The 129,246-nt window shown below is 42.5% G+C and overlaps 6 protein-coding genes across 6 annotated transcripts; 4 read left to right on the top strand and 2 right to left on the bottom strand.

Moving 5' to 3' along the window:
- Window positions 1–6,712: 6,712 nt before the first annotated feature.
- Window positions 6,713–12,528, top strand: nr2e3 (nuclear receptor subfamily 2, group E, member 3; the record flags this gene model as incomplete). The annotated part of the gene is made up of 9 exons (XM_080539631.1): window positions 6,713–6,805; window positions 9,414–9,564; window positions 9,864–10,014; window positions 10,148–10,251; window positions 10,856–11,119; window positions 11,347–11,534; window positions 11,753–11,993; window positions 12,118–12,223; window positions 12,396–12,528. 9 exons carry the CDS (start codon window positions 6,713–6,715, stop codon window positions 12,526–12,528), a joined length of 1,431 nt encoding a protein of 476 aa, XP_080395757.1.
- A 5,901-nt stretch (window positions 12,529–18,429) lies between these two features.
- Window positions 18,430–22,240, top strand: stoml1 (stomatin (EPB72)-like 1). The gene is made up of 7 exons (XM_080538762.1): window positions 18,430–18,728; window positions 18,955–19,061; window positions 19,330–19,479; window positions 19,768–19,971; window positions 20,299–20,509; window positions 20,705–20,908; window positions 21,636–22,240. Exons 1-7 carry the CDS (start codon window positions 18,560–18,562, stop codon window positions 21,827–21,829), a joined length of 1,239 nt encoding a protein of 412 aa, XP_080394888.1. The 5' UTR covers window positions 18,430–18,559; the 3' UTR covers window positions 21,830–22,240.
- Window positions 22,241–23,986: 1,746 nt separating this feature from the next.
- On the top strand, window positions 23,987–28,399 carry LOC308165480 (cholesterol side-chain cleavage enzyme, mitochondrial-like; the record flags this gene model as incomplete). The annotated part of the gene is made up of 9 exons (XM_080539630.1): window positions 23,987–24,264; window positions 24,576–24,731; window positions 25,178–25,377; window positions 25,530–25,733; window positions 26,334–26,497; window positions 26,707–26,873; window positions 27,149–27,227; window positions 27,550–27,741; window positions 28,277–28,399. The coding sequence occupies 9 exons, from the start codon at window positions 23,987–23,989 to the stop codon at window positions 28,397–28,399; spliced, it is 1,563 nt and encodes a 520-aa protein (XP_080395756.1).
- A 798-nt stretch (window positions 28,400–29,197) lies between these two features.
- ccdc33 (coiled-coil domain containing 33) lies at window positions 29,198–91,215 on the bottom strand (the record flags this gene model as incomplete). The annotated part of the gene is made up of 23 exons (XM_080539629.1): window positions 29,198–29,236; window positions 29,606–29,695; window positions 29,874–30,001; window positions 30,699–30,792; window positions 31,183–31,314; window positions 31,546–31,634; window positions 32,763–32,958; window positions 35,892–35,955; window positions 36,181–36,347; window positions 47,522–47,737; window positions 53,790–53,892; window positions 54,061–54,209; window positions 54,494–54,613; window positions 57,142–57,262; window positions 58,799–58,890; window positions 60,236–60,337; window positions 62,589–62,698; window positions 65,450–65,583; window positions 72,693–72,824; window positions 76,997–77,076; window positions 89,980–90,180; window positions 90,297–90,805; window positions 90,945–91,215. 23 exons carry the CDS (start codon window positions 91,213–91,215, stop codon window positions 29,198–29,200), a joined length of 3,339 nt encoding a protein of 1,112 aa, XP_080395755.1.
- A 6,734-nt stretch (window positions 91,216–97,949) lies between these two features.
- On the top strand, window positions 97,950–112,440 carry stra6 (signaling receptor and transporter of retinol STRA6; the record flags this gene model as incomplete). The annotated part of the gene is made up of 17 exons (XM_080539628.1): window positions 97,950–98,044; window positions 99,152–99,218; window positions 100,314–100,396; window positions 100,602–100,729; window positions 101,892–102,058; window positions 103,146–103,271; window positions 103,914–103,984; window positions 105,018–105,097; window positions 105,217–105,278; window positions 105,511–105,673; window positions 107,640–107,715; window positions 108,255–108,388; window positions 108,537–108,654; window positions 109,033–109,134; window positions 109,549–109,712; window positions 110,390–110,527; window positions 112,184–112,440. The coding sequence occupies 17 exons, from the start codon at window positions 97,950–97,952 to the stop codon at window positions 112,438–112,440; spliced, it is 2,031 nt and encodes a 676-aa protein (XP_080395754.1).
- Window positions 112,441–114,329: 1,889 nt separating this feature from the next.
- Window positions 114,330–118,286, bottom strand: islr2 (immunoglobulin superfamily containing leucine-rich repeat 2). Its single transcript, XM_080539955.1, has 2 exons — window positions 118,164–118,286; window positions 114,330–117,335 (listed from the first exon to the last, which is right to left on the bottom strand). The coding sequence occupies exon 2, from the start codon at window positions 117,324–117,326 to the stop codon at window positions 115,158–115,160; it is 2,169 nt and encodes a 722-aa protein (XP_080396081.1). The 5' UTR covers window positions 117,327–117,335; window positions 118,164–118,286; the 3' UTR covers window positions 114,330–115,157.
- Window positions 118,287–129,246: the final 10,960 nt, after the last annotated feature.

Raw genomic sequence — 129,246 nt, 5'->3', positions numbered from 1 at the left:
CCTGCTGAGTGATGGAAACATGTTCTCCTTCATTTGTTAGTTAAGTTGTTTCTTCTTTAAGGTAAGGAAATCATACACAAGGGAAATGGTCAATTGGTCAGGCTACGGGGTAACAGGCTACGATAAGAGGTAGCCCCTCGGTTAGAGCAAGGGGTGACTCGCTGGTAATACATGGTTAGTACTCCACATCTAGAATGGTTACATGGTTAAATCAACAAGTGAATGGCTGTTTAACTGAACAATAACAACATCAGTAAGGCTTACTAGCCATTAGTATTACATGCATTTGGCCATTACAGTCTGTACTCTGATTTGATTTAGAGTGGATAGTCAGTCAGTCAGTTGAATTATAACAAAATTATAGTAAAGACAATCTAGCTTGTGACTTATTTAGTCACATTGCCTGCCTGACCCCTTAAAGGGCATAGATATCATGATGTCATGTGATGAGGTTAGCACAATACAACACATGGCAGCATTTTTCCAACGTTAGATAATCTAATCCTCAAAGCACAGATGAATTATGAATTAACCATTGATCTGAAACTATGGTAACCATCTGCTTTAGTTTAATTAGATCATATGATTCAGTCTCTTCATTGAACTTGGTTGGATTATCTGCCTTGTGTTTTTTAGTCAACAAACAAATGACTAATTATGATAGACAGATCCAATGTAATAGAAGATGCAGTGACGTTGTTTGTCTGCACCTAGATACCTCTACAGTATGATAGGATTAAATACACTTCCAGGTCAATCACCTTTTTATGCAAACTGGTAATGCCCTGATAACTAGTTACCCAGCCAGGTGCAACAGGGACACACAACCTCTTAAAAAGTTAATCTCACTCTTTGACAATAGCTGACATTCAAAGAGATTATAAATAAAGCAGCTTATGCTGATGCGATGCATGGAGTTGTGAACTTGTGCCTTCAAGGACATCCACTGAAGGACTGGCAGAAAATATGCCCTTAAGTATGTCAGTAAGCTTCAGTACATGATATGTAGCACACTGTAAATGTACATGACCTCCCTAAATATTACCATAATCATTTAAGGATTGTCAAATACAGGCAATTAACAGACTGTAAAAGAGTAACAGTAACATTTGTGATATTGTTTCACATTTTTTTTATTAATTTACATGCTGTCTACACCTCCATAATCCCTATATTATTGCTTGCTGAAGATTTATCTTAAGCAATGTCTTACCATCAGCAGTACTTTTGAGGGTCATTATACAAAAACATGTCATTTCCCATTCTTAATGTTTGATTTTCAAAGTACTGTTTTAAAAGTCTTTAAGCCCCTTTTTGGATGAAGTAGATCCTTACCGCTCACAAAAATGTGCTGTGCCATCTCAGGCTATCTTTATTTATTTTCCACATCAACGTGTGTTTCATCAACCCTGCTACCGACATATCAGTTACTATTTGAACATGTTTTAAATCCATATTACAAATCTAAATACTTAGAACAAATCTGATATACTATGAAATATAGAATCCCCCCACAAAGTGTGTTTGTAATTGTTACAACCCCATATAAGATCTAGGGATATGGTGTGTAACAATTAGATAAAACCGGGGGGATAAGAACCAGAGGACATGGGAGAATATAAAATAAACAAGATTTATTGTAAAAAGGTAACAAACAGGTTTCTGAGAAACACTAACTGAAAACTACTCTATAAAACGAAGAGCGAATGAATATAATATATTAATAAAGGATAAAGTAAATTAGAAATCTAGCCAAGTAATAAACAGTTAACAATTAAGCAAGATTATACAACAGTTAGTTCCGACCAAGTAATTTGATTGGACAAGAGGCATTCCATGAGTGCTGATATACAGTATAACAGCACTGGGACTTTTAACTATAGGTATCACTCCGAAATAACCGTTAATATCAAAGTAGCTAGCCTGCAGATGTTTGTGTTCGGCAACAGTCCAGTTGCGGAACTATTTTTAGTTGACGGTGCCAAAATAAATGATTAAATAAACAAACAAATCATAATCTGTTGTCACTTATTACTAATACATTGCGCTGTAGAACTGTTGTATAAAAGCAATATCACACTCGAGGTCGTGCTGTTATAGGCTACACACACACACTCCCTCTCGTGTGATATTGCTAAACTGAAACAATTAACTTAGTGACTCAAAACACAAGGCTAACAAACACACTCCCTCTGCAAGGAGGAGTCAAAATCATACACACTACAACTTAAGTAGTGGCAACACACTCAACCAACCAGTAGCTTAAGCTAGCAAGCAAGCAACACACCGTAGCACTCTATGGCGGTAGCTTAGGCTAACTAGAAACAAACACACAGAAATATACTATAGAGCAAGGGTCTTCAACCTTTTCAACCCAAGGACCCCTTGGACGAGAGACAAACAGAACAGGGACCCCCACATGTAATATATATTTTTAAATGTCTCACATTTTAAAGCCTATAATAACTTGTATATTTACTTCATTCGCCTTTTCTTTCACCGTATTAACCTATTTATATACTGGGTTATTACTAATATACTGGGTTATTAGCCTATATGTGTTTATGATTGATAAAACGTTCATGCATAATTATGATTGGTTATTATTATTATTATTATTATTGTTGTTGTTGTTGTTGTTGTTGTTGTTGTTGTTGTTGATGAGGCTTATATTTTCTATTATTATTATTTTTCAACAATGAAACTTTTAGCTTCAGGAAGCCAGGTATGCCTACCTCAGTGAGATGACTGGCCCTGGTTGGTGGTACACAGCTTGTCTATTCTGGGGGAGATGGAGGTTGTCAGGCAGAGCATCATGTCATCCTCAGACTGCTGTCTGGAACAGTATTTGCTCTTCAGGTAGGTGAGGGAGGAGAATCCACTTTCACAAAGATAAGTTGTTGCAAAAGGCAAGAGGCTCATCGAGAACTGGGTGAGAGGCTGTGACTCGTACACATTCTTGTGTGTACTGTCTGTGGTTAGGTCGATCAGCTGATCTTCCTCAGCGGCTGTCAGGTTTGAGCCGTCGGATGCATTGTCTTTGCATGGAAACCGTATCCATGTCTTGTGCTTTCTCCAAGACTTAGTCTCAGAAAAGTACTTCTCAAATTGACTTTCGAGAGCCTCCAAGTGATCAACAATTGCGCATTTCACGTCAGGCGAGGGCACCGCGGAATCCGCGGAAATGCATTGAAATGCGCAGCCAGCTCCGCGCGGTGGCAGAATCTCGTGGATAGCTGTATGTAATTCAAAGACGCGCGCCAATACTGATCCACGGGAAAGCCATCTGACCTCGGAATGGTAAAGGAGCGCGTTATAGCGGCGCATAGAGAAGCAAAGAGGCGGGTTTGTTATTATCAAACTAACTAAATTAGTAACGTTATGCTAGTTATTAATTAACGTTAATTTCGCAATGAAGACCGAACTGCAGCGTTTTAGCCAACACCTAGCTTGCTAGACAGGTGTGTTTTTTTTTCTTTTTCAGCTGACGTTATGTGAGACTCTAGAATCATGGGCATCATTTATTTTGTAAATAGTTTTTTTGTCAAAGGTAGCTTATTATTGCCTATTAATGCTTGTACTTTACTCAATATCATTTTTGTTATATTTTGTAATTCTCACTGATTATTTTGGTGAAAAATGTCAATTATTATGACAAAAATTGGCGGACCCCCTGCAGTACCTCTGCGGACCCCCTAGGGGTCGCGGACCCCCGGTTGAAGACCACTGCTATAGAGTATAGAAGAACACATAGGGCTTTCACACCGGCAAAGAACCGTGCCGTTCGCGTTCGCGTTTGGGAACCTCCGAACGTTGGCGCTGTCTGGCGAACGAGCCCGCGTTATACACTGGTATGAACGATACACTGGTATGAAGGCGGGCTCGTTCGCCAGACAGCGCCAACGTTCGGAGGTTCCCAAACGCGAACCGGCACGGTTCTTTGCAGGTGTGAAAGCCCTAACAGTGACAGACTAGAACTTTAACCAAAGCACACAGAAAGATACTACAGCAGAACACACAGTAACAGACTATAGTAACAGACTAAAGTTTTAACAGCGCGCACACACAACTCTCAAGTTGTGGAATGGCCCAATGGCACCATCTGAGTGTCTCTCCCAGGCTTTTATCTTCCACCTCCACCTTGATTGAGGGTTGAGCACAGCACAGGTGTGCCCAATCAGGCCGTAACCATGGCAATCGGCAGGAAGGACAATCACCTGGGAGAAACACAGGAAACAAACAGAACACAAACACACTACGGACGTAACAGTAATGTGACAATATTGAGGAGTTTACTTTTTTCCATACTGGATGAATGTGCTCATTTACAATTGACACTTTCACAGCGTCTTCTGTTTTAAGAAAAAGTTATGGAAACAAAATAATAATACCCCAATTTGTTTGAGTGGATTATTGGTCTCTTTTACTTAACATATACAATGAGTTGATTCTACATTTGTCTTTTTAATTTTTAAAATTATACTGGAATATTATACAACAGGGCTGACACCTCAGTAACAGGGTTGAAAACAGTTACTGTATTGGTTATGCTGCTTGTTTAAGTTACAGTTATGGGTGTAATGGAGTTATAATGGGACATTCATAAACCTTTAATTCAACATAATCTGAATTTTGGAGACAGATTTATTAAGAGTTTTTGCATAGAAGATGATGAAAAATGATGATGATACTGCGGATGTAAATGTAACCAATTGTTTTATTCCAAACATGGAGGATATTGAAATTACATCACAATCTAATGATCTATTGAACATGTTTGGCCTTAACAGAATAAACAAAAACCTAATCTCCTGTGCTCTCGGGATCAGCATCTCTACGTTGTCTGTATAGGCGTTATTTGTCAGCTGCAAAAAGAGGCATCCTAACAAAATCATATAAAATATACATCAATTACTTTATCGTTAACAGTAACTTATTTCATATAATACCTTATAATAATAAGTAATGAATTTGATTTATAAAGCACATTTCTAAAACCCAATGCACTGATAGTGTATTAGTATAGATCAGTAGGTCAGTAACCTCAACACATTGACCTATCAGCCAACCTATTCAACAGAAAACCATGATATTTATGCATTAATACTGCAAAAACCTGTATATTATGTAAATACTATTGGTAAGAAAAGTATATTGTCATGTACACACAAGTATACTATACGTCAACCCTGTTACACTAGAATGAAGAACAAATAACTTTTTAACATATGCTTTTGTGGGAACAGGGCTGACACGATGAGCTTGTCCCCCTCTGTCAGACATTACATAACTCATGTTATGAGAAGAGGACAGTTAAGGGGAGGCTACCCCCCCTAGACTTAAAAAAAGAAAGAAAATAGATATCACTATGAACACATTCCCAGTTTGTTATGTACATAAAAACTATGAAAAAATGTATTGCAAGTTTTCTGAATTTATTATTGTTTATGTTTATTATGCAAATTAGATGCTAATTGGACCCAAATCTCCAGGATCACTCACACCATCATATTTGTCAATTTTTTTTATTTTTTTTTTTATTTATGTTGACACATAAGAAAACAAACTTTGCACACAGCAGAAGAAGACTTGAGACACTTGAGGTTTTACATTTTTTGTGTGATAGTCTGACTTTTGTTTACCTCAATAGCTAGTAAAAGTAGAAAAATCATACTGAGGGTAATTTTAAAAAATACATTTGCAAGATGCATCACACAGAAAAGTGTGTTTAAAACTCTTTATTTTATTTTTAAATCTAAAACATGTTATGAGTCATATCATGGAAACTAAATTATCAAATGGTTTATTGTTTATTCATTGTTTATTCAGATTTACAGAGCAGTTTTGTTTGAGGGACACAAAATGGCACGTTTTCATATAATGACCCACATACATTGAGCGGGATTTGACTTTGATCTATAATAATAGTTATTATATACATTATTATTTGTCAATAAACACTGGTCTTTCTTGCAAAAGCTATGGCCAAATCAAGAAATCAATTAATTGACAGAAGCAATTATTAAAATGCTCACAACAAGAAAGCGATTGTCAAAAGACGTCACTTCATTTATGAACAGTTGGCGGGTCGGACACACTTTCACACATGCAGTGCAGCAGAGATGATAACCAACAGGCATGTGGGCAGTTGCCTATGGTCTGATGTCACTGGAAATATTTTTCCTCAACACAGAGGTACGTCCTAATCACTGGGGCCGGGCTCGTGGCAGTTGGCTGTTTAAGTGCTACTGGATCTGCTAAACAACCTGAGGACCTCTGAGCCACATCATCGTGCTCAGGAGAGGACCAATCTGACACTGATCCCTCCCCAGCCTCCTAACCCCACAACAGCATTCTGCTGATGGCAGCATCACCGCCCCACTCCCTGCCACGCGCCACCCAGCAGCTGGACTCAGTCAGAGATCTGGGTCAAGACATGGTGGGGGGCAGGGGTTAGGGGACATCCTGGGAATCTTGCTAGTGTGGACATTGTTACCCGTAACTTCATCCTCACCACACATTGTTTGCAACGGTTCCTCACTCCCTCGTCCCTCTTCGGAGTCATTTGCTTTTGACCCAGGTGCTGTGGGCTGTATATTTTAACCCCAACCTACAGGAGGTCTGACACTGACTGAGATTCTAATCGTCTACTATCACAATAACCACAGTTGAAAAAGTTATGTAATGTTGAATTTACGAGTCACACTAAAACATGAACATCCTTTCATATGAGAGCTGTATTGACTGGATGCAGTTTAAGCTCTGGTGTGGGGACAAGAGTGATCAGCTTTCCCCTTACATGCAGGTAAGAGGCTAATAAAGTTCCAAACTGTCAGGCCAGGGAAAGCTTTAACACCTGGGTTATGTAACACGGCAGAATAGGGATTGCAGATCGCCACCCTCAGCACTCACCAGATCAGACTAATGCTTGTATTCACACTAGGCATGCTTTCATTAACTACAGTAATGAACAGGGGAGGCTGGTTGAGGTAGAAATCGGAGGACGGGCTCATTGTAATGTAATTGTATCAAACCCCATTCCTTATTCCATTCCATGAATTACAATGAGCTCATCCTCTGATCGCTACCTCCACCAGCCTCCCCCTGGTATGGAAGTGCAATGTCATGTCACCATTAAACTGTACACATTGTTCACCCCATGGATTCAACCACACAACAGGTTGCTGGGGATGATGATGGGAAAGATGGTCGGGTTTTGAATTTGGTTAAAGTTGGTATATGGAACTTTCAACCTCGGGGGAAGCTTTTGAGCTAAGTCAAAGATTAGTGACAAAAGTTCTATAATGCACATTTCAGCTGCCAATTTAACTTGTGTGTCTCAGTTTCATAGTGTGTGTGTGTGTGTGTGTATAAAACTAGAGATGGGGGATGGGTTGGGGGTCTTGAGAACGTAAGCTCAGGTCCTTGGGCCGTCTCTCGGGTGATTGAGCTAATACAGAAAAACAGTTCAGAGTTCAAATGGCTCTGTCTGGTAGGACAGACAAACCCCCTCCTATTCGGGACCTCTAATCTTTTTACACACTAGTTTAGTCCAACAGAGAGAGGTCTGTTTGGGGAACAAAGTGGCCCTCCTAAAATTAAGAGTGATTTAATAGGGATTTTAAACATGAAAGAAGTTGACCTGTGCACACAGCATACAGCTTTCGATGTTGGTCAGTTCATTACTTGTATTTAGATTGGGAGAGTCCCTTTGCCCATAACTTAATAGAATGGTAAAAAGCCTTTAGGCTATAGCATAAATAGCAAATCATCATCATCATCATCATCATCATCATCATCATCATAAAAAAGGAGCCAAATATGAGGTTTGTGATGAAAATTAACTATTGTAACATTCCATGTAGTAATGGTGATGAGCGCTGACAGACTATTGTGCTTAAAAGGCAGTGACTGCAGACTCTATTGACATTATTAAATCATCAGATTCAGAGGTGGATAGGATAGAGAAGGCATGTGTCGTTGTCTGCCTTTTCTCTGTGACTCCGCACTGTGTAAGTCCTTAATAAGATAAATCCACAAATCAAAGAAAAAAGCAAATCACTGACTTCAGCACTCTAATTATCAGTAAATCACGCAGGGGTCACTAATTAGGCAGACTGGGATCCAGAGAGCAGCCACCATATGGCAGAAGAATGGACTTAAGGGTCAGCTCTTTACTGCTCTTTCAATCTCACAGCTAATTGTTTTTCTTCCCCAAAGCCCCCTTGCAGGGCCATTCTCGGCACAACAGAACACGCTTCATGGTAGTCTAAGCTACTTAGTTGTTTTAGGATGGTTGTATTTTTCAGTGGCTGCATGGCAAGTGTAATGCTAGGTGTCATGAGCAGGACTAAATCTGGAAACAATAAAAACAAACTACAAAATGTATATTAGGATCTACATTTTTATCAAGCTAGAGAATAACACAATGAGAGAATAGTGCCCGATACGCAACTCAAACAACACTCTCAGAGGGAGATATGAAAAGATGATCATTTGGAGAGTAAGCACTACAGTACTGTATAGATACTCAAGCTGGCATGTAGCCTATCTATAGAGCCGGTCCCATCTACAGTAGATTAGCTTACTGTACATGACTCACACACTGACTCACCTGCAAAGATGCTTAAATATGCTATTTAAGATAGATGGAAAAACAAACGTGTGATGGAGATTATAAGGCAACCTTGTCAATACAGATCATAATTATGAATTATGCTCCGATAACTTGCGAACACTTAGAAATGTTATGTTATCAACGACCGAAGTGACTCTGAAGGCAGATTCACAGAGAAGATACACAACAGTCCACACACACAACGTACAGTATTGCAATAAGTATAGAACAAAGATTTAGAGCACAGAAAGAGACACTGATGGAAAAAGTCCTGACTTTAACATGAAACAATTCTATGTTTCATTTTCACACTTGTTGAGCATGTTCCTCATTGTAAGTGGTGTGACTGATTGATCCACCCTTAGATGGACAGTAAAGATTAAGAGGATGACAAATAAGCATTTGCTTACACAGCGCCTGGTGCTAATCTCCTTGTCTTCCTTTAGGGAGCCCCAGGAGGACAGAGACTCATAGGCTCAGTCCCACACAGACAGATGGACATAAGAAGACGTGGCAGACTTCATCTCTAGCGACGACTGTGACACCCAGGAACTCATCCCGCAGCCCAGGGTATCAGCACAGAGCTGGGAGGGAAGAGAGGGCAAACACAGGAACTCTCAAAGGATCTTGGAAGAAATCGACTGGACATCTTCCAGTAACAAGACTGGTCTGCCTTGGTCAACATACAGCTGTTAATCCTTTCTAAAGAGGCATCTCAATGTGTCAAGACGGCTCTGGACCAGCGTTTTGAAAGATCTCAGCAAATTCTGGGATTAAATTCCACATTTTTGATAAGAAAAATCTAGAACTACGGGATCCACATATTAGGACAGGATACATCTACCTGGCCAAGAGGATGGAAGACCACCTGTCCAAGATCCACATGCTGCCACCTGCCGACCCCAAGGATCCAGCACGGCTACACACTATAGATGACCCCCAAGCAGGTCAGTCACACACTACAGAACAGCCTGTATAAGATAACATATAGCATATTAAGATTACATATACAGCATATGGGGGCCTGCATCTGATACACATGGAATGATAATCACTGGCTCTGATTTATCAGCTCTGAAGACCTGTAAATTGGGTGGTTTATAGTTGGCCGGTTTCAAGTTGGGTGGTAGAAAGTTGGGAGGTTGCATTCATAAGTGCATGTCCATCAGATACTATTGTAGTTGTGTTGAAATTCATCAAACGGAACAGTATCAATAAAAGTCATCCTGCTCTTTGTGTCCTGCAGCTAAAAGCCCAGTTCCAGGGAAAGCCCTGAGCCCGGGGACGCTGTGTAGAGTGTGTGCTGACACAAGCAGCGGCAAACACTATGGCATCTACGCCTGCAATGGCTGCAGTGGCTTCTTCAAGCGCAGTGTGAGGCGGAGGCTTATCTACAGGTAAAGAAGAGGCAAAAACCCCACAGATTTGATTCAATTAGTTTATTTCTATACATTTTAAACAGTCTCTATGCTGGTATTACTCTAGCAATTGCATATTAAAATAGCCAGTGTGTATGATCACCCTCCATAGGTGTCAGGCTGGTACCGGCATGTGCCCTGTTGACAAGGCTCATCGTAACCAGTGCCAAGCCTGTCGACTGAAGAGATGCCTCCTAGCTGGCATGAACAAGGATGGTGAGTGAATGGAGTGAAAAATCAACCACAGGGTTCCCACATCTTCTGAAACATCAAATTCAAGCACCTTGCAAGGACTTTCAAGACTCAATTCCCTCAAATTCAAAGACCCAACACGGCATAGTTTGAGACAGACCTAGATGAGAATTTATGTAATAGGAACTATCCGCTCATAGACAACAATTAAAAAGAGAGGCTTGAATGTGTGAACACTAGATGGTCTCTTGAGTTCTCTACCGCAGCACAGCAAAACAAGAGAGAGAGAGAGAGAGAGAGAGAGAGAGAGAGAGAGAGAGAGAGAGAGAGAGAGAGAGAGAGAGAGAGAGAGAGAGAGAGAGAGAGAGAGAGAGAGAGAGAGAGAGAGAGAGAGAGAGAGAGAGAGAGAGAGGGGAATTCAAGCACTTTCAATGACCCATGTCTATTTTCAAAAACCTTTAAGACCTTGATTTTTTTTCTCAAATTCACCCGTGGGAACCCTGCAACCACTTGACTGGCTTAGAAAATAGCATACATGTACAGCATGTGATAATGTCATGAATTCTCCCACAAACAGTGCTATCTCCTCTCTTTGTGACTATGTTCTCTGTTCATGTCCCTCCCACAGCCGTGCAGAATGAACGTCAGCCTCGCAGCACAGCCCAGGTCAGACTGGATAACATGGACCTGGACACAGACAAGGAGCACCTGACCACCACGAGGGAGCCCACTTCCTCCTCCGCTTATTCTGTCATCAGTAGATCCCCCATCAGCTCCGTCACCCCTCCAGCCCCAGCCCCCGCACAGCGGTGTAACAGCCCCAAGAACAACCACCGTTTCATGGCCAGCCTGATGACGGCGGAGACCTGCGCCAAGCTGGAGCCAGAAGATGGTGAGCAGCTGAGGACCAGCAGTTGTAGAAGTGGGAAGATTAGACAGATAGAATTGAACCTGAATATGTACTCTTTTAGCAAGACATTGAACTATGTCTGTAGTAGCATTCCCACATATCTGACTCTCTCTCTCTGTTGACAACAGCACTAATGGGGTTTCTCTCTCTCTCTCTCTCTCTCTCTCTCTCTCTCTCTCTCTCTCTCTCTCTCTCTCTCTCTCTCGCAGTGGATGAGAATATTGACGTGACTAGTAATGAGCCAGAGGGGGAGAGGAGCCCCTCTGACTTACGCTCATCCCCCTATAACTCCAGCAGCCAGGAGAGTGTTTATGAGACGTCTGCTCGCCTGCTCTTCATGTCAGTCAAGTGGGCAAAGAACCTGCCTGTCTTCTCTCACCTGCCGTTCAGGGATCAGGTAAGACATACAGTATTACCATCTTTCTCTACTCATTCAAATAAGCCATACGGTTATCATATGTTCAGCACTGTAAAAAGGATACGTAAAAAAAAACACCCGTCAGATAAATTATATAAAATGAATGAATAAAATGTTTTAATTCCTACCATTTGGATGGATATCTATGAAAGGACATGGGATTGAGATGAGACTGATGTTATTTCTGTGACCCCTAGGTAATTCTGCTGGAGGAGGCATGGAGTGAGCTCTTCCTGCTGTGTGCCATCCAGTGGTCCCTGCCCCTGGACAGTTGCCCCCTGCTCTCCCTACCCGATTTCTCACCCACACAGCAGGGCAAGAGCAGTCTCCCAACAGGCTATCTACGATCACTGGAGGAGGTCTTTAATCGCTTCAAGGCCCTGGCTGTGGACCCTACTGAGTTTGCCTGTCTAAAGGCCATCATACTGTTCAAGCCAGGTGGGTTATCCATTCACATCTGTTCATCACCTTACAACCCATTCACTTATTTACTGTCGGTCTCAATGTGGGTCTGCACTGGTCACTGTGACTGATGTCTGCTATGTCTCTCTCCCTGGAGCAGAGACCCGTGGTCTGAAGGACCCTGAGCAAGTGGAGAATCTACAGGACCAGTCTCAGGTGATGCTTGGCCAGCACATCCACTCAATCTACCCCAGCCAGAGTGCCAGGTGGGCCATTTCACTATATAAGGGAACCATTGCAATAAGCTGAAATGCGTTATAGCCTAGTTATAACTTATTGTATTGAAACATGCACACGTGTACCACTTACCACAACAGCACATGCACATGCACGTGCACAAATAATGTCAATCAATTATTGTTCTTCTTATTTGTTCAGGTTTGGCAAACTTCTGCTGCTTCTGCCTTCTCTACACTTTGTGAGCTCAGAGGGGATCGAGCAGCTATTCTTCCAAAGGACCATTGGCAACACGCCCATGGAGAAGCTACTTTGTGACATGTTCAAAAACTAAAGGATCTGTAGCTATAAAGCTCAATCTGCCCAGTAAAACAAGACACTTAGTATCTTGCTCTATTTTTGCATCAGAGATTTTGCATAATTTTCAATAACTCTCACAGAGGCTGTTGTTGTAAATGAGTCCAAAATGAAGCTACCTGCTGAAATACAGTAGGCTACATCTCAAAAATTATATTTGAAATGTTTGATGGTCCTTCCTTGCTTTTTTATACAAATGGGATCGTGTAGATAGTTTATTGTATACCATTTATAAGTGTATATGTATATATAAAGTTTGTTATTGAGACTGAACAACAATACAATTGTTATGTTTGTGAAAAACTAAATAAAAACACACTTTACACACTTTTTATTGATGTGTCTATCCAATAGACTTATTTATTACGGTCTACACAATGTCATTATTAAAAATAGTGGAGTGTCCAAGATAATAAGATGGACCTCGGGTATTAGTCTAGCAGGAAGGCCCCTCAGATTTTGAGATACCCCTACCCGAGGTAGAGCAAATGACAACAATGATTTTTCTTATCTTTAGGGTCTCCCATTAATGAAATTGATTGTTGTCAAATTTTATTTTTGGGGAAAATATGTTTTTTTGGTTGTTCTTTAGAGCTACCACAATCCCTGAAAAAGAGCCAAATTAGACCAGGCCGAATATGGGGAAGGTGACAAAAAAGCCCATAACTTGAGAATGATCACTCCTTTCCTCTTCAGATTTGCTGAGGTATGAACCAGGTGGTTGTCCTACATCACCAAATAGTCAGACAACTATTTACCTAAATAAATACTGAATTATAGTCCTGTAAACTTAGCTTTAGTTTAGACGGAAATTGTACTTTTTGGTGACAGGAACATAGGACTCCATCACTTTTCTCTCATTTATCAGAAAAACAGAAATCCCTGAAAAATATATCATTACTGAATTGTCTAGGGTGCTATTGAACAATAACCAGTAGTTGTATGGAAATATCTCATACAGTTCTATTGCAAATGAGATTTCTTTAGACATAGGCCTACCTCTTCTCTGATACAGTCAAATTCCGAATGGGGGATAAGTGGCATAATAGCCTATAAGTTAAGAATGCTCACTCTGATGGTCATTATATTTGGAGAGGGAAATACCAGGTGGCTGAACTACATCACCAAATAGTCAGAATAAGAGTAACCCAATAAAACAAACTCCATTATCTGTATAGTTTCCCTCTCATCCCTGTCCATGCGGGCTGCTCCATGTTCTTTGTGGGATTTTGGTGCATGTGCCGCTGCATCACAAAGCTCTGTCATGGCATCGCAGTACTCACTGGTGACATGCCTTGTAATGAGCCATCTTTTCAGAGCTCCCTTTCGTAGTGTGAAGCCGATAATGCCTCCTTGACCCTTTCCTTCTCTGTTGATAGTTTGTTCAAGTGCTTGATCGGTGGCTACACAGTTGAAGTTTCTCTCATCTGAGCGCCGCACAACAAACCCTCCTTCTCTCATGAATTTGTAGGACTCTGGTTGGCTTTTTTCAAGGGCTTTCATTTCAGCTATGTAGACTGGCATGTACTTTGCATAGTTCATCCTGCCAGCAGCCCGGAACCATGGTATTGCTTCAGACATGCAGTTGAGATGAAGGTCAAAGTTAGCTTCACGCTCTGATCGTAGCATTCTGAGTAAGAGATCAGCCCCTTTGAGGAAATTCAGCCAGTACTTAAAAGTTGCTGATTGTTGAACTCCCCTCTCTGAAAACTGTTGTATTCTTCTCCTCAGTTCAGGAAGGTCTGTCTCCACTTCACTTAAGAACTGTCTGGCAGAGACCTGGTCGTTGCCATGAAAGGCATGCTGCACATCTCGCAGGATGTTCTTATTCAGCAGACAATGGACTTTGGCCTTTTTTGTTCAGCCAGGAGACCAGTGCCATCCAGAAGAGCTCTGAAACAACCTTGATGCTCCTCACACCTCTTGTCAGTTGTTTCCCCTGAAGCATCTGCCGAGCTGTTGCGTCAGCATAGACTCCAGACTCGGTTATCATGTCAAAGAGGCCCCCGTCTGCATACACCTTCCCAATGCTTGCCAGAAAGGCCATGGTGACGTGCATTCCTCCAATTCTCATGGTGATCTTGCCATCCAAAGCTTCAGGTTTGCTCCACAGAATTTGCTGTGCTTTGCTGTAGATGGCAAGGTCAGCAGTTACAAGTATTTTATGCCTCTGTCCCAGTTCTTGAGCAAGCTGTGTGAGCTGCAAAAGAGCTGTATAGATTGTAGATAGGTCTGATGGTGAAGCTCTTATGAAGGGCATATATTGTACTGTTGTTAATGGGATGTCTGACGTGGATACATAGGCATTGAATGCAGACCATCCTGGGATTCTCTGTTCTTCTTCTTTCATGATACGGCTCACCTTCCAAAGTAAGTCTTGGCCTTCTGCTGCCTGAGCTTTTGTGCTGTCTGATTTGAGGACCTGTGGTAGAACTGCTGGTGGTTCAGATCGCCTACCTGGCTTGATGTATCTGAAATTCAAGAACAAGTCATTAGGCATCTTTTGTCATATAATTCAATCTTTAACAAAATGCCCTTAACAACAACACTCCAGATTCCTTAGATTATGATGTGTGACCTCACAAATAATGTGTAACTTGAATATTGGACAAATGCTAGTCTGACTTACACAAGTGTAATGTGAAACTTGAAGCCTCCAGTGGATTATATTGCATTAACATACAGTATATCAGAGCCATTTCAATCAAGTATTGCATGTGTCTGGCAGATAGTTGGTCTATAATATTTACCTCTGAACCTCTTCATTATCCAAATCACAGCTGTCCAGGGCATGGAGAGATCTCTCTGGGATTCTCAGGATGGGGTTGTGTGCTGTGGCAACATCACCTCTTCTGTATACAACAATTGCCATGGAATGTGTTGTATTTTTGCCATCCAGCGTCTCTTCATTCTGGTCAAAGTTGTTAATGGCTGCATCAATTATCCCATGTTCTGTGGTTCTTGTCAGTCCATTTGGAATGTAAACACCTTTGCTTCTCTGTAATTGATCTGCTGCTACTGATGTGAGAAATTGACGCACTTCATCATACGACACACAATGACCCATCATGTGTAGCTTGTTGATAAGGGCCTTGCTGCCAAACTCATGATGGATCATAATCCCAAGTCCTAGTGTGATAGGTGTACGTCTGCTGCAGCACTGTGCAATTAGATCATGGCAAAAGGTTATAACACTTGTGTTATTCTTCAGAGCTGGGTCCTCATCACAGGTCTGCACATTTTTAAATGCACCTGCATTGACACACCAGTTCACAAAATCATACAGAGTGTTTGGCACATATTCACTGCACTGGAGAAGGGAAAGCTTGTCACTGCTTATGTAGAATTGAGGCTCATGCTCAACCTTTTCCATAGTTTTCCTCAATATACCTGCAGCCTGGTGGAGGATTTGAGTGTCAGTGAGGGTCTCTGTTCTCTGTGGAGGCATTGTCTCCCTGTCTTCTGTTATGTTTTCTCTGAGGAGAGAAGCTTCTCTCATTGCATGGCCAACAGTCATGGCACCAGAACAGATCAGATCAGATTTTCCAGGACATTCAATGAAGATGAGTTTATCCCCATAATGCTGGTTCATCTTTTCTTTGAGTTTCCAGGATTTATACATTGTTGGTTCTGTAGCTGTACTCAGTCTTCCTTTATAGCTCTCAGTTACAGCACTCAGTGTTGTGACAGTCATATGCTTTGAAAAAACTGTCTTAGTTAATTCTTCAGTTAGCTCAATGAAAGCTCTTTCATGTTCATTTAACTTCTTTTCTGTTAAATGTTTGTTTCTAGCTGCTAGAATGTTCCTTTCTGAAAGATAGTGTCCTAGGCAACTTCTGTGATACTTTGCATCATAGGCAAAAAGATCTTCATAGGTCAGCATACGGTGATGTATTATTTCATCAAACCTCTCTGAGGCTGCGTTGAGGACCTTTGACCTTGTACTTTCACCTGTACCGGTACATATAGGGGTCAGGCCTTCTCTCTTTGTGACTTTCTGGCTGCAATTGAAACATTGGCTGCAAATGAAACACTGGCTACGGATGTCAAATCTAGTGTCTCTGGACAGTCTAAGTCTTTTACTTTGACACTGATCCTGGGGTGGTTCTTGATCACTGGTTGTAGGCGTATAGTTATGTGTGCTTGAATAACTGGCCCGACATGACCTGTGATATGAAACCTTGACCTTGAAGGACAGTATGTCATCTGAGTGGGGCGATAGTCTCTTATGAACTTCATCATCTCGTCCTTGAGCAACGTTCAGTATGGTTCTGAGTCCTTGTAAGGTGGGATTCTTGACACATGGATTATTTTGATGTCCTTGTAAAGTGAGTGCGGGCTACCTTGTTTTGTACTAAATATTACTGCACTGTCAGTTATAGCTCAGCACCGAAGACAGGAGGATGTGCGTTATTTTTTCTCTAAATCTTGTAGAGCTTTTTCACATAATAAGCAGACCTTTTCATCCAGTGTCTGTAAATATGGCTGGCTAGCTGTCTGCATTGGCCCTGTTGGCTCCAATGTTACAGTGAACTCTGGTAAATATGGAAAACACACACACACACACACAATTAACTTATGCTAGCCTCTGTTAGCTAGCCTCTGTTAGCTAGCCTCTGCTAGCCTCTGCCTAGATCAGAATGCCTGCACTATGGTTTAAAAGCTCACAAATCTAACAACATATTCAACAACATATTAATATCATAGTTGGACATATGTGTTACCTGTTATCTGTCATTAGATTGGTGATAATCTGAACAGAACTGTCAATCCACAGCCCCTCTCCCTCTGAGATGGAGAATGTTATGGCTGCTGCTGCCCAGTTGGCTACACAGTTTTGAAACATGCAGCTGTCACTCAAACCAGAGAGGCAGAGAGTGTTCCACTGTCAAGCTTCAAAATTATTTCTATACTGTACTTTGAATTAAGGTTCCAGTTTTAATAAAACCTGTACTATTTACACCTATGTTTTAGAGGCTTGCAATTTAGAACTAATAAACTTTATTTTATTGGGTTACTCTTATTCTGACTATTTGGTGATGTAGTTCAGCCACCTGGTATTTCCCTCTCCAAATATAATGACCATCAGAGTGAGCATTCTTAACTTATAGGCTATTATGCCACTGATCCCCCATTCGGAATTTGACTGTATCAGAGAAGAGGTAGGCCTATGTCTAAAGAAATTTGCAATAGAACTGTATGAGATATTTCCATACAACTACTGGTTATTGTTCAATAGCACCCTAGACAATTCAGTAATGATATATTTTTCAGGGATTTCTGTTTTTCTGATAAATGAGAGAAAAGTGACGGAGTCCTATGTTCCTGTCACCAAAAAGTACAATTTCCGTCTAAACTAAAGCTAAGTTTACAGGATTATAATTCAGTATTTATTTAGGTAAATAGTTGTCTGACTATTTTGGTGATGTAGGACAACCACCTGGTTCATACCTCAGCAAATCTGAAGAGGAAAAGAGTGATCATTCTCAAGTTAAGGGCTTTTTTGTCACCTTCCCCATATTCGGCCTGGTCTAATTTGGCTCTTTTTCAGGGATTGGGGTAGCTCTAAAGAACAACCAAAAAAACATATTTTCCCCAAAAATAAAATTTGACAACAATCAATTTCATTAATGGGAGACCCTAAAGATAAGAAAAATCATTGTTGTCATTTGCTCTACCTCGGGTAGGGGTATCTCAAAAACTAAAGCCTTTTTTGAGGACTTGCTGCTAGACTATATGGAGGACCAAATCAGGGATAAATTACATTTTATTTATGAAGTCACCGCATCTGTCCACTAGAGGGAGATGTGCCCTAGCTACCTACCTTGCTCCATTTTCACCAGACACCACGTGACGAGGAGCAACAGGAAAACACGGAAGTACTGGCTGCGTAGAGATGATAATAAATCCTTAGATCTCGACCAGCACTATTTTACCTGTATAATGCCATGATTATGTTGACAACGTAACAGATAGTGAAGTTATTTAGCGAGGTTGTTTATAAGACAATGTTTAGTAAATCGTCTGGATATCAATATGAGTCTCTTCCCCAGAGAGACTCGACCCCTGCCAGGCCTGGGTTGTTTGTGGCTACAGAAAGCTTTGTACAAACACAGTTCCAGCACAAAGGACATTCGTTTGACTACATACCCAAAGTCGCTGACAACGATTTCACTGGTATGTATTGGTTCGAAATCAAGTCTAACAGCTTCCTCGTCTTCAACCCACCTGATCTGAGGTCAGTGCATCTGACAGCTGACTAAACCATGCATACAAACTGAGCCTCAGACTCGTACAAAACGAATGACTTGGCCCCTCCAGTAGCACGTAGCTATGCTAAACTGTTTGACAGGAAATTAAATGTATGTTCAACATATATAACAACATTTTTCGATCTCCCAAGACACCTCTCAAGGATGGGTGTCCTGGATTTGCAACCTGATCGTTACCTTCCTGGTGTATGTGGTCACCTTCATCTCCTTCCCTATATCAGGATGGTTTGTCCTGAAAGTAAGTCGACTCCATTCTGAAATCTCAGTGAACATCTTTACTCATGAATTTGAAGCTTACACACATACACTACATAGATAGTTACTTTATTGATCCCTGAGGAGAAATTGAGGCGTTACAGCAGCTCGCAAACAACAAAATAAAGTGACGATAGACAGTTGGTTGATTGATTGATGTTGAAGAGAAGGACAATGATGATGACGATGATGATGATGTTGATTGTGATAATGCGTGATCTGATGACAAAAATCAAATGTCTTGCCAATAGGTAGTGACAAACTACCAGAGGATTGTGGTGTTCCGTCTGGGTCGGGTTCGTCCTCCGAAGGGCCCTGGGGTGGTGCTAGTGCTGCCTCTCATAGACCAGTGGCAGAGAGTAGACCTGCGCACTCGCGCTTTCAACATCCCTCCCTGTCAGGTAAACCAACACGTTTGTGTGCCATCATTACACTGTCACCCCCATCCAACATCACTGTGGCCATCTCTAGATTAGTAAGGAGGACAGTGGAGATTATCTATTCAAACCATTGCACATGACCTATTCCTGATGCTACAAAGTTGGATTCCTATGCTGCTCACAGTCAATTTCAACCCTCGGCTCACACATCCAGTTCCTTCATTCACTTACTACCTTGCACCACCACAGGGGGTATCTGTTGTGTTTCCTGGTATGATATTTACTGACAGCCCTTCTCTGCTGCACTAGGTGAACACGAGGGACGGTGGTCTGGTGGCAGTGGGGGCAGATATCCAGTTCCGGATCTGGAGCCCGGTCATGTCTGTGGTGTCGGTCCAGGACCTGAATGCCTCGACCCGCCTCACAGCCCATAAAGCCATGACCCACTGCCTGGGCAAGAAGACCATCAAGGAGATCCAGACAGAGAGGGTCAAACTGGGAGAGTATCTCGGGGTAAGTGACAATCATGACCCAGCCACTTAGCAGTAAGGAACCATGACCTTTCACATCATCTCTTGCACGGTGGAAGTAAAGATATGCAGCCTGTGCCACCTTTCTCCACCCTACTCATGAAGTATGCACTTGTGCACTTTTCCACTTTTCCACATGGATTCAACAGTATAAGATTGGTTTAAGCATGAGCTTTTATGCCAGTCCAGTCTCATTCAAATCAATGTGGGGGAGTGCAGACACGTGCAATGCACACTAGGGAAGAAGGGTGGAGAAATGGGAACGATGCATTAGTAGTGATAGTGTCTTCACTAATTCCCTTGACTACAGATGGACATCAATGAGATGACTCGCCCCTGGGGGCTGGAGGTGGACAGGGTAGAGCTGACGGTGGCCTCGGTGCTGAAGGGACCAGACGACTGCTCCTCTGGAACCCTCATCATGCCACCCTCTGTGCCTGGACTGGAGGGCCTCGCTGGCCCTCTTCAACAGCTGGCCATGCACTTCCTAGGGAACAGTGGTATTCCCCAGCCCAGGACAGGTAACACACAACACCCCACACTACGTTGTGTTCGGTGGGGCACTATGTTGTGTGCTACTGAACAACGACCCTGTCCTCTGGTCATATCTTCTTTGTTGTGTCTCCCTGGCCGAGGCTGTGTTGTTATGTGTATGTGTATGTGTGTGTGTGTGTGTGTGTGTGTGTGTGTGTGTGTGTGTGTGTGTGTGTCCTTAGAGGATAGCGTGAGCTTCACAGATGAGCAGAGCAGTGCTCCCCAGGCAGAGAGCAAGAGCAGGCCCAGCTCGGTGGAAGAGCTGGTTGGGGTGGTGAAGCTGCTCTTATCAGAGACACTGGTCAGCCAGGTGGGGGCCTGCTTCCAGTTCCACATCAGCTCCACAGACGGACAGCACCACAGCTACTACGTGGATCTGAGCCAAGGTGAGCTGCATTTACAGTGGGGGAAATAAGTATTGAACACATCAACATTTTGTCCTGTAAATGTATTTCCAATGAGCCTATTCAAGTGAAATTCGCAACAGACTTTGGTATTTAGTTTTTTATTTAGTTTTTTTGAAACATCTTCTTCTTTTTTTTTTTTTACATCATAGGTAGAGTATGTGCAAGGTAGACAAGAAACCCTGAGGGGTTTATTGAGCGTCTCCCTTGGCCATAAAATTTGATTAACAGTTAATGAAAAAATAAATCAAGGAAAAATATTAAAATGACAGAACTAAATAAAGAGATCAATAAAGAACAAAACAAAGATCAATAAAGAACAAAACAAAAACAAACGAACAAACAATGTTGATGTGTTCAATCCTTATTTCCCCCACTGTATTTCTAAACAGGAGATAAATACAGAGTGTATTATTTTGTGTAGGATGTAAATGTGTTTAGTAAGTACTCTTAGGACCGGTTTCACAGACAAGGCTTAAGCCTAATCCTAGACTAAAAAACATCTTCAATGGAGATTTGACATTGAAAGTGTGATTTAGTCCAGGACTAGGCTTAAGCCTTGTCTGTGAAACCGGCCCCTTGGTGGTGGAGAATTCGAACACTTTCCAAGTTGGATCTCAGTGGATCCCATAGGCATGGCATTTTTCTGCTCTTGACTGACCATCTGTGCAGTCTTGTAACAGTGTCTTTGCCTCCTCCTCATCTACAGGTAGTGGTGATGCTGGAGCAGGCTCACCAGAACAGGAGCCAGACGTCACTCTGAGTATGAGTGACGGGGACCTGTTGGCTATGTTCGAGGGCAGCCTGCGCCCGTTTGCAGCCTACACCAGTGGGAGACTGAAGGTCCAGGGGGAACTGAAGACTGCCATGAAGCTGGAGGAACTCATCAAACTGCTCAGGTAGCCCCTGTCTCTGTACGAACGTGTCTCATTCCAGACAGTCACCTGACAAAGAGGGAGCTGAACACTGAAAAGGAAATGTATATATTTTAAGATATAAGAAGAACACAATGATCCAGGCAGTCAGTCAAGTTATACAACGAATGGTGGTTTTATGATTGTTGCTGTGCTATATTAATTTATTTGTGTCATATAATGACAATGTTGTGGTCTACTTTTTATGATTTTTATGAATCAATGTTAGAAACGTACTATTATTGCTTATATTTTATGTATTTGACAGATACTGTACTTGTGCAATTATTCATTGATGTGTTGTTATTTGGGACATGTATATTTTTCAATGTGAATAGTACACTTTCTGCTGCATTTCAATAAAACATAGATTTCATAATGTCATGACCTTCCTCATCCCGTCCCTACATGTTTTAATAATAAAACAAAATAATTTGTCTGCTTTGTATGGTGTTTGGGTCCTTATTTATTTATCCGTATTTATCTTTGTGGATCCGTTCCAAAACATGAACGTCAACAGCCCAAGATCTGCGTGTTTCTGCAGCTGACCTCTGACTCTCTCCACATTGGCCTTCCTTTCCTCAACAGCTGTTTAGAGAGAAAACATTCTTACTCAAGGTCTCTGGACTAGGACAGTATTTAGCACAATGTAATGATCAAAAAGATAAAACCAACCTGACGCTTATGGTGATATGAGAATTCAAATGCTTCTGCCTTTTCAAATGCATCTACACTTTTTCAGAAAGGCTAATTTAGCTGTTTTGAGACAGGGGTGCAAACTTGTCACCTTTCTGCTAAATTAGCCGTTTTACTTCAAAATAATCTAAAATAGTTTTTTTTTTTTTGGGGGGGGGGGGTGTCTATGTCTCATCCAAGTCACATGATGACTATTCTTCAAACTAATCTTCCTGTCTGCTAAACTCCGCTGCTGTTGAAATAACTTCATGCAGCTAGGTACAATTCTAGACAGTGTGGAGGACAGTCACAGTAAGCAACCTGTTCTCAACATAATTATGTGGGTGTTAAGGGCCGCCGCTGAGACCACCATTAGTGAATGTCAATCTTTCAGCCCTGGACTCAATGCATGGTGAGGCCAGGCCTCCCTTGCCCACCCATTTTCTGTGATTTGGTCAATCACATATTGCCATGAAAAAAATTGCATTACATTGACTTCTATGAGAAACCACTTTCCTGGGGGAGGCCTGGCCTCCCTCAATACAAACGGATAGGGATTCTGGCCTGTCGGTGCTTTACAATTGCAATATTGGGTTTTAGCCATGGAAAAATTCTGATTTATAAACAAAACGGAAATAATATTAATATAAAATAAATATTATAAAAAATATGTTTTTTGTTTAATAAATATAATTATTGCTTTTTTAAATCTCTCTCTCTTCTCTCAAATTATTGGGGAGGCCAGGCCTCCTCCACCTCTATGGAGGAGCCTCCACTGTATAGTATATAGTATAGTAGTGGGAAGAAGGTTATTGCTCGACATGCCTCAGATCCCGGTCACCAAGCTTCGGTTCGAGCGCTTGTTCATAGAACAACCTTGCCGGGAGCGACGGCTACAGGTACCACTTCATCTTCAATGACCGACCGTGTTTGCGAGCAAAAGATCTGAGTGTGCGTGTTTATAGCTGAACATGACCTGTCTTTCACAATGGCTCAGCCACTTGTCGATTTGTGCAAGAAGCTATCAGAAGACCAAAATGCACTGACAAAGCTGTCCGTTTCCAATCAGCACGCCAGCTATTTCAACACACATGGCCTTTGTCCCTGAATTTAAAAAACGGCTGTGTGAAAAGCTTAAAAAAGCAACGTTTTCAATGAATATCGACGATGAATATCGACGATGCAGGAGCTCAAAGATATCCTGGAGTCCAATGGTCTTGACTGGTCACTAGTCATCAGTATTCAACTTGATGTAGATCTATTGATCTATTGTTATAGTGACATCAATCTATGACTTGAGGCAAAGTCCAACAGTAACCAGCCAGGAGTTACTGTATCTAACATACGATTCTGGGTGAGGAGGAGAGCCTTGACTCATGGCAGGAGGGGGGGCTGAATATAAACAGCACACCAGCTGTCCCTGGGAGACACAGGAGGAGTGGGAGGTTGAGGGAGAGACAGAGGTTTTATGATGGCACGGTGGAGCGGTCTGTGGTGCAGGCCTGGGGCACTGCCTCTGTCGTGGCCCGGTGGACACAGCATGCCCAGCGCCTGCCAGAGCAGCAGTATGCCAGTGGTCAAACAGGCAGTGTACCCAAACAGCAGCCCCACCATACGGCCCTTCAACGACATCCCTGGGCTCTGGAGGAACAGTGTGGCCAACCTCTACAGCTTCTGGAAGCTGGACGGCTTCAGGAACCTCCACAGATTCATGGTGCACAACTTCAACACCTTCGGACCCATTTACAGGTAGGCTATAGAAGGAGAGAGAGACGTTACTTTGTGAGAAATTATGACAGTCCATGCTGAAGCTTTGAATACCAGTGCTGTATTGACAACTAAAATGTTTACTGTCTGTTCTACGAACACTAAATGACACCGGTTTCAACATTTATGCTGTAGACAAAACATTTCATTTTGACCTCGTCTGACATTCTCTCCAGATACAAATACAAAAATTGCAACAAACCGAGAGTCCTACAATAACAAATAGAAAAGAAAGTGAATTATACAATTTCAATTATATGATATAGTTATGTTCTCCTTCATTCTGCTGCAAGGGAGAAAATAGGCTACTATGAGAGTGTGAACATCATCAACCCAGAGGATGCGGCTATCCTGTTCAAAGCAGAGGGCCACTACCCCAAGAGGTTAACTGTGGAGCCATGGACCGAATACAGAGACTACAGCAACCACAATTATGGAGTCTTACTGAAGTATGTAGTATTCTGACACACCTATCCTGCACACCTTTACTTACCTTTACGCAAAATCAATGTAAACCTGCTATGATAGGCAGGGGCAGAGCTCTCCACTGTGATGTTTTCAGAAGAGCTTAATGCACCTGTGTCAGATTCAAAAACACAGAATGCTAAACCTTGTAACCAGAGACTGAGACTTGAGCGATTGTCCAGCCAACAAAACAGAGGTCTAAGTACAAAAGCTCAACTATTGATTACATTTATAGGTTGAAAACATCACGTGGACAGTTTGTCCTAGGGATTCTTGTTATTCATATAGTCTTAAGTAATCATTGCCATATTGTTATTGTCTTAAATAAAATTTTCCCACAACCTGACACCAGTTATAGCCTTTCTGATAAAGAAGTTGAACCAGGGAGGTCTATCCCGAGCTATAAGGTTGGGCCAACTTGTCCCCACAGGGATGGAGAGGACTGGCGATCCAACAGAGTGGTTCTCAACAGAGAGGTGATCTCCCCTAAGGTCCTGGGGAACTTTTTCCCTCTGCTGGACGAGGTGGGACTTGACTTTGTGGCCCGCGTCCATAGGAAGATAGAGAGAAGTGGCCAGAACAAATGGACCACGGATCTCTCTCATGAACTCTTCAAATTTGCGCTGGAATGTAAGGTTTGGCTTCATCTCATCTCTCAACATTGTAGGCCCCCAAAAATGGGAATCCTTTATTACATGGGCATATTGAGCTAAAAACAAATCTATAATATCTCTTATCGAGTCTAACTCTCTCATGTCTCATCTGTGCTCTGACCCGTGAAGCCGTGGGCTCGGTGCTGTACGGAGAGCGTCTGGGGCTGCTGTTGGACGACATTGACCCTGAGGCCCAGCATTTCATCGAGTGTGTCTCCATCATGTTCAAGACAAGCACGCCCATGCTGTACATCCCCCCAAGCCTGCTGAGGAGGGTGGGGGCCAAGGTGTGGCGGGACCATGCGGCAGCCTGGGACGGTATCTTCAACCAGGGTAGGGCTACACCAGGGGGAGGAAATACAGCAGGAAGACTAAGATACACTGATAAACTGTTCAAGATTGTGCTCTTAACAGGATATCAAAACTATGAATGGACCTATCGCCAAGCCACGCCCCAAAATATAAATTGTCCAATCATATCACAGCAAAAGTCACTACAGACAGAAAACTCGGACAAACAACTCGCTAATATCTGATGGTGAAAACCTTCTAGACGAAATATTCTTGTCATCTTTAAAAAAAAACATGTCTATTACTTGCTGTGGTAAATCAGAAATCAGACATTTTCCAACTCCCGCCATTGTAAGTCATTGAATGTCATTCAGTCACGGTCGGTCAGTCAGTCACTGTCAGTGAAGCGTTGTTTGTTTGTCTGAGTTTTCAAAGGGGGCGTGGCTTAGCGATAGGTCCATAGTCTTAGAAGTGAACACACAATCTAGCAAATTAATTCAGCAGTGAAGAACAAATTAGGCGCACACACACGCAAAAACACACACAAAGTGTCAGTGAGGTTTATGCAGTGGGACACTGTGCATAAATAAAGGTTTACTAATCAGTGTTACTGTGTTGTGTTGTGGTGTTGTGGCTCCCCAGCGGACCGCTGCATCCAGAAGATCTACAGAGAGTTGCGTCAGGAGCCTGGTGGCAGCCCTGGGAAATACCCTGGAGTCCTAGCCAGCCTGCTGATGCTCGACAAGCTCTCCATCGAGGACATAAAGGCCAGCGTCACTGAGCTGATGGCGGGAGGAGTTGACACGGTAAACGCACATGAGCTATACTCCAGACGACAAGAACAACACTGTATCCATAGATAATACGAGTTGTGTTGATACTGTACTGTATGTTCTGTTCATATTCATGTCATGTGATTATTGTTTCCTGTGTTGATAATCCCCTTCTAATTACCCAATTCAATGAGATTGGAGCTGGTTGACAGTGTAGGGGCCTGTTGTTGGGTGTATTTCAGACATCTATAACCCTGCTGTGGACGCTGTATGAGCTGGCCAGACACCCAGATCTACAGGAGGAGCTGAGGATGGAGGTGGCTGCTGCCAGGGCTGCTACACAGGGAGACATGATAGAGATGATAAAGAACGTGCCTCTGCTCAAAGGAGCCCTGAAGGAAACACTGAGGTGAGAAACGGCGAAAGCACATGTGAATCAGACACAATATCAATAAAGATATTGACTCGAACTCATCTAAATAAGTATGTCATTACCGATCATGGAATTTTACAATTTACAATTGCATGTTGCATGTTCATAAAGGTGCCATCTGTTGGCTACCGGCTTTAAAAGTCAAGGCTACCTCTCACTTTCCAGTTTCAGATTTTTCTGTTTCCTGAGAGAGCAGTTCTGTTCTACCATCAATGCTAATCATATTTCCTGACTTTCCTTTGCACCCTCAGGTTGCATCCTGTGGCCGTGACCTTGCAGAGATACACAACAGAAGATGTTGTTATTCAAAACTACCAGATACCGTCTGGGGTAAGAGGCTATGGAGGACACACTGGTCCTTACTTTATCATGCGCTCTGGGTATTGTTTTGGAGAGCAGAGTTTTGTTTCATTACTGTGTGTTGGATTGGGGTCCACTGAGAGCCTGGCTGTACATACGTCATAGGGGGTTGATGTTAATTATAGTGGGGTGTGTAATGTATTGATTGCCCCTCTGTGTGTGTGTGTGTCTGTGTGTGTGTGTCAAGGACAAGATGCAGCCTTGGTTGAAGGACATGTGAGAGACTGACAGTCAATGCTGACAGTCAATGCCGTGTGTGTGTGTGTGTGTGTGTGTGTGTGTGTGTGTTCAGACTCTGGTCCAGCTGGGGCTGTATGCAATGGGCAGAGACCCTGGGGTGTTCCCCAGGCCTGAGCAGTACCTGCCCTCTCGATGGCTCAGGACAGAGAGACACTACTTCAGGAGCCTGGGGTTCGGCTTCGGCCCACGCCAGTGTCTGGGCCGCAGGATCGCTGAGACAGAGATGCAGCTCTTCCTCATCCATGTGAGCTATAGAGTTACTACTCGCCAATGTCAAATGTGATGAAACAGAACGACGGCATGTTAACTTATTCTACAGTATTGTTGTATCTCTGATTGCGTGTTCCCTGTGTCCTGTCATAACATTACATTGATTGTCCTACAAAGACACTTTTAGATTTATATTTAGTAATCTAAAAATTATAATATGATATGATGTATAGATATGATAGACATGATTTATAGATATGATAGATATGATATGACCACTTTTCAAAAAAAATGCCGGTCGAGAGAGGACGCTGGTGTTGCTTGTTCGCCGCTTCTCTGCCCGAAATCTAGGTGTAATTGCAGTATACAGAGTAGATTGTCCTACAAAGACACTTAGATTTAGATTTAGTAATCTAAAAATTAATTAGACCCCTATACTTTCTTTTATTTATTTATTTGTTTCTTTTTATTTTACTACTCGATCTTTTCAGTTTGTAAAGCGTCTTTTGGTGTCTAGAAAAGCGCTATATAAGTCTAATGTATTATTATTATTATTATTATTATTACAGATGCTTGAGAACTTCCGGGTTGAGAAAGAACGACACGTGGAGGTGCGGACTACCTTTGAGATGATCCTGCTGCCAGAGAAGCCGATTATGTTGACCTTGAGGCCTTTACACAGTAATCGGTGACCGAGCTGTTCAGAGGAGATGGTGGCGGCATCAGGTGAAGGAATGACCTCAAATACTGTCAAGTTGATCACCAACACCAAAACCCTGCAGGACAATGCTATTAAATGTTTTCCAAAAGCCTACAAAACTGGAACAATTTGACCTAATACGCTGTGTTAGTAGTATAGTAACGGTAGAACTGCAGCAACCATTGTTTGTATTGCCTGCCATGGTGATGTGAGATTATTCAATTCAATTATGGGCCGAAAATAACATGGTCTTTTTCCAATTAGTCGCATCGTGTCTTTTCAAATTGTTGTTCAGTGTATGGAAATAAGACAGTTTTTTGTTAGATTTTTTGTGAATGATTTATTATGTCTAAATAACTACTAAAAGTTATTTTAGTCATTATGTTCGAGTTTTAGTCATATGACGTGACCATGTCCTGGGAGTGCTGGATTTGTTACGAGTGATTCTAATGTTGGACCCAGATGTAGTGCAGAACACAGGAGGCGGAATGCGAAAGTAGAATTCAAAAATAAAGGTACTCTTTATTGAGCAATCGGGCAATAATTCATCCGAACTATAAACGGTACAAACAAAAGTAGGAGAAGGTTTAGTCTCCAAAAATACAAATAAGTGTGCAATGCAGTTACACAGTATACACCTATACAGCGATTAGACACAGCTGTTATCAATCACCGACATTAGGACAGACAGAGAAACAAATACACATCAAAGGGGGCGCCAAAGGGTCGCTCAACAGTAGAGCGATCCCCAACCTGACAGGATTAGGTCTTGCCAGTGGTAAGGTGGGGGTCACTTCGGAGGCTTCAGCTGCCTGCATCTGCTACGGCCCTGCAAGGAGTCACACACACTCAGACTTACTTATACTTCACAATCAATTACATATACAGATGTTATGTAAATACATAATGCCAGACATTGCAGGAAAGTAATACTGCACTGACCGGGGAAAGATCATGCAGGATTGTAGTTGATGTTCGTGCAAAGCCATAGTTCTGCTCACTTAGTCTGGTCAACATCTCCTGTTTCTGTCTTCCCCATTGCTTTGAGTTTTCCTCCAGCTGAAAGCACACACACACACACACACACACACACACACACACACACACACACACACACAGTATTTGACTTTATCTTGTGTTTATTAGAGATGTGTGTGTGTGTGTGTGTGTGTGTATACTGAACTCTTTATGGGTATACCTGAGTCTCCAGTGTGCGTACTCTTGCCTGAGCCTTCTCCAGCTTACTCAGCAGACTCAGCCTCTCTTTGTCAGGGAAGACCTGCTGTGTCTAAGAGGAGAACCACAATCAGAGAACCTCAGCACCATGTTAATTCAGTGTGTGTGTGTGTGTGTGTGTGTGTGTGTGTGTGTGTGTGTGTGTGTGTGTGCGTGCGTGCGTGTGCGTGTGCCTGTGTCTGTTGGAGGGTTGCTGAACCTGTACATGCTGTGTGTTCTATGACATTCACCTGTGTTGGCTGTTGGATGATGATAGGGGCGGGCTGCTGGCGTAACTTCACCAACTCTCCTCTGAGGCGACAGTTCTCTGCTGCCAGGGCAGACTCCATCTCTGCCTTTCTGTCGTCATCCTCACCCACTGTAGGCACATGGGTCAGAGCGGACGCTAAGCCATCGGGTGTCTGAGTACTGTTGTAGTTTTATATAATTTAATACTGAGAATTTAGGGTCCTTCTGCATGCTGGGGAATCTGGCTGTTGAGGAAGGCTTTTCCTTCCTGAAGAGGTGGGCCAAGAACTGTGGCGCAGAAAGATTATGATTGGCCATTATATCCAAAACATCTAATCCACCCCGCCCTCCTCTCTACTGCTCTGTGACCTTGGTCTTCCAGTAAAGAAAGACCGGAAAGATAGGACAGTCATACAAGACAAACCTTCTCCTCTTGCCAACCATTGTAAGCACAGAGATAGATTTCTCTGAATTGTTTCTTACATGTTCTCCTACAGTACCTCATCATGATGACGGCTTTTCCTTCCTGAAGAGGTGGGCCAAGAACTGTGGCGCAGAAAGATTATGATTGGCCATTATATCCAAAACATCTAATCCACCCCGCCCTCCTCTCTACTGCTCTGTGACCTTGGTCTTCCAGTAAGGAAAGACCGGAAAGATAGGACAGTCATACAAGACAAACCTTCTCCTCTTGCCAACCATTGTAAGCACAGAGATAGATTTCTCTGAATTGTTTCTTACATGTTCTCCTACAGTAACACTTTATGATGACCCCACTAAAGATAACTAGTGTGAAAAACAACAAAGAGTACACACACTCTTCTTACCCGTTTGCTTTTTCGACAACTTCTTTCTTTCTACGTTCTCCTTATTTCTCTCTGTCAGTTTATTATCCAGAACTTTCTCCATCTTCTCAATGACCTATAATCAAATAGCACAGCATTAACAAAGTTCTGGTCATCAGAGAGAAAACAAGTCGGGGGTGAACATAGACTCTCCACACTGGAGAGGGTCGCTGAGACGACAGAGTGAAGGTGTTTTTATTTGGTTTTAATAAAAACTCAACACCATGTATACAATCAAACTATTTCATATCAAACATTTAGACAACAACCAACATAGCATTAGACAAACTAAGAGACATAAATTGTAGTGTTGTAGTGTTCAGTGTTCAGTGTTCTGTGTTCGACACAGTGAAGGGGCGAGCTAGGGTTCAGTGAGACATGCCAGGAAAGGCTGAGCTGCGTTCCAGGTGAGAGAGCAGACAGGTCAACTAGTCTAGTGTCAGTAGAATGAGCCGTGGTTGACCACCTTCTCCTGCTGTTTGACTGTGGCCTCCAGACCTCCCATCTTGGCCATGCGGCTCTGGTAGTGCTGCAGGGTGGTCTGCTGCTGCTGGTGGGCTGTCTGTAGTCTCAGCAACTCCTTCTCACTGTCGTTCTTCTGAGAGAGGACAACACACACACACACACACACACACACACACACACACACACACACACACAGGCTCATAGTCTATATAACACAGAACATACAGGATCTACGTGACATTTCGAATGATCTCTGCTGTATGCAAGAGCTGGACAGGTAAAGTGCTCTACGTAGATGCACGCGCGCACGTGGGTGGGTGTGTGTGCGTGTGATGTGATGTGGAGAGATGGCTTGGCTGCTCACCCTGATCAGTTCGTTCTGCAGCTGTTGGATCTTATTCCTCTGACACACAGCCTTACTGGACTCACTAGCCAGCTTGAACGTCAGAGAGCCTGCGACCACACACAAGACAACCACAAGACAACCACGACAGTCAGCAGAACTCAGGGCTGACTGATGACCACAGTGACAAGTGACCACACACTATTGTAGTTAGTGATGCATGTGTGTATAAGTACTGAGGAAGAATCAGACCTACAAACCATGTTAGACGTGGATTGGTTTGTCAGCTGGATTTAGTCCAAGACAAGAGTCTGGGGCTGTTCTCATATATATTATATTCATAGTTACAATATATTTCCATAGTGCAGTATGATGAGTCTGTACCATTTGAATCGAAAATACCAGAACTGGTGTGATATCTGAGGTTCTTCAATGGTATCATGGTAAATGGCTCTTCAGATTGGTTGTTTGATCTAAAGTATCATTGAAAGCTTCAAAGTCTTCATGAAGTTGGAAAGATTTAACAAATGTCAGGGCTGAGCCGCACACACATCTACAATAATAATAATGAATAAATCCAACCATTATCTAAACCTGTGAAACTGAACAAATAAATTCCTTATTAAAGGCAATTAAATCTGGTGTTTCTTGCTTTGATGGCCTCAAAAAAGGCTTTTAAAACCTTTTTAAAGTCCTTTCAGTGAGGGTCACAAACTGTCCTTCAGGAGATAAGGGATGCCACAGCCACACAGCTTATCAGGGCATGTGGCCTAAATGAGCTGCCTTATCACAGCATGGCACAGACCGCCGGGGAAGAGACTCCCATGAGGATTAGCTACAGCACACAGAGTATCAGTTTACACCTCCTAATAAAAAATCCATAACAACCTTTGAAAAGTTTGACTGCTGTCAGCAGGGAGACACAACTTTCCTGGCAGTCAAATGAATGGTTGTATACAGTGCATGGGAAGATTATTATTATTATTTTATTTTATTTTTTTACATTTTTGTTAAATTCTAAAATGAATTGGAGAAAATTATATATCTATTGGAATACTTATGCAATACTTATTTTCAGAAAAGTGTACTTCCATTGAAAATGCTCAAGAGATATCACTAATTTGGTTCCTCAGAGATGTGAAAGATGTATTAATTCCATTGAGCTGTAGCAGTTAAGATATTAGATGTTTGTGACATTGGACGAGCAGGGATCGACTGAGGAGGGGCCACAGCTGTACCTATCCTGTCAGCGATCTCGGCCTTGGTCATGACATCGATGTCGGTGTCGTCCAGCAGGTTGCGTCCCAGGTCCTGGTGCAGAGTCAGGTCACTGCGTAGATGGCTGTTGTCTGACTCCAGACTGACCACCTGGGTCCGCAGGGCGATGATGTCCTCTGCCATCTTACGCATGGCTGTGCGGTAGTTCTCCACCTCCTGATGAGGAACAGAGACGTTAGCACCGACCCATTGTTATCACTCAGATTACAGGCACAGATACTCATGTGGCATACGTCAAATCGAGTTGAAAACCCACCCGTAATCTAGAAAAAAACTAATATCCTCTCCTATCAACATAATATTAGTCTCCTGCATAGAGTCCCTCAGTGCTAGCCTACTCTCTCTCCTGCTTGGCCCTGAACTGGGGGAAACAGAGACCCTGTCTGGCATCCAGCTATACATGAGGACCAGTGGAGGCTAGTAGAGGTAGAAATTGGAGGATGGGCTCACTGTAATGCATGGAATGGAATAACGAATGAACACATGTCTGATACTGTTCGTTATTCCATTCCATGCATTGCAATGAGGCCGTTCTCCGATTTCTACCTGTAAGCGCCTCCCCTCATATGGACCATTAACCCTAGGAACTCCCCTGCCTGAGGAGGACAGCCTTTAAAATACCAAAACCTCAACAAGACCTTCACAAAGATCCACTATCGACACTGACCACCAAAAAGCTGATGCGATCCCTGTTCAAACAGAGCTGTTGAATGACATTAGTATGAATATATGTCATGATAAAACCCTTCTGATGTGTGTCATAACAGAGTAACACAGGCGTTATACTTCGTCTCCACCACTAGGTGTCTCTTCTGTGCCATCTTGCGTAGTCTGACTCTCACCACAGGACCAAGTCTCACTGCGCCAAACAGGATTAGCCAACAGCCATCTCAGCTTCAGCTAAACATGTCTGACAATTTGTCACATGGCACAATGTCTGCATAATGAACACTCATATCATCAGGTTTCCTTTCATGTTTTTCACATGTGAGAAATGGTTATTAGGACATAAGAGAATGCCAGGCCAGGGGGATTTGTGTTAAATGCCATCCTGGTGGATATGCCTGTAATGGATTGTCCGTGGCTGGGTGACAATGTAATCGTCCCTCTGCACCTCGGCTCCTGTCTGGGCCTTTTGGCACAGAGGGGCTTTATCCAGGGATTTGGGGATAAACCCTCCTGGTGCATGCTGCAGGGGAGTCTCCCCCTTCTGAAATCCCATTCAGGAAACAAGCAGGTACATTCATCCACTTGGGCAGGGTGGACCAGCAGTCAAGGACGACCTCCCTTTTAGTTATTTTCACTCACAGACAATTATTTTCATTAACATAAGACAATTCACATCCCTTTTTGGGTTATACAGTTCTATAAATAAGAGTCACATATTTTCTTTCCCTTTTCTTTTCTCTTGCTAATGTGAATGTGGACCCAGCTGGCTCAATCATTGGCGACCATACAATGAAGCGCTGGCCTCGGCCGGATGGCAATTACCGCTGGGCCATTGTTGGCCTCTCCTCATCGTGGCCGTTTCTCTGTGTGAGGCATGTGCCTGTTGTGAAGCTGCACACAGGTGCCTTGTTCCTCTGCTGTCACATGCTCCCCGCCTTCAGACTGGGGGTCAGAGTGTGTGTGAAGAGCTGAAAATGGGGGTGCTGAGAGTAGGTTCTGGGTATGGGGGTGGGGTGGGGTGAAGGGAGGAGGAGGCGGAGGAGGAGGAGGAGGAATCACCGATTAGGAGATTGCAATCTAGGGAGGTGGTGTGGTTTGGTGGCTCCCCCGGGACCTTGGGATGAAATTGAGCGTCTAATTGAAAGGGCAGGCACAAGGTGAGAATCACGACTGCAGATGAGACGGGAGATGGGGCTCTGCTGAGGGACGGGGGGGCATGATGGCGGGGAGGGAGGGAGGGGCTCCATATGATGAGACTGGGAGGCCCAATCATCTGGGTCAAATAATGGGGGCCCTCTCTGTCTCTCTCTATGAATTCTGAGGGCGGGCCTCTGCTCACTGTGCTTTGAAGACACATGAAGGGCCCCAGACGCCACACTTACTGTCGCTCTAGGACAATTACATCACAAACAGATGGCAGCCCCCTCCCTGGAAAGCATTGTGATGAAAGGGTGTGTGTGTGTGTGTGTGTCCCAGAGTGTGCTGGTATGAACAAGGGGGGTAATGAAAGATAATATATTCTTTTCAGCACATTATCACCATGACTGAAATATATAAATATGTGCAGGGTCACCTTGAAATGGTCTCACTAGAGTTCATAGCTCTTTGTTTTGATGAAATGATAAACACGCAAACCTACTGTAGTTTCACTATATATGAAAGTGAAAAACGGCAAATGTATTCATGTGTTTTTGTTTGAGCAATGCCTCTATATTCTCTCAAGCTGCACAACAGGAAATCATCTGCAAGTGGCGGGGAGGTCAGGCAGTGAAAATGAGGCCACCGACAATGACCGGATACATAATGGACGCCCTCCAGACCCCTTTCCAATAACAGAAGAATCTGTGTCTCATCAGCGCAATTGTGTTTGTCCCTCCGACAGAGAGAAATATGAATCTATTCCTTCATCCTGGGTGTTGAGGAGATGAGGAGCAGCCAGTCCTGTAAGACACCTCAGGGTGTCTCAGACCCACAGGAGTCAGAGCTGGCCAGGCCAGGCACACTGATGTGCCTCTCACAAGACCGAGCAAAGCAGGACTCATCATGTGGTCCCTGATTGGCTCTCTAGCATCAATAACCAGCATACACCAACCAACGGGGGCCATGTCTCCAGGCAGCTGGCCTGGGTGGGATCTGCTATGCAAAGGGCCTTGAGACTTGAGTCTGTCAAGGTCCCCAGAGAGGAGCTGGAGCACCGGCATAATGCCTACGCATCACTCTCTCCCAACTGACAGGAAGAGTTTGAGTTAGAGGACAGGCTCATTTGTATGCACGGAATGGATTGCATGCATTACAATGAGCCTGTCCTTCGATTTGTACCTCCACCAGCCTCTTCTGATACATACTGTAATACAAATGTTGTTCACGTTTTTGGGATTCATATAGCTTATTAAGGAATGTGTGTAGACAGGTTTACTTACCTTCGTTTGGAGGTCAGTGACCTCTGCTATGTGGGGGTCATCCTCAAAGTTTGGAAGAGGGGGTCTGAGGAAGCGTCACAACGGATTTTGACCATTTAAAACAATGGAGGGATCCAATCAATTGAGAGAATACAGCCTTTATTAATGTTAGCCTAACTACAGCAGTTACCAGAAACGTTAAGGTGGTATTTGACTTTTTGGATGTAGGTGTTGTCATTGTGAATGTTACCGGGCTTACCGTTTGTGTGGAGAATGTACTTGATAGGTGTGTTTTTTTTTAGAAGGGTACCCAGATTTGTTGTTCTGTGTGGCTTCTGCTTTCCCTCCTGGTCTGTCCTGATGCTGTGGTGCCGAGGTATGAGGCTGAGGTCTGGCTGTGCTGAAGAGGTACTGGTAGTCTGGGAGGATCTGGGCCAGCGCATCGTAGGGTGGCAGACTGTGTCCTTCCTGCTGGAGCTGTGTAGGAAAAGCATAGCCTACTATGGTAAATAATGTTGAGTGTACCATTTCTAAGCTCAAGGCCCATTATCTCTCTGTATTGTAAGTATAAAAACCTGTGCCTGATACATTTAATATAGTGTTTGGAAGTAATGCACGCTAATACATAATCATATTGTATGATTTAAAAAAAATAATAATTAATACTTCCATCAGTTTTACAGACACAACATATTAATTCATACCAGCAACTTTTTACCAGCAACTTTTTCGTAAATACTACACCAGTAGCCTGCACAATCCATAAAAACTTCCACTGCAGTTTGATGGATGCAGCCTACAGTATCTGGCATATTGACAAGGAAAAGAAAAGCCATTTTCACACAATAGAAGTAGCAGCTCTACAACCTTTCCGTACTCACGATGCTCGAGTATGGCCTATAATACCTCTTCATCTCCTCAACATAAAGGCAGTTTCATCACTATGGTAAATCTAACCCTGTGCTACTGTGGGGGAGCTCTTGCTCAACAGCCCAACAGTATATCCCTCTTACCTTGGATGTTCAATTGATTATGGTTACCAGGGAGTAGACAACTGGTGATATGGACAAAGCCAACGACAATGTATGTGTAGTTAACCCACCTGCCTATCCCTCGTAGACAAATACTACCCATGTGTTTACCTAAAGCGGTCAATGAACCTCAGTAGCAGAGAGCCTACCTTCACTGGTGCAGGGATGGAGTTTTTTTTTTGGGATGCCTGCATTGGACAACAAACCTTCTAGTCCTTATCAGGATAACTAACACACAACTGGATAGAGCAAAGGAAAGACCAAGCTCTGCCACTGAGTGCCTCCAATGACCCGGTAACCACAACACAAGTCTCCCGTAGCAACTTTCCAGGCCAATGAGGGGAGTGTATCGGTGTCTTCAACGTGAAGCTTTCACAGTAAACACGCCTTCTCCACTGCACTGGAAACGCTAGACAGTAAGAGAATATGAAAGAGCGTGAGATTAATCCATTCTTAATCCCTCAGCTCCTTTCATAATGTCTCAACTTTATGAAAGAAATTAATGCTTTTCCTCTTTGTGTCTGGAGGCAGCAGGTAAAAATCAATACAAATCAAAGGGAGGCCCCAGTAGACAGAACACACCAGCCATCAGATGAATGCTGCCTCAGTCTCCATTAGTGGATTGACGGTGACTGACTGATGATGTTTTGGAGACGTGCTGCGAGACCCCTGCAGGTCGCTTGTTGCCAGCGCTACTGAACACAGCAAGGGGCCGACGTCAAATCCCTGTTACATCTCCGCCCACCCTGAGCCAGAGACACTCACAATCCAAACGGATTGTTTCTTTGTCCTATTATATCCTATCCTTTGTAAGATGGTGGTGCTGAGTACGAGATGTGAGGGTATTCATGTATTTCTCATTGTGTTGTATTCTTAGCTTTTCCTCCAAACTGTAAAAGAAGCCCTCCATTCTAAAATATGAATGTTGGTCTGTTTAACAAGTTGTGCGGTACCGTACATGGTTAAGCAGCATTTATCTAAGCAGGACTGTTCAATGGCCAATACAAGGATCAATGTGTCCTCCCCTGAGCCATAGCTCTGTCCACCTCATTAGTGCTCTGGGCCAGGCCATCAGTGAGGGCGCAGGATCTCATCTGAATGAGAGACTCAACTGGATGAATAATGATGAGAGGTAGAGACCATACTTCAGAGCCAGTAATGATGAGTCCTCTCTGTCCCTTGTTGACCCTGGTCACGACCACATCTCCCCCAACGTCTGCACAATGGCATTCCTCTACAACAACGTCTTCAAAAGCATTTTCAAAATCACCGTAAAAATCGAAAATAAAAAGATTTGAGATGGAAATAGAACATACATGAAAGACAATGTCCATGCCCGATTGCAACCGTCCAGTTTTGTTTTCTGACTCTGACTGATTGTCATGGCAACAGAGCTGGACAGAAGAACTCCCTACTCACCTTAACACTTGACCATACATGTTATTACATGTGTCTGCTCCCTATTTCAACATGGACAGTTTAAAATTGCATATTGGATGTTGCATCATGTTGAAAATTATGACAAACACTAATAACTGAAAACAACCAAGGCTTCCAACTAAAGTGATAATCAGAGCAGGTAATAATAATTCACATTCTTTGATAATAAATCCCATACACTAAAGGCCTAGTCTTTTATGAGTTGTGTTGATATGCATTTATTCAAACATGTTGCCATGAAATTTCCTCTGTGAGGCATGAAAAACCTAGCCATTTTAGTATTTGTAATAAAATAAATATTTTCTTAAATGATTGATTTAATTCATGATAAATAATTCACTGTTATCCTCGCAGCTATGTGCTTATAATCTTCTCTATTCCAACAGGGAATAAAACCAGCAGCAAAAGTAACTAAGCCTAATATTACATTAGAATGTGCGGAGATGTCTGCAAATTGCTAAAACCGTCACAACAAAAATAATCAGATTCATGCCGTGTTCATGTGGCATTTAGCAGTCATTCCCTGTGTCCTGAATGAGAATGACCTCATCTTTATAATCAGTGTGGGGAACAGGAGACGTATGTTCCTATGCTGGAGAGCAGGGCCCCTCTGGCCCTGGGTTGCCCTGTGGGCCGTACTTGGTGATCTCTTGGAGGTCGCCTCTGAGGCAGCCATCAGCATTCAGCTCACAGCCTGCAAAATGCAGCAAATGGGATCTTCAGTGGAGTGACAGCTCTGAGTCTGCTGCCACACAGAGCTTCAATTAGCCTGCCAGAATAGGGCTAGTCCCAGGAGCTCTTTCTCTCTCTCTCTCTCCCTCCCTCTTTCCCTCACTCCCTCCCCACACTCTACCTTTTCCTCCCTCCCTCCTTCCTTCCTCACACTCTACCCCTCCCCCCCCCACTCCATCCATCCATCCATCCCTCCCTCATTCCTCACACTCTACCTCTCCCTGTGCTCCGTCCTCCTCTCCTGGTCAAACCAAGCAGAAACTGCAGTCAGAGTGCTAATGGAGATGCAGGTAATGGGGGATGTTGGGAGGTGTTGAAGGAGGCTGGGGGAGAGTAGAGAAGGGAGGGAGCCATGTTGACAGCTGGTCTCTCATTCAGCACTGACAAAAGAAGCAGTACTGAAGGGAACAGGAATGTTGGCTGTGCCTTTGCGTCACTGTCATTGCTGTGGATACCTTCATTAGAGGATTAGGATGTGGTTCAAATGACTACAAAAATCACGGATATAAAATAAATAAATAAAAGGCTTAAATAGTTATGCTTACTTCGCACAGGAGATATACCAAGATTAGTTTCTTCAAAAAAGAAAACGTTATTTTTTATTGATTTCCTTTAATGTTGAAAGGCTTGAATTATTCTACAACTCTAAATCCCAATATACAGTAATGGACAGTGATGTCCATGGGAAACACATTCTGCAAGCCAGCGGTAAATCGTATACATATTTATGAGCAATTCTGGGATAAAAAACCTGAGAAACCAGAGATGGTGCAATGAAAATATCTGTTTTGAATGCATCCACAGTCATGGTACTACGTATATGCAGGGCCTGTAAGTACGTTTTGATTTCATTCACTGCAATTACTTATAATACTTACTAAAATATGATTTTCCTGCTTCATCTTATTAATGACTTAAAATGCGTCCAATCCTTTGTTTTCTCCTTTCAATTGAAATCAATCTAAAATTATGCTAAAATGATTAACAATAATATCTTCTTATAACACAGATTTTTATTTTTTTACCTAATCCGAAATCTGAAATCAATTTTATTCTTGACGATAGAAGTATCAGCTTGATAGTGATTGATCTACATCAAATGACCTGCAATAACATCAAATTGTGTTCAATCAAATTTTAACTAATTGTTTCACATTGTTTAAAATGTGCTATGCTACACCAATTTAATTACTTGATTCCCCAGAGAAAAAAGGCTGATTGCTCAGAGAGTAATCATAACTTTGCTTTGTCAGCACAATAAAAAAACATCTGACAGCCGTCGGGAGACTGTGGGTCATGGGTGTATGGGTGTTAAAAACATGGTGTGCGTATGTGTGTGTGTGTGTGTGTGTGTGTGTGTGTGTGTGTGTGTGTGTGTGTCAAGGACAAGATGCAGCCTTGGTTGAAGGACATGTGAGAGACTGACAGTCAATGCCATCCTCTATGAGAAACACAGTGGTAGTCAAGGATTAGCAATAACAGAGATTTGTCAATTGCTGTAATCTCTGCAGCAAGGTCATTGGTGCACAACAGAGCCTGTATATCACACCAAAAGAGGGGAGAAAAAAGATATATCTTACAACATCTGAAGATATTTAATTGAAATTAAAATGCATGTCGTCGCCGTCGCCCCCCCACCCCCCATTACATTTAAACATAAAACTGTACAATGTACGTCTCTAGCTCCCCTAAGTAGAACCTTGTTTAGATAATACTCTTTCTATTCAGAGTCAACCAACAGGGAGAGAACTGACTGAACACTAACGACTACATTTCACTGGAAGCGTCATCCTCAGCAGTGTGAGTTTCATTTCGGCACCCATTTCCAGAGAGTTGGAGTCTTGACTATTTTCTCCACCTGCCGCGCCTGAAAATTATCATATCAGCAACATACACTACAGTCTCAATACCAGCAACATACACTACAGTCTCAATACCAGCAACATACACTACAGTTTCAATACCAGCAACATACACTACAGTTTCAATGTCTACATCTGTAAATTGTAAATTTTAAATGTAAATTTCTGTTTCAAATGAAAAGCTGTATTAAAATACGGTAGTCATAGCAGAAACCCCACATAGGCTATAATTATATTATGTTAATAAGTTAAAAGAACACATGAAGGCACTGATCCATTGAGGCAGCGCTCATTCTGAAGTACTTCACATGTTTTTCCTGTTCAAGACATGATGGTGAAAAGCTCCTTCTCTGGTTTATTGGGTTTATCGCCGGTTTATACCGGTTTCTCTTGCCACAGCAACAATGTAACAGACATTTCCATCTTGCTTATGTTGCGATCAAAGTCGCGTGAAATGACATGTCGCACGATTGTGAAATATTAAAACCAATAACATTCTCATGGAAATGCTCAATATGCTCTGAATGATTTGTATAATGTAATACTGCTCTTTCTCTCGTTCTCTCTTTTGTTCTTTCATGCTCTTGTGCTCTCTCTCTCTCACTCTCACACACACACACACACACACACACACACACACACACACACACACACACACACACACACACACACACACACACACATCATAGCTGATGTTAGGTTTTCAACTGTGAACTGTGAACTCATGCCAGAACAGTCAAATACCTTTAACCTGCCAAAGAAGGGTTTATTGTTAGCTCATCTACATATATGCAGTTTAAGGAACAAGATTCATGAAATATGCAATCTAGTTGAATCAAATGACATTCATGTACTAGCTATATCAGAGACACATTTGGATTTATCATTTGAGGATTCAGAGGTTGCAATGTGGCTGAGTGGGTTAGTAACAACAAACTAGTGCTGAATATCTCTAAAACAAAATGTATGGTGTTTGGGTCTAGACATATGCTGGTCACTAATCCTCAACTAAGCTTATCACTTGGTGGAAAGCCAGTAGAACAAGTTAAAAAGACCAAGCTACTTGGCATTGTGCTGGGTGCTAAACTTACATGGACTGAACATATTGATAATATTGCAACTAAAATGGGTAAGAGCATTGCCTCACAAGGAAATGTATGTAACATCAAACACATAGTTTTGACATAGTCATAGTCAGTTAAAAACATTGTTTTTTTCCAGTCATTTGGTCATCTGCAGCTAAGAAAGATCTAAGAAAACTCCAAATCACTCAAAACAAACCTGCTACATTAGCTCTCCACTGTTCAATGCGCACAAATGTTTTGGAAATGCATAGAAATCTTCTCCCTGAGGAAAATAGATTCAGGAATGTCATAAATGACAATAAACCACAGTACTTTTCTGACCAAGTAGTGTATTATCAGAAATGAAAATAACTATCTGTCCAGACAGGCCATTTCAGGACAGGCCATCTCTTACCACCTAGACCTAGGACAAATCTGCTCAAATCTACTGTAATTTACAGAGCCATTTCAGGATGGAACTCTTTACCCAAGCATGTTAGTAAAACTAATTCTAGATGCACTTTCAAGAAAACAATAAAAGAGCACTTAATACAATTAACTATGAATGAACAGTAGATGATTTATCTTGTTAGCTGATCTGTTATTTCATTTATTTTATTTTTATTATTTTTTATTTTATTCCTGTCTTTTGTTATTATGATGTATGTATGTATGTATACAATGTTTACAATTGTCTGTATGTATATAATGTTGACAATTGTCCAAATATGATTTTTGTGTCGGACCCCAGTAAAACTAGCTAATGTCATGGCATTAAGTAAAGTTACCTTACATAAAATAAAATCAATAAATAGATAATACCTTGTCCTAGACAGTCTATTTTCTTCATGATCAACATGCAGTTTTACAATTAAACACACAATGTTACCACTTTCTGCTTAGGCTATAACTGTTTCACTTTTCGACCATTAAGGATGGATGACAACAGAGACTGAACCCAGAACAATTTATAATAAAGTGAAATTATACATTATATTATTGACGGCCATTATCAAAGGCAAACTCAATGTACAAAAATAGGGTTGGCTCTAGCAGCTCCGCAGTACAGCCATAGTAGAACCGCTTTCAGTATGGAAGGGACCTGAGGGTAGACCTGACAGAGCCTTATAGGAAATCATACCAGTGAGCTGCTAGACACAAGTAGACAATCTGGAACCAGCCGCTCCAGTGTGGAGAACAGTAAGTGTCGTCTATTGGCCATACTGAACCACAGCAGTATCGCTGTCTGCCTCTCCCCATCGGCACTGTGTGACCTTTCCAGTATCCAATACACGTGCAGCTTAATGACAAACACAAAAGTTGACATTTACACAGGCTGGCTTGCTGTTCAATGTTTCAAAGAAAACATGAAAATGCTAATGCTACCTGTAACCAAAAGGGACACATGAGAGTGAAAGACTTGTATTGCTTGAAAGTCAGGGAGGATTACGTTATATGTCTTATAACAACGAAATATTATATATGATATATTATGACATTATATAGAGAGAAATATATGGACTGATTGATGACAACGACGATGGAAGATACAGTATGGAAATCCAGGTGATGACCGTGAAGCCTGGTGGAAGTGGAGGTAGAAATCGTAGGACGGGCTCATTATAATGCATGAAATAGAATGAGGAATGGTATCAAACACGTGTTTCATTCCATTCTCCGCTCCATTCCATGCATTACAATGACCCCGTTCTCCAATCTGTGCCTCCACCAGCCTCCCCTGCTGATGACACATCATCGCAGGTCAGGTCACATCTGAGGCAACAGAAAGGGCGTGAAGATTGATGAGAGGGTGAGGTATGTGTCTGTGGTGCGATGAATCATCTTACGTTCGGCAGGACTGTCACTAAGATTTCATTTAAATCAGAGGGCAGACGTGGGCTGCGATAATGTAAGCAGCACCCTCCCTTTCCCTACCCCCAAAACACTGGTCTGAGTTTAGGGCAGTCTGGGGGATGTGATTACAGATTAGATTAGATTAGATTCAACCTTACTGTTGAATTGTTATTATACTGTGTAGAATGGGGTCCGTTCTCCATCAATCCCTCACCTACAACGGAAGAATCTACCACAAGGCTGAAGCAATGCAAAATATACCTTACATCTGATCTGCCGCTTCCTTCTCTGTGGCCCCTAGCTACAGCCGAGCACGGGGGGCTGGGACCTCGTCAATAGAGCAATCGCCATAACAGAGACAGAGTCAATGGACCAAATTATTGCCAGATAGATTGCCTCTGCTGTTGTGTGTACATACGTGTAAGACAGAGAGGGCATTTGTTTTGCTCAGTTTGTGATGCGTTCATTACAGCCATAGTCTCTATGCAACCTTGGAATAATGGCTATAATAACTAATGTCTAGATTGGAATTTATGGCATTACCGGTAGTGCGGGGGGCGTCAGGAGGTTAAATACCTACATTAGACTCCTATCGACCCAGAGGACCAAAGAACAGGAAGGCTTGATTAAATCCTGCAGAGAAACATTTTTACATTTCTAAATCTGATAAGACGTTGAAAAAAAAGTGATTAACCCTTCGGCTCTCTTTTACCCAGGACAATGTTCCTCCTGCATTACAACTTAGGGGGCCTTTCATGGGGGTCTCTTGATAGACAGGACCCGCATAGACAGGTGATAGCCCATTAGTCGGAGACGAGCCAATACAAGACAGCCAGGACAATAGCAGGAAATGCTGGGATGGCTTCATCGGATCTTTATCTGTTCGGAGAGGTGAGTGTGAGGTCACGGAGTAAGCTGACGAGGGTGAGAACATGGGAATGGCTGTAAATCTCTCTACACGCTCTGCTCCAGCTGCAGTGTACAGATACAGGCCTTTCTGCCTGGCACTTCAAACACTGCTGCCCAGCGCTACCTGCTCCGTCAGGGGCTGCAGCCGAGGAGCTCCCTGCCTCCCCACTCCGCCCTTATCTTAGAGGCACAGGAGGAGGCAGCACACACAACAGTGGACTTGACAGTAAATAAAGCTGATAAGAGCTGTCTTATGAGTCGGCGTTCTCTAAACAGGGGAATGATAGAGAGTTTTTCAGGGTGTTTTGTCAACATTGTTCCCAATATACTATGTAAACTCTAAAAACAGTGTTCTTCTCGATGGCTCTTTGAAACACCACAACGCTCTTTTGAAAACTTCTTTTCAGAACAGTACTGTCAAACCGCACATAATGACAGAGACTGAATTCAATTAATTTAAATAACTTAAAATAGCTTTAAACAAAATGCAGTAGGCTGGCTTTAATTGGACTCTTTGATTCTGCTCAGAGTGCTAATGATTAACGCGCGCCTGAAGCCTTCACACATGGCAGCCCTGCTCAGTGCCTTGGCTGATGATAACCCTGTGTGGTCAAGGTCTCTGAAGCACAGCTCTTGTCTGTAGCTTGGGTAGAAGAGTCAGTCAGAGGGAGGCGAGCCTCCCCCATCTATGACCCACCCACATGCCTCTAGTCTGCTCCACAGCCTGCCCGCCTGCCCGCCTTCCTGCCATTGTCTCTCAAGGCCAACAAGCCTTATGCTGCCTTGCCTTTGCCGGCATTACTATCGACAGGCTTTATTATGCTGCGGCTGCTCTGAGACCTTCTACTGCCTATAGGCTTTGTGCAGGGCATTGATTGTGCTGCTGAGAATCGTGAAGAGACTTCTATTCAAATGTGTGAAAAAGCATTTTTCATTATGACTGTAGGCTGATACTGACAGGGAGACGGGGGCTCACAATAACATGAAGGGATAGGCACCCGGGAGAGAAGAGAGAGAGAGGCTAGACTGGGTTGTGCATCAAGGTTAGAGAAGTTTATGTGAACAAGCTACATAACAAGAGTTAGGCTTTCATAACCGTAAACAAAGGAGGGGGATTACAGACAGCTTCTCTGCAGTACACATAGAACGCTCTCAAGACGTGCGTTGCTGCTCCACTCAAATGCTTTGTTCTCTGCCACACATCTCTGCTTTGAACAGGTGACATCAAGGAAATGTTTTTTCTGAACAGCTCCCTATAACAGTCTGTAATGACATTTAGAAAAAATTTGCAAAATGCAACAAGTTCTCAATCATAACTGTAGTGTACATGAAGAGAGGGAATTCTGAAATTATGAAACCACTTATACTGGTAAAACATCTAATGCTATCAGTTATCTAGAAAAAAACACTCTACCACTAGATGTCACTGTGGCCTCATTCCAACCTGCACCAACCTGACTGACGCGACCCCTCTGTGCCCGAGCGAGGAGGGCCAGGCAGCAGACAAGTTCTATAATGGTGATGCTCACATGGCTGTCTTTGTCTCTAAGCTAAAGTGTGGAGAGTGACTGAATGGCTATTACTATTCTGTGCCTGTCTCCCTCTCCCGTCTCCTCCCCCCTCTCCCCCCACCTTGTGCCTCCAATACTCTCAAACCACAACAGTGCCCAGCGCCAAGGGGCTCGGAAATTACTGTACATTCCGGCGCTGCTGGAGCAGGACTGCATACATTATGCTACATGTGAACCCTGGGTCCTGCCTGCAGGGAGGACCACAATGCTGCCATTAAAATATACAGAAAGGATTTCTCAGAGGCTTGCTGTTAATATTGAAATAATTACCTCCTAATGATTCCTTATGGAACTGGGTGGATTGAAATATTTACTGATATTAAGCTGGGTAGTGACAGATACCTTGCATTGCAAAGTGATTTGAGGACGGCAGATTCAGCAAACACTGAATCTTATTCTGGGTCAGTGCATGAACCGTGCAAGGTCAATGTTATTTTCAGCTGAAAAGTATTATTTTGCTGCAGAGCTGTATTTTCCACCCACACTGCAGGTAAGAATTCAATGAAGCAGAGGGGAAAATAAGGCCAATATGTATACTGTATTAGATATACACGGCAGGCAGTATGGAGAGAAAATGACACTCTAAATGTTTTCCTCTATTTCCTGTATTCCTCTCCCTCCCTCCCTCCTCCCTCAACCTCCCCTACACATCTCCATCTCCTCTGTTCAGTAATTTATAGACTGATCGAAATAATAAATTACGGCGGGTCTACGTGACTGACGATACCAGGGCACTGTTGGTTCTGACTGGTGAAAAAAAGAGCAATCAGATTCTTTTCAAGGCAACCATTCCACAAAATCAATACTATATAACGGGAACTGATTAGTTCGAAATTTATACTCACAGTGGATATTGATCAGCTTCAATCTAAAGGCTTCTGACAGCCTGTGTAGATATACACAGATCAATTCACCGTTAATACAGAACTGAACCTTCAAGTATAACGAAAATAAAGTGCTAAAAGAATGTCATGGAGGAAAATGCATGCTTAAGTATGTGATGATGATGATGATGATGAAGAAGAAGATGATGATGATAACACCATTGACATACTAGCATTATATTGAATCCTCATATTTTTCATACCTGATGTTGTCTAGTTGTATAGTGTGAAAAGGTATTTGTCACACAATGTAGAATGATAGGAGATGGAGCCCTGGCATCATGTGACTGGTGGAGTGACTTACAGAGAGCTGAGGCTGGGGCTGGGTGTGGTGGTCAGGGTTTGTTCTGGGTGGGACAGGGGGGGTAGAGGTCCCCTCCTCCGTGTCCATCTGAGGGGGGAGATGAGGGAGAGGTGGCTCAGCAGTAAGGGTCCAGTCTGTCTCCTCCGGAGGCTGTGTGTCCAGGTCCAGGCAGGGCAGCAGGCGGGGGTCCACCGCCGTCAGGAGGGAGTCTGGACGCTACAACAACACATACTGCATTACCTCTCAGCTTACCATCCTGTATCAGTGTAATCAACAATAATATGAGTGCTGGGAATAGTTGTAATATGAACGTGGCTTAAAGTAATTGTACTCTCTACATAATAGAGGGAAAAGGCTTTCATGTACTCCTGATAACCCTGGAATAAAAGGCTTTTACTGCCTTGGTCGCTTTAATTGACACTTTGGTGCAGGGCATGAATTACGGCATGGCAGGCAAGACCCCCATTCTACTGAGGAAGGGGCCATCTCAGTTCACTCACTAGCCACTCCCCCTCTTCGGCTCTCCTTCCACCTCATCTAAATTGGAGCTGTGCACTGGAAATCGTTTTCCAGACTCTAAACTAATATCATTACCAGCGGATACACATCGCCAGGACTAATCCAGCTGTTCACCACAATTATGGTCCAGCCTCTTAGACATATCTGACATTAGTCCATTGAAACTGGGTTTTCCAGGCATAAGTTAATGATTGAGTTACAGGTTGGTAATTGCAATTTTTCTCCAGTGAAAAATAGTCCTGGTAAAACATTTATGCTGCTAAAAATAGACCTTTTAAATCCATTCAGGTCTGTTACCTTCTGTGGAGTCTGTAGGAATACACCATACTGTACACGCAACCAGAGAGAATTGTGACAAATGTAAGAACAAAGAAATTGTTCACAATTCCAGTGCACAATTGTAATGGAAATAATTCAGCAGGAAATGTTATTTTAAAACAGTGATTTCCATATTGGGTGTATTTTTTTTTTAGAATCACACAATTCAGAGCAAATTTGTCAAAAGTAGCCTCATTGGGTTACATGTAGCACCAATGAGAAACAAAAAAACAAAACATGACCACCCACTCGCGAAAAAGCGAAAAAGAGTGTCAATGTATAAAACCCCCAAATCTGGAACACTTAAAAAGGTAGAATAAAGAAATGTCAACTTGAAAAGGTTTGATATTAATTAAATCGATCTAAATTCATGGTCTCTAAATGAACAGTCAGTAGAATGTGCTGGGAAAGGAGGCAGAGAGCGCGTGGCAGAGACAGTCTCCAGGGCCCGCCACCGCTCTGCATCCTGCAACTCGGATGTTTGCTGCCGACGGATCCTTCATTAACCTGGCGTCTGGAGGCAATCTGATAAACAGAGGAGTTCTATACTGAGCAGAGGCCCACACATCTCTCTCTCTGAGGGGGGGGGGGGGTCTAGGGCACGTTCTCCAGGTCTCTCTCTGTGAGGGGGGGCGGGGTCTAGGGCACGTTCTCCAGGTCTATCTCTGTGAGGGGGGGGGTTTAGGGCATGTTCTCCAGGTCTATCTCTGTGAGGGGGGGGGTTTAGGGCATGTTCTCCGGGTCTATCTCTGTGAGGGGGGGGGGGGTTCTAGGGAACGTTCTCCAGGTCTATCTCTGTGAGGGGGGGGGGGGGGGGGGGTGTAGGGCACGTTCTCCAGGTCGGCGCGTGCCTGTAGACGGAGCGCAGCAGTCGCTGGGGTAAATGAGACATCGGGGGACAGGAAGCCCTAAACTATGCATGGTCACACAGCAGCGCCTCCCTCTAGTTACCATCTATTTGTTCTGCTCGCCTAGACCACCTGCCCACTGACACTTAACCAATACTGACTTTCTCTTCAAATATCCTGTCTACACACTCCAAAGGACCACTGATCTTATAGTATGAACAACAATAGTCGGTTTGGCTTTAGCCCATGTTACTGGAAATTCATCAAAGCACAAATGATCAGACTGCACATCTAGCTGCAAACTCTATCCACACAAGAGCATGTCGACAAAGAGCACTAATGATCTCTCTCTTTCTCTCTCTCTCTCTCTCTTTCTCAGAGAGGTATTGTAATGCTGTTCTGACTCTCCATCCAGCAGCAGGCAACCAGTTGCAGTAGTAAGCCTCCCTGGCGCTGTCCGTGGTGCTGCAGAGAACAAAAGCATCAAAGCCTCAGCCCTCCTTCCATCCTTCTCTCCCCTCTCCTCACACAGGGGGAGGGGCTGGCCTGGGCCGGCCTGGGCTGGGCTGGGCTGGGCTGGGGGGAGGCACCATGTGTACTTGATTCAATTAGCAAGTCTGCGAGGCCTCCCCTGGGAGAGAGTGCAGCAGAGCAAGGTGGCTGCAATCCCGTCTAACAAAGACTTTTAGCGCACCCTGTGCCCCCACTGAATCCACCTCATTAGTCAGCCAAGCGAGTGTGCATCCAAAAACAGCGGCCACATCACACTCCACAGCACATGGAGGAGCAGCCCTTATGGTGACTCTCTATGAGATCACACACTGCAGCGAGACAACATCAATCACTGCCTTTGTTTGGATTTTTCATTGCATTGTTGAAAGAGTGCACTGCAGGAATTTACAAACTGTAAACTCAGTGAAAGGGACACCCTATAAACCAGTATATTAGTACAAAGTACAGTATAGTACCCAAGTTAGTTTTTCCTAAAAGTTCACATTTCAATCACACTTCACTATCAATGTATAGTATCTGAACTAGAAGTACACACACAGATTCCACTGACAGGCATTTAAAACGAGGAAAGAATCCTGGCTGATATATCTAAAGGTCTGTGCCAGACTGGGTTCGTGTCTGAGCATCAATACAACCCCATATCTCCTGACAAACATCCGTCTTATCCACTGGACTGACTCACAGCACTGAACCCCCCCCCCTTTCCCCCACCCACACACACACACACTATCTCTCAGTTTTTCTCTCTGTTGCAGAGAATAAACACAGAGTTGAATGCCAGACAAATAGATATGGCCCGGCAGAATTGGTATTCATGTGCCGTACTGCCGGTCCTTTGAAATACAACAGATGTCTGTGTTTCTGCGTTTGCGAGTTGTCGCAATCACTTGGAAGCGGCGGTTGGAATTTGATAGCGGGTAGAATGGAAACACCTGTTTGGCTGGCGCTGCCCTGCTCCTCGCTGTCACTCTCTGTTTGCTCAGAGAAATATCAAATATCCTATAAAACCAGCAGCATGTAAAAATGACAAAAAACATTTGAAAACTAAATAAATCATAACAGTCGATAATAAATGGGATCCCTATACAGTCGCTTAGATGCCCGGTCAGAATCGAGGTATTGCCACCCGTCCAATTCGGGCATCCAGTGCCGATATGAACAGTTGAGGTGTGGTTAATGTTGGACAGATGGGGCCGTGGTGTGATGTATGATGCCTGGCCCCCAGGGACACTTATGGATGCCGTGGCTAAATTAACCATAGTGCAATAGATCAATCACAGGTTATTTTCTTTTAATGAAATGCTGGTTTTGATTTGTGTGCACACACACACGCACGCAAGCACGCACGGACGCACACAGACACATACACACACACACACACACACACTCATGCACGCAGGCACACACGCACGAACGAACGCACACACACACACACACACACACATACACACGCACACACACGGCATGGCACACGTGGGCGTGTTCTGTACAGGACAGACACACAGACACCTGCAGAGTTCTCGGTCCCCCTGGTCTCCAGTAGCAATCATGGCCATCATATGAGCTAGAGAGATAATTACACAGGTTCCACCCAGTAGGCTGGCCTGCCTCTGAAAACCTCTATATAACTCCACCGCTGCAATAACACCAGGCTGAACGAATTCCCAGCACTTTAATGCACAACTGGGAGTGCTCATTTGATTTGGCGTCCAACTGGAATGAAAAAACAAATTAATTTGGCACTTAAACCCCCCCCCCCCCACCCCCCCGCTGCTTGTGAATAATGTATCAACCAACCCCCAAACCTCATCCCTCTCTCTCCCTCTCCCTCTATTTCTGTATGATGATTCAACCCCTTTTTGCTCTCCCCACTCCCAGATTACACAGCTGTTGGTGTCCTCCATCAAAACCCTTTTACGTAAACATTGAGATAAATCACTGTTGTTTGAGATCCGTTTCACCAAGAATGCCATTTATCAGTATGATTATAACATCCATCTAAAAAGAGCAACATTGACCTCACAAGACTAAAAAACAGACGCTTAAAAAGGACTGGTGCACTGGTGCAAGGACATACAATGAACACTGTCATAATGATGAAGAATAGCATTGGTATTTACAATATGTAATCATTGTGTAATCATCTGTTCTTCTGTCAGACAAATCCAGTGCCAGCTCCTTCCTCATATTGAAAGCCAAGACCAAGTCCATGGTGGAGTGCCTGGTATCTCCACCAGTCTCTTTGTTCACTTCACACCAGGCAGTGTGTGTGTATGTGTATGATCTAAGCCTCAAACCCACAGTGGCAATTAACACAAGAGCACCCAAACCCCAGTCACACCCCAGCTCCCCCAGGGCTTGACAGACGGATGAGTTTACACCACGCTCTCATGTAGCCCATTATCCGATGAATATATGAGCAAAAAAAATGGAGGGCATCCTTTCATGTTAGTGCTAATTAGAGAAGAATACTATATCGAATACATACTGTAATAATAAAAAAAGTACCTAAATAACTAGAATGTAACTAAATAACATTTATACTACAGTAATGTAACACCATGTCAACAAGAAAAGCATTAAAAACACACTGTGAGAGTATTTATCACAATCTGTAAAACCACACAGGTAGGTAACGTACATTGACAATATAATGTTTCTATGAAGGGGGGGGGGGGCAATCACTCTCACATGCAGACTGTCTGGGAGCCCAGAAAACTGTATTGCTGAGGACATCAGGCCTTATATGGTGCGCAGGAGAAACATCCCTGTTATACCGTGATCTATTCCTCTCATCGTTCCAGCATGCCAATGAATCAGGCCTCGTAAAGGAGCCCAGGGGCAGGGGATAGGAGGCGCGGGCAGACAGATGGAGATGGATACACTGACTGGGCCCTGTTCCTGAGAGCTAGTAAACCCTCTTCTCTCCCACAGAGCCCATAAAGAACGCTGCATTAAGATAATAATGCTGTATAGTAATTATTAAAGAGCAATAAAGGAAGTTTAGTACCCTCTCCAGGCTATTGGCTTGCCGGCTGCACATATTTTTCTAGTATGTGCACCGGAGAGTGGTAGTGGGCTACAGTATATCCCTCCAGCTAGGCTGCTCAGTGTGAAATAAGGTTAGGAGGAAGAATCAGATTTGTGGATACAGTAGATTCGTTCTGTAATCATATAATAGAGTTTAGAGAGTCCTGTTATAAAGACCAGCAGAAGCTTTTAAACAGCAAATCTACTTTTCAGTCAATCCTACTTTACACTGAATGTAACAGTGTCTTGAGTGAATATCCGCTGAGCTTAAGAGGCTTGCTCATGGTTGTTAAAGGCTTCCTGTCAGTCGCGGCTTAGATAGCTATTTCAACAACACATTGATTGATTTCCCTGATGAGATCGATACATATGTTATGATATCAAATAAACTTTACGTGTGTAGAACCAATATTTCACATATCGGAACAAAGCGACAAGAGAGTACACGAATGAGGAAGAACGATATCAGTGTTTTGATTGGATGGACCCTCCTTTACTGATTTTTCCTAGATATGTGCGTTCTACTACCCAGTATCCTTACATTTTCAAAATCACATTAGGATAAGCTAATATAAAGCTATTTTGCAGTTTTTCTATGTAGGAGGCAGGCTAATTTACAAGCGGCTAACTAGTGGTCGTTGTGTGTAAATAGCAGCTTGAGCATTGTAAAGAGGGGCTCTATAGGTAAAAAAGGCACGGCTATCCTAGTGTTAACACTGCAGCTACCACTCTGAATCCATGTTCAGGACAAAAGGGAAATATTAACCGTTGAACAAGAGCCCATATATCTGTGGCTTCTACATGATGGAAAATGATGGTGTACAGTATACAGTAGGTCCCTCACATGAGAAGAAAAGAAAGCTTTAAAAAGGCATAGAACAGCACACGCACGCACACGCGCACACGCACACGCACACACACACACGCACGCACGCACGCACACATGCACACACACCCACACCCACACCCACACCCACAAACACACACACACACACACACACACACACACACACGTGTGTGCCTAATTAAAGCCTACTCACTCTCAGGGGGATGTGTTCCACCCTCACCCCCCCCTGGCCCCTCTCTGACGTCAGCTTCCTGTAGAGCTGCTGGTGCAGGGGCAGGGAGGAGAAGCCCAGGGGGCTACGGATGTACCAGCTCACCCGGTTCATCACTACAGTACACACACACACACACACACACACACACACACACACAACACACACAACACAAAGAACCACACAGCAACAACATATGAACACTAGAGTGGGGTACAAGAGTGGGTCATGATATAAAGCATGACAACCTGACTTGGTTATGTGTTGGTTACCGGTGGTTACGGGGTAGTACTCCAGCACCAGAGCGGCAGCCCCGGTGAAGACGGTGGCACAGTCTCGTTCCACAAACAGAAAGCAGTGGTTCCACACGGGCTGCCCCTCTGGAGACCCGGCCGGGGAGACCTGCACAGGGCACAGAGGGAGGTAGTGAGACGGCTCCACGGCCTCACAACAGCACGCGGTATAATACACTAGAATATGTTTGTCTCCCGACAATAACGTCAAAGCTTTACATGGGATTTTGCCTACTGTGCCACACCGGTGTAAGTACTGGCCTGCTCCTGAAATTAATGAGAGAATCTGTAGGTGTGAGCTGAGGGCATGGTGATCAACAGTTGGCACAGCATGGCACCTCCCAGCGGGGCAGTGCTGTTGTGGCGTGGCTGGGGTGAGAACGTGCCCAGCACCTGGCTGGTGCCCTGGGGGCTGGCAGATGGCAGTGACGCTAAGGTGTGCGTCCTCACACACAGAGGGCGGGCTAAGCCCTTGGTCCCTGGCAGCCAGCCTGCAGGTGAGGGGGGGGGCAGCTGTGCCAGCAAGAGGGAAGGATGGGCACACAGGACTACAGGGGTAGGATGGGGGGAGGGGGGGTCAGAGAGCGCCTGGGGCAGGCAGATGTTTCAGCTGATTACCGTTTGTCTGCATGCTTAACCATGTGACTGTATCATTCATTTGTCTTTTTTTTTTAACACCACCTTTATAGTATCTTAATCCCTCTCCTCCAACATTATTTGTTACTATATAAACAACAAAAGTAGACATTGTGATGGATAGTTTCAGCCCAGTGTTCTGGCAGGCTAGTTACTGCATGGTTTAGAGAGAGGCTGAGATTGCCAGGACTGTCATATAAGCTCCCCCAGATGAGCACTTGCCCCTGGAGGCTTCTGGTACTCAAATGTCATTGGCCGAGCAGTCTCTGGTCACACACAAAGGTCGGTAGTGACACTGGCTCCTCAGCTCCTTATTGATTCCCAATCCCCTGCCATTATGCAGGGCAATTACACAGCAAACTGACATTCTAATCATGGAAATTAATTCAGATTCTAAGGATTTATCTTGAATTGTAAAGTAGTGCCAATAAGCCATACTTTGATCTAAGGTCAGTGATTCCACTGTGGCTAACTAACACTTCAACAGCTTCCCCTAGCTGCTCAGACATGCATACCAATGTGTAATACAAATAAAGTTATTTTCAATTTAAATACATAGAGGTACATAGTGGTATATAGAGGTCATGTAAGATGCATGAGGACGTAATGTGTGTTAGATATTAGATGTATGAAGGCATAATGTTAAGATTGTGTTTTTGAAAAATGCTAAAGAACATGGTTGCGGCTTGCGTAACAAATCATTAGCATATACATTTTTGCTACGAGAAAAAATGTTTTCCATACAGGCTTAAACACCAGCCATCTATTCACATACGGGGCAAGTGTGAGCTCTATGGGAATGGCTGTGGAGAGAGAGAGAGAGAGAGAGAGAGAGAGAGAGAGAGAGAGAGAGAGAGAGAGAGAGAGAGAGAGAGAGAGAGAGAGAGAGAGAGAGAGAGAGAGAGAGAGAGAGAGACTGAGTGGCCTCACGCCTGTGTGGGCACAGATGGTGGGAGAGCAGGACATGCAGACCTGTCCTCTCCTCTCGCCCCCGCACACACTGGCACTATCATGTTGTGCACACTCACATATACTGTACAGAATACACAGGTCTGCCATACCAAGCACACATTCCAAGGCAGAGGGGGCAGTTAGCTAGTAGTGGTCAGACCTCAACATAACTATTAATTCACTGATTTCCATTTCTTGTGATTGTAAAACAGGGAGTGCGTTGGGACCTACTTATCAAAGGCTGATTGTGGTCCAAAGAGAAATGTAAGGCCAAGCAGGATCATCTGTGCAGTGGAAGATCAATATGCCTCATGTGGGGGTTGAATACAGAGGGGAAAAGCAATCTAAGGAGAGGGGTTGGGAGACAGGAGAACTGCGATGGCAAGCAGAATTGGAACAGCCTGAGTATATTACTAAGCATGTGAGATTTAGATCAGTGGGTGTGATCCTGCTCAGTGTGCATAATGATCACATGCCGGCGGCCGAAACAAAGACCACGCCTGTGTGGAGTACATTTATTAATGACAGGAAATCATATCGATGATTAATACTCTGAGCAGCTGGGGTATGTAAATATATAACTTGATTTCTATCATAGGATATTGAGAGCAGCTCAGTGGATGCAGATCAAGACCAATACAGATGGGGAGGAAAGAGAGGGAAGAGAAATGGAAGAAGATAAAGACAAGAAGACGGATGGATAGGTTGATAAATGAAGGCGAGCAGTTCAGCAGATCGATCAGTGGAAGCAGAGCAGGTCCCTCGGCGGGGTGGGGGGGTGGGGGGGGTGGGGCGTGTTTTAGTGCTGGAAGAGGAGAGGGGATGACACATTTCCTGTTAGAGGCGGTGGGTCCGGGAGGGAGCCGTGTGTCACGCGTGTGCCGGGCAAAAAGACGCATGAGGGGAGAGAGTGCGAGAGAGAGGGTGAGAGAGGGCGAGAGAGGGAGAGGGAGAGAGCACGGGGCCGCGGCGGTGCAGCGTGGCAGACGGTGATGGGGAGCGACAGCAGAGCTCTCTCTGAGAGAGGGAGGAAGACATGCAGGTTTGCCAGACTCCCGCTCCCTAGAGTTCCACTGGAACTGAGCCAGGCCCTGCCCAGCCTAGCCTATAGCCTATAGCTTATCCCAGCCCAGTCACAGACCACAGACCACAGTCATTAACCACCCCCACACAGAGACCAGTGCCCAGTGGTATTTCAAAAGTTTTAATTTGGATCAGAACAATGCAGATTCTTATTTAGATCTGATCCTGGATCGCAAAACATAATCCGGATTATTCTGATCCAGATTAAAAGTTTTGAAATACTAGGCCCAGGGTTTGGACAGTAGCCGGTGCTCTGCACTCTAGTCAGTCATATAATCAGTATATAATCAGTCAGTCAATATAATCAGTCAGGAAGAGGTCAGGGTAACACTGAGCCACACAGTGAAGAGTGCGGAGATGGAGGGGCTCACCTGAGGCTGGCCCTGAGCAGTGAGAGGCGGAGGGTGGAAGCTGGTCTCCAGAGGCTGTGGAAAGTGCACTGTGGTCACAGCGATTCCCGTTGTTCGAGGGGTGTGGAGAAGCATGGTGTCCCTACAAAAGACAGCACCTCCAAATGAAAACATGCACAACCACAACCGGCTTTCTCTAAAACATTGAATTTAATCAACTATTCTGAAGGAATTTAGCAGGATAAGAAAATACTAATATATATTTTTTTAAATCAAGGAATTGAATATCACTCAGGCAAAGAACGTTGACGTTTATAGTCTGAATATTGTGTTCATCTTCAGCTGATTGATGGAAACATAGCTACCATGAAAACAGAGATTTGCTCAACCAGAATAATGAAAATGTGGAGCAGTTATTCCTTCTCACAAATGATATAAATGAAAACATGAGGGTGGTGTCAGACAACCGTGTTTCCTGGAGATTACAATTCTAACACTGGGCAAGGAAATCTATTTGAGTGAGAAAAAACGAAAAAAGACATTGAACATTGTCGCACTTCCAATTGCGCCTTGGCAACAGCTCCACTATTATTAGAAGCCCTGTGCGTGAGGTAGAGCCGGCTGAGGAGATGGAGACAGGCAGACTCCAGTGACCACACACACACACACACACACACACACACCCACACACACCCACACCCACACCCACACCCCCCCCCCCCACACACACACACACACACTATGTCCAACCTAAAGGCTCTCTAACACTGACTGGGCTGAGCCAGGCACAAAGAAACACTTACTATTGAAATGCATCACCCAAAACCAAGATAGAAATCCTAATCAAATAAACATATTTTTTTTGCATACACAACAATGTTTTAACAAACATGTTGTTATTTGTCTTGTTTTCTTGGTTGGTGTGGGTGAGGGGAGGTGTTTTTTGCAGCATGTTACAGCATGTTAACAGGTTATTAGCTAGATTCAGTATTGGACAAAGCCGTGACGGATACAATTAGAAGCCGATGACGGTTTAAAGATCTGAAAAGGAAACGTAATGTGGAATTAACCCACAGGCAATAAATGTGGTTCATAGTGACGAAAATGTCACAAGCAGGCACTTAGTAAGCCTGTTTTCTAAGCCCTGAAAGGGTTTAATCGGTAAGGGCAGTTTGTCTTATTGCACACACATACATACACACACCCACACCCACACATACACACACACACCCAGACCAGACACACATTTTTGCTGCTCAGATTCAAGCTTTTAGCGCTCTATTTTTAGCCTCTGATGCACGTTCTCCATTGTTTCTCTTTAATTGATGTCATGAACCCTGAGGTGCATTAGCATGTAACAGGATGTAGTCCTGCTGGTATCTCTCTGCCCTCTCTGTGGGGAGTATCCCCGCCTCCACTCCACAAGCGCAACATAAGCGCAGACCTATTGACTTCGATTTTCTCTCTCGACCGGCTTCACTGCTGTGTGAACAGTAATGGAGGACGGGGCTTATTGGAATGGATGGAATGGATGTTGTATGTTTGACTGTATGAATGGATGTTGTGTGTTTTATAAAATCCCTCATTCCATTCTATGCATTACAATGAGCCCATCCTCAGATTTCGACCTCTACCAGACTCCCTTGAAGTAGGGTGGTCATCTCAGACCCTTACTGACCTATATGAGGGGTAGTCAGACACAATATGAGCCACGGCCAGCAGGGGCCCGGCAGGCTCCTTTAGGGGTTTCTCCACAGCCTGCAGGAGCACCTGAAACCAACCACAGTGTTACTAGGGGATGGGGAGAGAGAGAGGAAGATGAAGGAGGGGTGCATCACATATCCCCCCCTCCCCCCACACACACACACTTTCCATCCTCCATATCTGTAAACACAGCACATCTTGTCAGGATCTCAGTCAGGGTAAGTGATGCAGCAGCATGCACAGGCCTTTAAACTCATCTGCTATTCAATACCTCCCGGTATGGTGAAGATCAATGAAAAGATTCATTTAATAGCACCTTCGTTTTTTTTCATTCGGCTTGATTAAGTTATCATTTATTTTCCACATAATAGGTGAGTTGCTCTGAACTAGGAAGAGAGAGAGATCTTAGGTATCTTATCTAATTTGAGGGAAAAGATTTTCCTCATCATATGAATGAATTTTTTATGAATTTATGAATCCATAGTTGATGAACTAATCTCATAATATCACAAGATAATCATCTCTTTGAACCTTTTAACCCATTGACAGGAGAAACAGTTGGCTGGGGGCAGGGGTGCATATGGACACACATCCATAACATACTGTACAAAACAAGATATATAAAAATAAGTTATTTCAATGACATTTCAGCTCTTATTGAGGATGGTTATAGCAGAGGGGGTGCATGATCTCTGATAAAACTGTTTAAGCCTGGTACACACATAAAGATTTTCTAAATCTTAATAGATTTTTATCTGAGAGAAACCCCACACATGAAGATAAAAAATCATGTATTGAACAGTTTTGATCGTATTGTGTGTGGTGTGCTCCGATATTCCCAATACAGCACACCACATACATAAAGATCTGTCCTACAACAGTCTAGTCTCGTCCGCCAAGCCAGAAATCTCATGTGATCAGTGTAGTAGTACCCTGACTGACCTGTACGAGGCAGCCATGTGCGACAGGGCAAATAACGTTCTGAAGAACGAAAAGAAGAAGACGCATCAGTCAGCTTGCTTCTTGATTGGCTACATTCCATTCCACGTCACAATAGGACTCGTGAGTTGTCAGTTTTGCCAAGACACAAGAGGATTTCTGATCGTAAATATTGAACACGTTTAATATTTATGATTGTCAGCCCTGACCATTTTCCAAGCAGATTGACCACAGGATAATGTTGTAGATCTTTAGAGCCATCCGATAATCGGGCGTTTGCTGTCCTCGGTCGGAAGGGGGGAAATCGGGCCGAAATCGTCCAGATTATCTTTATGTGAGTACCAGGCTTTACGGGCTAGTGGTGTTTTAAGTCTCCACCCTGATGGTAGCATGTGAGATGATGGATGGGAGATGAGAAACAGCAATTCAATATGCAATGTTGAAACCTGGATGAGGAGGGTGGAGCTCGTACCTCCAACCCCGTGAAGGAGAAGCAGGGCTGTCGAGGGAGGACACTGACCTTCCTGACCACAGTGACGTAGAGACGCACCCCATACGGCACAGACCTGTGAGTCTGAGCCACAGAGAGTGAGGGGTTATGACAGTATAGAGTGTGGATAACAAGATCGGGGGAGGTTGGAGTTAGAACGGACTCATTATAATGCATTATAGGACGGCTCATTATAATGCATGGAATGGAATGAGGAACTGTGTCAAACATTTGATACCATTCCTCATTCCATTCCATGCAATACAAAGAGCCCGTACATACAGTAAGATCATTACTGCAGATACAGCATTAGATCATTAACAGGTTAATTTGTGTTTTATCTAAAGAGCAAAATGAAGGTTGGAATGGCAGAGCATTAATAGCATGCTGGTTTAGAGTAGCACTTCCGCAGTAGGGCAGCAGTCCAGCAGTCCATTAAGCTTCAATCAACATTCTGCAAAGTCCTATGTGCTGTGCAGCATTTTACTGCATCGACAGGTGAAATAGTCCGGAATCTGGATGGGTTGTAATGCTAACATTTATCTGTGAGGAGTAAAGGAGGGAACCACAGGGCCACACCACCAGTGATTACAGCTCAGCGCTCTCCAGAGTGTCCTCCATTAAAACAACACTGCACAGATCAATTTTTATAGTCACCATAAACAAGAGCGAGCTAGGGAGCCCTCAATGGCCACCGTATACATCAAACCTCCTGTTCACACTTGGTGCTGCATATTCAACTGCAGCCATCGAAACCCCAACTCTAACCCTGACCAGCCCACCATGTTTCCGCCCACTCTCAATACACAGCCTCAGACATCTCTCATCTGTCCATAGGACCTTGAATCTTAAATGCGGTTGAGAACAAAAAAAAGAAAAAGAAAACATTTTTAAAGGAAAAACTGCTGTAATGAAGGGTACAGTAAGTAATAAAACTACAATCAAATATTGCTATTATTGCCTATGGCGCTACTGACATTGAGCTGTTCATGAATAATTTATACCTCTCAGGGTTTTCAAGCCTGTTGTTTGGAGGGGAAAGGATCGCCAATCAAGTGTGAACTGAACTCACACACTGCCTCCTCAGTAGACCAGACAGTGACAGCTAAAGGGCAAATTCACAGCAGAGAGCACCAGCTCACACGCACTCCACAGGACTCCACTGCTTCTGCTGCTGTTTATTTGATTTTTGAAAACAACCCTCCTATAGACAGTACCACTTTGCTGCAGTAGTATGGTCTTTTTATTTATAGAAATCCAGTCCAAAGTCCAAAAACCTACAATAAATCAATACATAGTGTAAAGTTAGTGAATATGCTGGGGGGTACATCAACGGGAGAATACCCTTCGGACATGAACTGCTTTTGAAAGTTACAAAGCTAAACAAAAAAGAACCAACACCTCACACGTATAGGTGGATATGAATTTCAGAGACAACCAGTATCCATTCAACAAAAACAAAAAGAAACAAAATTCTTACATCTTAAAATGCAGGTGCCAGACACAAACAAGATTGGCAAGCTCTAAAATTGACTTTTACTCTGGCGTTCTCGGCTCGCAGAAGCAGTTGTACTGAGAAGGGTAAAGAGAGCATGGATTATTCATGTCTATTTCCACAGTGCAAACAGCTCCCTTTTGATGGATTGTGCCTGAGGCAGTCCTCCATGCTCAATACCAACAGTCCCAGGTAGCCCTGGCTCCATGCTGCCCCTCAGAGCTGTGATGATGAGCTCTATCAGAATCACAGACAGGGCCAGGGGCTCTCTTCCTGCTTTTATAGCCAGGCATAATGATAGTGTGTGGTCTGAGGTGAACCTAAATTTAAACTGGGTAGCAAGGAGAGGGTAGTAGACTAGAGGAGGCTACGAGGGGACACATGCTGATAGTACGTAGTAGAATTCTAGTCTGAGCTCATTTGAGCTCATCTGCGGGGTAGGAAGATGGGGGGGTTTTGTGATCATTTAAAAAAAAAAAAAAAGTTAATTGTTTTCAATAACAGACCTAAGAGGGAAGTCATGTGACTGTGATTGGCCATCATCGATTGTGATCAGCTGAGCCAGACAGATGAAGAAACAGACACAAGTTATTTGTCGAGCACCAACTTGAGGGCTTCTCATGAGGGTGAGCATGCAGGGGTCTGCTGGGTTCAGTGACGATGGGAGGGTAGCAGGGGAGGCTGCTGCAGGTAGAAATCGGAGGACGGGCTCATTGTAATGCATGGAGCTTAATGAGGAATTCCACATTCCATTCCATGCATTATAATGAGGCCATCCTCCGATTTCCACCTCCACCAGCCTCCCCTGGTGGGTAGGTATAGTACAGTAGGTGGGCTCACCTGCACCAGTTCCAGGTGGTAGTGGTGGAAGGGTCTGAGGTGGCCTACAGGCAGGCGGTAGTGAGCCAACAGCTCCTTGGTTGGGCTGTCAGCCACATTGAGGACCACCACTGCAGGAAAGGCAGAAGAAGACAACCCAATCAACCCACATCACATTGTATGTACTGTTATCACATGTACACCAAATACTAATAGTGCAACAGTCAGCCTAAAGTCAGCAGAATCCCAAGTCATGGGACTCAGAAACAGGAACAGAGTCTTGTGCCTGTTGTGTGACAGGAAACTGCAGACAATGTGAACCGGAACACATGCGCCTGACCATCACCAACACTTATGCTTTCGCAAGCTATTTTGATAAGAATATACTGACCTAATCATGATCCCAGGGAATGGGTTTGATGATCAAATAATTGGCCAATCAGTGCTTTAGAACACACGTAGAATACACCCAAAGATGACAACAAATGTGACCAAGGGAAATGACAAAGTGACTGTATAAAAATGCCTGTACATCCTAATACTGGGCTCATTCTCTGACACCTGTCCTATGCTGACACTGTCTTGATTGAGTCCAGCGCTGCATAACCTACTCTGCCTGTGATCCTCAATAAACTCCAAGTGTGAATGAAATAGAGCAACTCCTCTCCAGTCCTTCTTCAGAGCTGTTCAACAAAATTACTGGGGTCCAACACTGTTCAACACATGTTCAGTATAGAAAACCATTATGTCACATAACAGAGATCAAAAACACTCTGTTCAGCTGTTTTGTCTTTTCAGTCCCACCCTCCCCCCTAAATAATGTAAAGTAAAGAACAGAAATCAAATCAATATTTGAATCGTGTCAGTATTTAATTCAACAAAAGCTTTCCCTCTGCTACATTTAGTATGCAGCACTGAACATATCAAAGGGAATACAATGCGGAGTTAACTCCTCTATATTCTAGAGGAAACTCCTCTTAACAACTGCTCTCAGCAAAGCGCTCACTCCACAGTGTCAACATGGTTTTGCTTCCACATAAGCTCTGAACTAAGGATGAACCCTAGCGTCATCTTCTGCTCCACATAAAGTATCTGTAGACAGCAGGAGCACATGCCAAACTTCTCCTGGCACCGGACTTGTGGCGATGTGAGAGGCTATGGTTTAAATCCCTAGGAGAAATGCAGCCTGTCAACACCTCAGAGAGAGAGAGAGAGAGAGAGAGAGAGAGAGAGAGAGAGAGAGAGAGAGAGAGAGAGAGAGAGAGAGAGAGAGAAGAGAGAGAGAGAGGCTGATGGTGTGGTCAGTTGCGCTCAGTGACCGGTCCCTGAGTGATTCTGAGACATGACACTTTTCCAGCACATTCCTCAGAGCATCTCCTTGCACAAAGCAGCTGGAAGGTTAGCCAATGAACTCCAGCAATGGTCAACTAACAGTTCCAAATGCCTTAGCAACAGTTAGAATCCCTTACACCTAAGATCTCCCATCACTGTTTGCCAACCCGTGACTTGACTGTCCTCCAATGAGCATGCTTCACAGCACAGGGGAGGAGGCAGTCATGGACAAATAAAACACGGGCTCAAACAAAGGCAGGGCGGTATGGTGTCTGGAGTGTTGCAGTCTCTCTCTCTCTCTCTCTCTCTCTCTCTCTCTCTCTCTCTCTCTCTCTCTCTCTCTCTCTCTCTCTCTCTCTCTCTCTCTCTCTCTCTCTCTAGCATCAGTATTCCCTCCACATCCACTGCAATCATTCCCTCCACTCTTTGGGAGTGCCATTAAGCCATGTGTAATTATTCTGTCACTTAACAGGCAGCAACCATGCTGCTGGAATAATCAGGCCCACGCTCAACAATTATCATCAAAACAGAGAGGTCTTTCACTGCGCTGACGAGCAGTTCAAGGCAAAGCAATTTCACACACACAGATTTCCACCCCGCTCGCTCGTCTGAAGCTGAAAAGAAGAGAAAAAGCTCATGTTCTATTAGCATTCAGAAAGTGGCCAGTCATGTGCAACGATGGCTTGGAAGTATGAACCCCATTTATTTTTATTCTGAAAGCGATGTTCTTCCTTTTCGATTATCGTAGAAGACTTCTAAGACACACACACACACACACACAGAGTAATGCATTTTCTGACCCGGTCTTTGGGAGTTCAGAAGTTTCAAAGATAAAGATAAAAGTCAGATAAAAGTTGAGCATGGAATGGCATGGTTTGAGAAAAATATCACGCCCATTACGATTGTGTGTATATACAGTCACATGTATACACTCAAATGTATAACCCAGATAATTGGTGCCATCATTTCCACACATCACACTGCATACATCAGACAGTATACACTGTTCAATTTCATACATTCTTCATTTTGTAAACACTGAATTGAATAACAGCTGCACAAATAAATAGGGAAATGGAGGAGGAACGAGGCAAAGATGAGCCGTGAAGGTGGAGGGTAGATTTTTACTATGTGTTGATCCCAGTCTCTGACTGTGGCCCCCTGTTCCCTCCACCATGTTTGTCCTTGTCTTACATCGCCATGTGTGCCATGTGACTGCACAAGACGCCACACTCCGGAGATCAGCACTTAGAGAATGTTTAGACTCTCTCATGACCACGAGCACTGGGGTCTCTCTCCTGCCCTAGTTTTAGAAGAGGGTCAAAGTGCAGTGTACAGAAGTTGTCTGCTTCTTCATAGAGCGCATCGTTCTTCAGACTTATTTAGTCGCCTAAATTAGGTGTTGTTTTCAATATCGAAAAAAATACCGTTTTCATCGGGTTGTTGGCTGATCTCTTTTGCCCTCTCTAATGTACAGACTGAGCACAAGCCCACACAACATTACCCAATGATTTGATCATATTTGGTAGTGTTGCTCTTTGGCAGCTCACCCTCCTCTTGGGGCTGCTGCTCTTGCAGTTGGACTGAGAGCCTCTCCTCCCAGGAGGGACAGTGTGTGGGCTGCAGGGTGCAGTGGGTCACCCCCTGACTCCTCCGCCCACGGGCCTCATCCACTCCACTCTTCCTGCACAGAGACACATAGACACACACACACACACACACACACACGCACACACACACACACACACACACGTGCGCGCACGCACACACGCACACACACTCACACACACACACACACACACACATACACACACACACACACACATACACACACATACACAGCAAAGTCATCTCTGCTCATCTAGCTCCTCTATTTACCGTATAGTGAGTTGTATTTTGGAGAGAGAACCCTTGTTTTCATGCAATGTGTGTGCAATCACAAATCAAATCAAATCACATTTTCATTCATCACTTACAGTATATCGCATACAGTTGTAATTAACAAAGTGAAATGTTTTGGGATCTTGCTCCACACACACACACACACACACACACACACACACACACACACACACACACGCTTTCCTGCAGATCTGACCTGGGCCCTCCTTGTATGACGTCCCCAAAGAAATAACCATGCTGTAGTAATATGATGTTACAAAACACACACAGAAATAGAAGTTGAGCTCAAAATGCCTGGCTAATCAGCTGAACTGCCCTTCATCCTTCCAGACCTTTGAACAATTTAATCAAACATGCACACCCTCCTCTCTCCCTCAGAGGCCTAATCCCTCTTAACAGGAAGGCAGGGAACGTGCCTCCAGTCAGGGAGACTGGGCTGACCGACCTCGTGAGGCTGGCTAGCTGCTCCTAATCTCCTGAGCAAATGCATAGATACCACTGAAGGATCAGCCCCACACACACACACACACACACACACACACACACACACCACCCACACACACACACACACACATACACACACACACACACACACACACGTGCGCACAAAGCCACAACCATCAACTACTGTACCTACATTACTTCACATACGGCTCATAGACTGCGATTAAAGGACTTGATTGTGCTTGAGTGACTTGAGTGTGCTTTCGGCAGCGACACGGCAGAGCAGAGGCCTTGTGTTTGTGTGTGTACATTTTCTATAACCCAATTTCAGTCTGCGCTTGACTAGTCTCCACCGTTGACCATAACCCTAACACGGCACACCTTCATTGTCGTAAGACTATGCAGTCTCGATCCAAACCAATTGGAAAAGAAAATGTAAATTCTAGTTGTGAATGGATCTGAGCCCCCCCCACTAGCCCCTACCTCTGAGCTCCCAGCTAGCCCCTACCTCTGAAACATAGCCCAGTGGGGAGCCACGGTGGGTTCCCATCAACAGAGGACACATCACAGCTGGTCCCTTCTGCTTTGACGACAGATCCCAGGAGATCTCTCCAATGAGAGGTTGACACTCCACATCAACTGCTGCACTGATGTTGTGGAGAGAATTCTCATTGAACCCCTGTCTATTACCAACTCATTACTGCCATATAGATGCAGCACTGCCAGGACACATGGTGAAATCTACAACATCATGTACAGGTACGATATTGCAGTGAATCAGGAGGATAGCTGGGGGTGGGGCCTCAAATAGGGATCTCTTATTTGCCAACCCAACACATACAGTACTGATCCAATCAGAATCAGGGGTCTAATGATCGCAAGGTTGGCAGATCAGCGATTCGAGCCCCGGCTGGCCACATGTCGAAGTGTCCTTGGGCAAGACACTTAACCCCAAAATTGCTCCCAATTAGCGGGCCGGCGCCTTGCATGGTAGCTTGTCACCATTGGTGTGTGAATGGGTGAATGAGAGGCCAATGTAAAGTGCTTTGGAATAAGGTGCTATATAAGTCAGTCAATTTACCATTTACCAAACCCATTGCAAGGGGCATTAGGTGTATGATTAGAATGATGAGATCACAATTAAATGTGGACATTATCACAGTACTGAGACTGAGAAACTAAGTCACAGTGGTTTATAACCCTTCCTTTACAATGGTCCTCAATAAGTGGCATAAGACTGTCGCTTCAACTTTTCGATAGCCCATAGTCAAAGTTAGACGTTCATGCTCCAGTTCTCTAAAGTAAAGAGATGGAGCTCTTGGAATGCATTCATTATAAGTCTACGAGCGCAGGTGGATCTGATATCCCAAAGCTTTTAGCTTTAATATGTGGATGATGGATCTCTCATGGAACTGAAATAGAAGTTAAAAGACGCATCCTGAGATACAGTACAGTACTGTAGATCTTTGCACATTTTTGCACTTTTAAATTAATGATAGCATAGCCACTGAATCTTGAAGACAACGTATAAATGCTTCATGAGATTTGTTCAGCTTGTCTTACCCATAGACCTGAACCTGTATAACAGCCATCTTCAGTTGTTGTTTGTTTTGAGTTCAAATCGGAATTAAAAAGGAATTGGATTTAAATCTTGGAGAGTGAAGATTGGCCAGTCAAGACTTTCCACTTGGCCCTGAACAACTCCCTAGTTACTACGACAGTATGATTTGGGTCATTGTTTTACTGTATGGTGTAGCACCACCATTCATCAAGGGTCATACGTCTCCTAAAGACGTCCGCTTTCCCCTCTACTGTGTCTACTGTAACTTCTATCGCCCCCCTTGTACTGTTTCTCTGTTCCTCCAGTATTCCCAAAAAAAAAAGAAAAAAAAAGAAAAAAAGGTTTTAGAAGAAGGTGGTAGAAGAAGGTTTCTCGTTCTATCAATGGCCCCGGGCCTGAGCTAGATTACTCTTCCTGCCACGAATGGTGGACTGATGATTCACATGCTTAGTATTCAAATGTATTGATTGTAAGTCGCTTTGGAATAAGGCGTCTGCTAAATGCCAAAAATGTAAATGTAAATGTAAATGTCATGAACTCGCGGTGGTGCAGGACATCTACTGGTGCAAGACGAAGGCCGGGAAGATCATCAGGGACGACAGCCACGCCCTGTTCTCTGGGCTAACGTCTGGCATAGTGTCTGGACCTGGATCAACAGGTTCTGGGACAGTTTCTACCCGCAAAACTCAACTGACCCCCCCGCCCAAAACTACCTATACTTCGATTTGATCCTATTAGATGGTGGCAACTGGCAAGAACAGGAGGCTGTACAATGATTTGCTCCGAGGAGAGAGTTGAATGTTCATACAGTATACTGAAGTAGAGTAGGATTGCTCAAATGGGTTTTCTTAAGGTGCCTTTCATTTCCCTTTGCGATGCCCCATCCAGAATGCTATTGGTTGTTTTAACAAGAACGTAGATGTCAGCCAGCATTAGCCTCCGGGAAGACTGAGAGGATTCGGCGGTGCTGGGAAATCAGTCATTACATTTGCAGCCACTCAGTAGAGCTCCCACTGTGTGCTTAAGGGAAGGGCATCTGCTTTGCAGGATCCGGTATACCACAGTCTGAATGCTTCACTATGATCAGGGCCATATTTCTGATTGACCTCAATGTCTTAAAGCTAAAGTAAGTAGTATATTGTATAACTCTGAGAGGATAAAGAGCCAGTAGGTTTGAGGAGGTTGGAGTTGGAGAGGGTAGATTTGAATTGTATTACTGGATCTAGGGAGGGGGTGGGGTATCCATCGTCGACACTAAAGATCTTGAAAATGAATTATTTAACACCATCAACACTGTCTTAATGAGCTACTGTGAGTGGAAATTGGATGTCAAAACTGGAGCCATTCCGTTCTCTCTGAAACTGTACTGTAGCTTACAAAATGTTACATATTGTACAGAACTGACGTATTGGCTCCATTTAGTAGATCCCTGCTTGTAAATCGGTATCTTACTCATCAGTGTTTCCAAATGAATTATCACAACAATGTCTAACGGCTCAAAGCTGTTAATTATTTATTTTTAAATGTGTTCATTAAAAAACCTTTTTCATAGGCTGCTTGTGTCGACCACGTAACCGCAGGGTTCCCGCTTCGATTCTGGCCACAGACATATCCTGCATGTCATCCCTTCTCTCTCTCACCCATCCTTCCTGTCAAATCTCTACTACTGTCTCAATCGCAATAAAAAAAATTAAATGAAGAAAAAACAAACAAACTACTTTTTCACAAGCTGACTGTGTGCGCCAAGTCTAGAATGTCATTAATCTCAGACAAAAGGCTAGAAGATTCTGTTAGAACTGAATTAACTGTGGGATGGCAACTGATTGAATATTCACTGAGTAGTGAACAAAGAGAACAGCTCTGACATGTTATGAAAACCTCAATGGTTTATGAATCACTTATGAGTATTGATTTTCATTGTCTCGTTTCAGACCCTTTTACAGTCCATTGCATATTGAGAGCAGATCAAAAGTTTGTTTCTCTTATTCAGGTCATGGATGAATCTATTCACAGACACTTAGTGGGTTGGGATCAGAGACATTAGTCGAATTGATGAGGTATATGTTCATAATTTAATTTCCCTTACAAGGAATGTACACATGTCTTACAAAACCACCAATTTGTGGGGAAAAACTATTGAATTAGGGTTTTGACACCCACCCATCCAGGGAGGTTCAGAGCAGGCACTGACTCATTGTGCTTTTAATGGCCTTGCAGTAATACCTTCTACCCAGCTTGGAGAGTGGTGATGTAGGGGGCACAAAAACAACAACTTCAGTCCAAGGCAGAGCTCTTTGTTCATCTTTTGTAAATAAAGGATTGTTTTTTTCCTCTCCCAGTGTACCCCTCCCCCTGTCCGCCGCCCTCTCATGTCTCTGAAAGCCCAGGTTTGTTAGAAGCCTTCGATTGGAGCCTGGATGGCCTGCCCCCTCTACTGCCTCAAAGCCAGCTGCAGATGAAAAATGTATGACTGTATGCCTTGAAAAGCCCTTGCATTCCATTTGAAGTAGTGCTGTTCCTCTGAAGCTGCCCCCACTGATGGCGACTCACCCTGTTTGACGCTGCACTCAACCAGACCCATTCTCCACCGTGGGAGGGAAAATCAGAGAGTGAGAGAAGGCGCACACAATCAGGAATTGATTTTTTCTTTCTGTACAGTATGTGCTAAATTCTAATCATGAACACACACACACACACGCACACACACACACACACACACACACACACACACACACACACACCGAACTCTCCCCTCCCATGTGTCTGCATCTCTCAGTCTACCTCTTCCAGTCCCCCGCTTCATTTCCCCGCAAGGTCATACTGAACGATTGTATTTATTATTCATAGGGAACTCATTATTTGGGCAACAGATCAAAAGGCAGAGAAACAGTGTCTCTCTCTCTCTGGCAAAGCCCATGGCATTCCAAATGATGTCCCAAATGGAGAGGGGCTGTCCATTTGCTGGATTTCCTTTCATATCAGTGCGGGAGATGAAATATCAGGAGATTACTGTTCTCAGCCTCCACACGGTCAATGGCATGTGGTCATTTGAGGTTAATGGGCCGTGATACATTTAGCACTTTCTCACTAAAACACTGACAGTTTATTTCAATTACATACACTTTGCTGATATTTGCATGGCTGATAATCACATCATAATTCGATCAAAGTAAAAGCACTTTTCCAAATGCATCTAGAATAAATAACAAAGGGACAAAAGATGACTTCAAATTCAAAACAATTCCCCTAAGGAGCCTGTAAATCTAAAGTAAAGAATTTGCCTGTACATTGAGTTGGAATGAGGGTCAACAACCTCAATTCAGGTTGCTCATTAACCATAGCTCACTTGTTGATGCCCATAAACCTTTATCTCATCAGAAAGGCAAACACATTTGGACATAGTGGTCTTTTAAAAGCTATTCAAAAGGTATATATTGTTGTCCCAAGTCATTCAAGGTATTTGGCAATCAATCTACTGCTACATGTTTTATCCTTAAAGGAGCTTTTGACTTTGACAACATTCTTGGTTCGAAAATACACCTCTTATCATAACGTATGCCGACAGATGAAGCTTTAACTGCTCATAATTGATCTCCTGTCAAAAAAGGACTAAGCAGCCAAAACTCTTTAGACTTTGATGCATGAAAAATAGGATGTGTGTCCTTGTGGGGCAAATGCAATATGGTGGACCTTGTGTTTTGAATCATTCATGTCTGTGTGCACATGCTTGGGCTGGAGCCCTCTCCCTGTTGAGTGTTCATGCAGTCATAAAGGCATGTGCAGATTGCCAAATGTGGCGTGAATCTTCTCAGACTCTAAACACTCTGCTAAAAGAATAAAAACATTTTGAAAAAACATTTATCAGAAAAAAAAAAACTGCAGACAGTACATCTGAATGATGAACATGCACATGGCCTGGTGGTCCAGTGGACTACTCAGAAAAAAGAACATGCACATGCACATCAAAATGTATAAGCTTGGTGATAGTGATGAATAAACCACTTTAACACACAATGAGTATGCTGTCGTTTACTGCTCATGTTTTGACAGTTCTGTATACCCCCCATAGTGTTACATTATTTGCACAGAGACAGAGAAACAGCACTATTTCATCCGATGCATTTAAAGCAAGATATTATCATGGCCATTATCATTCACTAGCAGCGAAGGAGAGGTGGTTATAGTGCAGCCACCGTGATTAATCAATCTCTATGCTACAGGAGCTCTTTATCATGGATCAGACTTAATGTTCAAATCAATTATTGTCAATGCTTAGATACCATACTACTGTATATACCTACATTACAGTGAGCTACCTACAGATATCTGGTGGCAGTGTGATGTGTTTATTTATAGCCGGTGTGTTAATTATTCCACAAGAAGCTTCCCAACTGGAGGTCAAACAGATGGCTACACCGCCAGAGCAAGTGGAAAGACAGAAACTCTACAGAGAAACAACACAGATTACACAAATAATGTGTACATTTCAACACGTACAACCTGTATGTTCACAGTGATAACCCTCATCACTGTGATTTATCACGTACTGTACAGTAATTGGCCTCCAGTTGATTGAAAGCTCTCGCTGGATCCCATATAGTACGATCATGTAAACTAATTAAAAGCCGATTCTAGTCCTATTGATGATGCCCTGGAGAAATTGCATAATCATCGCACACCTGGGTGCCAACCTTCATCCGGGGACAAGACATAGCGATCATCCTCATGCTGAGCATCACTTTTCTATGATAAGTACGGTATTGTTTGTGCAGGGATACAAGGGAAAACAGGAGCAGGTGCTGTAGAAGTGAAACAACCAAGCAGAATTGTATAAATTAGTCATGTTTGGGGGTGCCAGGCCTCACAGTAATAAAGGGGATACTCACACAATAGCAAACGGCTGTGGAACCCTTCCATCACTCAGTGGAGGCAAGCTGGTGGCCCCGTGCAGAATGATGGTGACATCCTCCTTTCCTGGGCTGGACACGTGGAAGTCATCGGCAAGGGACATTTCACTCCTAAGAGGAGACTCAATAACCTGGTGCAAGTAGAGAATGACACGCACGCACGCATGCGCATGTGCATGCACATGCACACGCACACACGCACACACACATACACACACACGCGCACACACACACACACACACACACACACACACACACACACACACGACACAAGGACCATCAGGTGTTGTGCTTTTAACACCTTTCTTGGAAGTTTTCCAAAGGCGAGAGGAAAGGCAGTGATTCAAAAACAGCATGCAAGGTCATGGTCTCAGTGAGGGTCTAGGGTGCCCTTGAGTGAGTAATCCCAGATTAATTGACTGCGCTCAATGGCATTGTCATTTCCAATTTCATCATAACATAACTTTGACAAGAAATTGAACAAGATCTTTAAAATGTTAGCGCATGTAATTACAGTATGTTTAATAGACAAAGAGAAGATTTCATCTAGTCGTAGGCCAGAATTGATCACAAAAAAAGAAGCTTATTATGCTATCAGCTGATAGTCTCGATCAGCATATGGTTTACTGAGACTTTAATGTGTTTTTTCTGAACCACAATGTAAAGACCTTGGCAAAGCTAGCTCCAATGCAAGTCATGTTGGTTCCTAAGCAACAGATAATCACACAGTACACTCTTTTGTACCTGAAATGGCTTTTCACAGTTGGATTTCAAAGCATCTCTTCTGAGAGTCCATTTAGAAATACACAAGAAAGCAACCTTGAGCCACTCAACATTTAAGGACAATAAGGTAGCATCCATCTTCAACACAAGGTCCTCTCCAGTGTGCACCGTAATCAACATTCCCCTACACTGACTGTTGTTTCCCAGCAAAAAGCTATAGACTCTGTTGGAAGAATCTATGTTCAGCAGTCAAATTGTTATCTTCTGTTAGGATAAGGCTCAGACACAGACAGGGAAAGCAAACAGGGAAGTGCCACACCTTAACCAACAGATATTACAGTAATACTGACTTTGACATGTTACTTAAATGAGGGTTATATTCTATTGGTTTGAACTTCAGGTACCATTTCCTTCACTCAAATATTTACTGTCTGGGGTCATGTTTTATGGCAGGTTTACAAAGTTAGCAGGAAGAGGAAATGCATTAAAAAAGAAGGGGAAAAATTACATGACATGGCATGTGCATCCTTCAATTATAATTGCCTCCGCCAGACAAAGCATTTACGTCCAAATAGACACAATTTGCTGAGACTGAGTCTGAGCTTTTATTATCTACCAGCTAATGTTTTCATTAATTAATAGAGACACACAGACATTGATATTTCTAACTGACAGGCTAATGTTTTCTAAACTAATAATCAGGGTGGTAAGCAGATGGAGAGAAGCCGGTTTAAGACAATAGACTCTTCACCTACATTGGCTTTCTGAAAACTCAAACCTCTATCGCAGAAGCTTCTCAACTGGAGGTCAAACAGATGGCTACACCGCCAGAGCAAGTGGAAAGACAGAAACTCTACAGAGAAACAACACAGATTACACAAATACATGGTCCCATGTAAACAATAACAGTTTGTCTGACCTAACTGTGAGATCTGATAATCTCTCAAATCGATTTCCTTTAAAAGAGGGACTGACCTTGACAGATTCAGATAATGTTTAAACAAACAGTCCAATCCATTTTAAAAACAAACTGCACTGCAAAGGTTACAGAAAAATAAATCAAAGAACACAATAGACAAATAATATAGATATTGTAGTATAAATAGTATTATTAATAAAGCCATCTCAGAAATACAAATGCTGTATAATGTGTAGTTAAAATTTGATATAAACCTTTAGCAAATATCGTTTTTCATATAAAGCTATCACATAATACATCCAATGTATCTGGTACCAATCAATATTTTTCTCTTCTCTCACTATTTGCTTTTGACACAATATCAGCCAGTGAAACGCTATCTAGACCATCCCATCTCACTCTCGGACATAGAGGGCTTAGCCATGTTTTCTCCTGGGCTCTGGGAGTGAGAGGAAGGCTCAGTATGGCTGAAGACTAACTCCAGCCAACCACATGCTCCGTCTCATGAGACTGCAGACTGGTCAATAATTCAGAGCTGGTGAAGGAATGTCATAAGTAGACAAAGACAGCAGAATGGGGAAAACATGGAGGAGGAAGGGTAGAGAAGATAGAGGATAAGGGGGGGAGGTGAGGAGGTGAGGAGACTAGAATAAAGACTGGGGAGGAGAGTGGACAGTGTGCCTGCAGTCGAAGCTGAGGAATAACACAGCATTGGCAGGGCCATGGCCCAAAGCAATAACATGTCAACAGAGGCTTTAGCAGCTTCTACCTGTCACTCATAATATGATGGCACTGTACTGTCAACAAGGAGTGGACACAAGAACAGCTTTATCCTCCATTTATAAAGTTTAGCCTATTCAAAAAGGTACAGGCTAAGGAAGCAGAGTTTATTTAGATATTAATAAGAAGAGAAGGAACAGTGGAAGTGATTTATAAGGATAGCCTTTAAATAATGTGTCATTGCACATAGTGTATGATCATTACGGTCTATAATGTCTGCAAGTAAATTAGGATACGAAAATACAAAATAAATCAATCTACTATTTATACATATTCCCCATCTCCGACAAAGATCAAGCCCATTTAAAAAGCTATTTTCACTCGTGACTACATCTGTGTACTACTATCTACACCTACAGACACATATCAAACCTTTCCTCTACAGGAAAAACTATTGAGATAGTTGCCCACGATCACCTTAGCAGTTATTTGACCCAAAATGATCTCTTTGATGATTTTCAATCAGGCTTTCGCCCCCTACATAGCACTGAAACAGCCCTTATTAAGGTCCTTAATGACATTTGTGTAAACACAGACTCCGGAAAAGTTTTGGGACTATTAGACCTTAGCGCTGCCTTTGACACTGTAGACCACAACATTCTAATAGATAGCAGTGGCGGCTGGTGCTAAACATTTTGGGTGGGGCACAGGTTATGGGGGCATGCTCCACGGGGAAGAATATCAACTTTAAAATCTGGATTTACAGTCGATTTTAGCATGAGAATAACAGTGTTTCCCCTAGGTTTGCTGCCTTGGGGGGGTGGCATGGACCGTGGCATGGACCCCCCCCCCCCCCCCCCACCCCGCCAGGGGGTAAGACCCTGCGACATACCAGCGTCATGTCCAGGGGGTGTACTAACTTGTACATTAAGCCGCCTCACGCTACGGAAACAGGAGATAGGCTCCTTCCCTATGGGCCATTAGGCTCGAGAACCATCGGTTCTCAAGGCTACTTACTTATGTGGTCTTGACTACCTGTCCACTTTCTCACCTGGTTCTTGCTCTCTCTCTCTGGTGTGCTGACACCATCCTGCTCTCTCTCCTTCTCTCCCTCTCTATCCTCCTCTCTCCCTTTTGCTGTCAACCAAAAGGCAAACATAACAACCAGAGTATTTATAATCTAATAAGAGGTATAAATTGATCCATATCCATTTATAACATAATTATAATTGAATTTTGGATTGCTGTGGGCAATGCAGTCAGATAATGTCATTTTGACATTACTCTCTCACCTGGAAAAAAAAAACATGTCCAACTATACTATACAAAACAGACATTTCAAATGCTTCAATCCACTGTCCATGTACTGTAAATATGCCATTATGGTATTACCAATGAAGCCCAATTCTAGCAGAATAAGAAAGATTGTATATCTACTTTAAGTAAAATAATAAAGTGCCTCCAGTTAGCTCTTTAGCTGGCATGTGTGCAGCAGACTAGCTCATCTCATCACCTCTGAGCATATATCACTACATCTTATATATCACTACATCTTATATATCACTACATCTTATATATCACTACATCTTATATATCACTACATCTATATATAACTATATCTTATATATCACTATATAGTTAGTTAGTCAGTTAGTTAGCTACCGAGCTAGTCAGTCAGTCAGTCAGTTAGTTAGTTAGCTACCTAGCTAGTCAGTCAGTCAGTCAGTTAGTTAGTTAGTTAGTTACCTAGCTAGTTAGTTAGTCAGTTAGTTAGTTAGCTACCTAGCTAGTCAGTCAGTCAGTCAGTTAGTTAGTTAGCTACCTAGCTAGTCAGTCAGTCAGTTAGTCAGTTAGTTAGCTACCTAGCTAGTCAGTTAGTCAGTTAGTTAGCTAGTTAGTTAGCTAGCTGGTTCCTGCGTACCTCTCCAAGGCCTTCACCGCGTCCTCGTCGTCCCTGAACACCACGTAGGCGTTGATGCTCGCGCGCACAATGTTGTATTTCTGGTTTGGAGCCGGAAATTGCAAAACGTCACGTTTGACGTCAGACTTAACAACCGGATACGGCCGAGAAATAGGAGACAGCAAATTGGAGCGCTGCTACAGCTCACGTGTAAGACAAAAGTATTTGGCCTGCTATAGACTTGCATTCGGCCGGCGTCCCGACTCCTCCCCTATGTATTTTAACAGTGAATTTTACACACACAGAGATAAAATGTTTATTGTATTGGAGGATTTTTAATGAATGCTGATAGGCGCCGACAGAATATCAGCCGCATTTTGTGAATAAACAATGTTTATTTAAAAAAAAAACTTTTACAAATCGCAACTAGGAAGTGAAGGTGGGGGCGGCGCCCCAGCGCCCTCTATCGGCCAGCCGCCACTGATAGATAGACTAGAATCCTGGGTAGGACTTTCGGGTACTTTCAGATTTAGATCCTACCTACAGGACAGAAGCTACTGTGTCTCCATTGGCAACTTTGTGTCTGATAAAATTAAAATGACATGTGGGGTTCCCCAAGAATCAATCCTTGGCCCCCTTCTATTCAATCTCTACATGCTTCAATTGAGACACATTATAAAAAAGAACAAAATTGCCTACCACAACTATGCGGACGACACTCAAATCTACATAGCCCTCTCACCGAACAACTATAGTCCCATCGACAATCTCTGTAATTGCATTGAACAAATAAACGCCTCCAGCTAAACAAGGACAAAACTGAGATAATTTAGATAATTCTCTCTGTCTCTTCAAACTAAAGAACAGGTCCGAAATCTTGGTGTTATCCTAGACTCCGATTTAAACTTCAACAGCCACATAAACTCAATAACTTAGAATGAGAGGTTTCATGTCCAAACAAGACCTTGAAAAGCTCATCCATGCATTTGTTTTGAGTAGACTTGAGAGTAAATTGCAGTTAATCCAAAATGCAGCTGCTAGGGTCCTAACAAAAATGAAGAAGTTTGAACACATTACACCAATCCTGAGATCTCTACACTGGCTACCAGTCTCTCAGAGAATTTAACTCAAAGGAGGCTACTGCTAATTGCATAAATATCACAAAATGGTCTAGGACCAAAATACATATCAGATCTCCTCTTATCCTACATTCCAGCAAGGCCCCTAAGGTCAGCTGAGACTAATCAGCTAATCATTCCAAGAGTGAAAACAAAACACAGTGCAGCAGCTTTTAGTCACTCTGCCGCGTGCTCCTGGAATTCCTTAAACATATTTAAATCTAAACTAAAAACCTTCATGTTTTGCACCAGTTATGATTAAACACTAACACTTCCATACATGTCTTTTTTATTCATTTCTATTATCGTATTCATTATCTTATTAAATGTTTATCTACAGTATATATATATATATATATATATATATATATATATATATATATATATATATATATATTCTATCATTTTACTTTTATTTTTTAATCTGTTTACTTTTCTCCTCTTGATGTATCTTTTTAATGCTGTATGTAAAGCACTTTGAATTGCCCCTGTTGTATGAAATGTGCTATACAAATAAACACTAAATCAAAACTGATTAAAAAAGATGAGTGATGACAGATGAGTGAGGAGGATACAGCTTATTTACAATTACATTTTTATCCATGTCAAAAAAATAAGATATCCATAATGTTATGCTCCAATTACAGACTTAATTTTGTTGTTTTAAGAGCCTGCAAATGAAAGTCTAATGGGTATGGATTTCAGTCATTCTCCATTAACAATATTGAATAACAATATTATTCAACTAAGACATTCTGCTGTGCATTTTCATGAACCATAACTACCGTGAACCGTAACAGAATTTCTACAAAAGATGTTACTGTCCTTATAGAAAACACATCTTACATAAATGTAACAAAATAAATCTGTAGCAATCATTTAAAAATAGGTTTATGAGACATGATCCACTGTTGCAGTCCTCTATACTGAATCTACAGCAGAAGAGGCTGGTGGGGTAGAAATCAGAAAACAGCCTCATTGTAATGCATGAAATGGAATCAGGAACGGTATCAAACACGTTTCCTATTCTTCTCAATAATCTGGTGAAATGCAACATGATGCTGCTACAGTACAGTACTCTGTAAAAGGGCTGCAAGAGGGCTTTCATGAAACAGAAGATCAAAGTAGTGTGCCACACAGAAGCTGTTCTCTTATATCCAGGTGTTCTCCAGATGTCATGTAAAATGCACCGTCCACAAACATCTACTGCCATAAGTAATGTGTTTGTTCCTTTTACACATCTTTGATATTCACAGCAAAATGTGTCCAGAACAATAGAAAACAGATGTCATCAGGTATTATAAATGGCAATGGCTGCTATTTCTTCAGGGCTCCTTACAATGTTAAAAACACAAATACACATGATGCTATGAGTCACAGTGCTATCAATGCATAATTCTATCAGGTTGCCAAAATGATAGCACAGTGGGTGTTAAAACCAATGTTAGAACAAAGTCTTGTTCTCTGAACAATCTCAGCAGACAAGGCTTTCCCTTTACAACTACAGCAAACAGCCAAGGGCTTGAATGTTCCTCTCTACTAAATAAAAGAACACGTCTGACGGTGCTCTGGAGCTCAATTCTCCAGAGGAGGAATCTCCCAGCAGGCTTAAGAGGGGATCCTTTACCAGACACTTCTCAGGGTTCGCTTTGAAAAAATAATGATGCTGATCTACTCTGTTTGTCTATCCTATTGTACATATCAAATGGCACCAAATGTTTAAAAAGAAAACGAGGAAGTTGGTAAAAGAATAACGTTTTTCATATCTTTTTGATCTAACAAGTGTAAGAAGTTAGTGTTTCTGATTAAACTTTGAGATACTTCTCATAACTAGATTGACATAAACAATTTAAAAACATCAAAAGAAATGTTCAATCAATCATTTATGAGAGCAAATCCAAAATTACTTTGTACAGACTCATGGAATGCTAAAATCTTTGAAAGATTTGTGTTGTTGTTGTTGTAGGTACACAATGAAAACATACATAAAAAACAAGAACCTACATAAATAGAGGGCTAGCTTTGATGTATATAGATGATTCTCAAGAGGATTGAGTTGAGAACAAAGAGTCAAGCTCCTCTGCATGATGCTTCTCCTGCAGGGCCATGGAGCCAAATCTCCAGGGACATCAGACTCAAAGGTGTCACGCACTCAAGACCCTGGTACTGCCAAGACCATCTTATTAGTCTGCTTTGTTAGACTATTGTTAAACAATGACAACAATGTATAGCCCCTATTATAGCTTATTCATTAACCCTAACCCTAAGAAATTCTGAGGCCCAAAATATATAATAATAAAAAAATATAATAATATTTTAACTGAAGTGGCACATGGATTATGTACAGATACTGCATTCGAGTCATTCTCCACACAAGCACAATCAGCCACTGTACAATTATCAGACAGGAGGAATCCCATCAACTGGTGTGAATTATAATAATGTAGAATAATGTGTATCGTTACACATTGAATTCAGAACACACTCAAAACATAAATGGGGCCACGTTGGACTACAAGCAATCATGAACGAAAGCAGAAGATAATGAAGTCCATAACAAAAACACAGATAACCTGGTTTCCATTACAAAGCCACTTTAGACACTGAAAGGCGATGATTGCCTCCCCCTTCATAATTAGGACCAGTAATGATGTGTCTGAAATGACAGTACTGTACCTTTGGGGTCTGTTAGGAAAATCATCCCTGAAGTGACACTACCCCCCCCCCCCCCCATCCTCTCAGACCTGTGCATACAAATGGCAATCTGTTGTCTGCTAATGAAGGGACGAGGTCACATGACTGTGAGACTCCAGGGGTTCATGAGGATGAGGTTCTCATTTCACAGAATCCCACCAGGATTACCCCACTACTTCAGGCTAAAGATGGGGGGTGAGTGGCTGGGTAGAGAGAGGAACAAGATGTGCGTCAGACTGTCACGGCAACTTTGATGCTATTGTCTAATGTCTAATAGGGAGCATTATTAAGTAAGTCATGAGGACCACATTGTCCCCTCTTTCCTGGCCCTGTCCACAGGGGTGTCATTACTGGCTCAACTGAGCTGATATCCAGGAAATACTGGATGACTCAGTGGCATAACAGAATCAGTCATAATGGGAATCAATACAATGATGTCACTATTACGGCAGGTGACTATCAAAACCATAATGATAATAATTCAGCGGATCATTATATGAAAGACTCAGTAAAACAATACCGGAGCAGATGCTTTTCCGAAATAAATAAAGTAATAGGCGGCAATTAATATTCACCAGCTATAATTCACCAACCACAGCCTTCCATGTAAAAGAGCTTACTTTATTGCATCCACAATTACAGAGTGATCCTGTATCTTCTGTCTGATTGCTTGCCTTGTGTTACTTGTCGTGTGCTGCTACATGTCCGTTGTGTATTCTTGTTTGCTATAATCAGTGTGTCTTTCCTGTCTGCCTTTTATGTGTTTTACTTGGAACTGGCATTTGAAATGCTTTTAAACACCTGCCCAGGGTTTTGTTTGAAAACTTGCCAATTGGCTAACACAGGCACATTTGCAGTAATGTGTATTAATGTGCACTGCCCCTGTAAAACTAAACTTAATAAAGTAAAGTAAAGTAACCCATTTCTTCAATCAATGTCAATCTGCAACACAGTCAAAAACATAAACTATCCTGTAAACAAATACTGTTTTCACTTCCAATTGCATGTTTTCCTTTATGCCAGTGTCACAAATGTCCATTACACCTCACATTCTGTCACAACAAAATCAGAGCACTTAGTTGCGAAGCATAGACAGTCCATAGACAGTCCTAACACAAACACAGTAGCTGGAGGTGACACCGCTGTTGCTTTTCCAATCAGGTCCTGTCTTAAAGCATCACATCACCCTTTTATCATCCTGCCATGGCTTCGCTCCACAACAGTTTAGATTACTATCACCTGACGTATTGGTATTTCACACAGATGATTTCTGATCAAAGTCACCCTAGCCGCTAGTTCACCTTAACAGATTTTCATCCTATTAATATTAGAATACTGAAAATGTCAAATGAGCTACACTGTAGATCTACAGTATAAGCCCTGTGATCTGTAGACCTATGTATGTTTCCAAACCTCAAAACTACTCTACTACTTCATCATGCACAATATACCAACACCATATACAATGTATATACTATATAGTAATTCACACATTACACAACACATTGTGATCATTTACCCACACCTTATTTACAACCCTAGGCGTGGGACATTACTGTCAAGTGAACGTGTCTTTCTTTGTTTATGCAGTGAGGTGTGTAGAGGGGAGCCTTTTGCTAATGGAGTCTCCTCTGAGTGATCTTAGCTGGGGGCAACAATGTGGGAGGGGCTAACGATGTGGGAGGGGCCAGCAGGCTCAGTGGGATTCACCATCAGTCTGTCTGAGAACAGCCAGATGAAACAGTCAGGCTGGCCAGTCATTTGTACTGACCTGACTTTTCTAAACAACATGGTGACCCATCACTTGCTTCAAAGTACTAAGTTGGAGCCATTTATCTTGAACCCAAATCCATTCAACAGTGTCTTAGCCTGTGGACAAGGCAATGTGAAATGTAAAGCAGACAAAGAGAGTGCAATGTACTGATCTCAGGCCTAAGTACTATTCTAGGAAACAACTGCTATAGAAAGGTCCCTTGTCTTTCAAACATGAAAAGCTATTTTAAAGAGACTATCTACAGTAGACACTAAACTAATGAGAGTAGACTGTAAACAAAAGTTTTCATTGCCTACCGTACTACTTTAAAGAACTATGGATGTGTTTATTACATGAATCACACATGACATTCATTTGGGGTCATACTATAGTAGTCATAAATGTGGCAATGTTATCTGGTTGGATCAAATTGGAATGAAAGTAATTTACATAAATAGTGCCTTTTTCCATCTCTTCTGTTAGTGATAATTTAACTAGCTTGGAAAGAAACGAGAGCTTATCTATTCCCTTGGATGACATTGGTTCAAGTAACACAGGATTCCTAATTGGAAATACATCTTTATGAGTTGGGGTCATAAAGAAAATCCTCCAATTCATATGTATTGAAGACATGTAGGAGACCAGGTAGAAAGAAAAATAAACTTCTTTATTATAGAAGATACAGAAATATAGATATAGAAACTCTATGAAGAAATAAAGCCTTCCTCACAGAGGGGCAAATACTTCACAATTAATAGAAAACAAAAGATCAGATTACACGATTCCCCGATGGAAGTGGTGTGCTCCTCAATATTGTTCCAATTCAATCATTGTATAGTAACCTCATGAGGTCCAGCACTGTGCTTGCAGTTATTGTATTTTTATTTTTTTGTCACAAATAATCCTGAAACACTTATATGCCATCTTCTCAAAAGTCCATAATTCATTTCCAGTGAAACCATAAAAAGCATCTGCTGTCCCCAATAAGGTTATATGACAGGTAAACACAGATGCTTCAGAACTTAATTGAGAGACCACTCATTATAACATCAGAGGCAATTTCTTACCAAGGTCCACAACTGTTCTTAATTAATGTTAGTCATTCAGAACTAGTAAACAAATATTTCATTGATGATATAACTGTTTAAAGAGGTAATTATCCGAAGCAGAGAAAAAGCAGAAATTCACCTTTTAAGCCCATAGCAACTCATAGCAACAACAAATAATGCATTCATGCCATGGTGTGCGTTTGTGCCTCTTTAGCAATAATCAGATGCCATGTTGAATAGCGTAGTTAAGTTAGTGTCTTAATTAGTGAAGACACAACAAAAACAGCGTTTTCTCTCTCTACCCTTTATGTGCAATGGAATATCCCCACAGCCGCTGGTAACCAAGGCAACCAAGGCAAGCTCTTACTTCAGCTGTTGGTTTCATTCCTGCCTAGAAGTGGGAAACCCTAGCATCTCTGAACACACAGCGAGAGCTGTCTCAAGCTTCAGACAAAGGATATATTATTCATCAGAAAAAATAGATGCCCTCTGAGGAAGTCTCAGTCAAATTCAGGCCTTCTGACAAAAACTGTTCTGATGAAAGGCATACAAATTCACCAGATTGTGTGAACATCAGTGTTGAAGCTCCCTTAAGTGAGTGTTGAGTGCTGCAACAGCTTTGATTTGACCAAGATCAAAACGACATAAAATAAACTCTCAATGAAAAGCCATTATTCACAATGAAATGCTACATCTTGGTGGTGTTTACTGTACACCTAACTTGTTGCAGTACATCTACTATAATTAGAGAGAGCCACACAGTAGGACATTGGAAACAACAGCGGCTGATTGCCAATTGATTTTCGGAAACAAAACAAGTTTTACCATTGACTACCACAGCTATTTCAATACTGGATGAATAATGATACTGTAAGTAAAGAGTGTGTCAACCAAGACCACTAACATTCCAGAATGTATACTTAGTTGTATTTTCTCGCTTATTTATTCTAATTATATCTTATTTTCATCTAAACACTAATGTGAACACTCAATTTGCACTACTGCTGTTTACAATACTACCTTTGCACACATTTTTTTTTTTTGCACATTGCTATACCCCCTTTGATATAGCCACCACTTATGCATCTGTATATACCATACTGTACATAGCTACCTTAACTGTACATAGTTCATAACTGTATACCTCTACCATACTCGCCATACTGTACCTATCTCTATAACATATTTTTTAATATCATGTTTTATATCACTATTTGCACTTTGGTTAGATGCTAAACTGCATTTCGTTGTCTGGTACTTGTACTCTGCAATGACAATAAAGTTGAATCTAATCAAATCTAATCTAAACCAAAAAAGCTTACAATTACAAACATTATTTTCTTCACAGAGAACACATGAAAAATGAAGACAATCAGAATCCTCTACCCTCCTTTAGTCTCTAAACTCTGCTCTTCTTGGGCATTGGAGCATATCCCTAGTTTTGTTAGCAATTAAGATAGGCATGCTGGGCAAAGATTTCATTTCATAATTAGAAACGTGGGAGGCTAGAGAAATGTAAATGCAGTTAGAGGTGTAGTGCAACCCAGGGACAGACATCCATATTCATAGTTCCATATCTGCAATGATGCCCCTCTGGGTGCATGCATAATTTGGCTTGTAAATAGATGATGATGTAATCCATTGTCTTTTACTGATACATTAGATTAACATTATTTTCTTGGGTAAGAATGCATGTTCAGTTGTTTTGTTCAGAAAACAAAATTTTCCTAAATGTAGTGTGTGCCATTTTACCCCTCAGTCCCCTGTGTCTCCCTCATTAGAGCATCCAGCAGAGTGGGGTGCATTAGTGAGTTTAACTGGCCATGCATGCCATCTGATCTGGGGTTAGAGGAGTGGATCCAGGTGACTGAACTGCTGTTATGTGTTGTGTAAAAACAAACTATATACAGTTAGGAGGTCACATAAAAAAAAACATCACATGATATTGATCCAAGTAAAAAAGAATGAGAAAAATATATAAAAAGAATACATCAATATAAGTTAGAACTTTGCACTGTATGTCTTACATATCAGTCTTAAGACACTAAAGAGTGAAGGTCAAATCAAGCCAAAGATATTACTGACAGTAAAGCAGCACACACAAAAATAAACACACACATAAACACAAGTGCGTGCGTTCATGCGTTTGTGTGCGCACGCACACACACACACACACACACACACACACACACACACACACACACACACACACACACACACACACACACACACACTCACACACTCACACACACACACACACACACACACACACACACACGCCCAGGAGATCATCCATCACTGACCTGTAAAACCACACACAATTAGTCTTTTGAGCTCAATCCTCCCAAAACAGCAATAAATACCCAGTTTTAATTATAGCATTCATTAATCTGAGTATGGTTTTACAGCCTGTGTGTGCTTTGACAAGGTTCATCAATGGCTAAAAGCTCAACATAACAGGATAAGGCTTCAGACTAGTCTTACTGCAGGACCAAGGTCAGGGTGACCGGAGGGAACAGGAATATTGCTATAGAGGAAAACACACTCTGAAGAGATAATAGACGGTACAATTCATAACGGTTACATCAACTCCTGCAAATCTAATGTTCACTTAATTGTGAACCATGTAGGCTACTGCCACAATAAATAGCCTAAATGGCACAATGTCTGTATGAGTAAAAAAAGGATGAACCAGGAATTACTGTACTAAGACCAGTATGAATATGCAGTGCACACTGCAACAATCCTGTTCACCTTTTGTGATATTTCATGTTGAAAAATAGAATACTTCCATCTATTATACGATAATGATTTATCAAACAGCATAATTGCTTACATATAATATATTTACATTTCAAAACATACAAGGTCGCTGAAGTCCCTGTTTTTGTTATTTAAAAAAACAACAACAACAAAAAAAATAGGAACACTCCAGAGCAAAAGGCTGTGTGATATCTCTATTAGGTTGTGAAAGATGTGAAGAAATCAATTTCATCTCTGCTCAGACACGATCCCTTCTCCGTGCTGTAACTCAGAGCGTCTGTCAGGCCATCGCAGCGTGAATGTGACAGGCTGAGTGCTGTACAGCGGCGCGTCTGCAGGGAGGTGATCACTGCCGCTTTAATAACCATCAGGCAGATTTGTACATGTCACAGGCTCCTTAGCCATAACATCCCACTCACAGGCCTCATAACATAGCAGAGATAAATCTTTCTCATTCAGCCTTCCACAATAACAATAGTAAATCACAACAGAAATGACCTCCATGACTGAAATTTATTTTCTTTTGCTCTTAGTGGCCATTTTGAAAATGTAATCAACCTTTGATGCTGAAAGTGCCATTTGAAAGTTGGGTACCAGCAATACTGGGTTACTATGCTTCTGTGATGGTAGATCAAATTGGTATTTGTACTATTCATATGTTGAAACGACGGATAGAATTGTGCGATGTTCACTAAACTGTTATCTGGTGATTCTATCTGCTTTCTTTTCTAGCTAAATCAAATGTGTTATATTTTATTTTTTTATTTTTTTTATAAATGTTTTTAGGGCATTTCTGCTTTATTGGGATAATGACAGTAGAGATTTGACAGGAAGAATGGGTGAGAGAGAGAGGGGGGGACCCGGCATGCACGTTAGTGTGCTATGCCAATTACGCACGTCATATTCTTAATCTGAGATCAACATGTTCATCAAATGTTAGACCTATTACATTTACTACAATTCTGTAAACAATGTGCCCAGCTTACCCATTTGACAGTATAAAAATCTAAATGTTTGCAGTTTTGAATTACAATACTATCTCAGTTGTGCTTATTATGCACTCTTATTGTGCACTTTTTTTGCACAGACTGAAGAGTCTATGGGTGGGGGAGTAAAGACAGCTTTTTCTGAAATTTACAATAGGCTGCTCCAATTTACCAGAATTATAGGTGTCGACAGTGATAAGCTGTTCTGTCTCCTCGGCTGAATGTAAGGCGGTCTTTTACCAGGATGACACACAAATCCAATTATGTTCTAATTGGGTGCTACAAGGATCATTGATTACACATGAGCCTGACTAATAGAATGAGATGGGGAAAACGAACCCAGAAATTACTCATATGACCCAGGAGGTTTCTGGGTGTCATAGCTTAATGTGAAGCAACAATGGTCAATTTAAACAGCTGTCCTGCAACCATGCACTGAATACGTCTATCATCATGCCGAAAAATAATTCAAAGTGAAATGTAATAGTTGCCAATTGCAAATATATATACTGTATATATACACGTATATACAGTGGGGAAAATAAGTATTTCACCCTGTGCTGATTTTGTGAGTTTACCCCCTTACAAAGAAATGAACAGTCTATAATTTGAATGGTAGGTTCATTTTAACAGTAAGAGATTACATTATATGAATAAAAAAAAGTATTTGTGTTTTATTGAGTAAAATAAGTATTTCACCCCCTACCAACCAGCAAAAATTCTGGCTCCCACAGACCGGTTATCTGACCATGAGGCACACAGATTAGTCCTCTCACTTTAAGAAAGTACTCCTAATCTCAATTTGTTACCTGTATAAAAGACACCTGTCCACCGAATCAATCAATCAATCAATCAATCAGATTCCAACCTCTCCACCATGGACAAGACCAAACAGTTGTCTAAGGACATCAGGGACAAGATTGTAGACCTGCACAAGACTGGAATGGGCTACAAGACCATTGGCAAGCATCTTGGTGAGAAGGAGAATACTGTTGGTGCAATTATTCGAAAATGGAAGAAACACAAATTGACCATCAATCTCCCTCGGTCTGGGGCTCCACGCAAGATCTCACCTTGTGGGGGGCCGTTGATCATGACAAAGGTGAGGGATCAACCCAGAACTACACAGGAGGAGTTTGTTAATGATCTCAAGGCAGCTGGGACCACAGTCACCAAGATTACCATTGGTAACATACTACGCCGTAATGGATTGAAATCCTGTAGCGTCCGCAAGGTCCCCCTGCTCAAGAAGGCCCATGTACAGGCCCGTCTGAAGTTTGCCAATGAGCATCTGAATGATTCAGGGGAGGCTTTGGAGAAGAGGCTTGGGAGAAAATGCTGTGGTCAGATGAGACCAAAATCGAGCTCTTTGGCATTGACTCGACTCGCCGTGTTTGGAGGAGGAAAAATACTGACTTTGACCCCAAGAACACCATCCCCACCGTCAAACATGGTGGTGGAAACATTATGCTTTGGGGCTGTTTCTCTGCTAAGGGGACAGGACGACTTCACTGCATCGAGGGGAGGATGAACGGGGCCATGTACAGTGAAATCTTGGGTGAGAACCTCCTTCCCTCAGCCAGGACACTGAAAATGGGTCGTGACAATGACCAGCATGACAATGACCCAAAACATACGGCTAAGGCAACAAAGGAGTGGCTCAAGAAGAAGCACATTAAGGTCATGGAGTGGCCTAGTCAGTCTCCGGACCATAATCCTATAGAAAATCTGTGGAGGGAGTTGAAGCTTCGAGTTGCCAAGCAGCAACCCCCAAACCTTAAGGATTTGGAGAGGATCTGCAAAGAGGAGTGGGCCAAAATCCCTCCTGGGATCTGCACACGTCTTGGTGACGAACTACAAGAAACGTCTGACCGCTGTGCTTGCCAACAAGGGTTTCTCCACCAAGTACTGAGTCATGTTTTGCTAGGGGGTGAAATATTTATTTTACTCAATAAAACACAAATATATTTTTTTTATTCATATAATGTGCTTTTCTGGGATTCTTCTAGGATATTTATATTCTGTCTCTCACTGTTAAAATTAACCTACCATTACAATTATACTGTTCATTTCTTTGTAAGGGAGTAAACTCACAAAATCAGCATGGGGTGAAACACTTATTTTCCCCACTGTATATTATTTATTTTTATACAGACAATCCCATTGTAATGGCCAGGCCCAAACCTCACTCAACAAGGCTATGATTTACATTTTTACATTTTTGGCATTTAGCAGACGCCTTATTCCAAAGCGACTTACAATCAATACATTTGAATACCAAACATGTGAATCAGCAATCCACCATTCATTGCAGGAAGAGTAATCTAGCTCGGGCCCGGGGCCACTGATAGAAGGAAAAACCTTCTCCCTATCGCCTTCTACTAAAACGTTTTTTTTTTTTTTTTTTTTACTGGAGAAACTGAGAACCAGTACAAGGGGGGCAATATAAGTTCTTAGGGACACAGAAGAGGGGAAAGCGGGTGTCTTTAGGAGACGTAGTGGTGAGGGTCAGAAGATGTCTCAGGAGGAGCAGTTAAGATGTAACCTGAAGAGATAGGTCTTCAGTCTACGACGGAAGATGGGTAGTGACTCTGCCATTCTATGACATACTATGATAGCAGGCAAAGGGAACTCCACTTACTTGTGGGTAGGGAAAGGGCTCAGGAGACTGAAAAGGGCTGATCTGAAGAGGCTGGAGGAGAACCCCATCCAGATTTGGTTTTTGGGTGCACTGCTCCTGGGTTGAAGCTTCCCTACTCCTTGTGGTGGATGTAAGGCTATCACTAGAGGAGTGCACATCCAGTTTCAGGGAAGGTGTGGAGGAGTGAGTGAGCACTGAATCCTAAATACACAATAATAGAGAATATTAATACTGTAAATACAATTCTTAAAAGATATATATCCAACAATCACAATTTTGGTTGCACCAAAAACAAACTGTGCATCAGCCATTCTTACATGATCCAGCTGTTGTGTTTGAGGCTGGGGTGAGGGGGATGGTATGGGGCTATTCTCAGTGCCCGCTGGTGTAGTGAGCTCCTGGGACACAGAGATGCTGTTCTGGTGCTGAGAGGAACCCAAGGTCAAACGGGGCACCTGGAGGGTGTTGGGTCCAGATGAGGCCTCTCTGTCGGAATGGTCACTTCCTGGCACTGAGGGGGTGTGAGAGGGGCTGCCTCCATCCTTGAGAAATGGTCTGGCCTCATGGAAGGCCACCGTGTAGACCAGACGACCACAGTGCATGGAGAGGTAGTCAGTATGTACACGTAGCAAGGCCATGATGCCACTGTACTGATACAGCTCCTCACCCTGACCGGCAAACAGGTTAATACGTGGGGCGTTGGTGCGTGGGTAGATAGCAAAGAAACCTTCCCCAGCTTTTGTGCCGTCTTTGTCCTCTGAGCCAGTCATGCGCAGGGCCTCCACTTTAAGACGCACGTCGTGGTTTTTGTCATTCTTACAAAAGCCTTTAAATGAGAGAAGCACAGCTATTGTATTTGCTCAATTGATGAGAAATGTAAAAATGTTCTTAGACGACCCAATTTAAAAAACTGCATGACAATACACGTTAAATCAGAAAAAGTATACACAAAGAGACACATGCACCTTTGGGCAAAGTGAAGATGAATCTATTGTTCGTGCAGGTGTAGAACTCATCCAAACTGGTCTGGTCAATGGTTCCAGTGTGTCCAGAGTTAGTTGGAAGGATATCTCCATCATTGATCCTCAGCTGCACACTTGTTCCAGAGTCATCTAGCAGTGGATTCTCCACAGTTAGGACCAGCACATACTGTCCCAGCTGATTGAACTGCACATTCACCACCTCAAACTCAAAGTCCAGCTCCTTCTCCTCCACCTTCAAACGCCTCCTCTGCATAATAATAGAGAATAGTGGTTCACTTTACAGGATGAATTGTCTGTGAGAAAAGAGGAGATAGGTACTGAGTATAACCTCAACCGTTGCAGTGATGTTGAATGTGTCCACTGAGTTTGTTATGTTGCTGCAGCTACAGAGGACCTATCCCATTGTGTCATAAAAGGTCAACAAAACTTCACTGGCTAGTGTGTGGTTAAGGCATCATAAAAGAAGGTCTACTCAACTATTCAATTTTCTTCACTTTCAAAAGACATCTGATAGAATACATTGGTGTTCTAATGACCATAGACATGCATGCTGCTAACAAATATTTCAGGAGTTATGATATTAGGATGGAAAGAATGTATACAGTAGCTTATACATCTTCATCAAAATTGACTTTTGTTTGCTTCATTTAATAAAATCACATTTTGGATGTTTGTTGCTCCAAAGGCCATGAATTTGAACTTGAACACACATTGGGTCACATTCTTAAGTCCTCTTGTACTTTCACCGTTGTTTTCCCCAGCAGCATAGGGAGCAGCATTCTCAAGCCATTGTGACCACTGAAAAAAGATAGAAGCAGTTCAAAGTCCCTCCAGAGATTGCATTATAGGTGTTCAGTTCAGATAATAACTCGTTGCTCTTGAGGGTCGTGTGTGTTGTGTATCATTATTGACAACATGCAGTGTGGGAGTTTGCCATGCATGGAGGAATAACCTGGTCTTATCTGACAATTATTTAATGTTTTCAAAACCAAGCTAGACACAGCACAAGTGGATCCCAGTGAAGAGTGACCAGCATAAGGTAAGGTTTGGGATAGGTGCAATAAAGGGTTAGAAATTAAGCCTTTGGGACATTATGTCAGCCTGGTACCTGGCAGAATCTAAAAATAAACACTTCAAGAATTAAGAAGAAACTGGTGGCGCATAAAAATATGGGGGGTGCAGATGGACCCCTGTTTCCATCTAGACTAAATTCAAAGCATTTTTTAAAACAGCAGCATTGCAGCAAATGCATCACTTTTAATGCATTTTATTGTCAAAATCTCATAGGCCATGAAGTTCGACAATTGAATTCAGAATAAGAAAAAGCTTTTATTACATCGTACTGTACAAGTACACAAGAGTAAAATGATTTGGCCTTGATTCCTCATCATTGACATTGCATCATTCAAATACAAGAAACACAATAAGAACGCAATAATAATAAGTAGTGTAAGAAACTAAAAAGGTAACCCTACATTGATAAAGTAATAAAGTGATAGATTACAGTGGCTTGAATAGTGCAAAATGCTGTGCAGAGTACAATGATATGAAATGCAATATAATACAATACAGTATGTTAGTAAATGAGTCCAATGATATACAAGTAATCCAGTAGTGTGCAGTAGTTATAATACTGTAATATGTACATTTGTATAGTGTTCATGGGGTTGGTTGGGGGGTGGCAGTCTTTTGTTTTCTCCCAGTGTATTTCTCCAGGAGCCTAATTGCTTGAGGGAAATAGCTGTTTGTCAGTCTCTGGGTTTTAGCCCAGAGGCTTCGGTACCGTTTCCCCGATGGCAGTAGCTCTAACAGTTTCTGATTGGGGTGGCTGGGGTCCCTAATAATCCCGAGGGCCTTTCTGACACACCAGTCCTTGTAGGTGTGGTGGATGGAGGGAAGCTCACAACCACTGATCTCAGCGGTCCCTTTGCAGCACTTTGCGGTTTTGGGCAGTGCAGGTCCCGTACTAGACAGTGATAGGCCTACAGCATGTCAGGATGCTCTCAGTTGTGCCTCTGAAGAAGGCCCCTAGGATCCCTAAGCCCAACTTTTTCAGCCACCTGAGATGGAAGAGGCAACGTTGTGCTTTTCCAGGTGAGGTCGTTGGTGATGTGAAGTGAACCCCCAAGAACTTGATGCTGTTGACCCTCTCCACAGCAGACCTGTTGATGGTGATGGGGTCTTGTGCCTGCCTCTTCTTCCTTAAGTCCACCACCAGCTCCTTGGTCTTGTCTGTGTTGAGAGCGGGGTTACTGACCTGGTTGTACTGAGCCAGGCAGTCGACCTCACTTCAGACCATCTCGTTGCCGTCGTTGATCAGGCCAATTACATTTAAACGGATTCCGTTTTCGATGTCTCAGTCGGGCAGATACGAGTGCAGTTTCATATTGTTATCACTTGTTCGTTGGGCAGAACTGTTTAACACTGGGTGAAATTACTTTTTTTTTTTGTCATTCTGTCGGGATTTGCCGTCGCAATGCAGTCAGTATAGATCATACGTTTGGGGCGTTTCACTGGCTATTTATAGGCTGCAATGGGCTTTTAAAGACGCTAGTTCACCTGCGCACAATTTAGAGTTGATTGTGATTTATAAAGGGAAAAACGCGTGGGACGTGCGTGCGCACTGTTTTATATATCAGAATATTTGTGTGCGTAAACGTTCTCGCTTGTACGGAACCTTTTTATAAATGATCCCCAGGACCGTAGTGATCTTTTCATAGCATTTGCTCACTACTAATTCTAGTTGATATTGAAGTTGACAAGCCATGTTTACCATTCTTAGTCATGCAATCCAATGTTCCTATCCCTATAGCAAAACATATCCTAGTTTATTTAAGAATGAACTTTTGTAGAGTGCAAATACGAAAAACAAAGCTACAGCTATCATACACAACTAGGTAGAATGCGTTTGACGACAGCTCTTCCACGCCTACCTAGTTCTGCCCACCTGTGGGTGAGTACAAGTTTTACTTTCACGCTCTAAGTGACTGGCGATTTCTAACATAGGCTACTGTTAAAAAAATATGATGATTTTTAACCTAGTGTTAAAAGTCAGTCAACAAAAACGCATACATGCTTCCATCGTCATCTTTCCAGGATAACGTACATCTTCCTCGTACATGTGGGACCGATTTGACTGTCTGCAGGTACACTCTGCATGTGCGTGGGGCGTTTGCTAATTGGGATGAGAGGTTGCTGACTCACACTATATGCCATTCTTTATTTTATTTCCCTAGACTAAATTGTAGTCGGATTGAGACATAGCAGCCGACTTCAGTTATAAGAGTGCATTGAATGTGAATGATTTGAATGTCCCCGACGGTCTATTAATATGCAATTCATTGAGAGGTCATTCTGCACACTATTGCTATGACTCTACTCTGAGATAGAGCTAGTGGGCTGTAGCGTAAACCAAAACTCAGATGCCCATGTGACTGCTTGGGGTCCTATTCCAGTCCATGCTCACCTGTGTCCCTCTCCAGTAAAGTGAGACAGCGAGTCATGCCGAACCTGAAAAGACCCATTGTTAGAGGACGGGAAAGATCAAACTGAAAACTTCAAAGCTGCGGATTTTGTTTATAGTGTCTTTATCAAACGTAATCCAGAATATCCTACTGGAGCAGAGACAATTGCCGTTAATGGAGAAAAAGAAAGAAAAGAGTATACTGTGTTGAGTTGAAGGAGAGAGATCTCACGTGTGGCCTGTTCATACAAGCCTCTTCAATATGAAATCAATGATTGCCCTGCTTTAGACCAAAATTAATCATTATAATAGTTAAATGAGAAATATACACAGAAAAGCTATTTTATATTAACACCCAACACTTTGAGTATGCACTATCCATATAAAGCACTAGGCTATATTGTTTAGGATAATGTTTTGTTTGTCTGAATTTCTTCCATTTCAAAACCCCTGTCCTGACTTATTTGTTGTGAAGATCAACAGGATCACGGTCGCTTGTCAGAAGCACAAGATGGACGTCTGCCATTTCCACTATTAAATGCTTTGTGCTGTCTACTGAGGACCCTACTGTTAATGCCATGGAAACTGTTGCTTCTAATGGCCAATATAAGGCTTCCCCAGAGGCCCTGAATGATGATGGTGAATATGAAGTCATTATAAGGAGCATCAGTCTTCCCTACATGCAGCACACAGCGTCTGTCCCTTTAATCAGATTCACTCTCATGTAGAGAGCTGCCTTGGTTTGGACGAAGACTGGATCCTATTTAGTAGTGCTAAATTGGCTTCAGAGCCAGTTAGCAAGATTACTTTTTTTCATTGTTATTATGAGGGCATATGCCATTATGGCTTTATTGCCTTTGAAGAAAAGAGCCACCTAGGCCTATTGTGGGGGGTTAATAGCTGTTTAAGTCTCCTGAAGGAGTGCTGTAAAAGATCTCTGGTGCGGTTGTTTTAACACAAAGCCCTACATTGTAAAAAAAAGCAAAGATTATATATATATATATATATATATATAAATCCTCCTTCTAGCCATTGGCCTGAGCAGAGATTACTTTTCTTGTGATGACTGATGGCTAGATGATTCACTTACTTAGACAAATTTATTTGTATGTCGTTTTGGATAAAGGCATCTGCTAAATGCCGTGAATGTAACATTGTGTGCACACACGGTAGCACAAGCCCTATGATGGAACTTGTGGAGGTTTGTTGACTTTTCAGATGAATAGACCCACAAGTGATAATGTGAGTGTTTGGATTGTTAAAAATGGATTAGTAAACTATCAGTAATCCAATCACATTTATTTTGGTAGGGATAATGTTACTTGTACTGACTTTCAAAGGACTTTTGGAGTTAGCCCATCTATGCAACCACTGCTAAACCTGATACAAGCGAACTGTCTGGCACAATCACGCCACCATCTCACTGATGTAATTATAACTCTTCAAAGCATTCTTTGTTCAGCGACCCCTTTATTTGCCTGGCCATTTTTTCTTAAGGAGTGAATTTGATTTAGGAGCTTGTTAGCCTCCAGACACTGTTTTCTCAGGAGTGTTAGGAATGGATTTTTGTTGCTTTTCTTTTTCTTTTTTTTCTTCTTTTTTTACAATCTCTGACTGTAATCCTGGCATAACGAGTGTATCCTGACGTGGGGGCAAGGTTGCAAAACCTTCTTAGTCTCATAACACATAGGAGGCAGGAACTGGTCTCTTCAGGTTACGCAAGCTACGCAGCCATGCACAGTACTGAAGGTCCTCTTGGCACTGGTCAGCATTTTGCCCTGTGTACAGACTATTCAGCATCAAACACAACGTTAGAGAGTAACATAGTTTACCACGCTTTGTTGTAGGAATATAATTGGAGTTGGAGTGTTAGGCTTGACCTTTGACCTTTGCCTGTCTTGGTTGCGCTCACATGGTTACGTCTCCCTGTGGTCCATGAGAATGTCCCAGATTAGTTTCTCACAAATGTCTTGTCTCATCTGTCAACTGCTGAGAGTTTTGGATTGAATATTTAATTTGGCCTATGTCAAAGGATTTGAGAATGATGTGTAAATGTAAATTGTGAATATACTCATTAATCCAGACAAGACCATTCAATTGAAATGATTGCTTAGCAGCATAATTGGAAAATCTGAAAAGATTACATTTTGAGGAGGAAGTACCGGATGTTGTAAGAAAAAGTAGGTACCCCATCAACACACCATTGATTGATCCGTTAGAGAGGCTATAACAGGGATGTGCCCATATGAGAATCACCGTCCTCTGTTATTTTCATGGGGAGTCTATATCTGAGATTATTAAATTACATAAATGAAAATAGGACAAAAAAAACAGTTGTGAAAATTAAGAAACCAATAAGTGCCAGACAAGAAGTTCTTATTCTCCACCTCCAATAAAGCACTGTACTTCCTTCTCTAGGAATTCTCCTCCAAGTTGCCTAGTAGCCTGATCTAGCCTAACTGAAGTGGTTCCCATCTGCAGAAGTCTCTCACAGTCTTTGTACTCAACTCTTACACACAGACTGCAGTTAGGTAGTGAATGCTACAGTAATCCCTGCTTTGCTTAAAATGGCGAACAAGGAAGATTATAGACGTACATTTTCAAGAATGTCTGCATTGATATGACCTGTGCATATAAACCTCTATCTTATCTTAATTGTTTTATCTGCTGAAGACAAAGTACTGGGTCAATGGAACTATTCTTTGATTCTTATCAAGATGAGGGTGCAATATATAATATTGTGAGGATAGATTTGGCCCAGCTGCATTGCAGATGTCTTCAAAGTGGACAGCATATGTGTGTGGTCCCAGGTTGTACTGTTTGCCCCATTTGACTCATTCACTGTTGGTAATCTTACACAAAGATAATTGCACTGTGACTGAAGGAAAAACGCAATGAGAATTTCCCTGTTATCATAATGGAACTACTCTGATAGGGCAGCCTTACCTCTATCAGCAGCCCACACAGTCCCAGTTGGCTGTTATAAATGTGCTCACCTCACTCCTCCACTAGCTGCTGGTACATAACCCTGGAAGTTGATGTACTGTAATCCCTGTAAGCTGCAGGTGGCAGAGGAGTTCTTGAACATTTCTGTCCCTCCTGTCTCTCTCTCTCTCTCTCTCTCTCTCTCTCTCTCTCTCTCTCTCTCTCTCTCTCTCTCTCTCTCTCTCTCTCTCTCTCTCTCTCTCTCTCTCTCTCTCTCTCTCTCACACCCTCTCTCCAGTCTCCCAGTGTGGTGGTAATCCTCATCTGAAAAAAGGGCCTGAAGTGTGGGGGTGGCACGCTGCAGCCAGGACCTGTCACATCACTCTCAGCTCCACGGTGGGACCAGGACACCTGAATAGGGAGAGAGAAAGAAGAGACCAAGCACACGGGACACCGCCGCAGCAGTGCAACCAAACTTTGGAGAAATAAACTTTTTCGTCCGTCTCTAAGGGGATCTGAGCTGCGTGTCACCAGAGAGTTTGGGGGACCAGCGAACAGTTTCACTAGACATTGGATCTGTGTGAAATAGAGACAGCACAATGAGTGTAGGTGCCAGTGAAGACGCTGTAAAGGACTACTATGATTACTCAGACTGGTCCTCAGAGAATGCCGTGCCCACCAGGATTCCACATGAGTAAGTACATGTGACATTCCCTTCAGTGCAACAAACTTTGGGAATTGATCTCTCCTTGGAATTGTTCTCTCCTGTGTATGTGGAATGTATTATTTTATTCATTTATTATTAATTACCACTTCTTAACCTTGGCAAAATGTTAGAAGCAGGAATAGAATGAAGCAGGTAGACTGCATCAATATGGTGAAGTTAAAAGTTGTTCAAATCTTTACCAAATGGTCTCTTATACCTGGCTGATGGTCAGTGTAATGAACATGGGAATGGTGTATTAAATCTGTGCGCTCGTCTACAACCATGAAACAGTACAGAGAGTAATGGTCAAGCTTAATTAGTCAAGGCTTGAAAGAGACCTAAGAACGGGCTACTCTACTGTATGAATGAACCTGCTACTCTGAGTATAGCTATACTGTGCCAGTTTCTGTGCCTTCACCTTTTGTTATGTTTTAACAATGGAATAAGTGTCAGTGATCTTGTATAGAAATTAAGGTGTTATAAGGGTGTTCTAAGAGTTTTAAGGGCATCTACTTGGACTTTTTGTGCGCCAATTCTCCTTGATGCATTGACTGGTCATATTTCTCTGGTTTACTGGGAACTTCAATAATGCTGTCCAATACTGTTTTACTGAGGCCAGGTGATGTATTCTGGCAGCTAGCGCTTTACGAGGGCATGTGGTTAGGGTTTAGTGCTCTCAGATACCAACATTATCAGCCGTTTGTCAAAGACACCTCTCTGGTTTGGCTTTATGCCATGCAAAATACCTGTGGGCTGCCCTGAAAGTATTTCAATACAGCTCAGTAATTCAGCTCAGTAATTCCTATCCCATGAGCATTCATACTCCTAAGTGCACAGGACCACGTGAGCCTACTCATTTGTTGTTTGTTTTCTTGCGTCACGTTGACACCAATCCGTTTAAATGCAAATCTGTGCTTTGTGATTTCAGTGGCAAAGTTTTCAGCCACAAATGGTCTTCTGACACTAAGGTGTAAGTGGTTGAGGGGGGGGGGGGGGGGGTTAGGAGGCTGCTCTGTGACTTAACGTGCCCTGAGTTACAACATTCAATTTCAACAGCTTATTATTGTTCTGTTTTTTGATTATAATTTTTTCCAGAGTAATCCCACCATGTGACCCTATTGCTGATGACAGGCTCTACCACATATGCATTGCTGCAATATCTGTGAGTTCTTCCTCATATTTGAGTCAATATACCTCTACCTCTCTCTATGTGGAACACACCTCATGTCATTACAGGGTAGGCTGGTGGAGATATAGCTCGAAGGAGAGGCTCATTGTAATGCATGAAATGGAATACGGTATTCCGTTACATGCATTACAATGAGCGCGTCCTCCGATTTCTACCTCCACTGCATCACACACTATTTGACCACTATCTCTGCCAATCTTGCAATAACAACCATTCATTGGTTGAAAAATGTACGCACCAATCAGGCAAGTATCGCCCTTCGTACAGTAATTGATGAGAAGTACAGTTGAGCCAATGACATGAGTTGTTGCCTTTTCTGTAGATAAAGCTTATGGTGATTTCAACACTACACCCAAACACCCAACACCCAAAACTTCAAATGCTCCTACTGCCATTAGCTATCCCAGTCTGTGGTAAGCATTATGTCAATAGCCAGATCTGTCACACCAGCCTTCACACTAAGCTATTACACATACCCCCTTGCTGTCTCATTACCCACTCTACCTTTGATGCGTGTAGAACAGTGGAGGCCGGTGGTCGGAGACATGGGGAGGACGGGATCATTTTAATGGATGCCATGGAATGAGGAATAGTATCAAACACATGTGTGTTGATATGTGTTTGGTGCCATTCCTCATTTCGTTCCGTCCATTGAATGAGCCTGTCCTCCTCATTTCTCCATCCACCAGCCCAACTGCCTGTCAGTAATTGGTCCATATTGGCCCATGTCATGGTTTGAGCATCTCTCCAGGCCTGTGTTTCCTAAACGAGTCACAGGTCATGCATGACATGTCACTGAACTGTGTCACACTGGTCAGTGATCCTGACTAATGGGAACTCATTCAGATCAGGGGCAGGGAGCTGGTGTGAGAGATCTGGCCTTTGGTGGTGGGAGTCCCCCCCCCCCCCCCCCCCCCCATGTCTTTGGTCTGAACTGGAGTAAGGGCAAGGGGGATCCTATGAGAAGGCTGGGTGGTCTACCACTGCAAAGGGCTCACTGCTCTGGTCTAGCAGTAGGACAGGGGTCAGGAGCTGGGGGGCTAACTGAGAGTGTCTCCTGTACTTCAGCTTGTTGTCATGGTGATCCTAGCCGTCCTAGCCAGGCACATGAAGGTGGGAGATGGTTTGAAAGGAGTCCCAGGTTTACTCAGGTGAGCCCCTGTTCTTTCACACCCTCCTCAGAATTCTTGAGACCAACACCATGGTCACCAAGTAGAAAAATGGTAATTCACAGTATTGCCATTCCTTTTATATAATAATAATAATAATAATATACAATTATTGCATTTAGTCGCTATGTAAATTATGAAGCAGCTGGTAACATTTTGGTTCTATGTCTCTGTTTTGATTTACCAGCCCTGTAAACTTCCTGGACCATACTCAGCACAAGGGCCTGGCTGTGGCCGTGTTTGGAGTGCTCTTCTGCAAGCTGTTTGGACTGTTTCTAGTGCCAAACCCCTTCACCACAGACCCAGAGAACAAACGTGAGGAGGTCATCCTGGTTCCTCATACAGCAGCTCTATTTGGCTGTTGTTTTCATCTGGCTAGAATGTTATATGAACATTATGAAATGATTGGTGGAAGCAGTGTTTTTTCTCTGGAGCAGTGTTTTTCATTTGTATTTTTTTTGTGCAGTTACTTAAGATAATGGATCTTGATTTTTTTTTTTTTTTTTTTTTTTTTTTTTTGAGGCATTGTGTCCCAGACCAACCCTTTCTGGGAAGCATTGGTCACAGTGAGTCACTGCTCCGCATGAGATATGATCCTAATTCACTGACCCACTTTGAAGATGTTGGCAGATGTCCAAAAGCCAGGCTCCAATGACAGAGATGTTCTATAAGGATGTTAAATTCTGCTCAACACTCCTAATTTTTACCATTTGAACAGTCACTCCATTGATACAATACTTGAGTTATGTAATTGGATTATTTTTGTCTGCATGTTTCCCTATTCTTTCCGACTTAGGGCTTGTGCAGTAAGTCTGAAATGAAATTATATAACAATTTGTTAAGCTATCAGACCCCTGCTATCATACACAACCCTGCACTGCTGTAGTGCCAGTAAGGACGGTTAGGAACCAGTTTGATTGACTAGTTGTTATGAGGCAACACCATGGCCTTCTCCACTGGGACATCACACAATTTACACTAGGGGTGGGCATCGACGATCGATAATTGATCGATAAGGATCTTGGTCGATCACAAAATAAAACATTTGGTCGATCACAAAAAAAAAAAAAAAAAATTTGTGATCGACCAAATGTTTTATTTTGTGATCGACCAAGATCCTTATCGATCAATTATCGATCGTCGATGCCCACCCCTAATTTACACAGTTCAGGAGCAGACACTCACAGTGGCCCAACATTGAGATAGCAACTGTCTAACTCTAATTAGGTCAGAAGGGCTCATATTTTAGATAGGTGGCACTTGCAGAGAGTCATTTTATGTCTATGAACTAATATCTGAACTCATCTGCTGTAGTGTTTTCTCTTAATTCCATGACAAGCATTTAGGCATTTGGTCCGTGACTCATGTCCAGTCCCGACAGTCATGGCTTCTCTTAGTATTGTATCTCTGTTATATTGGCTCTATCTATGCTTTGATATTTTGGTGCCTCACACTGTTTAACTGTTTTATCTTCTAGAAAACTGGATGATTCTGTCCCTGTTCTACTACCCCGCTCTATACTACCCCCTCCTGGCTTGTGGTACCTTACATAATCAGGTGGGCTACGTGCTTGGTAGCCTGCTGTCCTGGACTCACTTCGGTGTTCTCGTCTGGCAGAAAGTTGACTGCCCTAAGACTCCAGAGGTAAGGAAAAAGAAAATGTTTGCTGCACATTGCACTCCTATGTGCATCTATGGCAATTGGCCAGTATTTACTGTCTACTACATTACTTTCATCTGTAGAAAGTTGTTGCCAGTAGAAGACAAAATGTGCCCTATGGTCAGATGGGACTGTAAGATGTGTTCGGCTTCAGTGCCAGTATGTCTGGCCTTATCAGATTTTTTAATGTAACATGAAAACATCCAAGCAGACAGTAATTTGAAGAGCTTTCAGGCTTCAGAGCATGATGTCTCACACAGGCTCAGCTCTACTGAAGGGAGTACAACTGCTGTCACACACACACAAAGCCTCAAACACATAATTACACACTCACACAAAGCATAGACATCTTTATTCACATTGCCAGTTTACCTCACCCAATAAACCTGAGACCATGCACTAAAATAAGTTATTTGAGCCTTTGGTCTTCACATGTCTGTGTATAAATTGACATGCTTTTTTTCATCTGCCCAAGCATGGCTCTGGCTAATGCTCTGCAAATGCCAATTCATATCTTTGTTAAATACCTATTAATGTCAATTGGACAATGGTCTTCAAATCGTTTACTCCAACTTTGGGGAACTGGGAAAACAAGTATGTCAGGCTACAGTGCTAGCAGCATATTGTAGCTTGTACTTTTCAATCGTATTTCCACATGCTCCTAGTTAGCATTTCGGCAATGAATGGTCAAGACTCAGAACAATTTGTTCTGCCTTTTGTCCATCTTAATCATGGGGCTTTGTCACAGTTAATCACTTTAGTGTCTGTCAGTAAAATAGAGAAAGAAGTCCAAGCTGCACATTTTGCAACGGTCGTCTCCTTGAAGTAAACCCCTTGGCCAGTCTATTTGTCCCACCAGCATGCTGGCACAGACCAATGTCTCGAAGGAGCATAGGACAGATCAGTGTGTTGTTCTCAAGCTCTCTGTTCCTTCAATAGAGAGTCTTGCTATTCATAGTCCAGTACTATGCAGGTTTCAAATGGAGAATTTTTTTAATGTTCTTTTTTGGGATAGAGAACCAGGTCAAAGGGGAACAAAAACACATTTTATTTATGCATGTCTTCATTGCAGATCTATAAGTACTACGCCCTCTTCACCAGTCTGCCCCAGATTGCTTGCTTGGCATTCCTCAGTTTCCAATATCCCCTGCTGCTGTTCAAGGGCTTAAAGGGCACAGAGAAAACCAATGCTATTGAGGTGAGTGTGTGAGTTGAATTCCTCTGAGGTATCCCCGTGCGTGCGTGCGTGCGTGCATGTGTTATAAGTATGGTAAGGCTACTGTACCGTTTGTAATTCTGAGACCTGTTCACTTAAGATAATGCCTAGTGGACAGGCTCATCCATACCACCTAGTTGTCCTTTAACACATACTAGGCATTAGCCAAATGAAACTTGCATAGGAACATTTCTTCTGACCCTGTGTGCACGTGAGAATTCATCATGAGTGGCCCACTAATCAAGAAGCTTACTGTGCTAACACAATCACGGAGAAGGAAATATGTACACTCCAAATACCAGAGGACTAATCATTATAAGCTGCTTTGATGTAATTGGTTTACGTTGTGTTCGTGATCAGATTATGAAAAGGTTGCGTTGTTTTCCCACCGAGAAGGCACAATGCTGTGTTTATTTGATGATAATCTGTGTGGTTGAGATGGGGCTAAGGTGGGGAGATCACTCGGGTTGTCCGTTCCCCCTCCCCCCAACCCCACCCCCCCTCCATCCTGCACCGCACTGAGAAACAATACCCCTGATGGCCCAAATCAAATCACACATGTGTACGCCTAAAGTGGACTGGTATGAAACATGTCACATGTGAAAATGTTACTTTTCTCCCTAGGACCTTAACAGCAGCTACTACAGAGACTATGTGAAGAAAATCCTGAAGAAGAAGAAACCCTCGAAAGCCAGGTCAGAATCATAACCCTGTCCAAGATTTGTCAACTCAGATAATATAAGACACTATGGACTGACTTACCATGCAACTTCATACTCCAATATACTGTACATGAAGTACTCGATATACAGACTATAGGAAATACTCTACCTCCACTTAGAGAACTTTAGGTTGAGGGTATTTTTCATGATGGACATCCCTCTCATGTGTAGTGTGCCATGACATCACTGGAAGCAGGGAGTTCCTGGCCAGATAGCTTTGTGTTCCGACCTGTCTGCTGGCAGAGTTTCCAGAATCATTCCATGAACGGTGTTCCCCTGGGGGAGTTCCTTGAACATGAGAATGGGACATTGTTTCCCTATGACCTATTAGAGTGTCTATGGAACACACAGTCATGCTTTAGATTCATTGAAGTGAGGCTTACAGTACAAATGAGTTAACGTTTGAGACTCTGAATGCAGGGGAGGCTGATGGAGGTAGACATTTTCATTCTATTTCATTCTATGAAATCCTATCCAAGTATGGACTGGGATGAGGATTGGTATCTGTGACACGTTTGATACTGTTGCTCATTCCGTTCCATGCATTGTAATGATCCCTCCTCTGATTTGTACCTCCACCAGCCTCTCCTCATTTACATCTTTGCTATGCAAATTAGCAGTGAGTAATGGAAAGGTCGTTGTAAATTGTTTTCCCCATGCCATCATAGTGAATCACTGGCAATAGAGGAGATATTTCCCTCCTGTGTGGAAGTTCTCTGGCATTATCTGGATAGGATTTCACAGGAAGAGATTGTCATACTGTAGTATGGGAGTGAGATGTGAATAGACAAGGTTTGGTGTGTGGGAGGTAAAGTCTGAGAGGAAGACTGAGATGGGATTTCTTATCCCCATGTCATCCATACTCAGTGCATTGTTCTTTGATCATTGATCTCACAATGTTCTTTTTTCCCCCAAAAGGTATTACAAGACAATTGATACATGGGGTAAAGCATGCAGATACCTGTACAGATTTAACCACTTACTGTATACCTGTCTCTATCTGCAGCACATCAAGCTCTGAAAAGCCCACACTGCCAGAGAGGATATCTGATGCTGTGAAGTCATACATTTACACACCAGAAGATGGTATCTATTGCATCACAGTCTCTTTGCATTCTGTACTAAATTGTCTACAGTATCTATCAGATAGTATTCCTGCCCACACACCTGGTCATGGGTTTTTTCCCTCTCCTTTTCTTTGCTAGTATTCCGTTTCCCTATGAAGCTGGCAATATCAGCCGTGGTGTCATTCATTGCTGTTTACCAGGTAAATATTTATCAGCCTAGACAATTATACATTATATGTTTAAAATGCAAACAACATCTAAATTGTACATTTGATGGATTCATGGAAACAAGGCTCAATGAATCATGCATTTGTTCTCACTTCTCACAAAGGCCAAACTAGAACTGTGACCACAGTGATAGTAGCGTGACCATGCTGATATTGTACATTAGCAGGTCTGTTTCCTGTATTGACTGAACTTCCCATTTCCCAGATGGCACTGTTACTGGTCACTGGAGTGGTGCCAACGTTGCAAATCATCCGTAGTGGGGTCGATGAAGACATTGCCTTCCTGCTGGCTGGCTTCAACATTGTCCTTTCTGACGACAGGAAGGAAGTGGTCAGGATTGTGGTCTACTACATGTGGTGTGTGGAAGGTGAGTGTGGCGTTCCAGACTCTGTTTTACTCAATCTGCTGTGAGCTATGTTATGATGCATCATACAGCTTACAACTCCTATGTGGAACAGTACACAGGACAGTATTTTCTATTGCAATTCAATAACTTGAATTCAGCCAATGACACACAGTCATTGGTACAAGAAAGAGGTTGTGTGACGGACATTACGATTCATATTGTTTTATTTCTATCCTTTGTTTATACACAGGGAGATCTTACTACCTGAGTCTTTTTTTCAGAATATCCCTGTCAAATACATGGGAGGAGAATGCTCAAAATTTGATCACTGTTTCCATGTTTTAAGGACTGCATGGAGTCTATGATACACATGTAGGGTTATGAGTCTTGATTTTTGAGAACTAACCACAGACACTTGAATCCAATTCAGGATTTATTAACGACTGGTCAGGACCATACAAGTAGCATACAAGCTTTGGCAATTTACATGAGCTTACATGTTACTTATTGCGAGAGAGGGAATCTCTCCCAACCCAGCCTATATCATTTATGCTTAAAGGATTAAGAACCTTTTAAGACACACATAAAGAACTGCAATGTATATAAGGATGAAGGTGTCATGGTACCGTAGACCAGATGTGGCCATATGACAGACTGTGCTAAAGTACATTATGTACACTCACTGAACACTTTATTAGGAACACCTGTACACCTGTCAACAGTCCAAGCTGGTAGAGGTGGTGCAATGGTGTGGGCAATGTTTTCTTGGCACACTTTGGGCCCGTTAATACCAATCAATCATCGCTTGAATGCCACAGCCTATTTGAGTATAGTTTCTGGCCACAATGTACCCATCTTATAATGGCTACTTTCAGCATGATAATGCACCATGTCACAAAGTAAGTCATCTCAAACTGGTTTCATGAACATGACAATGAGTTTGGTGTTCTTCAGTTGCCCTCCCAGTCACTGGATCTGAATCCAATAGAACACCTTTGGGATGTGGTAGAACGGGATATTCACAGCTTGAAAGTGCATCTGACAAATCTGCAGGAATTGCATGATGCAATTATGTCATCATGTACCATAATCTCAAAGGAATGTTTCCAACATCTTGTGGAGTCAATGCGATGATGAATTTAGGCTGTTTTGCGAGCTAAGGGAGGCTCTATCCAGCATTAGTATAGTGTTCCTAATAAATCTTGTCCGAAATGTCACTAAAACCAAAGAACTGCGTATTAGAGGGGAGTTGATGGAAGCCATGTCTTCAAGCCTGTCAGTATGAAAGGACGGGAAGTGGAGCACAATTTTAAGTATCCAACAATATTGTCTGCAACAAACAGCCACAACTGCAAGGCCTGTTTACACAGATCATCACAAAGAAGGCAGTCCAAAAGCACTTTGAGCTGCAATGTTTGCAGGAAAAGCGCTATACAAATAAAGTTATCCATCTTTTCCCATGGTACCTGATACCATCAGGGCGGAGACTTAAAACACTGCCAACCCTTTAACACTCCTATCAGAGATCATTCACCCCTGCTGTAACCATCCTCAACAAGTATGTTGAAATAACCTGTGTTTCTATATCTTGTGTATTGTAACACAATAACACACACACACACACCTCTTTTTTTACCCTTCTTAAAAAAAGTATTGCCAAAGAAAAGTGCTATACTCTAATTTCTATCTAAAGCCAGCCAAGCCAAGATGGCTAGGAGCAATAGACAGAGTAACATGTTCATGTTAATATAGCTCTCCTGTCACGCTGGTTTAGCTGCACATTTGTAAATCAACACCAAACGCCACCAAAGGGAAGCAGGAATAGTGCTGTTCTCAGCATTATGGAAGGCTGAACTGTGTGACGTGTTTTTTCCCCCCACAGGATCTTCTCTTAATCAGCTGATGTCAAAAAGTGCTGAATGTTTCAAATGAATGTGACCCAGCCACAGTAACTGACCTCTGTGTTGTGTGATGTGTGTTTTTGAAGTGTGCTACCTCTCGGCGATAACCCTGTCCTGTTTAGTGAACCTGACCATGCTCATGAGGTCCATGGTTCTGCATCGGTAAGTCTGAGAACAGCGTACCACCAGACCACATCACACCACCCTCTTCCTCTCATTTCCTTTGTTATTTTTACCTTGTCTGTCTTTTACTTCATAAACTTGCCGAACATCCCTAAACTGACTTCACTGTGATGGGTTGGTGAAGAGGCATTGATATCTTGACACTTGATATCTCAACTTATGCAATTCTGATTATCCAGACAGGCAGTTAACTCTATCTTACTAATTAGGAAATTAATCCTTCTTGCAATTGCAGTCACACAGATAGCCAGTTAGCAGAGAAGGAAACCGTTATTATAGAGGAACATTAGGTAATTATACTAGATTATGCCATATTAAAAGTAATTAGATTTTACTTTGAGGTTTTAAATGGAATTGCATTAAGCTGCTATAGTTTTGCACATCCATTTACTAGGACTCATTTTCTGTATAATGGGCGTACAGTATCTGTGTGGCACTGGTTTGTGTATGGCATTGGGTTCCATTGATTTCACCCCCATGTCAACGTCTTTGTGTGCATTCTGTTCTGACTTCCCTAGGTCAAACCTGAAGGGGCTGTACAGAGGAGACATCTACAATGTCTATAACTGCCAGAGGAGCATTAGACCATCCCGCCCAGCCCTGGTCTGCTGGATGGGATACACCAGTTTCCAAGCTGCCCACCTCTGCATAGGTAATACCCTCGGTGTAGGGGTCAAGACAGCAAGACAGCAAGCTTTCTATATCACTGTTACTTTTAAGTTGTTTTTTTATTTATTTATTTATTTTCACAATGTAGCCTGGTGTTAGCTCTGATTCTCTTGTGGTTATTGTTTTTACAGGCATGATCATCCAGACATTGGTGTTCTTCCTCTGTATAGTGATTGCTGTGTTCCTCATCATCATCCCCATCCTGCATGGACAGAATCTCATGCTCTTCCACATCCTAGGGAACATGTGGTGAGTGTTCCGGAGACACACACAGCTCCCTTCATCCTGGCCAGGGCTCCATTGTATTTTTATCTCAATGGCTCTCATCTGGATAAATAAAGTATCAAACTATTTTTCATTGGCACTACTATACTGTGTGACTGAGAACTCATCCCCATTCATCACTTGAACCGTGTATATTCCAGAAAGCTCAGTCGTTAGTATTGTCATACCAGCGGAGGCTGGTAGAGGTAGAAATCAGAGGGCGGGCATGCATTACAAGTCCGTCCTCCGATTTCTACCTCCGCCGGTCTCCTCTGTCATAACCATCTCAAGAGATATCTCTATAGTATAGTTACTCCCTCAAGTCATCATGAGGGTTTGTGTCCTTGTATCCTCTCCTATTAGGCCCTTCTGGTTGATGCTGTTCTTAGCTGTGCTGGTTCAACATGTTACTGCCAGATTTTGCTTCATCAAAAAGTCTGCAGGAACACGAGATCTGAACAACAGGTAAGACACATGTTCTCACATATTTTGGATCAGGTTATGTTCTTTGGCTGCCTTCTTGTTTTCTTTAGTTTTGCTGCACCATAACGTGGTGCATCTTTATGTATATGTGTGTGGGTGTGTGTATATATATATATATGTTACGGGAATATGGTACATGTGGGAAAACTAGGGTTAGGATTAGGTGCTAGGGTGCTACGGTTAGGGGTAGGGTTAGGGTTAGACATGCCAGCATGTACCAAGTCGCACCTAACCCTAACCCTAGTTTTCCCACATGTACCATATTCCCACATGTACCGTAACATATATATTTACAGTATGTATTATGGACTGCTTTATTTGTCCAAACTGCATGAATGTACCCAAAAAATGTATGAATTGTGTGTATTTACATGTGTGTATTTACATGTATTTCAGGGGTAGTCTGTTCCTGCTGACCTACCTGCTGTTCCCTGTCAATGTTGTGATTGGTGTGCTGCTGGGACTGTGGCGCATGGCCATCACTGCCCTCTTTAACATTGTCCACATGGGTCGCATGGACATTAGTCTCCTCAACCGCAATGTTGAGGCGTTTGACCCTGGTGAGTCCGACACTTTGGACCTATATCCATCATGATGACCATGTAACTTCCCAATAATATTGGTGCATATTATGCAATCTCCTTTTTGCACTAATTCAACCATGTGTGTGTGTGCCATTCCCCCAGGACATGGATAGAATTAATACACCATTTGATACTTAATACCCTTTTGAAATGGCTGATTTCAAATTCACAATTATATCACTAATATCAATATACTTGTATGTATTAGTCATTTAAATTCCCATATCAGACTATTTTTCACCTTTGCTATTGCCAGTTTTTATTCCGTTCCCTGAGGATGCTTTCACTGCACTGTGTTAAGTAAAGCGGGGCAATTTTCTCAGAATAAATGAATAAATGCGTTTATAGAGATTCTACTTAGAGGCCAGAAATGGGTTTCTCGCTAGCAAAACCTGACCCGTGTGATATCCCTGTTCAATGCAACAGAATTATGATTGCAGTCCAATTTCAGAAATGGCTGCCTCTATGAGACATCTGTTGTGAGCGAAAGCAGATGGGTAAAAGAGTGAGATGGCGTACTGTGGCAATTATGTTTTGATAGAGTTAGAGGCGATGCTTGTCCAACCTATAGTGCTGTATATGTGTTTATTGCTTTTGCCCAGTTAGACTGACGACCCCCCCCCCCCCCCCCACCCCCCTGTGACTCCCTGCAGCCTATCGCTGCTATGCTCATTATCTGAAGATTGAGGTGAGCCAGTCTCACCCTGTGATGAAGGCCTTCTGTGGGATGCTGCTGCAGGATGTCGGCCAACAAGGCAGTGTTGGACAGAAGACGCGTGATGCTGAGGAAGGTGTGTAATCTACCTGTGTGTCCATGATGCACAACATGCTCAATGCAGTGTTTATTTGTTCATGTATGATATGAAACATTTATATAGTGTACATACAGTATACATTATATGTATTGTATGCATACAATTTGCAATATATATTTGAGATTTAACAGCTTCAGTGTGTGCCTATTTATTTATAGTATGTATGAAGATAACATTTCACGTATGTTCTGTAAAAGGGCTTGGGGTATTTTATTTCTCATGAGGCATTTATGGTTCAGTCACAGACACCTGCAGCCCAATCCAAACATAATTGGATCATAACACTGTCTTGCACGTACATTTGCAAGCAAGCATTGCAGTTGTCATTTAATTTGTCTGTGCAAATTGAGTCTCAATATGGTATAATTTACACAGTGGACTTGGTGCTACCCTCAATCAGATCTGTCAAAAACTAATCAAATGTGCTCATGACCACCGCTCAGTTATCTTTCTGAGATGCTGTCACTTTGACTATCTTTCATGGCTTGTCAACATGCAAAGACATAACACCTCCCTGAAATTAAACAGTGTGTCTGAATACCTAATTATCTGCATTTTGTCATATTAACCACTAACATTGGGAGACACCTACTCTAATGCATATTCATGTGTTTGATACTATTCCCTATTCCGTTCCTGCATTACAGTGAGCCCATTCTCTGATGTCTACCTCCACCAGCCTCCCCTAACAGAACCAGCCTCCCCTAACAGAACTAGACAGACAGATCTACCTCCACCAGCCTCCCCTAACAGAACTAGACTCCACCAGCCTCCCCTAACAGAACCTCCACCAGCCTCCCCTAACAGAACACCAGCCTCCCCTAACAGAACACCAGCCTCCCCTAACAGAACTAGACTCCACCAGCCTCCCCTAACAGAACCTCCACCAGCCTCCCCTAACAGAACACCAGCCTCCCCTAACAGAACACCAGCCTCCCCTAACAGAACTAGACAGACAGAAGATCCTCCACCAGCCTGCCCTAACAGAACTAGACAGACAGAAGATCCTCCACCAGCCTGCCCTAACAGAACTAGACAGACAGAATATCCTATTGATACCAGAGACTGGTTGTCACTCATTGTGCCAAAATGATCAGAGGGGGCTCTGGTGGTAGATATAGTGAACACACCATTATGCTCATTTATGTCTTTTATCTGGTCCCAAGTCTGAGCATTGTTGTTTGGTGGTAACAAATTAACAAAGTGGTGATGTTGTTTTTCTGCTTATTTCAATCTAGAAACAAGTGCATCATCAGTAAGCATCTATTGTATTCCAGAGAACAGTTGTAGAGTAGATGATTACACAGATGGGATGCTCTAATTGACTGTTTCATATTCATGCGGCCCAAAGGGCTCAAAGCTTTCAGTGTGTTAATGGCAAGCTCAATATGTTCCTACTGTGCTCAGAGGATTATAAAATGATTGCTTTGCATTATTACTCTCCCTAGTATCTCGTGGCTCCCAAGTGACCTTCCTCCTAAACACTGCACTACAAAAGAACGTTTTTCACCCAAATTAATTGAAGGATGAGCAAATCTAAGACTAATTGTCAACAATTGTGTAGTGTGTGTATCTGCTGGTAGAGCTGAACATGGTGATGACATGGTCTTGTGTCTGTCTGGATGTTCTCAGGGATCCAGCTGGTCACCGGGGACAAGAAGCAGAAGAAGGTGTCCAATGCCAAGCGGGTACGGGGTCACTGGCAGCTCCTATACACCCTGGTCAACAACCCCTCCCTGGTGGGCTCTAGAAAGCACTTCCAGCATCAGAGCTCAGAGGGCTTTCTCAATGGAACCCTCAGTCCTACCACCAAGGAGGGCAGCAAAAAGGAGGGCAGCAAAAAGGAGGCCACAACCAAGGAGACTGGCAAGGAGACCGTGGCCAACTAAAACAGAATGTGACCCTGGGGGTGGGGGGCTGCTTCCCCCTCTACAAGGCTCTTGTTGCTTTATCGTTCTTGGGCAGATTATACTGTATCTATAGTATTATTTTTCTATGCATAGATATGTCTGGATTTGTTGTGAAATAAGTGCACTTATATCTCAGTGCCTCAGGAAGTACTGTTTGCTGAGTGTTTCCTGTTTGTCTAGATGTACTGTGTATCTTGTCTGTACCGTCCCATATTCCACAGTCTGTTGGTTGGATGACTCTCTAGCCCAGAATCTCTAGTCTAGCAGGAAAGGTAGTGTGGCACTGAACTCCTGTCTAACCATTTATACTAGGTTAGCATGTGACTATTTATGAATGTACAGAATGTCCTGTTTTGGAAAGATGAAGTAAATGTTAATTTTCAGTGGGTTTGATTTTACAGTTATTGGTGTGCTTAACATTGATATTTAAAAAATTATTAAAATTACAAAATAAGAACTACCAGACAGATGAACAGTTTGTATATTCAAAATGGGTTGGCTTTTCTCTTTTCTGGCGGGCCTATTTCAAAAAGACAACTCTATTGTAATTGTGTCTATAATGTTCATGGATAGTAGTTCTTTTTTTTTTTTTTTTCAATTCTAGCTGTGAAAATCTTCCTTAAAAATGGTAACCCTGGATCCAGGATCCTGTTCTTTTTTGCTTTGGATTCTTACATTACCGTAACATTGTGTTGCTACATTGCATTTCAAAAGTGCCTCAAGTTACTTTTGAATGAAATGAATGAATGTCTTTGTGATTACCGTGACATTAAAAGTAAAACAAACTTTAAAACGTATTGACGTGTCACATTGTATAAAGACTTGTCACTTGTTTTAATACAATTTGCTTTAAATCCTTAACAGTGGGTCTCTTTTGGAAAAAAATTCAGCACCATGTTTTTTTCTTTTTAGATCAACTCTATATGTTTTTCCTTTTCACAGACTTAATGGTTAGCTATTTGAACAATTTAAGAACATAGATTTTTTTCCGTATCATTATAATGACGTTTTCCATGTCATTCGCGCGGAATCAATTGAACACGCTACTCAGAAACGAATGAAGAAAGTCGTGTTGCTGTGATTGCAACGAAACGGAGGAGCACTTTTTCGTGCTATGTTAAATGTATTTGAACTGTTGCGGAAATAAAAAGTGATTTATTTTCAAATTCCCAACTGTAGGCACGAAACACCGTTATAGTGTATATATACGTCGGTTCATGAAGCAATTGAATTTGTCTGATGTAATCCTCTATTGCACATTTTTCAAGAGCAACTAAAGCCCAACAATCAGTCATTGTGTGATCGATAGCGTACACGATGGAATTAATAACATATGTTAGACAATACACGGAAACAATGTATAGCCTATTTTTGAAGAACATTGTTAGGGTTTTGTTCATTTCATAGTTTGAATGTTTGTCAACCCACAAAAACGTGTGCTCTGTCATGAAACAGTATGAACACATTTCTGAAAATGTAAAATACAGACAAATGAATAACATTTCACAACTAAAATATTTTCCTAAAGAAATTCGGAGGACGGAGGTTTAGGGTAGTTTATTTGACCACCAGCATAGGCTATTGTATAATGATCCGCTCACTAGCCAACGCCCAATATTCCCACATCCAACATTATTGTCTCGTTTAATCATTTATGGATTTACTATAGCCAAACCTTATTCCATGTGACATGGCTAAAGTAGTATATAGTTGCATAATAGTTTATCTGACTTCGCCAATGACATCAGGTAAATCAGAGATGAAAAGATGCTTTTTCATATTTTATTAATTTCACGTACATAAAATCATATAAAAATCTCGAAAGGTCAGTTTTTTTTTCTTTCTTTTCTTGTTTTTTTTTACAACAGTTGCGCACAAAAAACTCACTATGCGTAAAATTACAGGACATTAAAAGCCACTGGACGCTCATGCGTCTGTTGATGTTAGAAACGGATTACTTTACTTTCATTTAAAAAAAGATAAAATCGTTTCAATTCCCTGGCTTACATCACATAATTGACATTAAGAATATCTAAAGTCCTATAGGCTACGCTAATAAAAACCACACATGGAAATATGTAGGCTATGTGTGACATGCCATGGACATTGGACAAGTTCCCAAAGAGAAAGGACACGTTTAGAATCATTGAAAAAAGCGAATAGATAGCAAGCACCCGTTGATTTTAAAGTCACATCCTGAAGCCCAACAATACATTTAACAACATCAGTTGATATATACCTGGGTTTCCCCAGGCATAACACATGCCTTTACAACAGTAAAAGTGATTTTTCCCTTTTACAAAACAATGGAACGAACAGTCAGTGCGTGGACGCGTTCAGGAGCGCGCTGTCCAGCACCGCAACCTGCTGGAACGGATGCGTGAAGATCACAATGTTTACGGCTATCCTAAGCCCTGCATAAAGGGGACATTTCGATGACTTCTGCTTTTACCAGTTTTGAGGTCTGACTTACTGTAGAAAAAAATACTTGCATTGTAAACGTTAATTGAGGAGTGTTTTTTGATATAGGCTATACAACACCAATGTTACTTCAATGCACAACTTCATCACAATCTCTTAATTGGTTAACGGACCACTTTTGAGGTAAAAAGAGTTATCCACCTTTATCAGGGCTATCATATTTACGTGAAATAATGATAGGTGAGTTACCTGGTTTAAAATGTAGTTGACAGTAACTATTTTACAGGCTCCTCTCTGGAATCGAACGAGCGACTAGGCTGTTTGTAGTTGCCGTTCATTTCGTCAGAGATGTTCACTGCCTCGGCCCCAAGCGGTAATCTATCACTGTACTCCGAGCCCACTTCAAATTCCTCCTGGTTAGTTTTGGATGAAGAGCCAGGAATGGACTCGGTTACCACGCTGCCCTCAATTTCTCCCTCCCCATCTCCGTCATCCCCATCAGCCTCGCCCTCTCCCTCGCCTATCTCACTGGGGTTGAAGGTTTTCTCGGACTCTACAAACGACGCTCTGGGGTCAAAATCTGTGGCCATTTGTTTCTCCATCTGATCCGGATTCTGAGCCTTCATAATCAGCTTGTATGTCTTGCCTTGGTACTTGTATAGTAAATGGCAGCAGGTGGCCCCCAGCAAGGGAACAGTGGCCAAAGCCAGCAAAAAAGTGCTGACAACCACTATGATTAGGAGAGAGGGGATTTTCTTCCTGGTTGTGAAGACGACCTGGACTTGGCAGTCCTGCCCCCCATAGGTTAGACAGAGAGTGTAATTGGTACCAGGTTGCAAACCATGGAAACGATAGGCATTAATCCCCTCCTCTATCTTGGACCACTGAACCACTGAGTGTCCATTGCCAGTATTTACACAGAGGTACAGCATGTCCAGAGGGGCTTGTTTGGATGATGCTTGGTAGAGGCTAAATGGCTCTTTATTCACTGTTTCCAGGTTTTGTGTGTGACTCAGGTGAAGGTTGGATTTGCTATTGGGAATTTGGAGGGGATTGAGCTGCACTTTAGCCTCAGTCTCTGACACTTCCAACGCAATAACACCAAAATCAAATGTATACTGCTTGAGATCATTCAAGCTCAGATTGAAGGCATGATTGGAGATGTATTGGCTGCCATCACTCACACCACACTTGCTGGCAAAAGGCATATCCTCTGACGCTTTGCCAACCTGCTCTGTATGTTTGACAGATGACCCAGTTGAATCGCTTTTGGTCTTTTCTTCAGACTTAGGCAAATTAATCACATTGTTGTTTTCTGAGATCTTAGTCCCAGGCTTGTTTCCAGATGGCTGAATCTTGTCGGCTGTGGTGTCAGGCATGGAGTTGGTAGCATGTTTCTGGGTGCCTGCCACCACCACTTTAACACTGCTCTCTGCTTTACCAATCTCATTGACAGCAGAGCAGCTATAATTCCCGTCTTCTTTTTTGCTAATACGAGAGATGATTAGGGTGCCGTTTTGAAAGACGAGGAATCTGTTGTTGGTTGTTTTGTCATTGATGGGTGAGTCATTATTCCCATCAGTGGAAGGCAAACTGAATAGAAACTTTTGATTTCCTGCATTCACCTCCCAGCTGACCTCTGGTATGGGTTTCCCTGTTGTTTCACAGTTCAAGGTCACCATGAAGCCCTCATAGAGCTTAATGGTGTTAATGTTGGGCTGGGAGGTTATAGAAACAGTAGGAGCCTTACACTCCAGTTTGGGCATCTTTGTAACCAACATATGTTTCAGTTGAATAGGGGTCATACATAAAATGGAATCCTTTTCAGGGACAGAAATCTTGGTATCTGTGATCCAATCCCTAAGCCATTCCAGGTTACAGGAGCAGTCGAATGAGTTGTTATAGATTTGGATGTGAGACATGGAACTGAGGGCAGTGAAAGTCCCTTGCACAATAGTGGTGAACTTGTTGTTGTTGATACGGAGTGACCTCAGGTCTGTGAGAGTGGAAAAAGCATCCTTGGGCAGGTTGATCATCTCATTGTTATTCATTTTCAGAAGCTGCAGGACTGTAAGGTTGTAGAGATCCTCCCATGGGAAATTGACAATTTTGTTGTAGCTGAGATCCAGGTTGCGTAACTGTGTCAGTGGGGCTAAGGTATCCATCTCTATGGTGACAATCTCATTGTGGGCCAGCCATAGAGAGGTCACCTGTGTGACATTAATGAAGCTTTTAGATTTGAGTAATGTGATCTTGTTTGCGGAGAGGCTGAGGGTGGTCACATTGGAGGGCAAACCCACAGGTACCAGCAGCAGGTTTTTATAGGCACAGTCCGCAAATTGATGGGCATATTTATCCAGGCAGCTGCATGGCTCTGGGCAGCACTGCGCAAAGCCAATCACAGCACTCCACAAGGCCAGGAGTTGAAGGAGCCTTGTCGCCATTTTCAGCACCTGCAAAGATCCAATTACAGGGTGTTAATTATTCAGTCTGCACTGCTGTGATTTTATTTTCAACTTTTATAACAGATATCACATCCTATCGTACAAGGCCACATAATGATCAACGCGCCAGCAATAATACAGTGAGGCATCATGTTGCGCTTGATAGCCTTATTATGTGAGTCTGTGCAGGTATAGGGAATAACAATTCTGCAGTGTCTAGATCCCATACAAACACACATATTCATTTCAACAGAAGTCTATGAGAAGAGTTTATAATATAGGCCTAATTTCAATGGTGAAGGAATTAACATGATTTAACTACTGAATTGGGTACCTCTGGTGAACTATTCAAGCTTTAGCTTTATACGCTAAAGAAACCGAAATGCAAATTTCAGTGTATTTTGTAACTTATTTACACACAACAAATGACAATGCCAGACCAAGAATCCAATAGTAGCCTATTGCAGCTGTAGGTGTGCTTTGGCGCAAACTGCACGAACCGCGTAACGAGTTTGCTCGTTGACGAAGACGCGCTTTCCTTTCCCTGTCTTTTAGGCGACCTTTGCAACACCTCTCTTCTGTTTATTCTGAATACAATAAGAGATACTATTGGTAAAATATGGAAAACACATGGACTTTATGTAGTTTCCTTATGACATTTTATTTGAGTAGTAGGCTAGTATTACAGTAGACCTCGAATGGATTAATGGTTCGATATGTAAAGTTTTAACAAGCCATTTAGAACGTTTAATTTAGTCCACATTGTTCACATATTGCGATCAAAACAACGTAATATTACAACGACCGAACTCCTGTTTACTTTCTTAATTATCTTACCTGTTCAAGGTTAATTTCTAATCCGTGTAGTTTCTTACAGATCACTCTCGAGGGATATTCTTATATGAAAATATGATTAGTGGTAGAAAGAAGTAACGTCCTCGTATATAGTGGATCCTTTTATATGACTTTTGGAGACGGTGATAAGGTTGATGATGGGCGGCGGAGGAAACATTTTTTCTTCCAGAGTGACGCTGTACAGTCCGATGGTTGTTTTCCTTTCGCGACTGAGTGAGAGTACGATCCACTGCGCGTTCACGTCTTCACAGAGCAAGGGGAGGGTGTGTGAACGCGCAGCCTCTCCCATCATCACTATTGTATTAAAGATACAGAGGCTCAGGGCTTGCCATCCCCAAAGAAAATGCATAATTTAGATACTAATGCTTAATTCATTTTTCGACCTAAACATAATCTTTGACCTAATTCGGTTAAGTGTTGTTTTGTCCCAGCTATGTTGGCCAAGAGAGTTAGACCGAGCAAAACACAAACGATTTTAGATTGGGTGAGTAGTATTGGTAAGCTATAAGATTTAAATAAGGCCAGGCCTAAAAGCAGGCTTGCTACAGTGAGTTTCAATCAAAAAAACGTTCTTTATTATTTGACATATTTGAATAAAGTTGAGATGGACGAAGCCTGTCATAAATTAAATTAGGTGTAGGCTATTTGCTTACAGTCAGGACATTAAAAGACAATTTCGTTGATAGGCTTTGTCATCAGTTGCCTTGTTGGTCGTGAGAATGGGATAGTATATGGATATATAGCCGCACACAATAGTCCTATCCTTAGGCCTACATAATAGACAATGATGTAGCTCACTAACTGTGGGATTGACCTATTCATATTGCGGGTTGAATATGGACAAGGCTACATACAGTATTTATAGGAGCATTATTGTTTAATTTATTTATTCATTTTTCAGTTGCAAATCATCGCCATCCTATTAAACGGCTGACCGGACCCGTTTCTTCGATTAGGCAACTTCTCGTAAATTGATATTTTTCTTTTCAAATACTGCCATCTTTTGGCACTTAAGAGAACAACGTCATATATTATTTCTAAGTAGATATGACCATACTCACGAGAGAGAGGAAGAGAGTGAGGTGCAATCTCAAAAGTCTTTCCTTGATTCATCGCGTAGCCTACTCTCTCCTCAGCTCCTTTTCAAAACTCATTGGAGGAGAAAGTCTGAGGGGAGGAACCCACGAGGTTCCTCTCCAATTAGTTTTGAGAAGGAGGCGAGGATAGAGGACACTAGCACTCAATAATATACTTTTGAGGTTTGGCCTGAATGTGTGAAGCGGTACAGTTATTAGGGAAACGGAGACAGGTGTGGCGGCTTGGTAGGTAAGGGGCGTGGCCAGAGGATGGTGAGTTTCTCCAAAAGACCGTTACTTCTCGTTAGGCTTTTGATGCGTTGGAAGTCTCATGCGCATGGTCATGTTGATTCTTGGGGAAAAGTGACCTCTGTTGGTGATACGACCGTAACTACATAAAGAGGATGACATGATCCACTATATAAATATAACTATCAATTCTGTCTCATCCACCTCTAATTTCTCATTCTAATCTAGTTCATTTGCATATCCTACAGTGACTACGTTTCTAGGCACAATATTTGGCCATTCAGAATGAATTCATTACGAACGAACATTCCGAAAGAACTGCTTAGCTATCTGATCGAAAATTCAAGTGGGCTTTTGGAAGTAACTGTTTACATGTCCTAACATATAATGTGCAGTGGCTTTTTCTTCGTATGTCCCGCGACGCAACAGCCAACATGTTTTTCGCAATATTTGCACTGCTTGTGTTAGTAATTGATTTGCCAATTAGACAGACACATCATCAGCATCCCACTCTTGGTCAGCAGATCTGAGTATAGACTGGGGGGAGGAATGGAAGCAGAACTTTAGAATCACACGCTTGTCCTTTACGAAATTATGCACGCTTATGGAAAGTGTTATACAAATATGTGACTGGGTCATTTTAACATTTGGACTTCATAACTTGTGAAAAATAAATGGTTAATTTACCTATATTATAATGTTCTATTATATAAAGGACATATCTAACTTGCTGAAAAACATAGTGGTCGAGCTCAGGCACCGAGCTCAATACACTCTGTTAGTTGAATAGGACTAACAGAGTGGACACTAACAGGGTGGACATTTTGAGTTAAAGTTAGCCTTTAGCCTGCCTGTGTTAGCATAATGCCTAGCATGACCATGAATACTTGATGAGGAATCTAATTTGCACTAAACACTTTTTTAGAATTATTACATTTGATTGATCTCATCAATATTTAGGCCTAACAGGGTGGACACGTTATGGTCAACCACGTTAAACTCACTTGATAAAAACATCAAAATCAGATGGTAAAAGAGGTAGAAAATCACACAGCTTACCACTTTTGATTTCCCTCCACTGATGTGATGTCACCTCATGAGAGTGATGTGATTGAGAAATATATATATATTTTTAAAGGGACATTAACAGAGCTCAACAGGGTGGACAGTGACCGCAGGGACAAACATACAACCTTAATTTTTGTACAAAATTGCATTTTTTAAAATATAAATTATATTTGATTCCATAGATATTGCTCAGGAAAATTAAATAATAATAACATATTTGGAAATGTATATGTTTTGATGAGTTTTTTTTTTTTAATTGAAGTTGAATGAATAACACCGGGGACATGGCAAAATCCCATTTACATCTTTAACCAAAGCTTTTAAAATGTAAAAAACAACTTAGAAGCCCATATCATTACATTCATAATAAATAACAATTGACTATACATGAAAAAACGAATGGAATTAGTATTTGTCCAAATTTAGACAAAATACAACATGATTTAATAATAATAATAATAATTTTGCCATTTAGCAGACGCCTTTATCCAAAGCGACTTACAATTACGAATTACAGGGACATTCCCCCTGGAGTAACTGAGGGCTAAGTGCCTTACTCAAGGGCACACTAGTAGTGGTGTGGCTTCAGGCGGGATTCGAACTCACAACCTTCCGATCACAAGTCCAACTCACTATCCACTAGACCACCACTACCCCGGTTTGTACTGTGGATGGAAAAGGCACCCTATAAAATGTTTTACCCGACTATGCAAGCGCCTACCCCTGTTGATGATGCTTTTTGAAGCAAGATGTAGTGGTGTCCGTCGCCCATGTTGATACAGGATGTTCGATATGAAAGTGCAATTTTATTTCAAGCGACTAAAATTATGTCCAATCCTAAGCTCAAAGTAAGTCTCACAACCATAACTTGGAGAAGACTTATTTAAATACTTTGTTCTGGGATAATATCCTCTTTCTGGCCTATTGGGTATTTTGGAGTATTTTCATTGTGAATCAGGCCAGGAGCCTCCGTGACTCGGACCCACAGTAGGTCAGGTCCCCAAACCCTGGATAGACACTTCCAGCCCTGGGGGGCTCTGAGAGGAAGCTCTTCCCAACAAGACATGACCCCTCCAGGGTAAGTAGGGTCCTAGAGCGGCCTGATTGGTTGGTTTCAAAATACATTAGCTCATAGCTATGCACTATCCTCATATGCAAATGCATTCATTCATTTAGAAAAACGACTTTGGTACTTAGGGCCGCAAACTCAGCCGCCAGGACAGGGAGGCTATAGGGAGGCCAGGACAGGGAGGCTAGGGAGGCCAGGACAGGGAGGCTAGGGAGGCCAGTACAGGAAGGCCAGGACAGGGGGGCTAGGGAGGCAAGGACAGGGAGGCTAGGGAGGCCAGGACAGGGAGGCTAGGGAGGCCAGGACAGGGAGGCTAGGGAGGCCAGGACAGGGAGGCTAGGGAGGCCAGGACAGGGAGGCTAGGACAGGGAGGCTAGGGAAGAAGACAGCTCAGCAGGAGAAGGAGGAGGTGGAGATTAGGGCAACCAGGGCTGATAAAGCTGGAGGGCAGTGGATCACTACAGCTGGCTCAGACCTGGCAGGACCAGAGAAGACATTAAGTGTGTGTGTGTGTGTGTGTGTGTGTGTGTGCGCGTGTACTGTTAAACTCAGTCATGGTGTGTGTGTGTGTGTGTGTGTGTGTGCGTGTACTGTTAAACTCAGTCATGGTGTGTGTGTGTGTGTGTGTGCGTGTGTGTGTACCATGACTTAAACTCTGTCATGGTGTGTGTGTACTGTGTTAAACTGTTAAACTCTCCCCGCGGTGGCGCAGCGGTCTAAGCACTAGCCACTAGTGCAAGCTGCCCACCGGGGACTGGGATCGAATCCCGGTCTCGCCAGACCCGGATATGGCCAGGGCACACAGGGAGCGGCATATTGAGCGGCCGCTCCCAAAGGGAGGTATAGGACTATTTCCGGACAAGGATCCGTCGCGCAACACCGCCCCCGGGGTGCCGGAATAACGGTCTCGGGCTCGAGGAGCCAGTCAGCTAGTCTGCCTGGCGATCTCCTCTGGGGCTGCCGGCCACGCGGTCGTGCGGCGGATCCTACGCAATAGGCAGGGGATAATTGGATGCTAGGTTGGGTTCAATTGGATACCAAATTGGGTGAAAAAAGGGGATAAAATCTGGAGAAAAAAAAACGAAAATAAAAAAAACTGTTAAACTCTGTCATGGTGTGTACTGTGTTAAACTGTTAAACTCTGTCAGGGTGTGTTTGTGAGTTGTGACGGCCCTGGCCCCATATTGTGTCCTGGCCTGTAATAACATCTGTTTCCCTGTCTGCAGAGAGTACTCCTGCTGGACAGGGTTACTAATCAGTGGAATGCAGGTCAGCTGGTGGACAGCTGATTGTGCCCCACCTGGTTCCAGGATCCAGGGCATAAAAGATCCATGCAGGCCTCAGTATTGAGTCCCGGGGAGAGGCGAGAACGGAGTGAGAGACGGACTTCCGGTCGTCGAACAGTGTGCAGTCTTTGCGCGAGTTGTTTGAACGGAATCACCTGAGTTTGGTGGAGGAGTTTGACACGTTTCTTCGGCTGGACTGTGAATGGACAGGAGTTGCTAGAGGGAAGTGACGGTGTAGGAAGGGTATGATGGAGTCGGAGGAGGAGGAGGGGAGTGAGCACGTGGGTCGCAACAAGCGGAAAAAACAGGAAAGAGAGGATCAGGTTGGATTAAATGTTATGAGAAAAGATGAAGAGTTTAAGGTGTTTGTTTCTCTGGAGAAAGAGGGAGCAACATTTGATGGGTGGAGTCCTATGCAAATAACTAAAACTGTGTATAAGGAAATTGGGGAGGTGAGGAGTGTTAGGAAGTTAAGAAATGGTTCATTGTTGGTGGAGTGCAAGGGGGTCATCCCTATGTTCCAGTGGCGGGCGGTGCATTTCACACCTAGGCCTTCAGTGATGTCCTACCTGAATTATTCCACCTCTTAATACCATCATTATGACACGCCATGGCTCTAGAAACTATACATTTAGACAGAAACGCAGTATAACCGGGCATTGCCATTGTTATTATAGCGGCACCTAGTCTGGGTGTATTCAATTCATTGCATGAAAACGAAAGCGTCAGTTATTTCCCGAACTTTGCGGTCTGTCGATCTCGATAGGAGAACCGTATCGAGGTTCCATTTAAGGCCGGTTATCTTCCTCGTGTTCATACGGTCACGGGGGTGTGTCGTTTTCCATGGTAGCAGCCCGGGAAGTGGTTAAAAGATCGCATTGAAGCCCCACTTACTCACACAGCTGAGCCAGTGCACCGCACCACACCACACACTCTATCTACGAACCCCAGGGTCACTCCGTATATCTACATCTCTTGCAGAAAACATTAAATGCTTTGTACTCACCAAAACAACTGATTATTTGAACACAAAATCCATCCTCCTTTCTTTCCTCAAGAAGACTTCAATGACTCTGTTGTACAGTTGATTAGTTCCACCAATAAGTCCTTTTACATGGATAGCGTAGAACAACAGCTTCCATCTACACAAATTAGCGAGATCAAGTTCAGTGTGTTAGCTCCGCCTCCCAATAGTTTGTATCCAATCAAAAGACGTGCAGGTGCTGATCAGGTGCTCCGCCATCCAGAAGGCCCCTTCGTCGGATTTGCTTGGATTTGCTCGCCAACTCGAGATCTGACCACGGTACGCCACAGCTCTTTTCTCGCTCACTTTAAATTACAATCTGTACTCGCGCCACTGTTGAATCTGCAGGCGGGCAGATTTCTTGGTAGCCTGGCAACACATTATGGCTGAAATTGATTGGATAAAATCTAAAGGCCAGCCCTCCAAATGTCTGGAAGCAGCGCAACCAAGAGGAAAGCTATGAAATGAAGAGAATTGACTACGGGAATAATTTAATACGTATTTGTAGAAAAAATATATACAAATTAAATGTATATTCTGATGATGTTTAGGCCAGCAGAGAAGGCCTTGCTGGCCCTGACGGACCACCACTGCTATGTTCCCCGGGTCCTATGTTCCCCGATTTCTTAGAAAAAGAAAAAAAAAAGGGTTCTATGTTCCCCGCTTCCGTGAGTTTTTTTTATTTTTTTTTATTTTTTTTTTATTATTTAACACTTCGACCGCGGCGGATCGCGACCTTATTCAATCGCGATGAGGTGTGATTCAGCACTATGATAGTTTAACATAGAGAAGAGTGTACTGACGCACAAAGATCGCTGGAGGGCGATGTCACACAAGGCCGTCTGCCAGGCTCCGACGCCTTTTCCCAGAATGCATTTCGCACCGGCAAGCAGAAGGCGATTTGAATCCGCCATTTTTTTTCAAAAAAAAAAATGCTGTAATTTTGCCTTTACAAGTGTTACCATGTCATTTTATGAAGTTTTAATATGTTTTCAGGTGAGAAAGTACCAATATATATTCTCAAAATGTGTCCAGTTTATCAAAATAACCCGTATATCTCCTCTGACGATTTTCGTCGTCGAATTCGCTAGCATGCGTTCGTAAATTCGCCCTGGAAATCTGGTTAGCACCCATGGAATGCCTCTTGTCCAATCAAATTACCTGGTCCCTTTATGACGTTGAACCCGATGTGCGCTCCGGCGCTCTCATAGCGAATTTACGAACGCACCCTGCGGTTTCACTTTCAAGATCTAATTTTTTTGCATTGGAAAACACTTACAGAGTGAACTGTCATAATGAAAACATGACAAAGCCATTTGACTATCTTGTTCATAAACAATGGTGTCAGGACTTTTCATTTTGATGACACTGACAACTGTTGTGCAAATGTTAATAGTGATGTGAGAAATGCACCAAAGCGACTGAGAAAACTGTATTATACACAACAGTGTTGTGTTGTGTATATGTGAGTGAGACTGTGGTCTACAGTGATATACAGAAAAAACATTATATACAATATTATACATATATTTTTGTTGTCAGGACTTGTTTAGTTATTGTCATTTCGCAGAGTCACCTCAATAAAGCAAATGAACAAATGGAACATTTGCGAACAGTTCTGTAACAAAACGCTGTTACTTTTCCTCACACATGTGTAAGTGGAAATCATTGGCCTTTCCTGTGGTCCTCGCAAATAAACCAGAATAACTCGTTTCTAAAGTCAGTTCCATTCACTTGATATAATGGTTGAAGCATGGGGGATGGTAATCTAAATTCAAAGGATCTAAAACAATTGTGGCTTGTTTTTCCAATGAAGCCAACAAGGTCTTTGAATTTAGCCCTGCCATGACTAATCTCAAGTATATTGCAGGCAATAGACCTCCATTTATCCCTATACTTGTAGGGCAACTTAGAAACAATAAGCCTGAGGTTTGATGGGCTATCAAGCTCTTCCAGATAGTGCAAGTCTTGCATGGCATTGTTGCATCCTCTCAAATACAGTGCATAGGCCTGTAGTGACTTTCCATCTTCAGCCTTTATGCTTGGCCAGTTCAAGGCTTTATTTATATATATAATAACGTATGCATGTATGTAACGAGACTGCGGGAGTTTTCATTACTAACGAATGAAAGTTGATTATCATTATTAAAAAATAACTGTAATATATATTGCAATGTTGTCCCTTTCACACATAGTTCCAAGTAATTTCCTTGGAATCCCAAGCTGTGTTGACCAGGTATCGAGACACAACAGCAGGGGAGGGGTGGGGGAAGGGAGGGGAGGGAGGGGTTACATCACCCTCTGTAGAACATCTTCTATCTAATCGGCGCACTGTGCTAAAATGCAATGCAAACAAAACAACACAGGACAGACAGCAGTGCAGTGATGCGTTTTATATTATATTCTTTGAACAACAGAACGGGACAGGCGCCAGAAACTGCCATAATATACCATACATATATCTGCCATATATCGTACCTCCGTTTTATATTGAGAAATATGATGATAAATACATATAGGGCGGAGGTATGCTATGTGGTGTGTGGCTAGATATTTTCATGTAGCACTGTGACTGCGGGGGAACCCCATGTCTTTGTTCATTGATCGGAAACGATCAAAAGCCATCAACCCTCCCCCCATCAAGCGCATGTCTTATTGAGTCAACACGAGTTGACTCGCTGGAACGAGACAGACTGATACACACCACACCTCTGCCATATCATACATCGGTCCCACATGTATTTATTTACCATCATATTTTTCAATATAAAACGGTATGATATGGCAGATATATATGGTAGCCTACATTGCAGTCGTCCCGCAGTTCTAGTAGATCGCCGACATCATGTTATTTGATGTACATTTCACGGCAAGATAATTCCGATTTGTGGCAAACACCCAACAATTGTTCGTTCACTAAACATTATAACATGAACACAGTTATAGCACCAGTTCCTAGAACCTAGTTTCCTAGCACCAGGGGAGCCCCCCCTCCCAAATTTCGTTGTTTGGTACCTGTACTATATCAATGACAAATAAAGACCATTCATTCATTCATTCATTCAAACAATGACAGTTACAGTCTCGCTCAAACTGTAGCGAGATTAGGAGACTACTAATTGAGAAAAAGAAAAGAAAATACATGAAAGAAAGGAGAGAAAGAGTACAGAATGATAAATCCGCTAATGTGTGTAATGAAAAGTGTGACAATGTTGAAAGACATGATGTCATAATCAAAATATAAAACCTGGTTGGATAAAATAAGATTCTGTTGTGATTGTGTTGACATTGTTGTGATGTCAAAAGAGATCTTGGTTATGTAATGTGTAAAGTGGAGAGGAGATTGATCGGAACTGCGGGAGTTTTCATTACTAACGAATGATGGTTGATTATTATTATACAAAAATAATAGTAATAAATATTGCAATATTGTGTTATCATAGTTATGAGCTTCACAGTGATAACGTCTGTTTATTTGTCGTGAACTTCACGCCGGCCGTGCCCGTAACATCAGCAGACAATCGACTGCTGTAAGCTTGTAAGCGTTGAAACCTGCTTGGCAGCTTTGAAACCCGCTTGGCAGCTTTGAAACCCGCTTGGCTCGCTCATGAATTGGCAGCTATTGTTTGCTAATGGGAAACGATCAATAAGATTACCCTCCCCCGTGTATCAACCATCAAGTGATTGTAACTCACTTTAGAAACTAGTTCTTAGCCTACACGTTTCTTTGTCAAATACATGCTCTGCATGTTTCTCTAAAATGCATAAAGTTCCTATAAGCAGAGAAGTGGGGAAATTATTAGAGCAATCTGATGAAGCTTGAGTCAGCTGAGAACGAACTATGGAACAGATTAAATGCTATATATGGAGAGGAGATTGATTGAGACTGCGGGAGCTTTACTAATGAATGAAAGTTGATTATCATTATTAAAAAAGAATAGTAATAAATATTGCAATATTGTGTTATCATAGTTATGAGCTTCACACAGTCTGTTTATTTGTCGTGAACTTCACGCCGGCCCTAACATCAGCAGACACATGAACACAGTGAGGATTCAAACCAACAAAAATAATTAATACACATCATTTCATTTATAATGTGCAGTAAACAAACAAAATAATGTATACTCTCTGCAATTGGCTACTATACAATGGTGCCAAAATCAACTATCCAAATATGAATCGGCGTATATCTATGTACAACCTTGATTGAACCAAGATTCATAGACAGATTGTCCCTTTTGCATATCATCATAATAGGCATTCGTGTCATCATGTTCTTTACACATTACATAACCAAGATTTATTTTGCAATCACAACAATGTCAACACAATCACAACAGAATCTTATTTAATCCAATCAGGTTGTATATATAATCTATATATATAATCTATATATTGGTTTCAATATACCTCCATAGCAGTCTACAGTCTAATTTAGGTATATATATAATTACATTATGAGAACATCAGTATTTTTACGCCTTTGGTTGTATTGTCTGAACGAACATTGATTGGGAGACATACTGTACAGTTTATCATTTTCATAACTGTCTGCACATATACATATCTTATTTTGATTGTTATTGTAGCCTATATATAAACACAAATATCAGTCTTATGCACTGTGTCTCATTCAGCACTGAAGCCTGAATTTGAGCACAGTGTGTGCCCCCTTGCTACCTCTGCTGATATAAAAGAGAATTGCAGGCTTGGAGAAAAAGATGGCAGCCACAAACACACAGACACACACAGAAATACTGCTAAAACGCTTTATACTAACTCGATTTTGAAAATGTAAAAATGCTGGGTGGTAGAACGCACATATCTAGGAAAAGTCATGAAAGGAGGGTCCTGAAATGTGATCGAGTGCAAAGGTAGAATTTTTTTTGTACTCACTGGTGCTGTTTAACACCTCACGGCTGTTCTAGTGTTAAAAAGCAACATACACAAATATATAATCATAATGTGTTGTTTTTGTTTTTTTGAAAACAACATACGCAAATACATAATCATACTGTGGATTACTAATTGATAGACATTTACAGGAAATTGCAGGAACTATTATACATAGGAACAAAATGAGTATGTGTACAACATTATTATATGAACAAAATGATTATATGTACAAAACCTTTTGTAGGTAGGACACTATTGGACCTCGGCCCAAATCTAGTACTGAAGCTGACCCCCCATGCTAAACCATTTGGAAGTACAGTATACTAGGACTCCAATTCAGACACACTGGGGGGCTGTCACAAATCTACTAACTCTAATCAGCCTGGTCTCACAA

The sequence above is a fragment of the Nansenia antarctica genome, assembly GCF_963989245.1.
Source record: "Nansenia antarctica genome assembly, chromosome: 9".
NCBI lineage: Eukaryota > Metazoa > Chordata > Actinopteri > Argentiniformes > Microstomatidae > Nansenia > Nansenia antarctica.
The sequence above is the reverse complement of the archived record's forward strand: the minus strand, read 5'-3'. Positions and strand labels throughout refer to the sequence as shown.

Bases quoted from the DNA above. Each gene is read 5' to 3' on its own strand.
- stoml1 (XM_080538762.1), top strand. From the start codon at position 18,560: ATGTTTAGTAAATCGTCTGGATATCAATATGAGTCTCTTCCCCAGAGA. The intron at 18,729-18,954 runs GTATGTATTGGT...CGATCTCCCAAG, and splicing joins CGCTGACAACGATTTCACTG to ACACCTCTCAAGGATGGGTG. The intron at 19,062-19,329 runs GTAAGTCGACTC...TCTTGCCAATAG, and splicing joins CAGGATGGTTTGTCCTGAAA to GTAGTGACAAACTACCAGAG.
- islr2 (XM_080539955.1), bottom strand. From the start codon at position 117,326: ATGGCGACAAGGCTCCTTCAACTCCTGGCCTTGTGGAGTGCTGTGATT.